Below are 144179 nucleotides of genomic sequence, written 5' to 3' on the forward strand. Positions count from 1 at the left end.
CCTTTCAAATTCTCAGTTACTTACCATTTAAATAAATTGTTGTCGTTCTTGCGAGGCCTATCCTACGAGCGACTCAACTCACTTGTTCGATGATGGGTCCTAGCACGGGGGCCCGCTACCAGAATGGGACCCGTGGGACCCGGAGCCGCAACAGCACTGTAGAACACCACCTGGCCGCATGTCAGCTCTCAACTTCACATGACTCGTAGATCGCCTCACGCTCTCTTCTTAGGTGTGTGAAAATTCATTTTTGATTACAAAAAACGAACACCCCGCACGTTGTGAAACTTCTAACATAGCGACCTTGGGCACGCTTAGTGCCTGGGATGACCTTCATTCTCACGCGTTCATTCTCTCCTAACTTCTTTGTGTCTTGCTGAAACTTTAACTTGTTTCTGTCTCGCTCAACGATAAGATATCGAAAATTTTCATGCAGAGCTGATGCCATAGAACAAAAAACACCATGGACTTAATTTAAACTTTTGAAATATCGATGGAAAACCGACTGGGGTCTAACTAAACAAATGGAAGTCATGCTATTTAGATTACGATGTCGTGTGCCCCCTTTAAATTTATATTCACACAGAGATGGTCTGGGGATGTTTCCCCAATGCAGCTTTTCTTTAGATATGGAGTCATTGGAGCAATATTTTTTGTCATATCGCCGTTACAGACTTTAAACACGTCTCCTTGTTATCCCATTCAGTAACCTTGCGCTGTCTTTCACTAATAAGAAAATACTCTTCTTTGGTGCTCGGGTTCTGGGTTAGCCACAGAAATGCCTTTGATGCCGTTTGCAGTTATGTTCATGAAAAAAAAATCGAATTTGCCTGTTAATTTTGATTTGTGTATTTGTTATTAGAGTATTTTTAGCGAATTCTAAACATCAATTTTAAACGTGTTCGAAAGTACTGCAGTTTCCGTTCAAGATATATATACATATATATATATTCTGTTGAGTCGGGACGGCAAAAACGAATTATTGCACTCTTTTTGTTTTTACGTTTTCTTTATCGTCATTTTGTTGAGCATATGTATCACTTAAAAGGCCTTAAATATTATATCCTGAATACTTGGACAATTACTTCGAGTGGGCAAGAACCACAGCGGAGGCATTGTCATCATCATAAATGCGTGCCTACTACACAATGAATATTGTCGTAGATGATACCCTGCAAATATGCATGATAGTGACCTAAGGGTGTTCATAAAAAGGCTCCCAAAGGCCGATTCTCCAGCTGTTGCTGTGACAGTGTCGCGTCTTCTGTGCAGGCCTGTCGTTTTTTTTTTCAATAAAGGCCTGCAAAATAGCAAGAAAAAACATTTTCTGTATCCATATTGCGATTTTACAAAAATATGTGCAGTACCTAGAGAAGCTAAAAATAACTGATCATACTCAAAAATACGCAAATATTTAGCTAAACAACTTGGAAGTACGTACATTCAATATATTTTGTGTGATTCATCGCCAAACATGAAAAAACTATATAGCAGGTGAGCGTGGCACTTCACTTGTACAACATTATTGATTTACTGTATTTCGTTCGAAAGCTTTACAGCAAAACCAATTGCGGATCTATAACTCTTGTATAATTCATCGCCAAACATGTAAAAATACAGGGCAGGTAAGCATGGCACTCAAGCTGTTTGTCATTATTGATTTACTGCGTGTCGTTAGAAAGGTTTACAGCAAAACCAATTGCGCATCTTTGTTTTTCACTAATGAGGCAACTATACATAAAATTTTGAAGGAAATTTATGAGATCGGCCGGCCATGTTTCTTTGATATTCCCCAGTGTCACCTTAAACTTACAAGAAGCAGGATGTATGGGAGACAGTGTGAGCTTTTAATACAACCTCCACACATCTATGAGTCATGTGTTATTTCATTAGTTCCTGTTCCCAGTTAGCAGGTTTCAGTTAACACACCCTGCCACTGCACGGGTGCCTAACATTCGGTCGCAACCTATCTCTACACACATTTTGTCACTCTTCTGTAATCACTGACCTTGGGATGACCATGGGCGTTTATCATTTTTTACACTGTTTCTTTGCACTGAAATACACCTATGCCGTTCAACACACGCGAACGTTGCAACGCTTCAGCTCCACAAACTAGGACAAGCATTTGAAAGCTTTGTGGGGCTGATCTTTCTAAATTTTCACTAGAAACGTGAAGTTTATTAGCCGTTTTGTTTCTACACTAGTCATTTCTCTGGCAGAATTCAGACGCTTTTATTTACGGTATAATGCAGCATTCCAAACTGGTGCTTTTGAAACTTGCGCTTTGAAAGGTGCACGATGAGTTCAGGATGATGTCGCGAATACAGTTGTTGCCAACGCATCTCTTTTTTTTATGCTGTACACCTATACTATCTCCAATGCGAAGCAGCATTTGACTAGCCCGTTTAACCCTGTCTCTCCGCGCCGGGGCGGTGCCACTCAGGTCACGCTTTCCTTCGAAGTGTGAGCACGTGACGTAACTCTCTCTCTAACCTGTCGCCACTTGCCGCGCGTCATATCTCTCGCTTGGCCCTCTCAACCGCTCGCAACGCTTGAGCCCACTCCTCAGGTCGGCATCATCTCTTCAACCGCGCTACCTCTCCCCATTGGTCGGCGAGAAGAAGCCGTGGCTACACGCGCTGCGCGCGCTCGGGCGCCGTCGCCTAGCTCGGCCGTAGTCCCGCACGCAGGCAATGAGAACAACGCGCCGGTGCTTGCCGCGCGATCACGGCGACTGGCGGGACGCCTCTAGGGCATGCTTTCCGTCTGTGTGTGCGTACTTTTCTCGGCCGTTGCCGGCGTTGCGGGTTAGCGAAGCCGATCGCGTTCTAGAATGGCGACGTCGTGCCTAGAACACCGACAAGGCGCGAGCAAGGCAATTGGAATGCAAGCGCCGGCAGTGAAAAACCAAGGAAACCGACGATGCGTGAGTCAAGAGTGCCCATCTCGTTCGAGAAGAGAGACGGTGCGCGGCTATCACCGACGAGACGCATCCGAGGAAGACAAGCGCAAGTGTCTTCAATGCGTTACTTCTCTCGTGTCTGCGTTTCAAGCAAACGTTTACTCCCGTAAACACTTCACCAAGACACCAAGTTTTGCTTCAAACCGTTTTTCCAGCTCCCGCGTCGACAGCCGTTTCAACCGGGTCCACGCCACGAGCACTGCTGCTGCTTCGCATTCCATCAGGGTTCTCTTCTGGGAGATGGTCTATAGTTTTTTTTTACTTTTAGGTTGTGTCTTATCTCGTAAACTACAAGAAATTTCTCCCTTTGTATGTTTCAGCGGTTCGTTTTAGGAAGTCAACTTTGCAATACTCGAGAGTTACCGTGTTTTTTTAAATAGAGCGCAGCTTTTTTTTTACACACTATTGCTACCTAAAGTCAATCTTGGTGTTCACGTCGAATGAGGGTATAGCATTTTTTAGCCTGGCGAAATGAAAAGTTATCCCTCGGGATACTTTTTGCTCGCCTTAGGATCTAATAATTATATTTTTCCCAATTAGGAGTAATGTCAATTAGATGACAAAGCAATTTGCTGGCGACAAGCAACTGCTTTGTATGAACTCCTGAAGCTTATCACGGCATTCACGCAACATGTTGGTCGTTCTCGCACAACTATAACTGTCAGTGCAATATTCGGCTTCAACGGCGGCAGCAGGCCCCGCCACGGTGGTCTAGTGGCTAAGGTACTCGGCTGCTGACCCGCAGGTCGCGGGATCGAATCCCGGCTGTGGCGGCTGCATTTCGGATGGAGGCGGAAATGTTGTGGGCCCGTGTACTCAGATTTGGGTGCACGTTAGAGAACCCCAGGTGGTCAAAATTTCCGGAGCACTCCAAAACGGCGTCTCTCATAATCATATAGTGGTTTTGGGACGTTAAACCCCACATATCAATCATCAACGGTGGCCGCAGCTTCAAATAGTTAGCAATGTTGTTTCTGTCTTGACAATGGATAGTTCCTATATTTAAAATTTCTGAACAATAATCATAGGAAGTTTCACACCACCAGAAATGCTTCTAAAGTAACCGTTGACACAATTCATCTAAAGCTGTTTTGTGTGTGTGTGTGTGTGTGTGTGTGTGTGTGTGTGTGTGTGTGTGTGTGTGTGTGTGTGTGTGTGTGTGTGTGTGTGTGTGTGTGTGTGTGTGCTTATTCCTGTACATTTTCATACCTCTTATATTTTGATGAAAAGAAATGTACGGAAAAATTACCAAATTGTTATAAACTTTCGGCTTGCGTGTTTCCAGTGCGAGCTCATCAGGTATTTTGGATTCACTTGCGAGACATCAGAGGCCACGACGGAAGACGGCTACGTCATAGAAGTGGACAGGGTGGGTCTCTCAGCTCCGGAGTACAATTCATCGCTGACAGAAAACAGCACGAACCGCTACCCGATCATAATGATACCAGGAATAACGCAGGATTCGGGTTCCTGGTTTGTTAATTTTCCAACGGAAAGTCCAGGTAAGCCTCATATTTTCAGCATATTTTCACTTGATGGGAATAACAAAACAAGAAGCACCATTTTCCGCTAAAGAGGACTATGTGTAGATAAAAAGCTACGGGCACTAACGCTTACACTGACGACGGCGTTGTTCAGGAGAGACACGGGATAGACGCAAAGCATGCAGTGATGGACCGGTGTTTCCTACGAGAACATGCCAATCGGTGTCGATAGGCAATGAGAGACAGCAGACTCTTATTCAACACGGATATCCGCAGTCCGCTTTTTGTAAAGTATCCGGGGCAAATTTTTATTTGTCAACAACGCACTCGAGAAATCTCCCACCGACACTACCTCGGAAGTCAAGATCCAGTGCATTTGTATGCGGAGTGCCCAGAGAACGGTTGCGCAGTGTGAGCAGTCAGTTTTTTCCATCAAAAAACTCGCTAGCCGAGGTTGTCGGGGTTACGAGGCGATGGAGGGAGTGTCGATGAGCGGGCTTGCATGCCCAATAAAGGTGTTAAGGTCACTCGGAGGGATTCTTGGAGGAAATAGAAGGAAAGCGAATATAGGATAGCACATGCTGCCTACGTCAGCGTAACAAGGATAGAGGGGGGGGGGAGCCTCGGAGAAGGAAGAGAAGGGAAAAGACCCGCATTCCCTATAGAGGTGTCACAGCACTGGGAGGGGCGCCTGAAGGAGAAAGAGAAGAGCTAGCATAGGCTAGAGAGGGGAAGTGCAGGAGAGGAGAGAGAGAGGGAGGGGAAGTACGTGCCCAATGAAGCTGTAAAGGGGACGGGGAGGGATCCTTAGAGGAGACAGAGGGGGCGAATGTGACAAACGGAAGAACAAGACCCCAATTTCAGCAGTCTGACGCAGCATACATCGACATCATGTCAACAAGTGTTCGGAGAAATCCTTCCGGTAATGCATTTGTGTGCGGGCGATGTGCTGTAGTCGTGCGGTGAATAATTCTTCATTCGGATAGGAGTGACTGAAGTCACACCTGAAATAAATACATGGCCCTGATCACTGAGCAGTTTATCAGGGGTGCGAGGGTGGAGAAAAATGCTGCGTAGAATAAACGGGGCAACGTCTTTGGCTGTTGCGGCAGATAATGCAGCGTTTTCGGCGTATCTACGGCAACGACAATTCAGCAGGGACCAGCGCCAGTGCATAGGAGAGGCCCGTACAAATCAATGCTGACACGCTAAAATGTGCGGGCTGGGCACGGAAGCGGCTAGATAGGGGCCGTGGAGAAGTGCGAAACTGATTTGCGTGGTTGGCAGGCGAGGCAAGAGCGGGCGTGTTTGCAGACGAAGCTGTATTTTCCGCGCCAATAATAGCGTTTACGAAGGCGCCTGTACGTCTTGAACACGGCACCCTGGCCACACTATGGGTCATTGTGTAAAGTGAAGCATAGATCACGACGAAGATGGCGGGGAACGACTATTAACCATGTACCACCATCGTTGTGGTAGTTACGATGGTATGAAAGGCAATTGCGAATAGCGTAATGCTGCGCCTGGCGGCGTAGCGCTCGTGGAGAATGTGCAGTGAGGGAACTTTACAAAAAGTTAAGCATTCTGGCCACCTATGGGGTCGTTTCGTTGCTCTAAGGCCATGTCAAAAATGTCACGTGGTGAAATATTGTGGTTTTAACTTGATGCGTTGGCATCCGCAATGAGAGGGAAGCGTGAAAGGGCGTCAGCATCAGAGTGTCGGTGACCAGAACAATATACGACACGGATGTCGTATTCCTGAAGTCGGAGGACCTGCAGAGCGAGGCGACATGACGGGTCATTAAGGTTTGAGAACCTGCCGAGACTGGCGGTCGGTTATGACGTTTAAATGATTACCGTAAAAATAGGGGCGAAATTTCTGTAGATCTGATAAGATGACCAGGCACTCTTTCTTGGTGGCGGTATATTTGGTCTCAGGTTTTGTGAGTTCATGACTGGTACGTGCAACCACGTATTCGGTGTTGGCATCGTCACGTTGTGCTAGCACAGCACCAAGGCCGACACCACTGGCATCAGTGTGAATTTATGTGCGTACACTCGGAGCGAAGTGACACAGAATTGGTGGAGACGTAAGCAGGCGGCGAAGTGTCGTAAACGCATCGTCATAAGCTTATGACAAAGTAGATAGTTCGTTGTTGTCGTGTTGCAGTGCATTGAGTGGTGCAATGACAGTAGCAAAATTACGAAAGAAGCGTCGAAAATATGAGCATAGACCAATAAATGTGCGAAGTAATTTTAGGTTAGTAGGCTTCGGAAACTCGGATACGGCACGAAGGTTTAGCAGGGGAAAATGCCTTTTTTGAAGACGACGTGGCCCAGTAAATTTAGTTTCCTAGCGGCGAATAGCCACTTTTTCAAGATAATCTGTAGACTGGCATTTTGGACACAGGTCAAAACTTGATGAAATTGTTGTAGGTGGGTCGGAAATTTGGCGAAAAGACGATAATATTATCGAGATAGCAGAGAGAAGTACGCCACTTCAGTCCGCGTAACCAGGTAAGGCCTAACTAGGGAGCAAACAGCCAAGTGAGCCAGGCGATGGCAATGCGATTCTGCACTATCTTCTTTCTCACAGGGGTTACGCAGGTAATTGTGCTTTCCAAGCTTGGTGTTTTTCACAAAGCCTTTTTTTTTCAATTTTCGTGTTTTTTCTCTTTTCTCTAAATCTTGGTTCCCTTGTCTATTTCTTTCTGTCTTCGTGCCACGTACGCCTTTGCTCGAGGAGTCCTTCCATTTTACCAGACCTGAGGAAAGCATTGGGTCTTGTCAATCCTCTGTAACATCTGTCCTGTGGTGACTTGTGGACGATTATCCTTCGTATTGAACTCCCAGCTCAAACAGCTGAATTGTAAGAAAAAACAACTCACAGGGTTCCTCAAAAGAAGGCGATTGTGATTGTCACGCACTGCGGGTAAGGCCCCGCCGATTCAACATCGACGTGCGGCAGACTCGCAGGCTTCCACTTTACGCTTCGGCCTGCGACGCCTGAAAGGCCTCGAAGTGGCACATTTCAAATTTATTTGCAGGTCGGTCCACCCGTGCAGGGTTGCACGTGTGGTGATGAATGAGCCTGGCCATTGCTCTCATAGAGCACGCACGGACATTTGTTTAACACAAACAAGCATTTAAGTAAAACAAGGGCTATGGCAAGAGATTACAAAAAATAACAGAAGAAAAACACTAATACGCGATGAAAAGAACAACAAAGCAAACTATGCTAGCTCTAAAATAACCCTACATGAGGTATAAACAAAACAAAAAAATACAAGGAAATAATTACAGAAGGATCATGGTCGCGCTTCTGAAGTTCTAAGTGCGGCGCAGCGCAGAGAACTACAATTATCTAAAAGCTGGGTATAATACAGTAACAGTTTTAAAGAAAGTCCCAATGAAAAGTTCCAAGCGGACCAGGTCAGCTCTTGGTGCACGTAGGGGAGTTGAAGGGGTGTCGCAGAAAATCTCGCCAGCTTAGTAGACGACGAGGGTGCCCGGTATTGCAGCCGTCTCAATACGTTGCGCGGGTCACTCTATGCTCACCGCCTGCGCGAGACTCCCAACAGCGACGACCGCACCGCACTTCTTGCTGGCTACACGTCAACTCCTCATTCCGATGCAGTCCAAACTTTTTCGGGGGCGTACTCGTTCTCCCGTCCCACCTGGGGGTCATTTTCTTTTTTAGACCGCGCGTGTGCCCCTTTCGGTGAAGATGTAGGGAAGACACGGCGGTGCCGTCGCTGGGTCGTTATTCGCTGGATGTCGTCCTCCCAACACAAAAGCACCCTTCCTTGGACGATGGGGCCCGCGGACGATACGAAAATTGCAGACGTTTCTGACAGTGATCTTTTTCTCGCAGTCGATACGCTAGTCCTACCTGACTACTATTCGGAAGCTCGCAGCAGCTAACAAGAATCCTGCTACTGCCTCCAGGATGAAAGAAACTTCACCTGGTCCTGATTGTCTCAGTGATTGGCTCCCTTCTGACCAAACTACGAAGTTGGGTTATAACACTGGTGTACAATGTTACCTCAAGTATAGTTACTGTGACGGCACTATTGTGTCATAATGACGTCCCAAAATTACCAATCTGTTATGTTGCGATGACTCCGTACTCTCATGTCATCACGAGAAAATTTGTTTTTGCTTCTGTTGTGTTGACGCTGCCGGTGGGACACGGTGACGTGGGACGATGGCCCACTTCTGCTTTTCATGCGGCATTGAATGCTCTTGCCTTACAAATGAGACTCGTCTCTCGATTCAATCTGCATTGCAAGATGAAAGAAAATGACTCCGAGACTGGAGAAAAAAGCCCCATGTGGCACTGTGTACCACTAACTCCTAAGCTAATCAGCATAATGGGGTCATTTCGCCGGCTATTCTGCCACTGTTGAAATTGAAGGAGCTTGCTGACATTATTAGAGGCTGGCAGACCTATATATCTAATGCTAAAGCTTCTTGAGCGACAGCAAAATATTTCATGTCCCTCAGGCCATATATCATCCACTCCGAGCCTGTTCACAATGAATGTCTGAAACGTTCACAGTAGCTAATCTGGTCACCTTTGCAGCATCTAGCATAATGGTTCATTGGCTACAATAAGAGAGCTATAGAAGCTAGTGAGATGGTCATTTTGGAGCATAAAAGCCTCATAGCCAGTGATCAAACGAAAATAACTCATGCGATCTTTGAAGCCCTGGCAATAAACTTACATTCTACGGTCCTCAAGCTATCACAGGCCTTAAATGTATCCTTATTCAAAATATTAGCGCTACGTTTGACGAGTACAAGAAGAGAAGTAAATGGCACGATGGCTAATCCTTGTTGTCTTCTTCAAATGTCACGCTAATTTTTTTTTCAAGTATATAATGCATAACCAACTAGCCTTGCAGCGTCTTTTCTTTAATGCGACTGAATTTCATGTCGGGCTATGCCAGGCGTCTGTCGGGACCTGTTCACCTTCCTCTTCGATAACAGCTGCGGGCGTGCGCGCCCCCTTAGCAACTGAAGCCCTCACCATGTCGCGATTCGGCGTCGGCAGCTGTAACAGCTGAGGGCGCGTGCGCCTATTATCCCTCCTAGTAAAAGGAGCCGCCACCTCCTTGACTTGAACGTGACTTGCCACTGCCTCTATGCAGTGCGTTGCAAACGCGTTCGTAGCGTTTGTGCTGCAAGCAGACACTTTTAGCTGGGCGTACGAAGCGAGCCCACGTACGCATCACTGCTGCGTGAGAGAAGTGTGCGTGTTCAGTACGTAGCGTATTGATTCCAGAGATGCGCACGCATACCCGTAGCAAGACACTGCGTACGTAACCCAATGTTCACTACGCTACGTTCCCGCGAGGGCTCGATGAAACCAGGACGAGGTTATATGGTGGCTGAAGTGGCGTTCGACGTGGACAGCGACAGCGAACCTGATGCAAGGCGACGTTTTCATGTCAAAAAATTGGCAGATCCCACGCACAGTAGGAACCAATGATATGCGAAGCGCAAATGACGAAGGTTAATCTGTCTTTTAATATTTGCCCAACATTACGAGGCGGACGTAAATTATACCGTACATGACGTCCATGTTATGACGATCCTCTTTGGATGTATCATTTACCTTCGTCGTCTAATCACGTCATGTGATACCCAATTTAATATATGTAGAGCTTGCGAAACGGGAGAAAGCACGCCATGAGCGTAACAGGCAGTCATGTTTTACATGACGCATATCGCTATTATCATGTCTGGACATGTCACTTACGTTCGTCGTTCATTTTCGTCCCGTAATACCTACTTCTCTATATGTGGTACTAAAAGAATAGTGCGAGCGTGCTATGAGTGTATCATGTAGTCATGTTGTTACATAACACACATTTCAAGAATATCATGTTTGCATTAGTTAAATACCTTCGTCATTCACGTGACGTCACGTAACCCCGAAATTAGTTTATGTGAAGCTAAAGAAAGGACAGCGAGCGCACCATGAGCGTAGCATGTATTCACGTAACACAGGACATGCATAGCATGGTTGTCATGTTTGGGTGTGTCATTTACCTTCGTCGCCCGTTCGCGTCTCACAATACCACGTTTGGTATATGTGAAACCACGAGCGCATCGTGACTATGGCTTATAATCGTGTTGTTACATCACATGCATCTGATGATTATCATGTTTGCACCAGTCACATACATTCGCATCTATTCAGGTCCAGTAATACTGAATTCGGTATATGTGAAGCTAGTGAAACGGCCTCCAGTGCATCATCAGTCTGGTATGTAGTCAGGTTCTTACAAGACACGCATCTCATGATTAACATGTTGGCACCAGTCCCATACCTTCGTCATCGATTCACCAAATTTAGTATCTGTGAAACTAGAAAAACGGCCATGAGTGCATTATGAGCGGGGCATGTAGTCATATTGTCACATGACACGCATCACATGATTATCATGTTTGGTTTTGTCATTTTCTTTGTCGTCTATTCACACGAATAAATACAAAATTTGGTATATCTGAAGGTCGCGAAACGGCCGTGAGTGCATCATAAGTATGATATGTAGTCATGACTCGTGAGTTACATGACAGCCATGTCATGATTTCTATTTTAGGGTCTGTCACTTGGGTTTGCAATGCAGGCATATCATATTATACCAGTTCTGCAACATTTGATGTAAAGTAAACCATCGCAACAGCAGCAACACTGTGAATTGTAAATCTTGACATTCATGACATACGTTTTGAGATTTACTAGTTGTGACAAGTTAGTTATGCTCGTCATAGAGTCATGTTATTCCATACCAATTTTGGTGTGGATACCATTATCGAAATTTCCAAGAGAGCTAAATGTCGTAGGCGGCTAGATAGATAGATAGATAGATAGATAGATAGATAGATAGATAGATAGATAGATAGATAGATAGATAGATAGATAGATAGATAGATAGATAGATAGATAGATAGATAGATAGATAGATAGATAGATAGATAGATAGATAGATAGATAGATAGATAGATAGATAGATAGATAGATAGATCCTTGAAAAGTGACTTGCTCGTGTAGCTACAGGGCTTTTTATTACTTAACAATAGCTGCCTTTTAAAACGAAGTACCTTGTAGAGATAAACTTCTCCAAGTCTTTCGAACATGACGCTTACAATTATTGACAGAAATTAGCCGCCAATTCAGACAACAATAATCGTTCGTTCGACTCAGCATTACCGGTAGACCGTTTGTAGGCAATAATATTTTGAGCTAATAAGGACCTGATTTTAAAATAACAGTGTTTTGATGTTTTTTTTCAGCATAAAAGCTACAGTAGGTGCCGGCGAAGAGATCTTAAAAACCGTTTTTATACCGTTGGACCAATATAGAAGGTATACTACGCACCTAATATTTGTTCATCGGCGTTACAATAGTCTTCGAATGAATGTCTTATAACGATTACCCTTGTTTGAAGTAAGCATTCCAGCCCATAACGCTGTATTATCCTTGAGATCTCATGAATGGAGCACCAATGATTTCAAGAATCGCAAGCTACACTAAATAAGGACCCGTAAAGTCTCTGCAGAGCTTACTTCCTTTACCGGAGACTGTCCTAAGTTGAAAATTTCTAATCCGCATTCTATGAAGACGACACGCTTATTGTCGTCACTCGCAGGCTTCCTCTTGGCTCAACGTGGTTATGACGTATGGGCGATGAACACACGGGAGATTGCAGACCGCTCCCGCTATGAGACCCTGAGTGAAACAGACGACCGGTACTGGCAGTGGAGGCAAGTAATTTCAGACTGAAGCTATTCAAAAAAGAAATGTGAGATAGCTGAACTTCTAATAGGATGGAAAAGTGGGCTAAATGGTAATTCATGGTTGTTCAGCGAACTGGGAGCACGGGAGGAACACAGACGCGAAGCAAAGAGGAGGCACAAAGCACGAGCGCTCAGCAACTCTAGTCGTTGAGCGCTCGTGCTGTGTGCCTCCTCTTTGCTTCGTGTGTGTGTTCCTCCCGCGCTCCCAGTTCGCTGAGCTGAACTTGTGCATCCTAATAGGAGCCAAGCAACAAACACAGAACAAGAAAAAAAACAAGTGACAGATAGTGCATTTCTACGGAAAATTTTACTCACGTGAAGATGGGCACAAATATGAGCAGTACCTGCAAGAGACGCAGATGACGCTGTGTCAGACACCTGCAAAGGTCGTTTCAAATAAGCTTTTTATTTTTTACAGCAGAAGCTGTTATGAGACGACAATAATAGTCGCATACGCTGTAGTTCTCCGCCACCACCACTGCTGTCCGTAACGACTATCACACAAGATAAAACATAAAACAAAATAAATTGAAAACACAAGGACACAACCGGAATCGATCTCTAGACACTGCTTGCCAGCCCAGTATCCAGCCAGTAAGCTACACCGGTGCTTGGAACTCCGCTGCAAACTGGCCATTAGCACGCTTCATGTCGGGAAAGGAATTACACCTTGGTGTGTAATAAAGCACCTCAGAACTGCTAAGGAGAAGCCAGACGTCAGACAATGCGACTGCGTAACACGTGGATCATCTAATGCATGGTACAACTCACCAGAACAGCGCTACGCATAATTCGTCGTTGTCGTCGGTCGTAGCGTAAGACATTTTCACAAAATATATTGCAAGTGTGTAGCGCGTACCACGGTTCTCTGAAAAATGACGAAGAATGGCCTAGTGAATACCTCCATAATATACAAATATTGCGTTGGCTAACGGTGTACGGGATTTTACCCGTCAAGTGTGCGTGTAGCAGTTAACCAAATAGTGTAGAAAAAGACTCCGAAAGGCTGCTCTTCGAGCTTTCGCTTTGACTGTACTGCGCGTTCAACGCAGACCTGGTGTTTTTTTGTGATTGTTAAGATGTGTAATGTTCTAAAACTAGGATAACATTTTAAGGGTCGTAGCAGCGGAGGCCTCCTGAAACTTAAACCACCTGTTGTTCATTACCTTCCACTTGATTCCATGTACAATGGCCTCAAGCATTTCCGCTACTATTGAAAATGCACAAGCCATGACGAATATTTTATTTTATTGTTATTTTTATTTCTTACTAATCAGTGAAGCAGCTTAACGATAAGGCCACGGATTGTTCACCTTGGCATGCAATGCCATGTAGGTCGTGTTCGGACTTTTTTTTTTCAATTTGATGCCGTTGCAATAAGCCTCGTAATTTCGCGATCTTCCTAAACTGCAAAGCTATGAAATCTACTTGTGCCCTTAAACGTACGCATGTATCTTCTATACAGCATCAATCTAGAAGTAGATGATTGCGTGAGCACAACCTCAATGACGTTAAATTTCAAGGAAAAAGCCTAACCGAGCGTACGTTGCAGGTATCCGTATTAGCAGTGCCATCTTCACCTCTTTATGGGTGCTGTGCGTTGTCTTTCATGTCTACCGTTTAGAGTCAGCAAAATTTCAGTTGAGGTCTAGCGCTCATCGTTTACGTGTCCCCTCAGTGTTCTTTTTTTTTTCTCGCTTCAGTCTAGCAGCCTTGAATTTTATTTTGGGGCTTGTTGAGATGCAAAAGTCAAATATTTACTCTTTCATTTTGCCCGCCTTAACGTAACGACCATTTATTACCACATTAACGAAAGATGATATATTTTTGTATTTCAATATACGAAACAAGGGTGTTCAGACTGGCGTGCGTGGAGGGACAACCGGGTGGCAAGCGCGTCTCTTGATAATCGAAAGGGAAGAGGGGCAGGATGTTATATTCTCCCACTGTGTTTGCTTTGTGGTTACTGTCCCTTTACCGACAAACACGCTTTCGACAGTAATGGTGGCCGAGTGTCTATGATGTAACCCTCCAAGAATGGCGCACGTCCCATTTTTACCCCCAACCGCCGTGGGCCAAACGCAGGAGAAGGGGAAAAAGAAACGGGTATGCATGTTAGTCTGGTTTAATAGTGACGTAAAACGCAGTGCTACATGAAAACAAACGAAATGACAAGAGAAGTGTTGTACTCGTTGTACTCACAATTGGTGCTCTTACTGAAAAAAATAAAAAATAGCGCAGCTTGTAGTAACACATACAACGCTGGGTAAGAGAAGAGCTGATTTGGAACTAGACTGCTTTGGCTCGGCTAGGCTTTACCTTTTCCTCTGTTCCCCACCCTTTTGTATACTGTCTCTCTATATCAGGATTTGCCAGTGCCGAGATACAAGAACAACGTGACAGTATTTCAGAAATAACTCTGAGCATCTACATTTCTTTATGAGATGCATTTAGAAAATGTACTTATATTTATGCAGTGAAGTATTTTTACGATGTATTGATGGCTCTACAGACACGTAAAAATGATGTACGTACGAATATATGCCGAGAAGTAGCATATACTTCATACAGCCAGTTCATAAGAGCTGCCTAATGGCGCCAACAAAAACTTTGGCGTTACAAACGCCAGACGCGGTAAGCTTATACGTGGCGCATATGCTTGCGAACATGGCAGCCCTGGACACTGCCACTTCAACCAACTAGAGTGATCGACTTTTAAGTATTCAACTGATGTTAATCCGACATGGCTCCTTCGCGATAGTACATATACAATCTTTCTTTTAATTAGATAGCCAGTACTGCAACCATATTTTATGTTGCCCCAACACTGCACCTTCACAATCATTTTTTTCCAAAGCATTGTCAGTCCCTTATGGGACTCTGCGCTGGAATATTTGATTGCCACGCTGGATGTTTCGGTCCGATGCATGATTGGAGTATGATGTCTTTGCATCCACCGGGTCGGAACATGTGGATGTCAGTTTTTCTTGTCGCTGTTGCATTTAGGCTACCGATAACGGTTTTCACAGTTTGTATAAATTGTCAAAAAGCTGTGGCACATAACCGCATACCGCGGTTCTTGGCATACGGGTATCAGCTGAAATGACCTCGTATGTGCATTTAATCTTTCAATGTCCTCAAACGACGATAGTCTTGCGTGTTGAAAGTGTGAACGAAACATTTATTTGATGATCTGCGCAAGAAAATTGGTGAATGGTATTATGGACGCGCTATGTTAGAGTGCCTCGAGCGTGCAGCGAAGGCAAACGATCGCATCAAGTCACGTCAAATGTGAAACATAAGTGCCATCTGGCGGTTTTGTTCGAAAACAAAGCGCGTGGCTCTGAGATGGGTGTGCGGGCCAGTGTCAGAGATGATAAGGTGTAGTACGCAAGGCGACGGGTAGGTGCCACCACCGTCTCGTTTTAGCAAAGCGTTGGAAACACTCTCCTTTTCGTGCAAGCGTTGCATGGTCAGCGGTGCGTGATAAGCACTACGGTCCCTAAAACTACTTATGTATCCCTTTTCTAGTGAAAACCTCACATGCAGAATATATACGTTTTGTTATGGTGCCCCAAACATGCGCAATAATTTCTTTTTAATCGAAAATTGCACAAGTGTGAATGCTGAATCTTGAGCAACATTGGTGGGCGCTGCGGATGGGGTCAGCCGTTTGTAGTACCCGATGCTGTTAAAAGTAGATAAACAGACAAATGTACAGACAGAAAGACAGACAGACGGACAGACAGACAGACAGACAGGCATACAGACAGACCAAAATTTTTGCGTTGAAGATCCCCACAAGAGACTATCATCTTTAAAACGATAATTACGGCGAAGTTGGCAAAGCGCACCACCTTTGCAGTTGTCATTCTAAAGTATTTTCAAACAGATAACACTACATACACAGACGTTCCTTGGCGGCACTGTTGAGACATGCATCTAGAAACTGCATGCTAGGCTAGAAGCTAAAAAGGCGAGACGCGCAGGGCCCGGCTTCATCATTGCGTTGTTCACCTGAAGACTTGTCAAGCGTCCTCCAAGTTTTAGAACTTTTCTCTCGACCGAATGGGAGACACCCTTCCCCCCTCTTATTAGATCCCCGTACAAACGGCTATGGATATTTCCGTCTGTTTAGTGCAATTTTTCCCATTGTGCACTGGAATTTTACATTAGAAGACGCTGGTGAAATGTTCCATGCGTTGTCACTTGTTTCCGCGCTTGATGTGTGATGTGTTCTTTGACAGCTACAATGGTGCTGCAGGATGTAAAACTAAAGGAATAACTTATAAAATAAAATAGAAAACTACACCATCTCCACCGAAATGGAACCTTGTCTGAATGCGACGAAACGGGGAGATGGTTCGCTTGATGGTATACCTGATTGAGAGCTTGCACTGGCCCTATCACTGACATTGGCGTCGGCCTTGACGCTGGCACTCATCGCGGCGTTGCGTAGGAGAAGCGCGCAATCTGCTACTTTATACCGCGGAACAGCCGTGGTGCCCTCAGCCAGCATCACCTAGACTAGGTGGTGTTGCCTCCGCGGAGTATGCAGCTGTCACACCACCTGTGAAGGCTGGTGTGAGTGCCACTAAGGAGAGTAGAGTATTACTACAGGATAGAGGTATAGCTTAAAAGGGGAAAGAGAAAGGGTGGCCACGCGCATGTGCTGTGGTGGTGTGGACGCTATTGGAAGTGAAAGAGGGTGAACATAGATAAAGAGGCGAGGGGACGTTCACGAGCAGTGGTGGTGTCAATGAAGTGACTAACATAGCCTCCGCCATAAGTTGCTTCGCATCTAGAAAAAGGCGACACCTAGGCTTCGCCTTTCATCGTTGAACGCGATAGCGATATTCACCCGTGTAGGCCCCCTTCCGCCACCCACGCACTAACGCACACACTCTCCACGCAATCACCTTCCCAATTTCTAGCCTGCTTTCGATTTTCAGTGGAGACCTAAGCTGTGCCACCAGGAAAGCCTAATAGCAAACGCCCTCCGACTCCTCTCTTTATTTGCATCGATCTCGAATTTTCGTTGACGACCAACGCTGTTGTTTGTCTCACAATCAAAGACACCGCTCCAATGACATTGATAACGGAGTTTAAACAAAGCACTTCGCGCTTTTTAACGCCTCCGCGATTGCAAAGAAAGACCCGTTTTCTACTCCTCTCTCGTGTATAGTAAATATATCTAGTATACTTTTGTAGTTATCGGAAAATCAATAGCCACAACAGAAGGAACTTCGATAAATCATAGCCCATCACAACAGGGGACCCATGCTTCAGCTTCGATGCCTAACATCTGTACAAAATGCATGAGCAGTGAAGCTATTAAAAACACCGTTTCTAAGGCTCTTGTCCCCTTGCACCATCTTTTATGTCACGTGATGGCACAGCTGCACGCACCACAACGCCCCTTCGTCAAACGTCTCATTGCAGCGGTTGAGTTACTCGAATGAGTATCTCGTGTTCGCGTCTCCGCCGTATCCCGGCTTCTAATCACCCAATAGTACAAGAAGCGAGACACCTCTATCGGGCTTTATTTTGACCGAGCCCGTTGCAATGGGCACATACATTCCGCCAACACGCTTCGGAGTTTACGAAGTGTCCTTCACTTTTTGTTGCAAAATTGTCAACGCCGGTGGAGGGAATTTTTTTGTATAAATGCTTCAGCAAACTGTTTTGTACGCGATCGAATCCCGTCTGCGAGGGCTGCATTTCCGATGGAGGCGGAAATGCTGTAGGCCCGTCTGCTCAGATTTGGGCGCACGGTAATGAACCCCAGGTGGTAAAAATTTCCGGAGCCCTCCACTACGGCGTCTCTCATAATCATATGGTGGTTTTGGGACGTTAAACCCCACATACCAATCAAAACTGTGTTTTGTACTTTTATTCTACACCCACGCCTCAGCTTCAACGAAATCGGTCGCTACGACATTGCGGCCGTTATCGACCTCGTGCTGAATGTTACCGGCGCCAGCAGAGTCAACATGCTCGCATTTTCTCAAGGTACGACTGGAAGCTTGGTTCTTCTTTCCACGAGGCCGGAGTACAACGACAAGGTGTGTTTTTGAATATAGCTTCGTTGTGATAACTTCGTGGTGAATGACTGTGACATGATTTTCCTATTTGTTTTTTGAGGCGACAGCCTTGCAGGGACGAAGTGCGAAAATTGACCTTCAGCATCCCACGTTGGCGGCGTCCAGCAGTGCCGATCAAAACGCGGGTGATGCAAAAAAAAAACATCACGTGGTGACAATATTATATCATGTCATCACAAAGCCACATTAACGTCACTTGGCGCAACATTGTAGCAGTAGTAGGTTCTTCAAAGTTGGGCCCATCGCGGGCACAAAGCAAAACTAGGTTAGCTTTCCTTTGCTTCTGAGTCTATACCATCAGCTGCCGTGTCACACTTTTACTTCCACATGGAAAAGTTGACGCATGAGGTTGTCTAACCTCTTTCCGAAATTTCGCTGGGACGACTGAAATGTGTCAGGAGTGTTCATCTATCCGCTATCACAATAATATTGGCATAAATTAAGGACATGAAAGCTCTTACTTCCTCTGAGCTCCACGCATCGTGCTTGTTCTGGGTCGGCAGCCCTACACGGTAAGCGTTAATGTCCTTGATAATAAACTCAGAAATACTGAAACTATTGTAGTTCAATTATTTAAATCGACTCCAAAGCGACCGAGATTGTTATGTTTCTTTCGTTAGAATGTATCAGACATGCTCCACCTTCCTTCGAAAGCTTTCCGCACCTTATGAGGTTTTGCATGACCCCCGTGATCGAAAGCCTTTGACCATCTACGATGTCACGTGGTGACGTCATCACGTGAGATTGCATCAGCTGACATCGCAGTGACGGCATGCTGATGTCATAGATTTGGTAATCGTGATAGCGTCATATGGCCACGTCTTTGCTGGGTGGTAAGTATTTGCATCACTCATGTTTTGTTCATCACTCCTCCGACACCGCGGGTCGCTGCTGACGGTCAACCTTTGTCGAGGCAGCTAAGGTTTTCGTCTTGACATGAAAGGGGGGAGGGGGGGATCATATATTGCCACAGGGAGACAGCAAAATCAATTTTTGTTATAAAGGCGTATCTCCCTGAGAAATCCAATCTTTATTGTGGCGGTCTTTTGAAGGCGTACCTGAAGTGGCTTCGAGATGACTGGGGCACGTTTGTTACCGCAGAATAAACTCATACAAGTTGTCGCACTTCACGATGAAGAGCAGTAGTGGCGAAAGCCCCTCACAGCCACCTTATGTTGTTTCGTGGGAAGTTCGTGTTGCATTGTGTGACGCACGCTGATGGGCGTGCGTTGGCTTCTGTATGAATTTCAATATGATCGGTTCAGAACAGTTTTGGAACTTATAGGCGTACCGACAGGAATGTTGCGAGATTCAGCATTCCATAAAGACTCGGGATAATCCCGCCATATCCGGATGGCTAGTAACTATGACCCTATATTTCTTGCAAAATTACAATTATTTTTCTACTGCACTAAAAAATAGCTATCAAAATATCCCTATTCAGCTGTCTTCGGCAACGGTGATTGATTTCTGAGTTACGTAGTTATACATTCTCTTCACTTTCTTTTGTGCAGGTTGACCTACTTTTAGCCTACGGTCCTGTGGCAAATTTAAGCCACGTTGGATTTCCCATTCATGAGCTGATGCCCTTCGCTGGTCCTCTTTCGGTAAGAATCAGAATAATTTGTGCATTAACTCAAGATAGCTCTCCACAAACAACAATAAGATAAGTTTGTTCAGCTGACAAGTCATTCAAATATTTACAAAAAGAGGCAGTTGACTTGAAGCTTTTTGTTATTTCCTCAAGTACAATAACAATCACCATGTTATGTCTTTTTTAGAATATAATTCGTAATTCACGACAGAGGGGAGCATCCATAAGGAGGCTACCGCGTTACCAAAGAGGAAGATAGCAGCAATGGATAATTTCGTAATATGTTCACTTTAAACAAAAATTTTCATTATAAAGCTTGCCATATACAAATAACTCTTTTTTGCATTTAATTTAGGAGAAAATTTGATGCTTAAATGGAGTGCTGTTTGGTCCGAATTGTCTCTCCGTGTGGACGAACACAATGATTTTTTTTTGAAATTCATGATTTCTCTTTCAAAATCGGAAGTGGCCCTAAAATATTTTCAAAACATTATAAATTTTTAGTAGAGCAAGTGTACATTCCGCAGATGGCACAGTATTGAAATAGAAAAAAATTTAAACATAGAAATTTCTGGATGTGTAGATCGAAGAAAAGTTGCAGCAAAAATGTTGCGCTTCAGACACCTTAGACCGACAGCTTGCTTAATAGGTAGACCAAATTCAGTGTAGAAATAGTAAACAATATTCTCAGAATAACATTTAATACATTCAAGTTAGACAGTATTGTACAAAATTCGAAAAGGTCCCGCTCTACCAGTTTTTTATCTATGAAATATTTCACCGATTCACTGATTTGAGCACAAAAAATCCGCACAATATTTTTAGAATGTACTTGAGATGGTCGTCAAAAAGGCCATGTTTTGGCGTGCACTTACCTTAAAATGGGGCACCGAGATGATAATAAAGTAAAAAAAAATCATACAATATCCACGGAATAAGTGATGATGAGTGGGATGAGGCTTCGAAGGGCTTTACCGAGAAACCGTGCATCTTCCGCTGCCTGCGTTCGTGCATGCGTCCGCCCGTCTGTCTGTAGGTCTAACTGTACGTTCGTCCGTCAATCCGTTCGTGCGTATGTATGTACGTACGTACGTATGTATGTATGTACGTACGTATGTATGTATGTATGTATGTATGTATGTATGTATGTATGTATGTATGTATGTATGTATGTATGTATGTATGTATGTATGTATGTATGTCCATCGACTATCCATTCATCTATCCGTTCATCTGTTTTTGCATATCCCTCTGTCTGTGGGTGTGCTCCAATACTCAGCCAAGACGGCTAAATAGACAGCTGAATGGACGGCGGCCATCTTAAGTCCCATACAGCTTCTCACGTAGCTGGCAACATAGACAGCTGCGAGAAGACCGCATCGTAAGCAATTACGATGCAGGCTACTTTGCTGTCTAAACAAGATGGTAGCTCAGCGAATCGCTCAGATAGATTGAATTTCACCGGAATCGTCGTCTGCACACAAGCAGACGCTTTTGCAGACGCTCAATGTTAGTAATGTTTAATTTTTGTTAGATTTTACCGTGAAATAGGCCGAAAAATACAACTTTTACTGTTGTTTATTTTGGCTTTCTCTTCTCGACGCGAGGTGGCCCATCTTCGCGTAAAAGCTTTCAAGACGTGTTCCAATTATCGGACAGCATGGGCTCGGTGCTGTCTCCTAAGCAGTGTGGTTAGACTGTCTACATGCTGTCTAAGCATTGGAACAAAGCCTGCATGTGCGTCTGTCTGTCAGTATGTCCATCTATCCGTCCATCTGGTGAAAACCTCAAGTACCACCATCTCACATCTCTTCATCTTATATTCATCACATACAAGTACCGCCATCCAACGGACATTCCAAGGATTCAAACGTGAGGTGGCTACTACGTACAGGAGACGTACGACGCACGGCTTAAACAGCTTCGTCCCTAAAATACAAGGCATTTCCCTGGCGCCGCAAGTCGTGTGAAAAGTAACAATGCGTGCTTTTCGTGACAGCCTTATGACGGCCGTGCGCTGGCGCGTCAAAGTGTACACTTTGAACGACGCCAAGCTTGGACCAAGTCTATTGTACAGTATGCCAAGCAAGTTTGTTGCACCGTAAAGTTCCGGCAAGCACTAAGAGTACACGACGAGCCACATTGCTTGTCGTATTGTGAAGTGTAAATAAAGTCTTTTAAGTAGTTTTCGAGAAGTATCAGTGACTGTGTAAGAGAGTCTTTCAGTCTGGTAATGTTATACTTTGAAAACACCGGTATAAAATTGTTTATTGATTAAATCATTTTTTAAAAGTGGGAGAAGGTTGAGAACCGTCAGAGCATATGCTTTTTTCACTGTCGCGAGGTAACGCTTTTTTTCTTGTTGACGCAACCAAATAATTATTTTTCATCAGCACGGCTTAACGTTAGCACACGAAAGAAATTGCCATTTATTATGTCCAACACAATCACCCCTTCTTTATTCTAAAGCTGCTTCTAGATCCTTTGGGAGACAGCAGATATTTGTTCCTACCAGACGCTCCGAAGGAGGTGGTGCAGTTGACATGTAGCATCCTGAGAGGACAACCATGCAGCCTCGCCCTGCTATTCACACGGTTGATCAGTCCTGAGCAACTCAACAAGGTACTGCTGCTTCTTTCCGCTGGGCATAGTTGCTTGTTTCATTACATTGGGTAGTTCACTAAACGCACCATCAGCGTGAGCTCACAAGAATCCTTCGAAGAACTTGTGAAGCCCCTTGTTCATTCTTTTTTTAGCGTGCATGTTATTGCACGGTATAAGCGTGCATGTTATTGTCATCAATGCTATTTGGAAGCAGGGATAATTCACGTGGACAAACAGACAGAAAATTCACTTCATTGAATCCTGAATAGTTACAGACGCAACCTCTTAACGGGGGGCGGGGGGGCTTCTAACTACTGGCCGTGCCCACGTAGAGGAGGGAAGCCATGACACTTCGTCTTTTCCAAGGTCCGCATTGCCTAGGCTTGCCTTCAGAGTACTGTACTTCTTATGGCCCCCTCCCATTCAGCTTCACTGTAGAGGAGGATGTTAGGCGACTCGGGACGACGCCAAAGCACAGTGGCGTACCAAGTCTTTCGCCTTCCTCACGCATCAGCAGGGATACATATATATATATATATATATATATATATATATATATATATATATATATATATATATATATATTTATATATATATATATATATATATATATATATATATATATATATAGTGGGAGTAATAATTCAAGGGCCAGTTAGTCTTCGTAAAGGTATGAGATACGGCATATATATATATATATATATATATATATATATATATATATAGTTATATATATATTGAGGCGTTTTAGAGTGGCACTCTTCTTAGAGCAGGAGAGCGGTCACGACACGTCAAGTGGTAATGACGGAACCAGTCTGAGTTTCCAGCCAACCAAACGTCGTCTTCTTCACCGACTGAGTCATACCCCCTGCCTTTCTGAGTAGCACTCATCTTCTTCACTACATTTTCCTCCCTTCCGGAAAAGAGCCATCCTGGCGACTCATGGGCAGGAGACAATAGACGGATCATAATACGGTTTTAGGCGGTCTATGTGGACGGTTTCACGTCCACGGCGTCGTTGTTCATGGGGCTGCTCTAGCGGCTCGACGATGTAATTGACGGGAGCAGTTTGCTTAACCACACGGTAAGGGCCATCATACTTGTACGTCAGTTTCGTTGAGAGACCAGGGCTGCTTGAAGAGATGCGAAGCCAGACAAGGTCATCTGATGCGTAAGGAGCCGGAGGCGTCGGGCTATCGCGGTGGTGTTTCTGTCATTGCTGTTCAGCACTTGTGAAAGAGCGGGCAAGCTGACGACACTCTTCCGCGTATTTAGCAGCTTGTGACATCGTCGTCGACTTAGCAACATCCGCGTGGTAAGGAAGGATGGTGTCTAGCGTGCAAGAGGGCTCGCGACCATAAAGGAGGAAGAATTGAGAGAAACCAGTGGTTGTCTGGACAGCAGAATTATGCGCGTATGTTACAAAAGGGAGAATACTGTCCCAGTTGGTGTGATCGGTTGCGACGTACATTGACAGCATATCTCCTAATGTACGGGCGAATCGTTCTGTAATGCCATTAGTTTGAGAATGATACGCGGTGGTCGTGCGATGAATGACTTGGCATTCTTTGAGAAGCGATTCGACGGCGTTCGACAAAAACACACGCCCTCGGTCACTCAGGAGTTCACGTGGTGCACCGTGACGTAAAATGATCTGATGCAGTATGAAACGACATCGTCACTGGCTGACGCAGAAGAGAGTGATGAAGTTTCTGCGTAAAGCGTAAGGTGATCTATAGCGACTATTACCCAGCGATTTAAAGTCGGTGTAATCGGAAGAGGTCCATACAGATCGATACCAACACGGTCAAACGGTCGGGCAGGACAAGGTAAGGGTTGTAGTGGAGCTGGAGAACTTGGAGTAGGATTCTGCCGGCGCTGTCAAGCGAGACAGGAACGTACGTAGCGACGAACGAAGCGATACATTCCACGCCAGTGGCAGCGGTGGGACAGGCGGGTGTAGGTTTTTAACACTCCAGCATGTGCGCATTGTGGTTCGGCGTGAAAGGAGGCGCATATGTCTAAGCGGAGACAACTGGAAATGACTAGGAGCCGTTGGCGTCCTTCGGAGAGATAATTCCGTCTGTATAAGAAACCATCTCTGATAACGAAGTGCTGTATTTGACAGCGCATACCTCTAGGGATATTTTGCGAGGGAATTCGACTCAACAAGTTGATAATTGAAGCAATCCAAGGATCTTTTCGTTGCTTCTGTAGCATGTCGCTGACACTAAGTGCAGATACGTCGGGGGCAGGCGAAGACGGCGCCTTGTCACTACATCGTAGAGGTGATCGGGACAAAGCGTCTGCGTCGGAATGTTTTCGGCCTGATTGGTAAACGACGTGAATGTCGTACTCTTGTAGCCGAAGCACCCAACGGGCAAGTCGGCTGGAGGGATCTTTTAGCGAGGAGAGCCAACATAATACGTGATGATCTGTAACCACGCTGAATGGGCGCCCGTAAAGATAGGGTCGAAACTTGCCTATGGCTCATATGATGGCTAGACAATCTTTTTCGGTGACTGAATAGTTGGCGTCTGCTTTTGTGAGTGCACGGCTAGCGTAAGAGACGACGTACTCATCAAATCCAGGTTTACGCTGGGCGAGCACAGCACCGAGGCCAACTCCGCTAGCATCCGTGTGTATTTCCGTCGGGGCAAGAGGATCAAAATGTCGCAGTATAGGAGGTGACATAAGAAAGTGGCAGAGTGTGGCAAATGCATCATCACAAGCTGACGACCAACTAGAAAGGCCGTTGTTGCCGCCAAGAAGGTCAGTAAAGGGCGATATGATGGAGGCGAAGTTGCGAATAAAACGACGAAAATATGAACATAAACCGAGGAAGCTACGAAGTTCTTTTAAGGTCTTTGGTTTAGAAAATTCGGCAACGGCACGGAGTTTCGTCGGATCCGGAAGAATGCCATCTCTAGATACAACATGGCCCAAAATTAGAAGTTTTCGAGCGCCGAAGCAGCACTTCTTCAAGTTGAGCTGTATACCGGCGGAGGTTAGGCAAGTAAGCACTGTCTCGAGCCGCTGAAGATGCGTTAAAAAGTCGCTTGAAAATATCATGATATTGTCTAAATAACACAGACATGTCTGCCATTTCAGGCCACGGAGGATGCTGTCGATCATGCGCTCGAAAGTGGCAGGCGCATGAGAGAGCCCGAATGGCATGACGTTAAATTCGTATAAGCCATCAGGGGTGACAAAAGCCGTCTTGGGGCGATCAGCCTCAGCTATGGGAACCTGCCAATAACCTGAACGCAGATCTAGAGACGAGAACTTCGTGCCTTGTAAACAGTCAAGGGCATCGTCTATGCGAGGTAGCGGGTAAACATCTTTGCGTGTGATCTTCTTCAACCGGCGGTAGTCGACGCAGAATCTTATTTAGCCATCCTTCTTCTTGACTAGAACAACTAGGGATGCCCATGGGCTGTTAGAGGGCTCATTAACACCTCGATTCAACATGTCGTCGACTTGTTCCACGATTATGCGACGCTCAGATGCCGATACCTGATACGGACGCTGACGTAAAGGAGCGTGAAGGCCAGTGTCGATTTCGTGAGATACTGTGGAAGCACGGCCCAAAGTCAGTTGCTGGTGGTCGAAGCTAGCGCGGAAGCGTTTGAGGAGGGCGATGATGTCGGTGCGCTGCTGGGCTTAAGGTTGGTGTCGATGCAGCGCGAAATTGCGTCGGTGAATGATGGGGAAGAGGATGACGCGCAGCAATCGACAGCGTCAATAGGTAGCGTAGTCGAGTGGTCAGGAACTACACGTGCACTCGAGGGGTGAATGTCATCGGCAAAGCCCAAGCACTCTCCGTACAGTAACTTGGAAGGCGAGGGAAACGGATTCGAAACATAAATTGCACTTGATGCATCGTGAACATTCAGAATAGCGAAAGGAATCAGGAAGCACTTGCGGCAAACAGCGGTTTCAGAAGGCGTAAAAAGAACAGTTGAGCCTCTAGAGACGTCACAGGAAAGCGGAACTAGGGCGGATGAGAACGGTGGTATCAAAGTGTCGGCGGCAACGAAAACTTTTGCAGGTGAAAGGGACGAGTCGAGTGAAGCAGCGCCTGTGCGCCCCGATGGACGAACGAAAGCCCGGGCAGACAGAGGGGCGGACGCATGGTCGAAAGCACGCCCTGACAGGTGCACACTTTGCCCTACTCATCATCCTTTAATCCGTGGATGTGCTCTGTAAATAACTAATGTCTTCCAGGTGTATTATTCCCAAGGACACGAATGGATGGATGGGTATGGCTGTATCCTTTAGATCGGGCGGTGGCTAGTGCCACCAAGCCGTAATAATGAACAAAAAACTACATTTATTTTTTTTCCTTTAAGTAGTGAGCTTCAGGATTAGTACTTTGCAGTGAAGGGTTCAATTTTCACTCGTACCCGCGTAAAGTCTATCTTGCTCTCCCTGTCCCTATACCCTAGTGCTTCGAAAAACTCTGCGCCATTATCCTGAACTATAGGGTGGAGCCCCTTACAGAACATTATCTAGTGTTCGGCGGTGTCCTCTTCCTCTCCACACGCACTGCATACCGTTTCTACCCATTCGTATTTGGCCCGATATGTCTTGGTTCGCAATATTCCCGTCCTGAGCTCAAACAGTAGAGAACTAACCCGAGTATTGTCATAGATCCTTTCCTTGGCAATTTCCTGGTTAAAAGTTCGGTAGATCTCTAGTGTGGACTTCGTAATCATGCCAATTCTCCACATATCGGTCTCAGCTTCCTTCACCTTCTTCTTAACCGATAATTCTTTTTGGTTTGGGCCCCTGCTGTTTCAAATACACACAAGTCAATTTTCTGGTTCGCTTTCTCCATTTTGTATCGACATTCTTCATGTGCAAGTAGCTGAATACCTTCCTAGCCCAACGCTCCTCCCCCATTTCTCTCAATTGCTTCTCAAATTTTATCTTGCTGCTAGCTTCCCTACCCTCAAATGATGTTCATCCCATATCACCTTGTACTCCCTGATTTGGTGTATTCCCGTGAGCTCCTAAGGCAAGCCTACCTATTCCACGTTGCTCAATTTCTAATCTTGCTTGAACTTCTGATCTCATGCACAAGATCTCGTTGCTGAACGTCAGACTAGGAACCATGACCCCTTTCCATATTTTTCTCACAATGTAATACCTATTGTAGTTCCACAGTGCTCTGTTTTTCATCACCGCTGCATTCCTGTTATCTTTAGTCGTCACGTATATTTCGTCTTCCCTTAGGTACTCGGCCCCATTGCTTATCAATACACCCTGATATTTGTATTTATCTGTTGCCTCTAGCCTGATCTCCTGTTTTCTAAGCTAACTACCTTCATTGTCATTAAAAAGTATGAGTGCTGATTTTTCCTTACTGAATCCTAAATCAAACCTATCTCCCTCATTACCGCAGATGTCCATCAATCTCTGCAAATCTTCCTTGTTGTTTGCCATTAGTACAATATCATCTGCGTACATCAATGCTGGTAGTGCCTGTTCAATGAGTTTTCCTTCTTTGACGAAAGAGAGGTTAAAGCCCAGTCCACTTTTCTCTAATTTGGCCTCTAATTCTTGTAGATACGTCATGAATAAGGGCGACAGAGGAAACCGCTGCCTAAGCCTCCGTTTTACCTCTGAAGGCTTGGATACCTGTTTTTCGCACTTCATAACTACCTTGTTGCCTTTATAGATATCTTTTTTAAAGATTAATGACTCGATCTTCCACGCCTAATGTGTCCAGTATTCCCCACAATTCCTCTTGAACCACGCTATTGTACGCTCCCTTGATATCAAAAAATGCAAGCCACATGGGCTTGTGTTCCTTTTCTGCTTTTTTGAAGCACTGCGTCAGTGAGAACAGATTGTCTTCCAACCTCCTGTGTTTCCGAAACACATTCTGCAGTTCCCCCAGCACCCTCTCATCCTCTATCCATGCCTGCAGTCTTTCCTTTATATTCTGCATCGCCAGCCTGTAGACCACTGATTTGATTGATTGATTTGTGGGGTTTAACGTCCCAAAACCACCATTTGATTATGAGAGACGCCGTAGTGGAGGGCCCCGGAAAATTTCACCACCTGGGGTTCTTTAACGTGCACCCAAATCTGAGTACATGGGCCTACAACATTTCCGCCTCCATCGGAAATGCAGCCGCCGCAGCCTGGAATCGAACCCGCGACCTGCGGGTCAGCAGCCGAGTACCTTAGCCACTAGACCACCGCGGCGGGGCAGCCTGTAGACCACTGATGTCACTGTTATAGGACGGTAGTTGTTTATGTCAGCTCTGTCACCTTTCCTTTATAGATCATGCTCATCTTGCTAAGTTTCCATCCATCTGGGACTTCACCACCGATTATTATTTTGCTCACTGCCTCTCTCAATGCCTGCTTAGACTTCTGACCTAATTTCTTTATCAGCATAATTGGAATGCCATCTGGGCCTGTCGACGTACTACTAGGAACCCTCTTCTCAGCCCTTTCCTACTCTTGTTGTGAAATGAAGCCATTGCGCCACTTGATTATTCCTTGTCTATAGTGATGCATAAAGCACTTCTTTGTTGAAAATTTTCTCTCACCCTTGTTCTTATATATTCAATACCTTTGTCCCCTTCTAGCCTAGCACCTTGAGCTGTAGTTATAAACCTCTGCTGTAGGCTCGTCTCATTTCTTAGGGAGTTTAGATGGTTCCAAAATTTTGCAGTTGCCTTTCTATCTTTTTTATGTACTTCTGCCACCTACTGAGGTCCCTTTCTTCTAATCTTTTCATAGATCAGAAGAGATGCATCCCTTCTACAGCTTAGAAAGATTTTCCATTTTCTTTCAACATCATCTGTCGGTTCACCCCGCTGATTAGCATGTCTGTGTTCCCTAGAGGCTTCCTGACGTTTTGCTATGACTTATGACGTTGACATAAGACGTTCTTCTATGACGTTTTGCTTCCTGACATATACGCTCATACAACGCTATCTATTGAGCAACTCATAAACTAGAGGTGGCTACATACGACTACTACGACTACAGAGGAGGAAACGAACGACCCACTGCCTATGGAGCTTCACCGTCGTTTGCGGAGCAAGCGGGTGTTCTACCCCACAGGCACGCATCTGCTTGTGAATACAATAAAAGCAACTTTCATGCTTTAGAAGCGCACGCATCCTGTTTATAGGCTTCAAAATACAACATAAAATATTGCAGTAAGAAAGCGTGGTACAAGTGTATATATTCATCGGGCATTTAAACATGTAGTTATTATGAAGACCGCATGCTTTGAAGCCGGTCACTCACTACAGGAAGGCACACACGTTACTGCGCGTATTCTCTTAAGACGACATGGTGGGTGCAAGGCAAGTTAGAAAAGATTTCATGGGCTGAGTGTTTGAAGTTCGCACTAAGGACAGGATTTCACTAACGCGTTTAAAACTAAAAGGCCAAGCTTATTCCCTAATTTTTCGTATCTCCCGAATGACATCTTTTTTCTTCGCTGAATGCTCTCTACAGACAGCACTCAAGAAGCACGTGTGAAAATAATTCAGCTTCATTTTAAAGTTTGCCCCAACCAACAACTTCCTGGCCTACCCTAATTGACGAATATTCCAAGCAATGAACACAGTTCACTGAGGAGCTTGCGAACTCCGCGTGCTCCACGAGTCTAAAATTGCTGCTGGCGTCGCTGTATGGCCACTGTAGCTCACGTGCAGTGACAGCAAACAACAGATTTGCCAATTACGTGCTACGAGCTGCTGTCTGCATGGTACTTATCTCTACGTCAGACTCTTTGGACGTAAAAATATAGAGCCGCCCTTTAAATATCGAAATTGAAAAGAGCCTTTTTGAGGCACGAGCACTAAACATATATTCAGTGTTCTCCGACGTACCACACTACTTTTAGCGTTCGCCACACTTTCGCTTTACTCTTGAAGCAAGAAATTGAAGTTTGCCAGAATTTGTGTCAGTATTGCTTTATATATCTAAATCGCATTTATATGCGCAAGAGAAGACACGGGGAAAAAGTAGCGCTGACTTACAACTAAACTTTGTTGTGAGTCATGTTTCTCAGTTCTTCCTCAATATAAAGTTTAGATAAAACTCAGCGCTTGTCTCGATGCTTCGTGTGTTTCCTTTAGCGGTAATCACTCAAAAGAAAATACCGACGAGGCCGTACCGAAATTTTCTTCCGTCAATACGCAGGTGAAAAAAACAGTGCAGTTGCTTCAGATTTGCCGATGCCTCAGTTATTGTGAACACCACAAGCGGGGCACAGTACGACACAGAAAATAGGAAAGACAACAACACAGGTGCACACTCGCACGTGCAAGTCTATTGACAATACAACACATGCGCAATTTACGAATCTCACGTCACATACTACAATTTTTTTCGTGCCTAAAAAACAGAAAGACAATCTCCGTTCCAAAAAATCATCAAAGCGCATTCGCTAATGGAAAAAGTCGAATAATGAAAGTTGCTTTCATGGGGGCCGGAGCAGGCGTATGAAGATAACAAATAGATTGGTGCAGCGTAAAAGTCAATCATCATCATCATCATCATCCTTATTATCAGCCTACGTCCTCGGCAGGACAAAGGCCTCTCCCATGTTCCACCAGTTAACCCGGTCCTGTGCTTGCTGCTGCCAATTTATACCCGCAAACTTCTTAATTTCATCTGCCCACCTAACCTTCTGTCTCCCCCGGATCCGCTTGCCTTTTCTGGGAATCCAGTCAGTTACACTTATGACCAGCGGTTATCCTGTCTACGCGCTACATGCCCGGCCCACGTCCATTTTTTCTTCTTGATTTCCGCTATGAAATCCTTAACCCCCGTTTGTTCCCTATTCCACTCTGCTCTCTTCTTCTCTCTTAAGCTTACACCTACCATTTTTCTTTCCATTGCTCGCTGCGTCGTCCTCAATTTAAGCTGAACCCTCTTTGTAACTTCTCCAGGTTTCTGCTCTGTAGCTAAGTACCGGCAAGATACAGCTGTTATATACCTTCCTCTTGAGGAATTGTGGCAATCTACCAGTCATAATGTGAGACGACTGCTTGCCAAATGTGATCCACCCCATTCTTGACATGCATACGTGAAATAACTCACGGCCCTCAGTCCCCAGCAGCTGCGAAGCAACTGACCACGGCGGCGGTCAGATCTGCAATGCAGCAGAGGGTGCTAAGAATCTCTGGATCCGGACAGGCCGCCATTGGAACCTGAACTTGGCAACGTTTAACGCTAGAACCTTATCTAGTGAGGGAAGTCTAGCTGTACTACTCGAAGAGCTAGAGGGTGTTGAATGGGATATAATAGGGCTCAGTGAGGTTAGGAGAACAGATGAGGCCTATACGGTGCCATAGAATGGGCACGTCCTTTGCTAACGGGGCTTGGCAGACAGAAGAGAACTGGGAGTGGGGTTCCTAATTCACAGAAACATAGCTGGCAACATAGAGGAATATTATAGCATTAATGAAAGGGTGGTAGGTATTGTAATTAAACTGAATAAAAGATACAAGATGAAGGTAGTACAGGCTTACGCGCCTACATCCAGCCATGATGACGCTTCAGTTGAAAGCTTCTATGAAGACGTGGAATCGGCAATGAGTAAGGTAAAAACACAGTATACTATAGTGATGGGCGCCTTTAATGCAAAGGTAGGGAAAAAGCAGGCTGGAGACCAGGCAGTAGGAGATTATGGCATCGGCACTAGAAACACCAGAGGAGAGCTACTAGTAGAATTCGCAGAACGCAATGATTTGCGGATTTTGAATACCTTCTACCGAAAACGAGGAAACCGCAAGTGGACATTGAGGAGCCCTAATGGCGAAAATGAGAACGAAATAGACTTTATAATGACCGCACACCCAGGCATCGTGCAGGATGTGGAAGTGGTTGCCAAGGTACGATGCAGTTACCATAGAATGGTACGGTCTCGAATACGCCTAGACTTGAAGAAGGAACGACAGCAACTGATACACAAGAAGCCAATCAATGAGCTAGCACTGAGAGGGAAAGTAAAGAAATTCAGAGTCTCACTCCAGAACAGGTATTGGGCTCTTAGTGAGAAAACCATCCTTAGCGTAGATACAATGAATGATAATCTGACGGGTATCATTAAGGAGTGTGCAGTGGAACTTGGAGGTAGGGTTGTTAGGCAGGACACTGGCAAGCTTTCCCAGGAAACGAAGGCTCTCATTAAGAAGCGTCAAATTATGAAAGTCCATAGTCAAACAGACAAAATAGAACTGCGGAGCTTTCAATGTTGATTAATAGGCGTAAGGTATGTAATGTAAGAAGGTGTAACATGGAGGGGTGATCCCACGAGAGATCGACACGGGTCCAAAAGTTGATAATTTAGATTTCATTGAGTATATTATATTTCGTGCACCTCTCACCAAGTAGCCCGAAAGTCAACTTCGTTTTATGAATAATGGCATAACTTACGAGAAAAAAATATCAAACTTCAATAACACGGAGGCACCAATTGCGTCACCTGTCATTTTCGAAAATTGCAGATGCTATAAAAAGACAAAAATGTTTGTTTCAAAGAAGATATTCTTTACCTGAATTGCATGTCTAATGGAGAATGATTTCATACGGTTTCAAGTTTGTAGACCTCAAGAAAATGGCTTTTAAAAAGTCAAATTTTGCGACAGTGTAAAATAAGTTACGTATTTCCCTTTTTTTTTCTCCGAAAGTAACGCAAGCAGCGTTTTCAAACTTGGCACATTTTAAGGATATAGGGTGTTCATTAGGTACATAAATTATTGCTGCCGTAGGGCAAATGTAAATTTCATATATTGCCTCAAAATTCTCATATTGGCAAAATTGTACTCCACTGAAATTTGAATCATAAAAAAAACGCAACTTAGATTTTTCTTAAAATCTCGTAAATGGACAACCGAAGGCGATCACGCAGTAATACAGAAAAACATGTTGCATTATTCTGTTTTTAGCGACAAAATTTGTGGTACAAATCAGAGCTTTTTGAGAATGCGCTGATAAGTTGAGAAATCTAGAAATCGGAACGGAAAAGCGGCAACAAGCTTCAAACGCGAATAAACTTGACCGCATTTTGTGAAGAAAGGCTGTTTTAGCACGGTGACAAGTAAGTACCCATGAAGGCGCATTTATGCTCCTGATAACACAGCTCTTATGGAGGAAATCGTCAACACTGTAACTCAGTTGCAAAATTTCTGTATATTTGCAGGTAAACTCAAACATGAAAATGTTCCAACGCAAGTGTTGGCTCTCGCTAGAAAAAGCATATGCGCTTGAAGTACCCTCACTGGTATTTTGGTGGTGACTGCGTGAAACAAGAGATGCGCTCAAAATGGCTGCACTTTTTGCAGATCACATTTAGCAGTACGTGACGCTAACAAAACACGACCACGATCAGTGTCCTCAGGTGAACTTAGCCAAACATGCGAAGAACGTATGCCTGGAACACGTGGCAACGATTTCCACTGGCTCTTTTTAAACTGACGGATCGTTTCTAGCTCGTCTGCATTTGCACACAGCAGCTTGACATTCTTGAGCTTCGCGCTCATTTGCGCCACCATTTGGGATGCTGATATAATCACAGCTGAGCTTGCCGCTCTGAGGTTGTAGAGCGTAGCCTGATGCTTAGTAGACCACCAACGCCGTCACAAGAGTTCTTGCCATGTCCTGTGGCCAAAAAAATCAACTTTGTTGATATACGATCTTTCTGACATAACTCGAAACACTGGTATTGTTTTTGAAGTGACTGCATGCACCATCAGACACATAAGTAACATGCGTGTCAGGCTTAAGTTGTTCCTTGATATAGTTGTTGATTATTTGTAGAGCAAAACAGGCATGTGCCGCATCATCGCATGTGTCATCACTGATGAAGGCAAAACTTTCAATTGATTGCTTCCTTGTGACGACACACGTGAATATAGACACCTGTCTTTTGTGCTAGTGATACGACTGTACCTCATTCGGTAAAATGGCTGTCCAATTTTCGGCAAAATCAAAGTGAAAAATGCAAGATTCTTTCTCTTGGTTCTCCTTCGTCTGGCGTATTGCTGATATTTGAATGTATCTTATGTAATCATGGGTAATCTACTTCACGAACCATAGACTTAGCTCTCGCAGCAAAGCACTTGCCTGGGCTGTTTTTTCACTAGATCGCCATTTTCCCATACTGCATAGGCTACCTCAATATCTTCAGGGATTCCTAAACATGTGGCTGTCAGAGCGTCCTCCTTAGCATAATAGTCACAATGGTGTAAAAAATAATCACTTGTAGGGGAGTTGCAAAGACATAGTTCTTTCAAGAAGTCCGCCGTGTAGGCACCATCTGTGATGTCTTGTAGGGCAGAAACACACTCCGTGACATTAGCACAGTGTACACAAAGGCGGACTTCTTGGTGTGGTGCAAGAAGAACCCACTTCGGCCTCAGTGAACAAAACTTTGAGAGCCCGATAGACGTGTTCGGATTAGCTTCTCTAAAGAGACGGTAAGCCTCTCACACGGAACGAGTCATAAACCTTTTCGAAACAAGCTCCTTTTTTCCATCAATAATAACAGATATAACATCTTTTTTGTAGAGACTCTGCCGAGAGCAGCTATACACATCTTTGGAGTAGTAAGTCATAGCTGCCTGGACGTCCATTGGGTTCAGCCGTGTCCTTTTTACCGCATTTGGTGCTAACCATATCCCGCCTTTAGCGCGCCAGCGTCGGGACCTGTATATCATATAGGCTGACAAGTTAGGTATAAGCGCTTGGAATTTTCGCCGCTCTATATCGCTTGGCAACAGTGTCAACAAATGCATGCGCTCTTGATACGAAGAACACGCTTCATAGGCTTGCTTGAAGTTCTTGAAACACTGGGCACACATCCTGCATTTTAGATCTCATGGTTGAAAGTGGCGGTTACACACGTTACGGTGGCATTTCACGGTTACTGTAGAATTGCTGCTAAGTTGTCTTGGCTATGCATGAACTTTGCCATTTTGCGCATGCAGCTTCTGCAGTCGCATATGTGACAATGCTTCAGGCGTGTTTACGCACCGCTCTTGACTTTTGCCTTTTTCTTCTTCCGGCAAAAACTCATAAGCTGTTTCAGCGGAGAAGCCATTAGACGAAGACGGTGTATCCCTGAGGCGTCTGAACCAGTTCTGGTAGACGTGGTCGTTGTTATGTGCATGGCGGGCAGCTTTCGGCAAAAGCTTCTGGAGGGCAAACAGGCCAATGTCTTCAACCTTGCAGAAGTTTCTTTGCTAAGGTATTTTCTTGTTATGCAACATGAGGTAATCTGAACAAAAAACTCTATCCCGGCTGAAGTGGTTAGCCATCGCCACGCTCCTTGAGGCTCAAATTGCTGGCAATGCAACTATGCGTGAAACCAGCAGCACGAAAGTGATCTATCTGTCGTCTGTTCCTATATCTCTCACCCTAATGAGAGAAGACGTAAAACGGTGTGCACAAGTATGCGCAGTGCGAATGCAAAACTGAAGTATAGTAAGTTAAAATGAATTAAACAATGTTTTTGTCGATAAAATTACGGGAGGCGTAATCTTTGTCCCTACTTTGAACCATATAATATAAAGCATTGCCTCCGAGATGCGGCGCACAGCAATTAATCTGTAGAGCAGACGACGGATGACAACTTGCCCTAAAGCGTGTTATTCAGTCTAATGCGGCAGTCTTCGTGCCCCAAATGATAAAAATTTGTTATGAATTGTTTATGAACTCATTCAACATTCAGTTCTCTTACCCAACGTGTTGCAAACACATGGCCGTCACAGCAGCTCCGTCTGTGTGTCAGTAATGGAGAGGCACCACATATTAGAAGTCTCAGTGATCTACGTATAAGAGTGAATTCAGATACTGTAGAATATCGTGTTCAAAATAGTTACTCCTATCTGCTAAAACAGCCGTTCTTCACCAAAATTGGTCACGTTTACTCGCGTTTGAAGCTCATTGCCACTTTTCCGTTCCGACTTCTAGATCTCTCAACTTACCAGCGCATTCTCGAAAAGGTCTGATTTGTACCACGAATATTGTTGCTAAAAACAAAAATATTCCAACATGTTTTTTTTATATTACTGTATGATGGCCTTTGGTTGTCTATTTACGAGATTTTAGGAAAAAGCAAAGATGGGGCTTTTTTATTATTCAAATTTCAGTAGAGCACGTTTTTGCCATTATAAGAATTTTGAAGCAATATATAAAAATTTCCATTTGCCCTACGGCAACAACAATTTATGTACCTAATGAACACACTATATCTTTAAAACGTGTCAAGTTTGAAAAAGCTGCTTGCATTAATTTCGGAGAAAAAAAAAGGGGAATACGGAGCTTATTTTAAACTGTCGCAAAATTAGGCATTTTTAAAAGCTTTTTTCTTAAGGTCTACAAACTTGAAACCGTATGACTTCATTCTTCATTAGGCATGCATTTCAGGTAAAAATATCTTCTTTGAAACAAAAATAGTCGTCTATTTATAGCATCTGCAATTTTCGAAAATGATAGGTGACGAAATTGATGCCTTCGTATTGGTGAAGTTTGAGCATTTTGTTCTCGTAAGTTATGCCGTTAATCATAAAACGAAGTTGACTTTCGGGCTACTTGGTGAGAGGTGCACGAAATATAAAATACTCAATGAAATCTAAAATATCAACTTTTGGACCCGTGTCGATCTCTCGTGGAATCACCCGGAGAGAAATGAACACGCTCTGAAAAACGAAGGAAGTGTCAAAGCAGTGAAGAAGAAACTTGGGATAGGCAAAAATCTGATGTATGAACTCAGGGACAAGAAGGCAAAATAACTACCGATATAAAGACAGTTAAAATAGCGGAGGAGTTTTACAGCGATCTGTACAGTAGCCAGAACAACCACGACTTTAATGCTATAGGAACTAGCAGTAACCCAGATGAAACCCCACCAGTAATGATAGAAGTCAGAAAAGCTTTGGAGAGCATGCGAAGAGGCAAAGCTGCTGGGGAAAATCAGGTAAGATTAGATCTGCTGAAAGATGGAGGACAGATTGCGTTAGAAAAACTAGCCACTCTGTTTACGAGGTGTTTCCTGACAGGAAGAGTACCAGAGTCTTGGAAGAACCCTGACATCATCTTAATACATAAAAAAAGGAGATGACAAGGACTTGAAGAATTACAGGCCGATCAGCTTGCTCACTGTAGTATAAGAGCTATTTACAAAGGTAAAGGCTAACAAAGTGAAGAAAACATTACAATTCAATCAACCAAAGGAACAAGCATGATTTCGAACAAGCTACTCAACAATCGACCACATTCATACTATCAATCAGGTAATAGAGAAATGCTTAGAATTTAACCAACCACTATACATAGCTTTCATAAATTACGAGAAGGCGTTTGATTCCGTAGAAATATCAGCCGTCATGCAGGCACTGCGGAATCAGGGCGTCGATGAAGTATATATAAACATCCTGGAAGAAATCTACAGGGGACCAACTGCTACCATAGTGCTTCATTAGGAAAGCAACAGAATACCAATCAAGAAGGGTGTAATGCAGGGGGACACAATCTCCCCAATGCTATTTACCGCGTGCTTACAGGAGGTTTTCAGAAACCTAGAATGGGAACAGTTAGGTGTAAGAGTTAATGGAGAGTACCTTAGTAACCTGCGCTTCGCCAATGACATTGCATTGCTGAGCAACTCAGGGGACGAGTTGCAACTCATGAATACGGAGTTAGACAATGAGAGCAGAAAGGTGGGTCTTAAAATAATCTGCAGAAAACGAAAGTAATGTACAACAACATCGGAAGAGAGCAGCTCTTCGAGATAGGTGATAGTGCACTTCAAGTTGTAAAAGACGATGTCTACTTAGAGCAGGCAATAACCGCGGAGCTGAACCACGAGATTGAAGTAAAATCAATGATACGTAATCTTTTTCTGATATGGAAATGAAAGTGGCCTGATGCGTCATTTTCTGCATCTATTTTTGTGAAAAGTTTCGGTAAAATTTTGGGTGGTTTTATTGCTCTACCTAGATAATTTGTTCGTATCAACAAAAAATCTTGGAACTACTCCATGTTTTTCACATCAAGTTATGCGGAGAAAGACTTGTCAGTCATTCGTATATTGCCTTATCACAGAAAGAGTAGTGTTTTTTGAGTAATTGCACTGTTCTATTGGTGGTCTTCATCCGCTCGCTCTTACGCCTACACTTTCTTAATCTTGTTACTCTCGCACTTTTACTTTCTTTTTTTTGTTTAGAGGCAAGTGCCTTGATTGTTTGCTGAACAAGAACAGTCTTTTTGTTTTGCAGGCAAGAAAATTTATAAGGCTCCGTCTGATGACCAGAGGGAGCTGCGTTGCCGGCACCAGCCCATCCTAAGTTCGCTGACGTTGGCCGTTAGGGGCACGCAGAAAACAGACGCGCGCACGCGTGCCCGTGTATCCCTGCTGCAACCCGCCCACTCACGCGGGCAGGCATACGCGGACATCGCGTTTCATTTTGAATGACCCCTACTTGTTATTCCGCTTTTTCTCTGATATGCAATTCGTTCTGGCGCTGTAGTCACACTGGAAAACTCCACTGCATGGTGCCTAAAAATTTTCTTGGCACAAAACGTCTAGTGCCTAAAATGTACTTACTAGTGTGCTGACCGCCAAGCGTTTTCAAAGGGAGATGCTGGCACTTTCGATGATGCCTTCCTCCGGAGGCCACCAGACGGCCGCCAACCATAGGAACTATGCTATTCGAGTGGTGAGGCGCATAGAGTTTTCTGAATTAACTAGAAGGGCCTCTGTCGCTGCGTTCATTCAGCGACCATGGGAATGATAGGTAGTACACAGATTCGCCTAGTCTTCGTACTTGCGGGCGGCGAATCATACTTGCGGCTTCGTTTATTGCTTTGTTTCGGTTTTGTTTTGAAAAAAGATTCAACCATTTTGAACTCCATGACCCGATTTATAAAGGTAAGTCGAAAAGAATGGGGTGGCGAAGTGCAACCGCTGAACATTTGCTGATTTTCGTTTCGTGAGAAAACAGCTCCAAGCCACACGAACACACACAGAGCCAAAAGCAGGCCAAAAGTACCAAGATCAGACAAATGTGTGTACTACCCATCATTCCCATCTACGCTGAAGCGCCAGGCGTTTCAGCTTCCATAGACACTAGCGCCAGAGTTCCCTCTATATTACGAAACTTTAGGCGGACCGAGAGCACGCGCTGTGAGCCCGTTGCGTGCACGTCACTTGCGTTTTGGATGCACTTAGGATGCGCGTCCCTTAACCCAGTCGGCTTCGGGGCAATCACGGGCATTTATGCTGTTAAACTGGTAGCGCATGCCTCCGCATGTCAGTGCCGCGTTTTTTAGGGGCAAAGCTCCTTATAGCGGCACCCGTTCGTCCCCCGTAGAATGTAACAAGTATAACAGTTCGACCTCCAAGGTGGTGCCGGTGAGAGACTTCTTCTGTGCGTTGTTGAACAATAAAAAACAGTGCTCAATGTACATGTCAATGGCTGCTAATGGGGAATGAGAGACAGGAGCATTCGGCTTTTAGTTAACGCGCAGGCTGCGATCAACATTAGCGGCCTTTGGTATGTACATTGAGCACTATCTGACAAGAAAGGTTTGCTACGTTATACTCGCTGGGTGTAACCTCCTTAGTTTTAGAAAGGTTTAGCGAGCGTTGAGCCGCAGCGCCATGAATACAATGAACTTGTATATACCATGAATGAACTCGAGGTGGTTAAAAATGGAAAGTAGATACGAAGCGCAGGCCGTAAGAAAGTAAAAGCCGAATTCTCCGCCTCTCATTTTCCATTAGCAGCCATTGCCATGTACATTGAGCACTATCTGACTGAAAAAGTTTGCTACGTGATACTCGCTGGGCGTAACCTCCTTGGTTTTCGAAAGGTTTAGCGAGTGTTCGGCCGCAGTGTCATGAATACAATGAAATAGTATATACCATGAACTCGAGGTGGTTAAAGGTGGGAAGTGGACCCGAAGCGCAAGCCGTAAGAAAGTGTGCGTGTGCCACCTCCCGTTTAGTACTCGGAATGTGCGCTATATGGCGGTGCTTCTATATGGGGAATATATGATGAAAAGTTGTGAGATGGTGGTACTTGGAGTGTTGAATAGATGGACGAACGGACACATAGACAGATGCATGGATGGACGCATGAACGGACGCAGGGGCGGCTGCATGGACGAACGCTGGGACGGACGCACGAACAGACGCACGCATGGACGGGCTGATGGACGCATGGACGGTCACACTGACGGACGCATGGACGGACGAATTCTTCGCCCCACTCTCCATCATTCACTCCGTGGATATGCTGCCATTTTTTTAATGCGGAGCATTTCTTAGCGAAATTCAGCGACTATAAGCGTATCTATCTATCTATCTATCTATCTATCTATCTATCTATCTATCTATCTATCTATCTATCTATCTATCTATCTGTCTATCTATCTATCTATCTATCTATCTATCTATCTATCTATCTATCTATCTATCTATCTATCTAGCCACCTACGACTTTTAGCTTTCGTGGCCGTCTCGATAATGGTATCCATACCATAGTTGTTATAGTATAACTTGACCGTATTACGAACATATTTAACCAGTCATAACATGAAAATCAAGAACTGTATGTCATGAATGTGACCATTTACATTTCATGGTCTTGCTGCTCTTGCTGAGGTGTCTTTGACATGAAATTTCGCAAAACTAGTGAGGTATGACATGAATGCATAACAAACATAAGTGACAGACTATAACGTGGAAATCATTACATGTACGTCATAATTTTCATGTTATTACAAGTCATGATTACACGCCCCGCTTATGGTGATATCGCCGTCATTTTGCTAGCTTCACATATACGAAATGTGGTAATACGGGACGTGAATGAACAACGAAGGTACATGACTGGTGCAAACATGATTACCATGAGATGAGTGTCATGTAAGCACATGACAACATACTACGCTGATGATGCGCTCGTGGCCTTTTCGCTAGCTTGCATAAAGCAAATTTGGTATTACGTGACGTGAATACATGGCGAAGGTAAATGACACGTGTGAAGATGATAATCATGACAGGCGTGTCATATAAAAATTGACTACATGCTACTCTCATAGCGAGCTCGCAGCCACTTCGCTAGCTCCACATATATGAAATTTTGTATCACGTGACGTGAATAGACGACGAAAGTAAATGGCACGTCTAAATATGATAATCATGATATGCGTGTGATACATGATTACATGCTACGCTCATACGTTATTGCGGCCGTTTCGCTAGCTCCACATATAGGTAATTTGGTATGAGGTGCCGTGAATAGGCGACGAAAGTAAATGACACGTCCAAACATCATAATCATTATATCGTGTTATGTAAAACATGAGTACATGTTACGCTCATAGAATGCTCGTGGCCATTTCGCAGCTCCAGATATACAAAATTTGGTGTTACAGGACGTGAATAGACGACGAAGGTAAATGACACTTCCAAACATAATAGTCAAGGCATGAAAGTCATATAAGCATTTGGACGTCCATCTCTTAACGTTGTGTTCATTTTAAAGTGCTATGTCAATCTTCCTCGTTTGGGATTCGCACGTCCTCGATATTTACTGTACGTGGGGCCTGAGAATTTTTTCTGTGCGCGTTGCGCGCGGAAAAAATTGCGCCTCTTCACGAAGCAAGAATGTCACCGCAGAAAAGTAGGCGTAATGACAGCACCTCTTATTTTTTCACCCTAACAACGAGCGGGTCTGATTATTCAGCGCCCGGGTCTGTTTATTCAGCGCCACCGCAGACCCAAAACAGTTAGCGGCGTGCGACAACATAAACTGAAAGGATTGTAACTCAGGCGGCTGATTTTGTGATAAATATCTTAGTAATTGCTAAAATGAGCCCTCATTCAAAATTACTCTCGACAGTGTCCTCAATGAAATTCCCGTGAAAAACTCAAACAGAAATTTCTATCCTTATTTTTTGCAACTCTCTCGATTTTTTTCATGCTTCCAAGAAAGATACTTTCTAGCTTGAAACTAACGTCGCCGACATCGGCATTTATGCAAAATGAGCTATTCAGTAATATCGCGTGATTATACTGGATTATTTATGGTGCACCACTCGACAATGTTCGTACGCGTAGCGGGTGTTTCAGGAATTGTGTTCAAAATTCTCAAAAATCAAGAAAATTCGATGTTTGCTTCAGCACTCGGAGTATTATTTACGAAAATTTAAATATTTGCTTTTAAAGAGTTCAACTAGCATTAACGGCATGGGAGATTTGAAGTTCTTTATGCGAAGAACTCCTTTGAGTAATAGAAAACTCGACTTGTAATAAATGTTGTGGCATAAAATTAATGAACCGAATGCTACAATTTTTACTGCGGTATTTCATTGAACTTCACTACGGTAGCCCTTCTTCCTCGGAAACCACGCGTATTCGTTTATTTATTAATATTTCTTCAGTCAAGCACTCCATATTGTCTACCGTATTAACAATAACGGGGCATACGTAAGCTTTTAATTGTAGCGAAAAATATTGCTTTGATTGCGCCTCTCCCCTCAACGAGCGTTTCGTAGCTTAAGTGGGCCGGTAGAACCCGTCGGCGTCTGCCGCACGCGCGCATTGGCTGAAGTGTCGGAAGAGATGCCGCCAGCACACCGCTCCGCTTGGGCCATTTGGCATAGCACAGTCCTAGAGTAACTGTATATTTTCCCATGGGGACCATATACAGCATAGTGTTTTTCCCAATGGTAGCTAGAGAGGGAAGTCGGGCGCCACCGTCTATGAATTTCTTAAGGAGCCTCGTTGGAGCACTGGGAGTGACGGTATATGTGTCTGCGAGGCTTGTGTAGGTTGGTGTTGACTGAGGCTTCAGCAAAAAAGCTAATACGACTGCGTAAATAAGGCTCTCTAAAACAAAACGTTTATAAGTGGATCTCATTCAAGCATATTATATTCTAAATTAAAAATTCACTCACCTTGACGGCACAACCAAACGGCTAATGAAAGAAGCAGACGACATAAACTTGGCGGAGGGAACGCTCGCATTGTCGTCTGCCTGCCAAGTTCAGCTGCTGTTGGTTACTTCTTACGCTTAGTGAAATTGTAAATCGACGCAAAAGGTTTCAGTGTTCAAAAACACGTTTTTCTACAATGACAAAATAAATAGCTTATTACGTGCTCCTTTAGTAAGAAATCAATTATTTTAACGTGAAAACAGACGCGTCTTCAAAGTATACAAATCCGAGTAAAGTTTGAAGCTCACATATGCCGTGATTTGCTGCATCCAGCAGCGCAGTAGTGCCAGATTTCCCTCTAGGTAAGTTTGGGAGAAAGTCAATGATATGCAGTTACTCTGCACGGTCCCTGCGGCTATCGGCGTCTGGTGGCCGCCGGTGCAAGGCATCGTTCTAAGTATATGCTAGACATTATACTAAGAGGAAAGCTACGAAGGCGGAGGTTCTGCACTTGTAGCACTACGTGAAGTCCATTTTGACATGCGTCTCGTAACGCTTAGGATAGTGACGTGGGCGCACCATCAGCGTTTCATGTTGACGCAGACGCTGCCTAGCGTTTAAGGTGCACGTAAAAGAGTGGGACTTTCTCACGCGTTCATAAACGTGAAGTAAAAAGCGAATAATTTGAACATATTGCGAATATCTTAATTGTGTGAGCTCCGTCCTGTCTCGAATAGCTCCACGTAGAAAATTAAGAAGGAATTGTTACGTTTCACGTTGAAATAGGAGCGTCATGGTGGAACTACGTTCACTGGTGGTAAGATTCACTCACTTTGGCTTTGTAGCCTTCGCTCCACTGACAAGAAAAGCTGTCGCCGAGTGTACATGATAATTTTTAGAGCCCCATATGTATGATCGCTTCAATAAACTTCTAGAGGCGAGTGTGCACTTTTGTTATTTTCTCGAGTCTTGTTCTGTACTACGCCTCGATTTTCGCATTCACAATGAACTGTTGCCAACTAGCCCAAATAGTTGTTTTGCTTTACTTATACTGATTGTCTGCAGAAAAAAAAAGCTTTTTTGTGTGCGAAAAAAGAACTCAGTGTTTGACTTTCTTTACACATCAGTTCAGCTGGTGCTATATATTCCAGCGCTATACTGGTGTTGTAATGCAAAAAAGTAAAAGCCTGTCTGCGCTTAAGTAAGGCGAATATTAGCCACGGCAAAGACGAATATTGCTCAACAAATATATAATATTGATAAAGCGGTGGTTATGGTTGACTCTGTGGTTTTATTTTTTATTTCAGACAAGGTCACCCGTAGGGTTGTCTCATTATGGTATTGGAACATCCTTTCAAAATATTCGACAGTTTGTGCAGGTAAGAACTGAATAAGGAATGTCAGCTAAATTTATAGTATCAAAGCCAGTCGTCTCAAACTAACCCAAGCTCAAGTTCCCAGGTCACGAACTCTAGTTCGTTAATGATCATGACAGCGAAAAAAGTACAACAGATAAACAAGGGGGGGGGGGGACGTGCAGTTGGAACACAATGTCAAGGACACGTGACAGATGGCTGATCCGATGCCTCGTCTTGTTTGTATGGATCATCTCTTGAGGTGATTTAGCGCCAAAGTGCGATTCTGAATTCCCCTTGTAACAATAATAATTCCTTGTTCAACCACAACATTGCAAGTGAAACTTCTACGTCTGCTTGACCTGTATGTTTCTTTTCTGGCAAAAACTTTCGAGCAATCTGGCAAAGACGATATATATATATATATATATATATATATATATATATATATATATATATATATATATATATATATATATATATATATATATGTATATATATATATATATATATATATATATATATATATATATATATATATATATATATATATATATATATATATATATATATGTGTATATATATATATATATATATATATATATATATATATATATATATATATATATATATATATATATATATATATATATATATATATATATGTTTATTTCACACATAGGTGTTAGGCAATACCGGAATCGGAGGTCGGGACTGGAGAAATACTATTAATACTCTGCGCCTTGTTTGGAGTCGACGGCATCATCTATGCGTGGCAACGGATATACATCTTGTTTTCGTGATCCTATTAAGCGCCCTGTACTGAACACAAAAACAGAGACATCCTTTTTTCGGACTAACACCAAAGGAGAGGACGAAGAGTTAGATGAAGGCCCGATAATGTCAGGTTTGGGCATGTCAGCAACGTTTCTCTCAGGGATTTGCCATTCTGCCAAAGACATAGGCGGCGTACGATGGAGCTGCCATCGCTTGCGATACGGTACTCTACAACAGAGGTGCGGCCCAGAACCTTGGAATGTACGTTATTCAAAATCCTGCGTTTTCGAAGAAGGCCTAAAAGGTCTCTTTTTTTGCTTGGCAGCGAGATGGGGACTTGTGGTAGCATTTAAAAGCAAGAGTGGCAGCCTAAGGATCAGTTGAATGAGATGATTTGGTGATTCTGCGGGAAGGACAACCAGAGAAAACTGCTCGGTGCCAGTGAAGCAACTCGCAGCCGATCCCTGGGACAGCATTGCTGTCAAATAAGTTGGGTTAAATGTGGCTTTAATGATTTACCGTCGTTTAAGCGCGCAAAGCTAGTTTCGATGGTAAGCCCCACAGGTTTGGAGCGAACTGATGGAGCAATGAACACGTCACCAGTAACAATAGTATCCGAAACAATCGTGAGATTATGTTCATCTCCTGACGAAATACAACAATCAGTGGCAGTGAGGAAATGAAAGCTGTCTGAATCGACATCAGATGAACGCTGAGTCTTCGACATGTAAATCATTCGCTAACGACACGATATGCCAGCTGACACTGAAGTAAGAAAGTCCCATTACAAAATGAGTATGTGGGCCCACGAAGGAGTACAAGAAACTTAATGTGATGAAGGACGCCATAAATGAAAACGCGCACTGTAGAAATAATTTAGGGCTGATTAGGAATTCCATCTACACACCGATAGGGAGGGCCAATGCATGGAGTCTTAACTTTGCTCAAATGGGAACAAAAGTCGGCACAATTTGTGGAGAGAGTTGCGCCTTTTTCTATCAGTGCCTCAGTCTGTATACCTTCCGCATACGACAAAAAAGTGATTTGAAATGCTGAGAAGTTTGATGCAGTTCAAAAGGTGCAGCATTCCCTCGCGTCTACACTAATTGATGGTCGAAATAGAAGGTTGAAGTGGAGAACAAGAACGTCGCAAATGGGAAGGGGAGAGAAGACGCGAGAAGCAGTAACTACCAAGTGCCCTGAAGTTCTGGGAAGACTGTGAACGACGTGTGCTGTTTTGGTACGGTCGGCGATACGGCAGTCATGTGGGCTAGAAGTCGTCCCATTCAATGTCATCGTAACCTCGTCTTCCGTCTTGCTAACAGCGTCGGCAAAACATTCATATATGGCCACGGATGCCGAAACGGAAGCAAGTCGGGCGCGGAGTGCGCCAGACGTTGTAAGGCTACGCATATGTTCGCAGTGCGAGTGAGTTGAGCGCACCATGCACTCTAGGTGCCTAAACTACATTGGGCTTTGCTGGGGTACACGTGTCATAGCAGCAACCTGAGCATAAGTTGGCGTCGACTAGGGATGTGACTTCAGAACTGGTGGGCTAGTAATCGGGGTCAGTTTCTCCTTCACAACGTTGCGTAGCCTGGTAACAGGCGGTGGCGTGCAAACATCAAGGTCGCGGGGTGAAGGCAGTGCATGAACTTCCTCGCGGAAGATGGAGCGGATAAATGAGCGCAGCTCTGCTGTGTCGTGGGCCAAGCTCAGGTCAGATATTTCAGGTTGAAACTGAGTGGTTTGAAGCTCCGGAAGGCGCTGACTGGTTGAGATAACATTGTCTAGGTCTTGCCGTTCTGCACCACGTCGCATGAAAAGCGACAGTCGCAATGCGTTTGAGCAGGTGGCGCACACGGCAATTCTTCACCATAAAGTTGAGTTCATGTGTCGGCCATGTGTCGGCAGTCCAAGTGTCGGCAGAGGGCTAGAACGTCTTCAATGTAGGAAGGGTATGACTCGCCGCAGCGTTGAATATACACACCAAGCCTCTTCTTGGCAATATCCGTGGGCACTGACAAGTTTGCGAAATCTGGCAGAGATGATGTGTAAAGGTGAGCCAAGAAGAAAACTATGTCGTGTGGTGTTGAAAAACCACGTCTTTGCGAAGCTGGTCAAGTAGGATGCAATGTCGGTCAGTTTTGCACGCTCATCCCAGTGATTGCTGGTGCTCACGCGACCATATTCCTCGAGGCAATCTTCAACGTCCTCATCCGCAAGTCCGGAGAAAAGTGGGGGACCCTTTTGAGGGCCGGTGACCAGCCGAGAAGGATTTGTTGCAGGTGGGAGCGTTGGTAAAGTTGCCGTGCCATAGAGTATGAAAAAACAAATGTTGCGCGGAGCTGGTTGAATTGCCACATTACCGAGCCAAGGTCGTTTAAGTAGCGGCCTGAACAAAGCTTCAAGAATCTGTTTTAAAAGACGCTGGCGGGATGTCTGAGAGCACGGAGGAATGCAGGGACCATGCAGCGCTCGCCACCACGTGTAAGACAACGTCCAAGACCCTCAAGACGTTTCTTCATTTGCTCCAGTATGTGCCCCACAAACCAAGCTGGAATGGTGATGAAGATTGTGTACAGATGAGAAGGTAGAACGCATAAATATTATATATATATATATATATATATATATATATTATGACGACTCGGGTGTAAGACGGTTTATTTCTTGGCTGTGAACTCGGGAATGAACAAGCGCAATGGACCCGAAAATGAAGCGCACGTTCAAAGACGATGACAACTGCCAGCCAGGACAGGTGATGATGATTTACTGCTGTCCAGGTGAGGGTTGAAGCGCATAATAGGTGCCTACACTAGTTGCCCCCACGTGGAAGCAGCCAGCCTGGCCGCTGCAGGCTTGTAGTCACGGTAACGAGGAACGTCGTGTGAAAAGCTTCATGCGGGAAACGTACAATTTCGGTGCTGCGGTAACGGCGGTCAGTTGGCACGACAAGAGGCGTCGCACGGTACTTGACAGGTGAAGTCAACTCTACAGCTACATATAGGCCGATGAACCGAGGCTGGAACTTGTCGCAGAAACCAGGTGTGCGAATTGCTGTCAATTGCAGCACCTCGTCACCCGGTCGGAATGATACCACACAATGAGAGGTGTCGTAGACAGCTTTCCTTGCTTATTGCGTAGCTTCCGTGTTCATACGAGCACGCTGGCAGCACTGGGCAAGGCGAGAATCATATTATGCGCAAGAAGACAGGGGTGGAGGGCCATTGCTGAAGAAAGAAACGTCGATAAAGAAAGTAGGGGAACGTCCGTAAACGTGATCAAACGGAGATTAGCTGGTTGTGCGAGCAGGACGGCCTGCTCACGGCTGGTTATCTTTTCATCCACTTCTCTTTCTTCTTATTTACATTCCATTGGTTCTAATAATTTCCCCTGTACATTCCTTGGCATTACTCTCTGTTAGATCTCATTAATATTGTGTTAAAACACGGAAAAACGAGCCCTTAGGTATACACTTCTTTCTCTTATATATATATATATATATATATATATATATATATATATATATATATATATATATATATATATATATATATATATTTATATATATATATATATATATATATAAGACAAATAAATAAAAAGTAATGCTATGCAGTCTCACGTTGCTGCCCCGCCGCAGTGGTCTAGTGGCTAAGGTACTCGGCTACTGACCCGCAGGGCGCGGGTTCGAATCCCGGCCACGGCGGCTGCATTTCCGATGGAGGCGGAAATGTTGTAGGCCCGTGTGCTCAGATTTGGGTGCACGTTAAAGAACCCCAGGTGGTCTAAATTTCCGGAGCCCTCCACTACGGCGTCTCTCATAATCATATAGTGGTTTTGGGACATTAAACCCCACATATCAATCAATCAATCAGTCTCACGTTGCTCTACATAAACCTCGACTTTGTTATGTAATCGGAGCATTTAACAGGCATGTTTAAGGTGACCGAACTCCATGAGCACATACCCTTTGCGCAAAATGCAGCAGATGATGCATGCTGTCATTCTACACACCTGTGACATTGCTGTTTTAGTTTATTAATTTATCAAGTATAGGCCTCGTTTTTATAATCAATTCAGTTAAAAATTCGGGCTTCTCTGTATGTGTTTTGTGCGTTGTCTAAAAAATCTTTGCCCACGAAACAGTTGAGCATGCCCAACTAGCTCGAACCCACATCTTGTTATGCGGCCGGACTGTCATCAAGAAGAATGAGGAGTGGTGTATATATATAGCCTCACGAAAATTGATAAATTTCACATTACTATGAATGCTGTGGTGGATATACCGCATTGTAAAACAGTGCAGAGTTCACAACCATTCGTCGCCGTAACCGGCATAAAATCATCGTAGAAAAAGGTGAGCAACGACGTTACATTCACAATGATGGTATCAAAAGCGATGCATCTGCTTGTATGTATTGTGAGAATATAAGTCTTGGCTAGAACGGAACGTCGATCAGATGCTTCAGCTGTCGTTTTTTCCAAAAGTATCCAGATAAAAGCGCTTTAATTTTAACAGATATAGTCAGACGGCGTGCTGCGTCCCTGTGCTATTATTCAATACTGAAAGGGGCCATGTAGCTGACGTGGGGCCACAATTACGAACGGTGCTAGCGCCCTTTATCACAGCCACGCACTCGCCCGCCCCAGACAATTATGACTCCGACTGTGCGTTTTACACAAAACAAAGAGTTCAAAAAACTGAAATTATGGGAAAAGGATTGTGCTAATAAAATATTGAGATAGGTGTTTACAAGTGTATATTATTTTCAAACAGCTTTCTTTATGAAGTCCCGATTTCATACGGCTGTAGCTAAGCACACTTAAAGTTGAAGAAATAGTGCTACAATAATACAGAGACTACATTACTCTCGCCAGACTTCTTTTACTCTGTGGCAGAGCTTTCGAGAGTCAGTTGAGAAACCTAATTTTTCCTCAAACGCAAAGTAACAGACCGCGAACGTCTTGCTTTTCCGGCAGAGTTACCAATCTGTGGAACTTACACATCATTGTAGTGCGAACATTATCCGCAACCTCCTCTAAAGCAGACTCAATATAATCTATGGTGTGCTTCCGGCAAACACCAAACAGAGACATATAACTGGCTCTTAAAGATGATCCTGTGAGCGTAAATGCCACAGATGTCACTACATGGTAATAGTATAGCTCTCAGTGATAACAAAGAAGTTTGGTATATCGTAAATATTTGACGTCGGAGACGCCAAAAAAGTCAGGTTTGAAGCCTAGAACACTGGCAACTTCTATTGCATCGCCGAAGGTTTGTTTACCACTCAATCTATTTACCACTGGAAGTTATCCTCGTGATACCCTGACTGCGCCCACTGCAGGTTAAAGGCCTCTCCCAGGATCTGAGAATCAACCAGGTTTTGTGCTTTTTGCTCCCACTTCATACCTGCAACTTATCTTAAATCTTATCAGTCCACCAAACTTTCTCTCTCTCCCCTCAAGCGTATGTCATCTCTGGAAATTCAGTCAATTATCTTTAACAACCCGCAGTTAACCTCTCTACCTGCTACATACCCGGCCCATGTCCATTTCTTCTTGAATTCAACTATCATATCGTTAACCCCGGCTAGTTCTTTGATCCACCCTGCTGTATTCTTGTCTCTCAAGGTTACGCTAGTATTTCCTTACCATCGCTCAATGCGTCATCCTCAGTTTAGGCTGAACCCTCTTTCTGAGCATTCAGGCTTTTGCTCCGTAGGTAGGTACCATTCATATGCAGATGTTATATGTCCATCTCTTGAGACAGTGACAATCTACCAGTCATGATTTGAGAATGCTTGCCAAATGTGATCCATCCCTGTCTTGTTCGTCTACATATTTCTGTCTCATTGTTCAGCTCCATGGATACTACCTGTCCTAGGTAGACATATTCCTTCACAACTTCCAGTGTCTCTCCACTTATCGAAAGGAGCTGTTTTCTGCCGAAAGGGTCGCACATTACTTGAGTTTTTTGCAGATTAATTTCCAGACCTACCTTTCTGCATTTTTTGTCCAGTTCTGTACTCATGAGCTGTATTTCGTCCTCTGAGTTACCCACCAAGACAATGTCAACAACCAACCGCAGATTGCCAACACACCCTTCATTACCTTTTATCCTTAACTCTTTCCAATCTAATGTCCTGAAAAGCTTTCGTAAACACGCGGTGACTAGCATTGGAGAGATCGTGGTTCTCTGCCTTACAACCTTCTATTATAGGAATGCTGTCGCTTTCTTTATGGAGGACTATGGTGACTGTGGATCCATGTTAGATTTCTTTCAATATGTTAATGTAAGGTTCTTCAAAGCCCTAATTTAGTAGTGCCTACTTTACTTCCGATGTCTCGACTGATTCAAACGAGTTCTCCTATTCTATGAAGTCTATGCATAGGGGTTGGTTGTATTCCGCGCACTTTTCTATTACAATATTGATAGTAAGAATATGGTTTATTGTAAACTTGGTTGTACGAAATTTTGCTTGGTACTTTGGTTCATTGATCTGTAATGTCGCCGTCATTCAGTTAGGTATTACTTTTGTAAATAGCTTGTAGAAAATGGACAGTAAGCCAATTGGCCTGTAGCTTTTCAAGTCCTTGACGTCTCCTTTATTATGCACTAATATGATGACGTTTTCGGAAAATCTGGTTTTGTTCACGCCAATAGACACTTCACATATAAGGTGACCAGCATTTCTAACAGAATTCCTCGGCCATCTTCCAGCAGGTCTTTGTTACGTTATCCTCACCAGTGGCTTTGCCTGTTTGCGTTCTTTCTAGAGCTTTAATCACTTCCCTCGTCGTTACAGGTAGGATCTGGAATCACTTCGGACTAATACTGCATCTTACGCTATCATCCTGCTTGTTTTGCCTTCTGCACAGCTCTCTATAGAATTTCCCTGCCACCTCAACATTCCTATCCATATTGCTTGTGACTTCGCCATCCTTGCCTTCTAAAACTTACATTCGACTTCTGCCTAGGCACGAGCATTCCTTCACAGCTTCCAAGTTTTTTTATTTTTACGGCATTTTCAATTCTTTACACGCTATACCTTCTAATGTCGGCTACCTTACGCCTAGTGATTATTTAGAAAGCTCTGCTAGCTCTATTTTGTCTGTTGCATTTGAGGTTTTTATGAATTGTTGTTTCTTATTGAGATATCTTGTCTCGTGTAATAATTTACCAGCGTCCTGTCTATGAACTGTACATCCAACTTTCATTGTAGATTCTGATTATACTTGTCAGATCATCACTCGTTGTGTCCATGCTAACGGCAATTACATCGCTGGGATCCGCGAATCTATTCTGTAGCGAAACTCGGAATTCCTGTAATTTCTTAAATCAAGCTAAGTATCGGGTTTTTGCTTATCAGTTTACGCCTGTGCTTTTTTAGATCAAGTTGAATTCCAGCTCATATTCTTACAGAGATGAAGTAAATGAAGACGAAAGGCAGAGGGAGCTGACAGGTGCGTGAGTGTGCCAATCAGTCATTGTGATTCTTGTCTGTGGGTTTCCTATGTAAGTGCATCTTGTACAGAAGTCACCAACCCCGTAAAATATTGGTGAAGGTGCCGGGTAAACATCAGGCAACGGAGCTCCGCTGCGGACGTCGCATCGCTTTTCCACTCATGGCCAATGCTGAGCCCTCCACGTCAGTGTCGGCGTCTCCGATGAATACGGCGTCGCAATCATACACTACATACAATCATACAATCATACACTTAAGGATCCCGGTACAATATGTGGGACCGATGGCGTCGACGTTGCCGATTGGTTCAATGTTCGAACGAGTGAGTGTGCCGAACACATGGGGCTCTAAACTTCAGTTGGATAATGTGCTGTTCTACTTGAGAGGCGCGGTAAATGTGTGGTATGAAAACAACGAAGAACTCACAAGCTCGGACCAACGCAAAGAAAAGATGCGAGAGGTGTTTGGCAAAGCCGTCAGTCGTGAGCTCACCGCCAAAAAGGAATTGGCTTACCGTGCTCAATCCCCCATGGAACCACACCTCGCATACATAGAAGACGTGCTGGCCCTCTGCAGCGACATGGCAGAAGGTGACAAGGTCGGGCATGTCCTTAAAGGAATTGCGACGACGCGTTCCATCTCCTGATGTGCAAGGGGTATTCCACCGTGAACGCGATCATCAAAGAGTGTCATCAGTTCGAACTAGTGAAAAGTCGCCGCTTACTGCAAACATTCGCCCGACTTCCAAACTCCGCTGCAATATCGACTTGCGAAGACCGGTCCGGAAAACAACGTCTATCACGTCCCGGAAACCTGACACGCCTTCTTCGTCGCAAACTGGAAGGAATGGCGCCCTCAGCGTTCTATTCGCGCAGCACCGATGCCACTCCTGTTACTATTTCCCTGGTTCAAGCCATCGTGCGCCAAGAGCTTGAAAGCATCGGAGTGCATTCCGTGTGCCATGTCACGGCGCCCAGAGTCAGCGAACGCCCTTTCGCGACGTCCTGCTCCGACCAACGGTTTTTTTTTCTTCATGTACTCGCAATCCGGCTGAGTGGCGAACTGCAGATAGATGACCGCCCTATATGTTACAACTGCCACCGCGTTGGACTTGTTGCTCGTTACTGCCGCAACATATGGTCCTCGGCACCTCGTACAAAGACCAATACCTCGTGTTTTGACGGTAACGCCCACACTTTTCAAGCTGCCCTTGAGTTCAATACCATTGACCATTCTAATAACACTTGGTACAGCCACTCGCCTTCACCACGTGGACGCGAGTCTCCTTCGCCGCGAACACGTCAACCATCGTCCAGTTTTCCGCAGTTACGGCGCTTGTCACCCCCCGTGGCTTGCGGCCACGCCGTTCCAGAAAACTGAGAAATACAGCCCCCGGAGGTGGTGCTGTGTTGGCGACTTCCGCAGCAAATGCTCTCTCCGTTCCCACCAGACGCAGTGTAATAGACGTTTAAGTGGACAGCATACCTGTCCAAGCACTTGTCAACACCGACGCAAGCATTACGGTCTTAAGTTCAAGCCTAGGCACACGTTTAAAGAAAATTGTGACACCAGCGGCTGCACAAATGCTCTGTGTGGCCGATGGCGGCACGCCGATGGTTCTCGGTCTATGCACTGCCCGCCTAAATATAAATGATCCCACTACTTCTGTGACTTTAGCTGTAATTGACCACTGCCTTTATGACATCATCTTAGGCCTGGACGTCTTGTCAAATCATTCTGCTCTTATCGATTGCGCTACCAGCGTCCTTCAGCTAGAGATGCCTCAGATAGTCGCCGACGCTCATACTACTTGACCGCGCCTGTGCTCTCTTGGGGATGCGCGGCTGTCGCCTTATGCAGCCGACTACGTCATTTTTACCACACAGCCGCAGGTTCCCGATGGCTACCAAGTCCTGCTTCCTCTCGCCGATGATCTTTTGAGCCACAACATTGTCATTCCCCATACGCTCGTGACCGTGACTGACAACTGTACCTCACTTCCTCTTCTCAATATCACCTTGCGCCCTTAAGTGTATCCTCGTGGCATGTTTTTGGCCAATTTATCTAATGCTGACGAATTCGAAATAGCGGCTCTCACCACCGAGATTAACTTACTTCAGTCTCCTGTTGCTAACAACACGTGTCCTCCGCCGGATCGTTTCTCGAAGATGATTGCACCCGACCTCAACCCTGCGCAAGCTAACGACATCTGTCCACTTTTCGCGTCATATACCGACATTTTTTAAAAGACCTCTAGGACACACATCCGCCGTTGAGCACCGTATAAACAGTGGAGACGCTGGTCCTATTCGCCGACCTCCCTATCCTGTCTCCCACACTGAGCGCAGAGTTATCCAAACGGAAGTTGGCAAAATGTTCAACAAAGTTTTGTAGAACCATCAAATAGTCCTTGGGTTTCCCCTGTCGTCCTTGTGAAGAAAATGACAATACCTGGCGCTTCTGCGTTGAATATCGTCACCTCAACAAGATCACGCGAAAATATATACACCTGCTACCACGCATCAATGCTGCGTTAGACTGCCTGCTTGGCGCTACATACTTTTCGTCTATTGATCTTCGGTTCAGGTACTGGCATATTTCTGCCGATGAAATGGACCGTGAGAGGACAGCCTTCATTACACCAGATTGTTTATACCAGTTTAAGGTCATGCCTTTTAGACTATCTAACACCCCTGAGACATTTGAACGGATGATGGACTCTATCCGGCGTGGTTATCAGTGGTCTACTTGTCTCTGTTACCTAGACGATGTGATAGTCTTTTCAGCTACTTTCGATAGCCACCTGATCTCTCTCACTACAATTCTCGCAGTCTCCGGAGCAGCTGAGCGCCAACTAATTTCCAAGAAATTTGGCCGCCGTCAAATTGCTGTTTGGGGCCATCGTGGAAACGCTGATGGCGTCGCACCAGATCACAAAAAGATCCGCGCCGTCCGCAGCTTTCCGGTGCCCCGTTATACATCTGACGCCCGGAGCTTCATCGGCTTATGTTCGTACTTTTGACGTTTTGTGAAAAATGCCGCCGACGATGCCAGGCTACTCACAGATTTGCTGAAGGAAGATACCACATTCTCATGCGGCCCTGAGAAGCTTCAAGCATTCACCGCTCTCTTCGGCTACCTAACTACGCCCCCGAAACTCGCTCACTTTAATACTTCCGCAGCCACAGAAGTTCGCGCCAACGCCAGTGGCCACGGTATCGGCGCATATCTCACTCAGTGGCACCACGGTAGACAGTGCGTGATAGCTTACGCCAGTCACATGCTTTCTCTCCCTGAGAAGAATTATTCCATCACCGATTGAGATCTTTTAGCTTTAGTCTGGTCCGTCGCCAAGTTCCAGCCACATTTAAAAGTGTCGCATATTCTCCATCGTTACGGACCCCTACGCCATCTGCTAGCTCACTTTTATGAAGGACCCGACTGGACGTCGGGGTCTTTGGGTCTGAGGCTCCAGGAATTTTCGTTTTGCGTTAGCTACAAGTCTGCCCATTTGCACAAAGACGCACACTGTCTTCTCATCATCCGTTGAATCTTCCTAATCTTGTTGTGCCTTACTTGGAGAGCAGCGTAATGGCGTTTCCTAACATATGCGATATGCGCATCGAACAACGACAGGATGAGTCAGTGCGCACTATCATCGACGCCACCCAGTCTGACAGTCGTAACGGTGAATTTTGTATGTTCGTGATGCATGACGGCATCCTCTACCGCCGCAATGTCAGCACTGAAGACCCTGAGCTTCTACTTGTCATTCCTCATCATCTACGGTCTGCCATACTTGAACAACTTCAATACGCACCAACGGCGGTACACCACGGCGTTTCCAGCACATACGACTGCGTGTGGTGTCGGTTAATACGGCCTGGATGGTAGCGCATCGTGCGTCGATGTGTCGCCACTTGCGACCTCTACCAGCAGCGGAAAAGACCTTTTTTGCTGCCAGCTAGATATCTTCAGTCAATTGAAGTCCCCTCTGAATCATTCCATCGCATGGGACTCCACCTTCTTACGACGACACTGGAAAATTATTGTATCATCGTCGCCACAGGTTATGCGACCCGTTACGCGATAACAAAGGCCATGCCAACCGGTTGGGCCACTGACGTCGCGGAATTTCTTCTTCATGACGTCATCTTACACCACGGTGCACCGTGACAGCTACTTACGGACTGTGGCCATTCTTTCTTGTCCAGAGTTGTCGGCGACCTTCTTTAATTGTGTTCCACTGCGCACAAGATATCTACCACCTACCACCCACAAACTAATGGCCTAACTGAGCGTCTCAACCGCAATCTCACAAAGATGCTTTCGATGTACATCTCCCAATCATCATCGAGACTGGGACACCACGTTGGCCTATTTGACTTTCGCATAAAATTCATCTCGACATGACAACACGGGATTTTCACCTTTTTATCTTTTGTATGCTCCCGACCCCATATTGCCATTTGGAACCACCTGCCTCTCGTGCCATCTGCTTTCGTGTACGCCCACGAAGCCATTGATCAGGCTCACATCGCTCGTAAAGTTGCCCAGTCGCATCTCACCAGGTCACACGATAAGCAGAAATTCCGCTACGGCCACCGGCATCGTAATATAACGTTTGCCCCAGGTGACCGCTTGCTCCTCTGGTCACCGTGTTGCCCTGTAGCTCTCTCCGAAAAACTCTTGTCCCGATACGCAGGACCGTACTTAGTCTAACGTCAAGTTGGCGACGTGAACTACGAGATAGCGCCATTGCACGCCAATACGTCACCAAGTTCATCACTTGTTGACATTGTCCATGTTTGTCCATGGCTGACTGATGCTATAGTAGTTCTCTAAGTAGCCAGCAATATTATCGTGCATAATAAACCCCACCTCTAGTTCTCTACTTTGAGCTAATCTACGGTAGCAAAAAAGGTGTCCGGTATTCAGCACTATATAAGCCTCATGGGTCATCCTAACTTCGTTGAGCCTTTTGACAAATCATTTGACGCCATCTAATTTCTCGAAAATCACAGCTACATCAGGCCCCAAAACAGTTTTCAAGCATTAAACGTAGCCAAGCTCAGATTGGTATGGCGGCTTTTCCGGACACATGATTAGCTCGCTTCAATGCGTGGCAGTTCTTAGCGTCGCTTCAGACAGTTCCTTGGCAGACACTGGGGACTAAAGGCTGAGGGCAAATTTGGAATTTCATTGGAGGGGGGCGTGAAGTACTGCACAAGGTTAGCCAATCCTTCTCTGGTGAGAGAATGTTTTGCCGGTAGGTGGTTTTTTTAATGGTACCCTCGTATGCATATATACTTGAGTATACCGTTGGGAACTGTTCGGCCCCGGCATTCAAACCACGGACCCTTTGCCTGATAGGCTGATGCGCAATCTCTTAGTAGTAGGGGCGCCATCAGACTTTTTTGCGCTGTAACTGCTTACCAGTTTTAAACATCACATGACTCGTAGCTAATCTGATTTTTCCTAATTGTACCAAACTTTGTCTTTCTAGGAAACACTTATGAAAATGGCAAGGATTCAAACTGTCAATCCTGTGCACATAGTCTAGACTAGTTCTCTAGAAGACTCTCCTTCTCAAGCGTTTATTCTGCTGTAACTTCTCTCTGTATTGCTCGACTTGGATATTGTTGGCTTAAATATATCCGCAATGTCGAAGTTACATGTTGTTACTCGCTCCTGCAATATTGTCTGTTCGATGGACGCTGCAGTCGTGTGCGATGTAAATTACGGTGAGCAAGAGATGTGTGTGTATATCGTGAGGCGATAGACGAAGAGAATAATAATGCCTACTTAAGTGATGTTTCACTGTGTTCGGAGGGGTAGCAGTCCTACTTTGACATTCCCTGTCAAGCTAAATAGTTGCTTCTTTCTGTTTTGTCAACTAAACGGCTACTTCTGTGTGATTTTTGCATTGAGTGTTCACGTCGCGGACAGTTTCAATGAATGAAAATAATACCGAAAAATAATTTTAACTGGTAAAGAACGAAGTGGCAATGCTTTAACGTCGTAGAGTATTTCGCAAGTTCTTCAAGTAGAAATTGAAACTCCAGAAAACTAACATGACAGTAAGCAATGGTTACTAATGCGGATTTAGATCCACGTACTAGTAATCACATCTATGGCGAGCCTAATGACATAAAATGGTAAATTAAAAGTTAAGATAATGGCGCAGAGTATTAAATCACAGGTAAGGTCAGATTTTCTAGTTATAGGGAGCAGTGAAAGACGAAAACAGCGCAAGAAAAAAATGGGGCGTTTGTAGAACTCACCGCTTAGCGGCGACATGGATTTTTGTACACTGACGTCTGCTTTCGGATATTGTCTTACGAACAACTCAGATATTTCCTTCAGCATAGTGGTTCAGAAAGACTATGAATGGGAGCCTTGAGCGCTAGTGCTCTATATTTGGAAGCTAGTAAGTGGGCGGCCTTGCGCTTTCTAAAGAGAAACGAAAGAGTGTGGCCAGGACCTGCTTAAACGTTGGAGGGAAGGGGGAGAGTTGAGACTTCGGGGATTGTCCAACAGCGAAACACGTACGCAAAAATACAACTTCAATACAAGCGAAAACAAAACAAATAAATGCCTGAAAGAAAAACCTACTTGTAAGATTCTTGCCGGCAGCATTCATATTCTCACCTGAGTTCTCTAACAATATGTGCCATGCTTTCATGACATAACCGCAAGAAAGGTTAGTTAGGACATAACTCACCACTCAGCTCCATGTTTACCGTCGTATACTTAAGACGGACATGGTCTTCCTTTTTCAATAAAATTCGTGACTTCAAACACACGAACAGCTGCTGACCATAAATGGGATGGAATAAAATGCATTTTATCGCGTAACCGACAATATACTACAAAAGAGACGAATTTCAGGTACTGATTTACGTCGATATTGGTAGCTGCATCTACATAACTTATTGGAAAGAAGTATATCGTCAAACGCGTAAAACAAATATACCACCATGCTGGTTTAACAAGGCGTACGAAGTGACCAGTATTTGTCAGGAAAGTGCCGGTAAGAGCCTTCGGTGGCTTTCAGTGGCAGCCAAAGTGCGTTTTCTGAAAGCGCATCAGAACAATGCCCATGAATCCTTATACGAACACCGTACGTGAAAAAGGAATCCCACCATCTACACAAAGTGAAATATGGGTTGGATTAATCTCAAATACTTATTGGTAAAACCATGACACTCTCGTTGGAGCACTGCGGTAGAGTTGCAACGAAGACGGTGGTTGCAGATGAATGCAACGAAGGTGATGTTGGTGTCGAACCCTAAGTGGTCGCATACTTTACACCTGTTGCCGAACGAACGATCGAAATGCATATGGGTGCCTCAAACACCAGGTAGAGACCGCTTGAGCACTGGTTCCTGCGTCCGCTCCAATTCGAGGTTATCTTGAGGCCTCTTGCGTGTTTCCTGTGCTTTTCGGGCTCTCAATTCTAAACCTGCTTGTCAACAAGCCCGCTCTCTTTTGTCTCTGCGAGCCCTTATCTCTGAAACCAGCTCCAGATTGATGCTGGTACTGGCTTGTTAATGCTGGCGGCACTTGTGTCTTATGGCTCGTGAGCTGTCATTGCGGAGTCAGGGCGGCGGGCACGCGTTGCAGCCGCGTAGCAAGCTCTCCGCAGTGCTGCCTTCACTTTCAAAGTGTTCATAGGCGTGTTCCTATAGTGGTCGTCTTTCTTATCGCCTTTCGCTCGAATATGCAGTGGAGCAGTGGAGATGGGGGGGGGGGGAGGAAGGGTTTCGAAGTGTGCCACACCACCTAGAAGGGGGGCGCACTATCTAGCGGGTGACATGCAACAAATTGCACAGCTGTGCCTCTAAGTGTCGCTCCAGGAACAAGTGAACAAGGCGCGATGAAGGAATTGTCCCGAGCACGAGGAGCTTTCCCCACAAAAAGTTTTGGATTCACGTCAAGTGATACGTAGGTTTTATTGTACCCTAACTTTTACTCGTCGTAATTGCGTATCCTTAAACTCAGAGGCACCGACAGAATGTACCCATGCACTCGACGGGTGTGCTAGGCTTAACTTGGCTGGCTGTTTTATGACTGATTTTGAGTGATACTGATCTCGGCGCAAGTAGCTTACGAAGTGTAGCGGTGTGTGAGGAAGACGTCAGATGATGTTGAAGGCGGCCGACGGTGCCGTGCCACTCTTGCCACTTTATTCGAGGGCTGCAGCAGGGCCGGGGTGGCTGCCAGCGTCTGACCCGTCAGGTGCGTGAACCCGTTATAATCTGGCAAGCGCGTAGAGCTTCAAGCACGAGCAGCGCGAGAGGCGCACCGCAGTGATGGAGTGATGATGTTGTTGATGATGATAAAGGGGCGGCAGAAGGTTGAAAATGCGCATTTTATAAGCTCTTTGTTTTTATAGTAAAAGAAGCCGATGTAAGCGAACGTTATTGTCTGAGTTAGCGTTGTGGTTATGCCAATTAGTGTAGTTTTTCTGGCGTACATGCAACGGCTGCCGCGCCACGGCAAGTCCAATTCTAGGCCACGTCACTGAAAAGTATTCGTCAGGCTCTCCTGGTAAGTATCTTCGCACGTGTATCTTCGCACGTGTAAGCGGCAGTGGAGTGCTTTAATTTATCCACTGGACTCGATCGTCCATTCCCATTGAATAAAAACTCAGATGTTATAATTTCTATACCTTTGTCTTAATACAGTTTGTACACATCAGAAGATGTCTTCGCCAAAGTAAAAAGAGCAGCACAAGTATAACTCAGAAAGAACGCTCCTCTCTGTAACTTTTGAATAATAACGGACTCATTTCTTGAAACACAACATGTCCAGCACCACTATAGCTTCACATATCGAACGGCAAAATCAATGAAACGAGGAAAAACGAAATGTGTGGCGGATAAGGCAGTACATGAATATGATTCGGTTCATTTACTTCAAAAGGGCTTCAAATCAGATGACCTTCTAGGTAATCGATTGGATGACGCAGAAAATGGGTGTGGGTTTTATCACAGCTTGCCGATAAACCAAGTAGGGCTCTTCCGGGACAGTATTCACATTCATCAAATGTCTCGCGTTTGAACGACTCCATTTAAACTCGTATTTACGTCACACATTCAACAAATAATTTTGCACAAGACAGACATGTAATACATTCTTCAAACATTTCTACATTCTCACATATAAGAAAATTTATATCTGAATTGGCTATATCCAGAAGCTTTTCGAGGCCCTGTGAAGGTACGATAAATTTGTGTTTAAGAGTGTACGCATCTAGCCCCATGTCTACCGGCACAGTAGTGTAGTTACAGCCACTTGAAGTCTTTGAGGTTGAATAGCAAAAGCATCGGGGTATTCAAATGTAACACTACGGCCTTAGTTTCCTGTCGAAAAATTCAGGTGAACCTAACTAGTAACTGTAGTCAGTAAAAGAAAAAATGCATGTAACCTTACGTGACTTTTCTTTTGTTACAGATCTACAGAGCAAAGGACTTTCTCATGTATGATTATGGGAGCTCCGAGAATAAGAAACGCTACGGACAGGTACGAAAAATTTCTAGTCGTAATACGCTATTTATCTATGCATATATATCTCTCTCATATATATATATATGCCCCGCCGCGGTGGTCTAGTGGCTAAGGCACTCGGCTGCTGACCCGCAGGTCGCGGGTTCGAATCCCGGCTGCGGCGGCTGCATTTCCGATGGAGGCGGAAATGTTGTAGGCCCGTGTGCTCAGATTTGGGTGCACGTTAAAGAACCCCAGGTGGTCTAAATTTCCGGAGTCCTCCACTACGGCGTCTCTCATAATCATATAGTGGTTTTGGGACGTTAAACCCCACATATCAATCAATATATATATATATATATATATATATATATATATATATATATATATATATATATATATATATATATATATATGTGTGTGTGTGTGTGTGTGTGTGTGTGTGTGTGTGTGTGTGTGTGTGTGTGTGTGTGTGTGAAATCTAACAGACAATAATGCAAGGAATGTATAGGGGAAGTTAATAAACCAATCTAAAGTAAATAAAAAGAAAGAAAAGTGGGTGAAAAAATAACTTGCCGTGAAAAGGAATGCGGCAAGTTATTTTTTCACCCACATTTCTTCCTTCTTATCTGCATTAAATTGGCTCTAATAACTTCCCCTATACATTCCTTGGCATTATTGTCTGTTAGATCTCAATAATATTGTGTCAAAACACGGGATACGAGCCCTTAGATGTACACCTCTTTCGCTTATTCATTAAGGAGGGTCTCGTACTGACAGACTTGGTGCCGCTAGGTTCTATACGAGGGACCATTGGTCAGCTGCCTGCTCCTAGTAAGTTCACGTGCTACATGACGCCCCACAGGCTCCTAAAAGGGTGTTCCACAATCGCCGCCATGGCTACAAATGGTGCTGACTGACACTTTCACGTTTAAATTCACATATAAACCCAATAAAGTGGCTGGGGGGATAGCCACCGTGATAGCTCAGTAGATAGAACATTGAACGCGTTATTCGAAGGTGGTAGCTTCGTTTCCTGCTCACGGCAAGTTAGTTATTTATTCACCCACTTTTATTTCTTCTTATTTACGTTACACTGGTTCTAGTCACTGCCCCTATACATTCCTTGGCCATATTGTCAGTTAGATCTCATTATTATTGTGTCAAAACACAAAAGAGCGAGCCCTTAGGTATACACCTCTTTCCATATATATATATATATAAATATATATATATATATATATATATATATATATATATATATATATATATATATATATATATATATATATATATATATATATATATATATATAAATGTGCAAAAGACAATATTTTAAGAAAAGTATGTGGGAAGTTATTAGACCGAATCATAATGTAAATATGAAGAAAATTGGATGAAAAGATAACTTGCTTTGGGCAGGAACCGAACATGCGAACTTGAAGTAACGCGCTCGATGCTCCATAAACTGAGCAGGTGTGGCCGTATCCCCCCAGACATTTTATACGGTTTTTTTAATACTGAAATAGGAGGTCTGAGAGATATAAAGCAGGCTTGTAAAAATTTATGCATGCGCGTCTGTGGGGCAATGGGCTGAGCGTACAGTGCCAATGGATGTGCACCGACAGATGCTGGGTTCGAACTGCAGAATATTCGAAAGATCGAAACGTTTTTCTTTGTCGTCTGTTTTTGTGCATTTTTACCTACATCCTTTCTATGACAGAAACGAAGTTAGTGAAGTCATGGTGGTTAATTTGTTTTTATATTTAGGTTTATCGAATTCTTTTGCACTTTTTCACGTTTTTTCAAAGGAACACTATTATTTTTCTTATCTAATTTGTCTCTTTTTTAGCAAGCGTTGTACAAAAAAATATCTAATATAAGGTACAGCGTGGCTGATCCCTCTTGTGGGTATGAGCCAAGATCTCCTAGGTGACAAGACAAGACCTCAGTGTGAAACGCTATCGCGTTAAAACAATGCGACGACTTCAATAGGACGCCGACAGAGTATACCTCATATTTCACACAAGCATTCTACATGCACTCTATTTCAGGTTAAAACTCCCGCTTACGACGTGGATCGCGTGACAGCCAAGGTCGCACTGTTTTCTTCAGAGAGAGACACCGTCGCTGATCCCGAAGACGTATCTCTCCTTGTTGAAAGGCTTGGCTCCAACTTGCTCTTCCACTACGTGGTGGAACCCACATACTTTCGTCATCTAGACTTCTGTTGGGGCTACAGAGCGAATGATATCGTGCACAACTTGATGCTTGACACTCTCGAAAAGTACTCCGGCACAAGCACTTGACCAGTGCAGCAATATCCCACAAGGGCATTCGATTCCAACCACTTTTGTTCAAATAAATTTCCTTTTGTGATGTTGCAAGGCAGCTTCCTTTTTATATCATTGCTTTTTGTACCACTTGCCATAGAAACAGTAGTTTTTACTGAGCCGCATAAACAAAACTCCTTCCCTGTTGCTTTATTAAACATAAATAAAAATTCCGCAGGTCCCACGTACCTGGGGAATTGATGTTATGAGAAGCAGGCGGAGGGAAGGTGTTGTAATTGTATTGCGATAGTAATTACATGGACAGTCTCTGCTGAATTTCACCGCTGGCGTCGGCGTCGATGTCATGTGCCGTATGTATGTATATATATATATATATATATATATATATATATATATATATATATATATATATATATATATATATATATATGTATGTATGTTTGTGTGTGTGTGTGTGTGTGTGTGGTGGGTGTATGTGTGAAAACGCAAGAAAGAAAAAAAGTTTCGAAAAAGCCTCCGGGGAGCGGAAACGTTTTCAACATTATTAGCAAGATGGCGCCTAGAGGAGGGGAGTGGGTGATCGTAAACCCCTGAACGCTCACTCGCTCGCCATTATCTCGCGGTTGGAAGCATCTTATGTCTTGGCTGTCCTGAAGCTTTCACCAGAACGATTCTGTTGTATATACCGGGCGCACAATGGGTCACCGCGATCGTGCACAGTTTCCAGTTTCTTAAAGAGCGCGCTTTTCAGACACAGCGAAGTAACAATGGAGACGCTTCCTTGCTTTCATCTCTACCTGTGAGTACATTTGGTGCGTTATTTGTGAGTGATAAACGCGGGACACGTTTAGATCTGCTTACCATTCTGCACGTGACCTTCCAATTTTTGCTGTTGCATTCATTGCTCCATCTTTGTGCAAAGCTCTGACTTTTTTATTGCGCGAAATGTTGCAAGTACAAATGTTGTACGCAGAGACATATGCTAAACGGCCACATGATTAGTGTTTTGTAACGATACCAACAATAACATGGTATTTGCAACACCGGAAGCGGTAAATTGAAATAAAGCGTTTGTGCTAACGAGGATGGCGGCCCTGCACACTGCCAGACAACTTAGGTACACTGTACTCTGCTTCAGAACAATTGTCGTTAACATGACGTAAGGCGCTATGATAAGAGTACGTATGTACTGTTCATAAGATCGCATGCCAGTTCTGCAACTACAATTTATGTTTCACGAACAATATGGTCTACTTGAAAAGCAGTTCCGAGACATGGAATGGCTCTGAGGTATATTACTTGATTGCCACGCAAAATGCTTGAATTCTATTATTATGATATTTATTCGATGCGTTCGTTGTGTTAACGGTCCTTAGGACAGCTTTTAGGGGCGAAGCTTTTGAGAGCTAACCAAGCACGTGCTCATCACGCCTCATCCAAATCGAAACTGAGCACCTGCATAACAAAAACAAAAAAATTGTATGAACAGCCGAATTTATGTACAATTAGCTATAGAGCAGTACAATGCATAATCACCCGCGCCATTTGTCAGTCCGTCCATCCATGCATCCATCCCCAAGTTCATTAAATCGCCCATTCATCTCTTCGTCCACCCATCTGTGAGTCCGCCCATCAGTGCGTCCTTTCAAACGTCTGTGCGTCCTACCATGCGTGTATACGTCACCCTGTTCATCCGTCCGTTCATTGTCCGTCCTTCGTACTGACTACTGCAACATAGACAATAAGGACCTTTAATGTCTACGTTCTTCCCTACTTTGTCCGTGCATGAAGCCTGTGCAACGTTGCCATTACGAGCGAGTAAATCGCTTTGGCCCTTTAAAAGAGATGCTTGCCCTGGGTGACTGTCTGCACACTTTCGCACTAAAGCACACTTTTGCTGTGTTTTCTGGGTGTGTTTAGCTTGTGTTCCACCTGCTACTCAATGATGTAGCCTGGCGAAATTACTTATTTAGTTCTGTCTCTTCTGCATACCACGAAACAAGAAAGGTCGTGGAGAGCCTACATATGCGTTCGACGATGTCAGTACAACCGTTCACACTGACACGCTTGTGCATCTTTCTTTTGTCCTTCTACTTACTATGAAATGTGGGATAGTCAATAGGTATAGTCAGCAAAGCTTAGTGGCCGACAGTACTTTGCGGTACATTGCGTTTGCTACGAATACGAACATGTGCACAAGTACAAAATTATTGTAAGCGTTCAGCAGAAAACTTTTATTGATGGATTACGTGAATGACAGCGTTAGAACAAAGATCTATTTGTTTTGTAGGACAACCACCTTTTTTAACGAAAAAATTCGGCAGATTCTACGTGCCTAGGAATCAACATTGTGCGAAGCATGCGGCGAGAAGGTGACCGTGTTGTACTTTTTTAATTCAGAGACACGTCATGAAATGACGCTAAATATATGTGCAGGTCTTGCACGCGCAGACGTATGTTGAAGAGCTGCAGATGTTTTATATATGACCAGTTGTTTGCACTAGCACGACGATGCAAACTGGAACATGTGTATTAGAAACACAAGGCGCTGATATGGTGCGCTGATGCTTGCGGGGATAATGGCCCTGGACACTGCTACTAGCCACAGTTTACATTACCCGACGTGACGGCTGTACCAAAAGGGTACATGTGTACTACTTATAAAACTGGGTAGACAGCACTGCAACCACTATTGACGTTTCTCGGAGATTAGCAACATTTTAAAAAGTATTTCCGCGACCAGGCGTAGCTCTGTCGTAAAATGCTTGAGTTAAAATCCAGCTGAAACCCTGACATTTAATTTTTGCATTCGTAGGGTCGGCGCTACGGATGTCGGATATTTCTTAACGTTCACGCGCAAACATTGCTCATGTCTGTTCTTTTCGTCCCTGGGTAGATACTGAGCGTAAATCACCTGTAGAACATACCCGTCCTTAAATATGTGCCACTGTCTGGCGAGAAGTGTTTGACGACGTACGTGACGAGATTGTGACATTATTCATGTCTTGACCAGCACGTCATATTCGTCAAACAATTTTACCGTCCTATGCTAATTTTGGTTGGCGCCATGTTAAGGGGGACGACCACGAGAGCACCCAAATGTAAGCGCTAGATAGATAAATAGATAGATAGATAGATAGATAGATAGATAGATAGATAGATAGATAGATAGATAGATAGATAGATAGATAGATAGATAGATAGATAGATAGATAGATAGATAGATAGATAGATAGATAGATAGATAGATAGATAGATAGATAGATAGATAGATAGATAGATAGATAGATACGCTCAAAGTCGCCAAAGTTCGCCCACAACTGCTTCGCATTGAAAATGACCACTGCCTTTCATTAGTCAACAAAACTGGCACACAAATGCTAACGTTCGTATAAAAGGTGAGATTTCTGCTAATATATACAGCATGAAATGTAAGGCATGCCTTCTTGATTACTTTGAATGTCTGTGCTCTTCAGAGCGTTGATAAATCTAAGCTCACGTTTGCGCACGGCAACTCCGTTTTTAGCTCAGTGTAAGTACCGAGGTATCACAGTTTGTGATAGTTCTATTTCTATGACGTGGTACCACGGCCAGATGAACACAACCAAAGCTCCTCGCACAATTGATCAACTACACGGCTGTAGTTGTACGCCCAACAAAAGTGCGCGAGAACGCGACCTAGAGCCTTGGTTTTTTGTTTATTTTTTCTAACCGAGTCACTAAAATGCTGCGTTCACACACCATTGATTACTTCTCATGTTTCGAAGAATGCCAGGAGCATTTTACATGTGCTTGAAGCAGAAAGGGGCACCAACTGTGAAAATAGTCTGATGACGAGAGGGTACCACGACAATAAACAGCACTCTGGAAAGTTGCAGTGGCTGATCTTATTACAATGCATTCGCAGGTCAGCAAGAACGTTTTGGTACGTAATTTCAGGCATACGTCAAAGCAGTTATGTTTGCGCTCAGATAACCCAACAAACCACTTTATGAGAACGTGAAACGACGTACCTAGGGGACGCCCCTTTTCAAGCGCATGCGCACGCAGGAGCATAGCACGGGAGAGATAAACACGTGAGAAGGTGACGTCACTTTTATTGTCGAGGCGCCGGGCCCCCTACGTCGCTCATTCAGCTGAGCTTGTTTACTTCGTGGTTCTGCGTTGTTTCTGCTGCCTAGCGAATCTATCGTTCTGCTAGTTCACAGGAATTTCTTGCCACAGTACCGTTCTCTTCTGATTATAGATTTTTTTTATGTGACATTCACTAAATCTAGTTGTGCTCGTGCAATGTTGAAGTGTACTCGCGATGCCTAGTTACTGCACGGCATATGGCTGCCGCCGCACTTACGGTCACAATAAGGCCGTTTTTCACATCCTTAGTTGTAATCCCAAAATGGCTGCGAAATGGGCCGCTGCAGTTTAAAGGAAATACTTCAAACCTGTAGGATCAAGCGTGTTCTGCTCAAGCACTTTCGTGAGAGCCACTGCTCACAACGCCCGGCGCTCATGCAGTCGCTGGGATTGGCGATCAAGTGTGTGCGTCTGAACAGCGACGCGGTTCCTTATACATTGCCGCACCTGATGGGGCCCTCACCGCCAAAACGACTTGCCTTCGTGAAAAGAAGGAAAGCTGAGGTAAGGTTGTAAGACTACAGACGTGCCTTAGCTGCACGTTGTTATGGTGAGTGCGCGCTTACCACAGCAGTGCACTCAGCTCATTGTGATGCCTATATTTATGAAACGCGTGGTTGGCGAGCCGTCACGAATACACCTATCATCGTAGGTTTGTTTCATTTGAGTGTAGTATGCCGCCGTTTCCTTATTGCATCGACATCTCGCGATCGCGCTTTCAAAAATATTTATCAGAGCGATTCTAGTGATATTTTTCGATCGAAACTCAAAATTATCGATGCTATACTTTATGAAAATCCTGCATACGATGAACCAGATAACATTTAATCGCTACCGTAACATTATACAACCTCCGAATGCGACCAAAAACACCAAAACTGTAGTCCAAGGTGTCCGCGTAGCAGCACTTGATTAAGGCTTTCTAGATTTAGATCATTGCCTTTGTGACAGGTTTGATAGCAGCAAATACTTCCGAATCCACACATTATGAACGAATGTACCGCTGGCACCTGAAGTGTTCATCACCCTAGCTTTCTTAGTCAGAATCTCGGCCTGTACAACATTGTTCTCCTGCATACAATTTTCCCTGTGCTGGATAGGGCTTGTCAAGTCAGTAGTGCTAGATTGATTCGTGCAGTCGTGCTACATATAAGTATATTTAAATGAAGGCGATGGTGGTATCACTCTGCATAATAAAAAAAGAGAAATGTGGAACTGCGAAATAATAACTCAGCATGACTTTTCAGGCAAGTCCCTTTTGTATTGCGCTGAATCGCTAGCACAGAATCACTTGCACTCTCTTGTGTCCTTCCTGTCATGGATAACGTCACAAGATCTCCTCATATAACAAGGTCTGCACCAGCCCTTCGGCAGTGGGCACGGCGAAGCAGCACAAGCTATGGAGCCAATAAAATTGACGATTTTCTTCTCTAAATTTGTTCGAATTAGTTCATCACACGAAGTGTCGACCATACGTTATTGATTGTGCCATTCCCACAAACCTGTCTTTTGATGGCGTATAGTTGCTTCTGTGCTTATAAACTAAATTTATGTCGTGATCTTGAGGAAAATTCCTCACCTTTATTCAAGGAAATGTTTGAGGCAGTTCAAAGTGGTGAATCCACAATACTTAGAGGAGAACTTTTCCATTTAAAAATATGCTGGTAAATATTGAATCCACAGTAAGTGCCCTCAGCAATCGCTGGAATGACTTTGGCAAGTTCATGGCTTACACTTGTGAGAAATCTTCGCAAAATTAAACTCTTCAGAACAAAGTCACCTCGTTTGAGCAATGCTATGTCACCAGGCTGAAAAAGCTATTGACTTTGATACTAGTAGCTGAAGATCTAGCCTCGTAATTTATGGAATCCGAAAACGAAGCAGACAGGATGAAAAAGAGTTAAGAAAGAAGTTGATTTTGAATATTTTTGGCAGAAAACGGGAACAAAAATGCAAATTGTTGGTGAGAATTCACCCTCTTGGTAAGGGTCATCAAAATATACCAGCCATTGTGTATTTTCAAGATGGCACAAAAAAAAACAGGGACTATAACGCGGAATGCAATAAAGTTGAATACACTTTTTTGACATGACATAAGAGACGGCTTCTGTGGCAGTCCGGGAAAGATCATAGGGCAAATGGCAAGGAATTGACCCTTATTGTGACAAACTAAAATGTTGATAGCGTGCTTTATGTGTGGTAGGAAGACAGACACGATCGAGAGGTTCTCAGAGGATTTATGTGCGAGAGCACAGAGGCAAGGAGTAAATCAGTAGGACTCAGCCAAAACACAACAAATGCCTTATAAAACCATGCATGAGTAAGACCGAACTGTTTCAGAACTGCTAATGTTAATGCTCGTAGCACCTTGAAGAAATCAAGTGAACTCAGGGGCCTCCGTTTTAGCCACAATTCCTGTAACACCATCATAACGGAATTGTGCCTGCATGATGGCGTGCCAGACGAAGTAATAATTGACAAATCGCACCATATTTTTCATTGCGGTCATACGTCCGAGAAGGGTGGTGTCCCAGGTTTCTTAAAGAGCCTGTCAACAGGCTCTAACTTTTTTTACCCACCTCAAACAAGCTTCTGCATCTTTCATACACCTGACTAACTTCCTTCCACGCGCCGTGACGTCAACTCGGCGACATGGCGAAGCACGCAACTTGTCGATTAGTCTGAACCAGGTCTAAACAAATATTATTGAAATCAGCGTTACCAATTGCTGAATGGGCGATACTGCATGTGGAAGGGTTGTTGAGGTGCAACATAGATGCGCGAGCTTGTTTGTGGGGGGAGGGGGCGTAAGAAAAAGTCGGAGCCTGTTGACTGGCCCTTTAAAATGCACTATGATCTACATTACTACTGCAGTTCGGAAACCATGAAAGTCTTTTTTTTTCCAAAAGTAATCTGCTGGTCACATGCACTGACACTGTGTTCGGTGTACAGACCACCGTTTTCGCCCCTTGAGTTCTCGCTATCCTTATCAAAATACATGTCAGCGAAGGTTCGCGAAACGTTAATTATGGCTGAGGACTTCAATCTGTCATCAATCAGTTGGGCTTGTACCACTACATTTCACATGCTCGACAAAACATTACAAAATAAAATGCTGGCAAGTGACTTAGAGTTGTTCATGAAATAATTCGTCATTCTGAAGGGGGTGGCACAATACTAGATTTTATACCAATGTCACAGTGGCACTTTTATTCGCGATCAGGGAGATCCGAATCAGTTCTTTTGATCGCGATCAACTTTATGACCACTGCTTCACGGCCCAAGTTAGTTCGGTTGAAGATTGGGTCAGGTGAATTGTCCCAGGTAGCATTTCCGTGCCGTAAAACATGCCACTGACCAAACTCGACGTATGGTATATCAATAGAGCCTGTTATCAGCAATGTTATTCCTGCAAGAATCGCTCGATCGTCAAAAACTTTGCATGCCACTACGATAGTAATTTAATAAATCCATCACTAGATAATATTTTCCTAGCGCTTACCTGTACTGCAGTGTGAGATTCTTAACCTTCGATTTTATTTCTGATGGCCCACGCTCGTAGCCGTGCTGTCGCAGCGAAGCGTCAATCTCGTTGAACGCGCCATGGCGCCTCAGGTCTGCTCCAGTCGCTCCTGCTAGCGGTCAATTACTGTAAAGATCTCTTCATTCGACCACGAATTTAACGTACTTTGCGACGTAGTCAAAAGGCCTGCGACACTCATAATCAGTCTGCTTCTAGGTGCCCCAACAGCTCCGACGGAGCAAGAGTTGAACTAAGCGCTGAAAGCAATGGTCGACTGCTTCTTCTCTGCCTGCCTTCTGTTTCTCGCGTAACTACATGTGGTCGGTGCGAATCCTAAAATATGCAATACCTTAGATATTGTTTCAATTTAAACAAAATAGAACTCGCTTTTTTATAAAAATATAGCTGTTGTAAAGCGTTTTTATTGAACTATGCTCGATTTTATTGTTTATTGTGCTTTTAACAAGATCAGCTAGGGGATATAGGCGACAGCAAAATCGTGATCTCTCAGGCAGATCACAATAGTCTTTATCCCCATCACGCATAATGGTGATTAAAAGTGACCATGTAGCCGCACCTAATCTCGATCGTGGTTAATCCGGATCGACACCGATCGCGAATCGAAGAGTTCGTGTGACAACGGTATTATATTTCTCAGCAGAAGCATTGCCGATTATTTCGTTTGTGTAGAGGATGGTATATCGTACCATAAGGTAGTTTTTTTTCTTATAACGTAAATAACTGCGTGAACATTCTGCTAAAGAGAGAAACTCTCAAATCCCTTTAATGAGGTGACTGATGACGTGATTCTCGACAAGCTGTGGCAACTTACAGATAACTTGCGACGCGATGATGCTGTCGCTTCGTGCAATAGGTTCAAAGAAGCTATTCAAAAGTGCATTGAAACAACTTTTCCTACGAGACGTATTAAGTCATCTTGCCACAGCCCCTGGGTTGATAGAAATATTCATTTTAAACGCAAGATTAAACGAGAAAATAAAAAAGCGTCACCAACAACGAATTTCTGCGTCCACTTCGAGGAAAATTAAACTATGTGGTGTCTCGCGCAAACAAATATTTTCAGACTGCTTTGATTATATTTATAAATAACAATCCTAAAAAGTTCTGCTGTTATGTTTGGTCAAGATCTAAACAAAAACACAAAATAAAAGAGGTGGATGTGCTTATAACTGAATCGAGTGGCATAGATGACGTGTTGAATGATGACTTCCATTCTGTATTCTCTCCAGCCAAAAGGGGCGTCCGGTCATTTGAGACATCAAATTTTGGTAAGAACTATATATCCGTTGAGGGTGTCTTGTTCCTTTTAATTAACATTAAAAAAATCTTCGTCTGCCGCAGACAACATTGTCAATGCTGAGCCTGTGTCTTACATTCTGACTGCGATGTTTCATTCCTGTATCCATTCGCTCTTGCTTCCCTCGATCCATGCGTCCGTCTGTGTGACCGTCAAGGCGTCCATCCACCCGTCCGTGCGTACGTCTGTTCGTGCGTCCGTCCCGGCATTCTTCCATGCATCCGCCCCTGCTTTCGTTAATGCGTCCATCCATGCATCCGTCTTTGTGTCTGTTCGTCCATCTATTCAACACTCCAAGTACCATCATCTCGCAACTTTTCATCATATATTCTCCATATAGAAGCACCGCCAAATGCGGACATTCCAAGGACTAAACGAGAGGTGGCACACGCACAGTTTCTTACGGCTTGCGCTTCGAGTCCACTTCCCATTTTTAACCACTTCGAGTTGATGGTATACTCGAGTTCACTGTATTCATGGCACTGCGGCCCAACGCTCTCTAAACATTTCTTAAACCAAGGAGGTTACGCCCAGCCAGCATAATGTAGCAACCCTTTCTTGTCAGATAGTGCTCAATGTACATGCCAAGGGCTGCTAATGGGAATTGAGAGACAGGAAAATTCGGCTTTTACTTTCTTACGGCTTGCGCTTCATATCTACTTCCCACCTTTAACCACCTCGTGTTCTTGGTATATACTAGTTCATTGTATTCTTGGCACTGCGGCTCAACGCTCGCTAAACCTTTCTAAAACTAAGGAGGTTACATCCAGCGAGTATAATGTAGCAACCCTTTCTTGTCAGATAGTGCTCAATGTACATGCCAATGGCTGCTAATAGTAATCCTAGCGTGCGCGTTCACTAAGAGCCGAATGCTTCTGACTTTCATTCCCCATTTCATTGACTCCTGACTTTCATTCCCCCCATGACAGCGACAGACGCCAGTGACAGCACACCAAACGCTAACCTTGGAATGTCAACAACCTTGAAGAAGATGAACGCTACGCCTTCAACATCGAGGAAGCAGCTGAGAAGCCCACCACCACCGCGGAGCAAACCGGCGGACACCGAGGCTTCTGCCAAACCCGCACGATCTGCAGACGCACCGAGTCCTTTGAGTTCACCACGCCGATCCAAGCCAGGCAGTGGGAGCAGCGGCAGCGACTCCGCTAAACAGGGAACAATTCAGAAACCCCACGTGGGATCACCACCATGGCAAACGTCACAAACCGTGAGCGACGACGATATGTACTTTTAGCATTTCGCTCTCCTCTCTCTTACCTTTTCTTACTTTTAGGCAACTTCCCCACCTTTATCTCAAAAATGGCACCACTTTCTTTAATGTCGTTCAATGTTCGCGGTTTTCAAAATCCGGTGAAGCAGCAGGCAGTACTTGACCTCGCGCGGGTGCATCGCGTAGACATGCTCTTTTTGCAGGAGACAAACTTTCGTACTAAGCTTCACGTTGCAGAGTTTCAGGAAAGGTTTCATGTAGAGGCCTTCTTCTCACTCATAGATGCGCGTGCACGTGGCACAGGAGTTGTTTTCATGAACGCGACGCTGAGGAGGGGTGCTCACTGTCTTGTTGCCACCGAAAGCCGCATCATAAGAGTAGATGTGGTACTTATCTGCAAACGAGTCAGATTTGTCAACGTATATGCGCCCGTAACGAGGTCAGAAACAAACGGGTTCCATAAAGTGTCAGAATTTTTTGGATTTCTGATCGAGCCGATATCTTATGTGCTTGTCCGAGGTTTTAACTGCGTGCTCAATACTACACGAGACGTCAGGGGTCCCGGCCAAGGCGCCAACAATTATTACGCCAGAGAACTACAGTAATTAGTTCAAGATCTCGAGCTCTCAGATGGGTGGTCAACACTTCGTGGAGTCGGCTTCGTCGCAATCCACGCTTGTGGCATTCAACGAAGCCGAATTGATAGAGTTCATGTGCACGAAGACTTTTTAGCGAACCTACAAGCATGTGAGGTGATCCAGCTTGCGCCAAGCCAGCAGAAACTCGGCGATCATGTTCCGTTACTCTTCACGTTTAACGTGAGCACAACAACGAGAATCCACAAACCATGGAGGATGGACCCAACTATTCTTCATGATGACAAAAGCATTTCCGTACTTGAAACTCAGCTGGCAGCCTCACTGGCAGAAGTGGGTTGCATAACTCCGACTACATGGGACGACTTAAAATCTCGCTGGCACCTGATAGCTCAACAGGCAAGAAAAGCGCGCCACGCTCACCTCACGGCCAAGATGAATGAGATTATCCAACGTATCCAAATTCTTGAAAGAGGTAGGTCAACTACGTTCGCTAAGCTCGAATACCTTGAAGCACAAAAAATTAGGTATCAAAATCTTCTAAAGCAGAGGTCCCAGGCTACAAGGCTCGCAAGAGAGATGCACTTATCGACAGATGAAAGTGAAAACTTGACATATGCGCAAAGAAACCGAGATCGTCGATGCCAGCCCAACTACATAGATGAGGCACTGAAAGAGGATGGTACCATTGTTATTGACCCGGACGAAGTTCAAAAAGTTTTCCGAGACTACTTTGCAAAACTGTTTACTGCAGACCATGCCGCACAGGATGACGAGTTTACTGCTGAACTTTCAGCCATTTGCGAAGGTTTGCTATCGCTAGACTTGGAAGACTGTTTAGTATTATATGGAGAAACTGATGAAGAAGAAGTATGGTATGCACTAAAATCAATGAATATGTCCACGTCACCAGGCCCAGATGGAATACTCACGGGATTTTATCTGCTTTTCTTTGATATCTTGGGATATGCGATCACCGATCTCGTGAATATTTTGTTGCGTGAGGGCCATAAACCACAGTCCTTCAGCGAAAGAAGGGTGATTCTATTACTGAAAAAGGGTATGGAGCCGTCAGATCCTAAATTGTGGAGGCCCATTACCCTTCTAAACACAGACTATAAGTTAGTAGCCTCGCTGATAGCACGGCGTCTGCGACCTTTCTTGGAAGAGATTGTGCCCCCCTTGCGGTCATGTGCTGTACCGGGACGTTCCGTCTTCGTACCTCTTACAATCATCAGAGACCTCTTTGCATATGCCAAAGAAGACCAAATCTCAGGAGTATATATTTCTTTTAATCAGGCCAAAGCATTTGATAGAGTTGAACATGGGTATCTTTTCGCTATTTTGCGCATATTTGGCCTCCCAGAGCAGTATGTGCGACTGGTAGAAATACTTTATGAGGACCTGTCAAGCTCTCTTTATATCAACAATGAAGTGACCAGAAGCTTTGTGATTCAAAAAGGGGTGAGGCAAGGCTGTCCGCTGTCTCCGGTATTATTTATTTTGTCTCTAGAGCCTTTGATTAGAAAGGTTGCAAACTGCGAGCGCGTAGTGGGTTTCGCGATGCCAGGCAAGGAAATCTTCAAAATTGTCGCTTACGCCGATAATATTTCGATATTTTTTCGTAACTTGTCTAGCTATAGTACATTCCTCGACCTTTTTGCGGATTATTCTTATCTGTCTGGTGCTTTTTAAACACCACCAAATGTAAGGAATTGCGCTTTCGAGGCTTCAGAGAACTATTGCCAGGAGACTTAGAATACGTTCAAGCTCTTAAGGTGTTAGGCGTTTACTTTGAGGAAGGAGATGTATCAAAAAAGACCTGGAATGGCTTGCTTAGGAGATCTACCGATGTCATAGCAGCAGCCAATCATTTTAACCTGTCACTAACGGCAAAAGCAACAGTCATAAAGACACAGGTATGCGCTTTTGCGTTTTACATAGCACACATCGCCCTGCTACCTCGCCGTATTACAGGACGCCTCGCCGCTATGGCGGGGACCTTCCTCTGGGGGGGGGGAAAACCAGCAAAGGTACGGAGGAAATTTTTACAGCTTCCCACAAACCATGGAGGCTTGAGCCTCCTAGATATACTAACGTTCACGAGAGCGCTGGCTGCAAAAACAACACAGAAGCTGTTCAAAGACAGCAACTACCACGGGTACAGGCTCATGATGTACTAGAGCAGTACACTAAAGGTGCTTTCACGGCCGATCCGTACATTGGACCACGAGCAGAAATTCCGCTTAAGTTTTACAGAGCTGCCAGTGGCTTAAAAAGGATAGTGGAATCCTTAGGTTCATGCAGTCTGGAAGATGTTTCATCGCAAGAAATAAGCGAATTGGAGACAAGTAGCACACTGAGCAAAGAGGAAGAAACAGCATCCTGCACGAGAAAATGAAAACAATGGCGTTGCAATTGCGTATGTAATCAGGTGCGCGAATTCGATTGGTTGAGAAGATGGGAGCATTGTCTGCGCGTGACCGGTTAGCACATTGGGGAGTCGTACCAAATGACCGCTGCCCAAACTGTGGCAAAAGAGAGACGGCCCAACATGCTCTGTTTCAGTGCTCGGTGGCGAGCAGCGTCTGGCACATGGTACAACGCCTCTTTGGCTTTCGCACGGTTTGCATGAGAACAGAACGTGGGCTGTTTGCAAGGCTGGTCCTTACAGTAACCTTGCACGTACTGTGGCGGTGACGCTGTTTAATGGAAGTAAAGCACAAGCCGCATAGAGGCGCCTATCCCGCACTACAGAAAATTCGGCCTTTATGTGGAATTACCTAGATCAGCAGTTGAAAACGCATGCCGAAGAGGCCTTCCTTCAACGATGGCACATACGTTTCTTCAAAGTAAGAGAGGGACAGGTGAGTTTTCAAGTTGTCCCGTACTAGCCGTGTGCCCACTCTAGTACACATGCATAAGTGTTATCCTGTGAAGTGTGATTAACTTGATTCTGTTTAATTTTCCTTTCACTTGTAACATTTGGATACCCAGTGATCAATCAGATTTTGGCGCTTCTTTGTAAGATGTATACACTGCCTTTAGTTGCTTTCGATGTTTCGTTTTTGTACCTACAAGTTAAGTGTACAATAAACTTCCCTTTTTCGTCAGAAGAGACCAGCGAATCTAGTAGACAGGTTTTGGCGACAAGCCAGTTGAGGTGGAATCCACCATCAAGAATGAAATGTGTTTAAGAAACTGAGCCTGGAGCTACATCCTCCCCATGGCCATGGAGGCGAAAGTAGAGGGACCTGGGCAACGAGCGCGCCCGAGCCACGTGGAAGCAGCCACGTGGACATCCACGTGGACATCCAAGCCACCTGGAAGCAGCTCGGCTTTCCGGCGCATTGTCTGGTGGCGGGGGCGCCGTTACGCCTAGAGGTCCACACCGAACGTGATTGCCTCTGCAAAGGCAATCTGTGTCACGGCCAGCGACCTGACACCATCCGCTCAACGACGCCGTCAAGCAGCGGCAGCGGTCTATCCTATACAACGCACGTGGGCTTTGTATACAAGTCCATGGGCCACAAGAAGCAAGCGGCGCCATCCAGTCTTGCTAGTCTTACGCAATGTGTGGTTTCATGGGTCCCGTTAATTAGGTAGCCGATCGCCGGGCTAATTCCAAGGGCTGAAGAATTGGCCCCCCGAGTCGCACCACGAAAGCGTGGAGTATTTAGAAGTGGTCCTATTCGGCGCGCCAGCGGACGCCGGCTCTGGCCCAAAGAACAAGTCAGAGCCGAGAGTTGATAAACAAAACAAAAATATATTCTCAATTGTGGCAGATCAAAACGATACACAAGTATGCCCACTCGACAATAGTTGAATACAATATGTCACCAATAAAACAACGTACTACACAGTACAATCAGCCACACTTGAAACAACGGACACAGATTACAATACGCACTGCAATGCAGTCGCAAGCACCGAACAACCAAGACACTTAAAGACTAAAGAGATAAAAACTTATTCAGTCCAAAGTTCTTGGAACAAAACTATGAATGATACCCTTCCGAGAATCACTCACTCAAAGTCCAGCGTTGTTGTCGTTCCACTGCTCCCAAAGTTTCTCTTCCAGGAAACCTCGCGTCTTCAATTGGCCGCTCTCCAGGCTCGAAACATCTTCACCTGTAACACGTCGGCTTCCCACGCGCAGCTGTTGCCCCACGTCTTCGCTCGCTGGCGGTAGACACCCATTCCTGCCTGTAGCATGAGTCTTCACCCCTCAGGTGGAAATCCTCTTCTTCTCTTCCTTCGTCACTATGGATCAAAGGCTTCGCCGACGACACGGCGGAGACACCCTACGCATACTGGCGTGAAACCCTCCTTCTCCTGCTCTCCCATCTCTGCTGCTCCGTTAAATACCTTCCACGCGAGATTGCAGAAAATTCTCATCATTTCGTCGGCGCGATAGGCAGCGAAGGCTGGGGATAGCGCGAGATGGTTCGAGGACCGTCCGCGACAGATGACGCAACCCTGCATCACCACGCCCCTTTCCATCGAGAACTTTCCAGGGCTTGCTCGGCCGCCGATGTGAGGAGGTTCATCGGCAAACCTACGCTTTCGAGGGAAGACAGAGGCGCGCCCAGGGAGTCTTTAAATGCTTGTTTTCTTTTTTTATCGTTCACCTCGAGGCGTATCTCCGGCGCTTCGTCGCGAGAATTTGGCGGCGCGCCCTTTTTTGAGCGCTCGTTTTGTGACACGTGGCAACCATACTCGTCCTTGGGTTCAACCCAGTGCAGCGACTCCAGATTTGAGGATCATGACGCAACCCAGTGGTGGTTCCCCAATGGAGGATTCTAACGCGACCCGGCGGCCGTTTTGATTGAACGTTGGTGATGTAATGGATGACCCGGGGCCTATAAAAAAGCCGAGTGGTGCGTTGACAAGCAGCCGACCTATGCGTCAGAGAGAAGACATCTCGGCTCTTCGAGTTTCTAAGCTGTCGCCCCAGTGCTGAATATGTAACGCCTCTATTTCTATGCTGTACATAAACCTTGCCTCAAGTGATCGTCGTCTTGTCCGCTCTATCAGCTCTGCACAGAAGCGGTCGCGAGCTGAGAAACAGACGCTGAAAATGGCTGGTGACATTAGCAGCGAGTATCGTAGCAGTGGCGTCTTTGGGACTGTGTTAGCAAGGCGCTTCGTAACCAGGATGAACCACCAGCGCCTTCACATTCGTTGGTGACATGCTCAGTTTCAATGACATGAAGAAGGTGAGACAATCTAAGGAGCGTTGCAAGAAGTGCGTGATGACCATGAAGTTCTGCCTAGGCTCCTTAACGCGCCATGCGAAATCGCCTGTATACAACATGTACTGCGTGAGGTAGCGCTTGTGAACGAGTATCGCGGCAGGTAGCCCTGCTAGCACGACTTCGAACAAAAAAGGACTCTGAAGAGAACCTTGTTGAATCCCAGCTGTCACTGGACGTTGATTTCTATGCGCGCGTCTAACTCTAACCCGGAGCTTGCGTTGACCTAAGAAGCCGCTGATTAAGGTGCGAAGTCAACCCACGATTTAAAGTGCGTCCTGGTTACTCTTTATGGTCAAATGAGGCACTCTGTCAAAAGCATTGTCGACTCCCAATAGGACGAGGAATGCCACTTCGCCGTTGCAGCTGGCCTCGTCCAACGTGTAGGTGACATACGCCTTCGAGTCACCTCTTTTGCTTCACACCCAGAGCCCGCATGCTGTTTTGGTAAAAGTAGTTTGCACAAGGCCCTAATGTACTTAGGCATGTCAGGGCTATGGCTCTTACGAGCACGCCGGCAGCAAACTGGAGAGATTCTTACCAGTAAAATTCCGAATCGGTCCTACCGCAGTGGTCAGCCAAGCCTCGGGTTGGGTATGCCCTGCTAGACGTCATCGAAAGTCTACAACAGGCGTCGTCGTGCCGCCAAATTAAGGTCGTGCAGCATATGACATGTGAGGCTTTCTGCACCATGCACGCAAGATCGCTTGGTTCAGGCCAGAGAAAGAACAGTTTATGTTGAAAAATGAGCTCCTGAGACAGAGTTCGGCTCTGATTGGCCGTCCACAGAGAGTGTTGGCCTTTCGGCGGTTGGAGAGCAGACGTGATGATGGCCGCAGGTGTACTAGTGGATAAAATGAAGAAGTTTGGGGGCAAAGGAGTATGTGCCACCTGAAAGAGAGAGAAGTTAGAGAGATCAAAGAAAAACAGTTAAAGGAAGTAAAAAGGTATGAGTAAGAAAGACCCTACAGAAGACGATTCCTTTAGAGAGCAGCAAGAAACCTGTATTATCTCGGCTGTACCAATGCACACAATCATTTATAACTCTTGTTGCGTTTGATGGGCCAACCTTTTGCTGCGGCTGCCAGAACGGAATAAAGGCAGCCGCCTCATTTTGTGGAGATAAGGAGCAGCGCCAAGACGCCCTGCTGTTTCCATGTGCTGGGCACTGCGTGGCTGAAATCACTCTGCGGAGCACCACTGTCCTTCGGATCCGCGCAGATATGCGACACAGGGCGTCTTCGTGCCCCGGTAAAAGACACAATGCCGAGCTTCCGCCGATTATGAACGTCGGACCACGACGCTGTGCGTCTGTGACTGATGAGGCGCCGACGTTCAAATCAGAACCAATGTCCTCGTATGGCCCCTCGGAGGTGCCTAGACCACGATCACCATTCGACAAAGCTTGAGTGGTCGGCGCGAGCGGTGAGATGACAAACACGTTTCACCCCGCTCGCTGGAACCAAGATTCGCTGTAGGAGGCAGCATCGCCGGGACCTTACACGTGTTTGGTTTGTGCATGACTGTTTGCTGGGGGCGGTGCCGACATAATGGCATTTGTGTGTGCTGCGGGACATATTATTGGAGAGTGCCGTATGGACCTATTCCCTGATCTAGTGATCTGGGGAGATGAGATTGTACTTAATCAGCTCTCGTGGGCTGCTTATTGTGGTTCACAGAGCGTGTTGAATAGACAGCCTTTTTCAATGTAGAGCTTTCACTGTAGAGCTTCGTGCCAGATATCCCGTGCCATGTAAGTAATGTAAATAAACCCTATCTACGATGGTCTACATGTTGATCCCGGTTCTACGGTGTGGCAAGTCCTGGTAGCTACTTTCTTTCTAATGAAAGAAAAGACTCCACAAAAGCTGCACACAGCTGGACTTTATGATGGAATATTAGTGAACCAGGAACCGGAGTCTGTCATTACACTTGGTGCCAATTTAATCGGGTAACGCTTCATGCTGTTCTCTGTTGATGAATTACCATTGTCCTGAGCCAAGAAACCAACACTATCGACTTCTATGATGTAGCCGTCGTCTATGGTGGCCTTCAATGTCTCGCAGGAAAATCCAAAGAACCTGATCAGCTCGCGCTGAAAACATGCACGCGAGCAGTTTATTCGAATTTAATCAATTTTTGTAGCTTTAGTTCACATTCAAAATTTTGATGTGCCAAACTGAGCCACAATGACTAGACACTCAAACAATACAGCATCACCAATTTTTGGCATAAAAATTACAGGAAGACTCTCGGCTGCTTTTCTTATTACTGTCGTCGTCATGCTCTCTCTCTCTCTCTCTCTCTATATATATTATTACGACGTGTATGTGCCGGATTGATAAGAGGGAATAGAAGTGTGGACTTGGGAAGAGGAAGATCTCTCGGCAGTTTTATCCGGTGCGGCCTCGCCATCCCAGCTTCCGTTCAATAAACCCCCGTACCCCTACTTCAGGCGTAACAGAGTGGTGGAAGGTGCTGGGTACAGTATACGTCGACGAACCACGGAGCCACAGCTGTTCGAACTTCGCCGGAGCCGTCGTATTGCCGGTCTGCCACCGACACCAACTGCCATGGCCGAGAGCGAAGGTCACGCCTTCTCAACCACACAAAGGTCAGTGCCAGCTGCACCTCGATATCACTATATGGAACCCCGCCCGTTCGCGGGAAGAGCAGGAGAAGATGTGGATGCGTGGCTGACACAGTACAAAAGGGTGAGCCGGTACAACTGCTGGGATGCCACCGACCAACTGGGAAATGTCGCGCTGTTTCTCACGGAAACAGCTCTGATGTGGTACGAAAACCACGAAGATTCCTTAACAACGTGGGATCGTTTCACTGAAGAGCTCAAGAAATGCTTCGGCGACTCTGATTCAAAAAAGAAGAGCGCGGAGCGCACGTTGGCTCAAAGAGCTCAGACTCCTGGAGAAACGTGTACCACCTACATAGAGGAGGTCCTGATGCTCTGCAAGATCATAGACCCGTACATGACTGAAGAGGACATGGTCGGCCACCTTCTGAAGGGTATAGCAGAGGACGTCTACAACTTTTTGATAGGCAGGGAAGACCTCACTTCCGTCTCCGCCGTCCAACGTCACTGCCGTACTTTTGAGAAGCTAAAGACCCGTCGTATTGCCCCGAAATTTGGTAGGCTGGCAAATGTAACAACGGTCGCCAGCGTCGACGTGAGCCCGCCCGCCGACCTTGCCGCTACTATCCGGACAATAGTGCGGGAAGAACTACAGCGACAAGACACACTGTTCCACGACACCATCCGCCATACGCCTACCTGTTCATCCTACTACCCGGCCCCGTTCGCTCCTCTGCCACCATCAGTATGTGTGACAGACGTTCGCGAAGCTAGGGCTTCGTGGCCACGCCGAGACTCATTCGCGTCTGACCAGCGGTATGACCAACGTCTTCGTCCCGGCCCCGCCCCACAGAGGCGCGCAGCTCCCGTTCAGCAATCTGCTCCACCCCGTCCGGTTAGGCGACCCTACACAGCCCAGCGCTCTCAGCAGTGGTTCGGCGAGCGACCCCTACCCATCTGCTACAACTGTGGCGTCGAAGGCCACATTGCCAGGTACTGTAACTACCGGCAGCCGCCGAGGTACGACTGGCCACCGAGATCCCACCTGTCCGACTTTGCACAAGCACCAACGTTCCCTGGAAGCGCATCTTACGAGACACCAAGGCCGCTGCGAAACCGTTCTCCAGCCTCTGACCGCAGTCTGACACCCCCGCCAGCCCCTCGCTCCAATCGGTCGCCGTCTCCTAGGCGCCGCTACCCTTCGCCGCCTCCGGAAAACTAGGCAGCGCGGCCGCTGGGGGTGAGGTCGCTGGTGATTCGCTGCAAGAAGAGATACCTCCACCGGTGCTTATGTTTAAAAACAAAGTGCAAGTTTTTGTTGATGGTGTACATACGATGGCTTTGGTGGACACTGGAGCCGCCGTGTCGATCATGAGTGCTGCGTTCAAAGCTCGTTTGGGAAGAAAGGTGACCTTTTTGTTGGAGAAAGCGATAACGTTCTGTGGCGTGGGCGGCAACTCGTTGTGTCCGATTGGTGTTTGTACCGCGGCAGTGTTACTGAGTGATCAAGTGTTTGTGACAGAATTCACGGTTCTTCCGCGGAGCACTCATGACATCATTCTAGGCATAGATTTCTTGCGAATGTGCGGAGCCACTGTAGACTGTCGAAATGGCGAAGTTATCATAAGTGACGCTGTTCCTCATGGACTTATCGAGAATTCGGGTACGGAAAGCGGTGCGCTCCGAGTCTATGAAGATACCGTTATCCCGGCCTTCTGTGCTGTGCGCGTTCCAGTAGCTTCTTCGCATATTAACGACAATAAGACCAGTTTCGATGCGCTAGTGGAGCCTTTCCATCTAAGTTGTATAAAGAAGAACACGTTGGTACCCCACAGCATAGTTTCAGTGAGTGAAGGTCGTTCAGACCTTTGGACAACGAATTATTCAAACGAACCGGTGCTGCTACCAGGAGGACTTAAGCTAGCGTCGTTTAAAGAATACTCGCCAACAACAGTAGCTGTCCTCAGTGACGTTCGACGGGATGAACAAGTGACCGCCTGCTCAGACAGTTCGAAAGTTTTACCTATGGTTGATAAGGCGCTGACTGCCGACAAGCGCAGAATGCTTGTGGACGTTTTGTTAAAGTACTTGCAAGTTTTTGATTTCTCCCAGAGTGACCATACGCCTTCCATTCCTCCATTTCGTATACGCCATACGATAAATACACAAACAGCACAGCCAATCCGACAAAAACCGTACCGAGTATCGCCGTCCGAGCGCAAGATAATAGACAATCAAGTGCGTGAAATGCTCCAAAAGGGCATCATTCAAGAATCATCGAGCCCTTGGGCAGCTCCTGTGATCCTTGTGAAAAAGAAAGACGGTACCTGGAGATTTTGTGTCGACTATCGCCGTTTGAACTCCATCACGAAGAAAGATGTTTATCCTCTTCCACGAATTGATGACGCCTTGGACTGTCTCCATTCGGCGTCATACTTCTCGTCTATCGATTTACGTTCAGGCTACTGGCAGATTCCCATGCATCCAGCGGACAAGGAAAAGACTGCTTTCATAACTCCAGACGGACTTTATGAATTTAACGTGATGCCGTTTGGATTATGTAATGCTCCTGCCACATTCGAAAGGTTCATGGATACCATTCTGCGTGGCCTAAAATGGAACGTCTGTATGTGCTACCTAGATGACATCGTGATCTTTGGGCGCACATTTCGTGAGCACAACGAACGCGTGGACATTGTTCTGGAATGCATTAGAAACGCTGGCCTTGTTCTTAATTCGAAGAAGTGTCATTTCGGCGAGCGACAAACCTTAGTACTTGGGCACCTTGTGAACAAAGATGGGATCAGGCCTGACCCGAGCAAGACAGCAGCTGTGAAAGCGTGCAAACCACCTCGCTCAACGAAAGAGCTTCGCAGCTTCCTAGGCCTGTGCTCGTACTTTCGCCGATTTATTCCCGCATTCGCCGACGTTGCCTTCCCCTTGACCAGTCTGCTACGTCAAGGTACTAGCTTTGAATGGACACATGACTGTGAGACGTCTTTCAACCAACTCAAGTTCTTACTCACATCGCAGCCCATTCTCCGACACTTCGACCCTTCGGCGCCGACCGAAGTTCATACTGACGCCAGTGGCATTGGCATAGGTGCAGTTCTAGTACAACGACACAGTGGAAAGGAACATGTCATTGCGTATGCCAGCAGAACTTTAAGTAAACCAGAACGGAATTACACAGTGACTGAGCAAGAATGTTTGGCACTCGTCTTCGCTGTACAGCGATTCCGTTCATACCTGTACGGTCGTCCCTTCCAAGTGGTCACAGACCATCATTCCTTGTGCTGGCTTGTAAGCCTCCGAGACCCATCTGGCCGCCTGGCACGCTGGGCCCTCCGCTTGCAAGAGTATGACTTCACGGTGTCATACAAGAGTGGCAGGAAGCACGCTGACGCTGACTGCCTTTCGCGGATGCCGCTTACTACAACACTTTGCGATGCCGACAATTTCGATCACCTAATTGCGTCAGTGACTCCAGTATTCCCGGACAAGACCACCTTTGAAAATGAACAGCGGAAGGATGTCAGCTTGGAGCCATTATTTGCTGAAGCACGAGCGTCCACTTTGGCCGGACGCTTTTGCGTTCGTGAAGGATTACTTTACAAGAGGACCTTCTCGGCCACGGGTTCCCGCTTCTTGCTGGTGGTGCCGCACACACTCCGTTCCTCCATTCTGCGCGCCATGCACGACGACGCAACTTCGGGTCACCTGGGAATGACGCGAACACTCCTTCGTACACAGGAGCGATTTTACTGGCCACGCATGCGCCAGTCAGTTGAGCAGTACGTGGCCAGTTGCACTCAATGCCAGACGCACAAATCAGTCACGACTGCTCCGGCTGGACTTCTACAGCCTGTGACGCCTCCCAGCACTCCCTTTGAGCAAGTTGGCATTGACCTCGTGGGCCCTTTTCCACGCTCGGCAAAAGGCAACCGTTGGATTGTAGTGTGCGCCGATTACCTGACCCGCTACTGCGAAACGGCCGCCCTGCCATCTGCGACTGCTGGCGAAGTATCCTCCTTTCTCCTGCACTCTATCATACTGCGCCACGGACCTCCTCGCGTCATAATAAGCGACCGCGGCCGTCAGTTTACGGCAGACGTTGTTGAGGAACTGCTCCGTATGTGTGGCTCGGAACTTCGTCATTCGACACCTTACCATCCACAGACGAATGGCCTTACTGAACGAACGAACCGGACACTGGTGAATATGCTTTCAATGTACGTGGCGTCCAATCACAAGAACTGGGACGACGTCTTACCGTTCATCACGTATGCCTTCAACACTGCCCAACACGAAACCACCGGCCACAGCCCTTTCTTCCTTCTTTACGTTCGACCCCCTCGTTATACCCTGGACACTATCTTTTCGTTTTATGACAATGACGATCCTTCATTAGCTGAAACACTATGCCTTGCAGAAGAAACTCGGCGTCTTGCCCGCCTGCGTACTATAGCATCGCAAGACCGCTCAAAGCTCCGCTACGACAGCAAGCACCGCCACGTCACATATGAACCGGGAGACCTTGTAATGGTGTGGAAGCCTATCCGCAAGCGTGGCTTGTCCACAAAACTTCTCGCCCACTACACTGGCCCATTCGTTGTCCTTGAGCGCCTCAGTGCAGTAGATTATAAAATAGCACGACTGACAGCTAGTGGGAGACGATCAACCAAGACCGAGGTTACCCATGTGGCTCGCCTCAAAGCTTTTAGACTGCGGGACGATGCATGAAACGCGCGGTGCGCTTCGTCTGCGAAGGGGGAAATATTACGACGTGTATGTGCCGGATTGATAAGAGGGAATAGAAGTGTGGACTTGGGAAGAGGAAGATCTCTCGGCAGTTTTATCCGGTGCGGCCTCGCCATCCCAGCTTCCGTTCAATAAACCCCCGTACCCCTACTTCAGGCGTAACAATATATATATATATAAATATATATATATATATATATATATATATATATATATATATATATATATATATATATATATATATATATATATATATATATATATATAAGAAAAAGAAGTGTATACTTAAGGGCTTGTTTCTCCGTGTTTTGACACAATAATAATGAGGTCTAACAGAGAGTAATGCCAAGGAATGTATAGGGGAAGTTATTAGATCAAATGGAATGTCAATAGGAAGAAGAAATGTTGGTGAAAAAATAACCAGCCGTGAGCAGGAATCGAACCTACCACCTTCGCATAACGCGTTCAATGCTCTAACCACTGAGCTATCACAGCAGCCTGTGATAGCTCAACCGCTGTAATAGCTCAGTGGTTAGAGCAGCGAACGTGTTATTTGAAGGTCGTAGGTTCGATTCCTGCTCACGGCTGGTTATTATTTCACCTACCTTTCCTACTTCTTATTGACATTTCATTTGTTGTTCTAATACCTTCCCCTATACATTCTTGGGCATTACTGTCTGGTAGATCTCATATATATATATATATATATATATATATATATATATATATATATATATATATATATATATATATATATATATATATATATATATATATATATATATATATATATATATATATATCAATGTTAGCTCCATAGAATATCGGAAAAATATTCGCCACCTCATGGAATAAAACATGTGGCCTCTCGCCCCGCAGTCCGCGGCACTAGCAGTTGGGCCAAAGCAGCGTACTTTATTATGAAGCCCATGAACGGCGAGCTATATATACACATCGTTTCGGCATCTATATATACACACACCGCTTGTCTCGCTACAGAGAAATTCCACGTTTAGTGAATGAAGCTATTTGCTGCATGGTGTAAGTAAAAAAAAGACATCGTTGTTAGGGCCGAAACTCGTTATAGCGACACCCGTTCGTCCCTCGTAACCGTTGTAGTAGTGTGTAACAAGTATAGCCTTATGACATCCAAGGTGGTGCCGGTGAGAGATTTTTTCTGTGCGTTGTTGAACAATAACAAACAGGGCTCAATGTACATGCTAATAGCTGCTAATGGGTAATGAGAGACAGATGCACTCGGCTTCTAGTTAACACGCACGCTGCAATCCCCATTAGCAGCCGTTGGCATGCACATAGAGCACCATCTGACAAGAAAAGGCTGCTACGTTATACTCGCTGGGTGTAACCTCCTTAGTTTTAGAGAGGTTTAGCGAGCGTTCAGCCGCAGTGCCATGAATACAATGAACTAGTATGTACCATGAACTCGAGGTGGTTAAAGGTGGGAAGTAGATATGAAGCGCAAGCCGTAAGAAAGTAAAAGCCGAATTCTTTTGTCTCTCTTTTTCCATAAGCAGCCATTGGCATGTACATTGGGCACTATCTGACAGGAAAAGGTTGCTACGTTATGCTGGCTGGGCGTAACCTACTTGGTTTCAGAAACGTTTAGCGAGCGTTGGGCCACCGTGTCATGAATACAGTGAACTAGTATATACCTTGAACTCGAGGTGGTTAAAGGTGGAAAGTAGACCCGAAGAGCAAGCCGTAAGAAAGTGTGCGTGCCACCTCTCGTTTAGTGCTTGGAATGTAGGCTGGATGGCGGTGCTTCTATATGGGGAATATATGATGAAAAGGAGCGAGATGGTGGTACTTGGAGTGTTGAATAGATGGACAAACGGACACAAAGACAGATGCATGCATGGACGCATGAACGGACGCAGGGGCGGATGCATGGACGAATGCAGGGACGGAAGCACGAACAGACGCACGCACGGATGGGCGGATGGACGCATGAACGGTCACACAGACGGACGCATGGACGGACGGTAGCAAGAACGATTGGACGGACGAGTGCTTCGCCCCACTCTCCATCATTCATTCCGTAGATATGCTGCCGATTTTTTCTTCTAACACTTGGTTCTGGAGGCCCAAACGCGGCTATGTACTCAACGCAATGCATTCGCATTCCCTCACCATTCCTTCGGGGAGATGAGGTCATTTTATTTATTGTACCCTGTTTGTAATTTGAAGGAAAATACCAAAATTTAACAGACTTAAAGATCGAAACTGTATATTCGGACGTTTTGCAAACCGATGAACTCACTGAATCAAATTTCTGGCCCATTTTTATTGATTGAAAATTGAGGCAATAAAAGTGGCCTAGTTAAGCTGTAATCTCACTTCAGGCAACAATTAGCAACATGCATTTGTTGGCGTCATCATTGCATGCTTACGAATAATATCAAACTCTGGTGGAAGATTGCTAAGGCACCCTTTATATTTGTGTGTTGGGTGACAGTGAACCTTTGCGTCCGCACATCGCTGATTTTTCTTACCAGATTTTTTATCTGTCGATTGGAGCAAAGTCGTAAATATTTCTCATCGCAAAAAATTTCACGAGCATGGCACTCCTCCTCTCCCAAAATATACTTGCCTTGCTTGTCCAATTTTTGCTTGATAGAAAAAATAGGTGCTCATTTTCAATGTTCGGTGTGTGTTAGGCAGTATACCCTGGAACCATTCCACTCACTGTCCCACGTCTTTTTTGACGCTCTCGATGCGGTTTGACACAAACAGAATCTGTGCATCTTTTTTGGTATTTTCACCACGAATCACAGTGAAACGGGACACTAGCGTGCCTCCGTTTCACGTGCGTTCGTAGTATGGCGCTTTGCGCACGATGGACAAACTTAATAGGCTAGCTGACGACCTAGGTGTAAACTAACCTATTGCTGCACAAACTTAATAGACTAGCTGACGATCTTGACGTTCCGCCTCTTTCTGACCACGAAGTGGAAGCCGTTCAACGACTTCCATCCAAGAGCGAAACTGGCAGTGCAAGCCAAGCAGACACAGTTTCGCTCAATTTGGTCTGGTTCTTTTCTAGAAAGATTAAGGACAGCTGGCTAGAAAAGAAAATGGAACTGAGAAAAACAAAATGCAAAATACTTCTCAATGAAAACCTAACAGCGCAAAACAAACAGCTTTTCTGGAAGATGAAAACCAGAGCAGTCGGAGAAAAATATCAGTTTGTGTGGCATAAGATTGTTAAACTATTTGTTCGCCGTAGACCACTCGATCATGGAATCTGGAATATTACGATTGATGACCTCGAAAAGATAAAATAGGGCTCTCATGCATGCTGCTTGTGATTGCACGTGACGTATAAGAATGGCAAGGTTCAATAAATTTAATGTTAAGGATGCTTTTATGGCTTCCACTGTATCGTGCTCTATAAACGATTTGCCTATTCTGCATTTAGGTGCGCAAAGTCTGAAAAGTAAGGAAGAATGCGTTTGCATGCTTGTTCATGATTTAGAATACAACTTTAACATTTTAGCCTTTTCAGAAACTTGGTTCACTATTGAATATGAAGTACGATTCTCAGGTTACAGATGTACAACCGTATCCCGAAAAGAAAAGCGAAGAGGTGGTGTAGCCTTTTATATAAAAATGATTACATTTCGAAACTGTCACAGAGTTTCAGTCGTAAACCTACACTACGAATCCCTCAAGATGAAGTGCCATTATACTGTAATTCTGCTAGTTTACAGTCCGCCCTCTGTTCCATAGATGCCATCTTTAACATTTTAGAACGTTTGCTGGATTTTGTTCCGACCTCGGCCTAGCTATTGTTATTACGGGCAATTTCCAACATCAATATGCTGTCTCTAGAACATAACAAACAATTTCTTCCTAATTTATTTCTCTGCTACGGCCTTGAAAATGTAAATAATGTACCGGCAAGAGCAACAGATGTCTTCGAAACTCTCATTGACTTATGCTTTACACCTCAAACTAATGTCACAGAAGCTGGTGTTCTGCTATTTGATGTAAGTGATCACATGCCAATTTTGTCTTTTTCAACCCCCAGTCAAAAACACATATAGTGCATGCCAATAAAGCTTTTAAACTTAGAAAGATTAACAAAAGCAAGAGTGCTGCTTTTCAAGCGTCTATTAGTGAATTCTCATGGCCTCATCCGCATGAATAACGAATACTCTCATTGCTTACAATTATTTTATCAATCACATTAAAAAAACCTTATGATGAAGCATTTCTCGTAACAACCTGTAAACAAAACAAGAAATGTATGAAACGTTGGATTGCTACGTTGCTTTTAAAGAGAATGAAGGAGAAAGACAGACTTTTTAGTCAATTCATTAAAACTTGACAACCTCATCTCCTAACTGATTATAAGAACATTAGAAGCAAACTAGACCGTTGGATCAAAGAAGCAAGAAACTGTTATTACGAAGAAAAGTTCGAAAACATACCCTGAATGTGTGGCAAATATTAAAAAACTTCTGCCTCAAAAAGCAGAAATCAGCGTCTCTGAAATTGTAGACGAAAATACAACTCATACCGGTACATCTTTGGCTAATAGGCTTATTGAACACTTTTTTAAAATGTGTAACATCATTACGTGATAGTTATGCCAGGCATAACTACAGGTCAGATATTGCGCATAACTCTTTAAAGTCTCTTCTGTGGAACGAACCACAGAATATGAAATTAAATCCCAAATACTTAAGTGAAAAAATGCATCCCCTTGTGGCGAAGACGAGATAAAAGCCGAGGCCATAAAAGCAGTTCTCGACAGTATCAGCAATCCTCTATCACACATATCTGACCTCATTTTGGCTACAGGCGTGTTCCCTGAAACTAAAAATCACTAGAGTAACAGTTATATGTACGGGAGGCGACCGAAATTACATGAACAACAACAGGCCAATCTCAATATTAGCCCTATTTTCAGAAGTTTTTGAATAGATTAACAATGTAAGAATTATAAATTTCTGCACTAAAAATGATTTGCTTATAGGCAATCAGTACGGCTTTCAGAAAAGGAAGTCAAGTGAAGTGGCTCTTTTAAGTATCAAAGAAAAATAATTCAAAATTTTGAAGACAAAAGGTATACTCAAGGCATATTTTTTATTTTAAAACGACTTTATTAAGCACGATATCTCATTAAAACGTTAAGCGAATATGGCGTTCGGGGACTCGCTCATGACCTTATACGTAGATATTTGACAAACTGCTACCATCACACAGACACCGATCATTCAAAATGAGTTCTGGGGGAAATTAAATACGTTGTTCCTCAGGGTTCCATCCTTGGACCGCTTCTTTTCTTATTATACATAAATGATATGGTGAATATTGCGTTGACGCCAGATATAATTCTTTACGCCACCGACGCGAATGTATTTTTTTTTCAGGAGATCATCTGCAAATGCTTCTATTGCCGCCTAGTAAATGGCTCAACAACTTGGCTGAGTGGCTAATTGTAAATCAATTTCAAAAAATACCAAAAAACGAAATATATAATTTTTCGCTTCAGAAATACGACTATCGGACATACATTTGAAATTTCGTGGCGAGAATGTTGAGCGTGTAAGAATACATAAATTTCTCGGTGTTCTTTTCGAAGAAAACCTCAGCTGGTCTCCTCATGTCGATAACCTCACAAGACGCATCTCGCGTTCAATGGGTATTATAAGAAAAGCAAAACAACTTTTGCCCCGTTGGTTAAAAATTCAGCTATATTACCCACTAATTTATTCCAATTTACAATACTGCCTCCTTGTGTGGGGAAAACAACAAAAAGTAATCTTAGAAAGCTGCATATTCTACAAAAATAATTTTGTGAGTTATTGAAAACATGTCATATCCAACTAACTCCGCTCCACTTTTTAAACCAAATACCTTATTAGCAATGCAACACATACTAAAAAAGAAGCTGGGTATATGAATATTCCACAAAATAAAATGAATAAAGGACAGCTTATATCGACCATTCCTGGGGAAAGGACACACTTGCAAAACTTGAAAACCTGTATATGACAAAGGTTTCATAAGAACAAACTATGGCATGCAAATAAAAGCTTACGCTATAGCTGATTTCCTAAATCATCATCCTACCGTAATAAGCATGGTACAAGAAAATGATGCACATGGAATGCTTCAAAAAAGTTAACTTAATACCTCATTTCAATACAAGAATAATTCAGTTTTTTGGCTTGCTGCAGTCTATACTGCACAGACACTCAAAAAATTTTCTGTTTATATTTATATAGAACAATGCATATATCTATAGGATCTTGTCTTTATAGGATCTTGTTTTGCCTAACGATGTATACTATATGTAATCTTTTGTGTGTATTTTTGATTTTCTAACTATCACTGATGTTTTAGTTATGTGTGTCTAGAAAGGAATGTGCCACTCAGTCAGACACTCGTGCCTTTTTGTCACACCTTTTATACAGGACAAATGTACAAATTATTTGTCTTTGTCTGAAATAAAGTTGAAAGTTGAAAGTTGAAATGGTCATCCATGTGCCAGTTTTCACACCTTCTCATTTATCCTACCGCGGGAGGGAGAGTCCCCAGAACTGGCACCGTAACATAGCGCCGGGCAGTGTGAGTTCGAGACATTAGTCTTTCCCTTACCCTACACATAACACCATGAAGATTCCTAACCTAAAGAGGACCCTGGTACTGCGATGGTTAAGAAATTATGAAAATGATGGGTAATACATGAATTTGCCTAGTCTTCGTATTTTCCGGCGGCGAATCACACTTGTGGTTTTGTTCAAGGCTGTGTTTCAATTTCGTTTTGAAGAAAAGAACGAACCCTTTTAAGATATGTGACCTGATTTAAAATAATACGCCTAAATGATTAAGGTGGTGAAGCGCAACCACTGAAGTTTCACCGATTTTAGTTTCGTGACAGAACAGCTCCAAGCCACACGAACTCACACGGAGCCACAAGTGCAAAGATTAGGCAAATCCATGTACTAAGCATGATTCCTATCCTCGCTTAAGCGCCATGCCTTGCGTCTCCCATAGACACTCGCGCCGGAGTTCCCTCTACTAGATATGTAAGAAACTCTACGCATAATACCCATTTTTGTTTTGAGCTACAAAAAAAAAACGCTTGCCCTACTACAGAGGTTTACGTTGAGATGTCCTATAGCATTATTCAAATTTTCCTCTGCTAAATTGCCAGGTACATATTGTCAGCAAAATGAAACTCCTGAAACTTCGTTATTTTCTTTACAAGTGGGACAGCATAAGTGTGAATCTCATTTCTGATATTCGATGTCAATATTCTGAAACGACTTGCATTTTTTGTGATTTCTAAAGAAAGTGTGTGCCATATACTGACAGGCACTACAGCTGCCTTCTACACGAGCGTGAAGAAAAAAACTGAGAAATTTAGTTAACGAATATTTGTTTTTCAGTCAATACTGTGCCATTTTTACTTACCTGCGATACGGTAGTGGTGCAGGCTCTTCTCACAATATGTAGTAACGCACTGCAGGCTCGATGTGGGGTTCGTCTGCTAAAACGATGGGAGCCTTGCTTTATTCTGCATTTTTATAACCCATAAGATGTTGGAAGAAAAAGCATTATCTCTTTCTCTCTCTCTCTCTCTCTCTCTCTATATATATATATATGTATATATATATGTATATATATATATATATATATATTATATATATATATATATATATATATATATATATATATATATATATATATATATATATATATATATATATATATATATATATATATATATATATATATATATATATACACATATATGTATATATATATATATATATATATATATATATATATATATATATATATATATATATATATATATAGTGAAGGTATGGGATATGGCACAACGGGAGCGTTTTCAACAAGGATAAATATATTTATTTCCCAACAGTTTCGGGAGGGGTCCTCCCTTCATCAGGGGATGAGTGATACTGACATGAACTTCCAAACTTCGTTGCTGCCGCGTCCTTCTCGCCTTGAAAGATGTTTGCGAGAGTGAGAGGAGGGAACTAAAAAAGGAAAAAAACAAAAAAGGAGAGAAAAGTGAAAAAAAAGAAAGAATATGTGTGTGTGTGTGTGTGTGTGTGTGTGTGTTTGTGTGTGTGTGTGTGTGTGTGTGTGTGTGTGTGTGTGTGTGTGTGTGTGTGTGTGTGTGTGTGATCATCAACCAAACTCAGACCCCGCGCCAACATACTCTTACATAGACTCGCTCAGACATATGGGCCGTACTTCACAGTTTTGTTGATTGATTGTAATTCAATGACTCATGAGGGAGCTAAGCGACCTATGCATATTTCTGTTGGATTGCCTTACACTTTACTTTTTGGTCAAAATATTGGAAATTAAGCACTTATTTATGATACAATGTTGCCTGAAGCCTTAAGGTGGTCTTAATAACGATAAGTTCACGTCCACTAAAACAACATAACTCATGGCTAGTCTTTTTTAGTGAATTACGCCATCAAAATTCAATAAAGGGCCTTGTATAGGACTCCATCAGACAGGCTGAGGAAGGCATGGTGATTCTTCCAAGAATTTGTTGAAAATGGCGAGCATTCTGGCTCTTGTGGCCCGGCTAATACATCATTCCACTATTAAAGTTCAGATAAAAATTCATTCCGTGCAGCCGATACAGATACACTACTTTCTAAACGAAAGATGTCTTACCGGTCAGCAAACTATTGTGCGGGTCTTCATTGTCATAAAGAAAAATATAAGCGTTTACCGTTGGTATGCTTGCTTACTCCTGAACGTCAGTAGCACATTTCATCGGGGTTCATCTTGTGAACAAGAAGAGAACAAACAAAGCTTTAACAGAAAACAGCGCACCACTGGTTGACCTCTTATGCCGCCGGATCAGTCCCGGTTGTGCGCATACGACATGGTGCAGAACTAATTCGCCGGTGTGCCTAAACCCCATGTTTTTAAAATGTTTCATGCTGCTGTTGTTGGGCGCATATAATATTTACATTTTCTGCAGCTCAAACTCAAACATAGCTCGGTGCTGTCAAAAGAAGCTCAGCAAAGTTGAACATCTGATAAATGGAGCAACGAATCAGCGTAACTAGGGGGTATACATTCCTAGAGGTGTTGAATTTTTTATTGAATGCCACCTCTAAGTGTGGTGATCAACGTGTCCAACTTTTTCTAAGTTTTTTACTGTCTTTCACTCCCTTATTTCCTTTCGCATGCGTAGTGTAGCGAACTGTATGCAGTCTAGTTAACTTCCTACATTTTCTTGTTTACTCTTTTTCTCATCATTTAAGGCCAAGGTACCTGGAATAAATTTAGGTGTAATGAGGCCCCTATTCACAATCCAACCTCATCCTTTCCTCGAGATTTTATTATTGATTTTCTACATTTGCTGCGCTAGTTCAACTAAATAGGCCAGCATTTATGAACCAGTCTTGCCGTTATCTTTCGCCAGATTACCTCCTTTGCCTCTTTAAAATGCATGTAGAGGGTACAGGAAGTTGAGGAAAACGTGAGGTAAGACTGAGGTTGGTTTTTGAGTATGGGCCTTAGAGCGGGTACAACGCCTCCAGCATAAAGATACAAAATAGAGCAGCCCCTTCAAACAGCCTGAAGTTTGCTGCCTTTATCATTTATGGAGCGTTGGCAAAGTAAAAAACTGTCTTGTTTTCAGTTTTGTTTCTCAAGGACGGCGCCATATTTTGTTGTGTGTTTTTGCTTCTTCATTATAAGAGCATGTCGGCAACAGCACATGGAACTATTACACTTACAAATACACGTTTATTCACCTTACGACACTTGACTTAAGCCAAGTATTTCCGGATAGATAATTATTATTATTATGAATATATTAGTATTAGTATATTAGTATTATATTATATATTAGAATTATTAGTATTATGAGTATTATCAGCGTATTGCCAGTGACTGAGATACTCTCCATTGGGTGGTATACCTATGTGGTAAAAACATTGCCCTTGAAAGTATGCTTCGTGCTTTGACGTAGAAGATGGGTGTGCATGGCCTATTTAACTGTGATTGGTGTGCGGGGCCGATTTAGCATTTCAGGTGCGCGGGAACGACCATGATGGTGATAGCGGTGAAACAATGAAGCTCGCCTATGCGCGTGCTCTTGCGCGGACCTCGTGAAAAAAAAAAAGCTCCTGAGCCACGAGGACAGCTCGTTCTGACCCTCCATGCCCGGGCCCCGTCTAGGCGCTGAAGTCCTCGGGCGCGTTCTGGACTGGGCATCGCCCCACCTCACCCGTGGGTTGGTCCGAAGCAACGTTCTTCACGGCCAGCTGCTGTTCTGGCTTCGGAGCGTGACGCTGTCCTAGGCCTGTTCACGGCAGACGTGGGTATGCTGTTCTCGGTGTGAGAACAGGCAAGCCCAGGCGTTGACTACCGTACTGGGATGCCCCTGGCGAATATCTTCTAGGCCGGGCCCCGCCTCGGTATGGACTCAGCAAGCACGAAGTGCACTGCCTCCTGACGACGAGAGAGCTCCAGGTCAATCGCAACGTTCACGCTCCAAGTGTACCACGTTAGTGGACGACCTGGAACTTTAACTGCCCTTCCGCGTAAGACCGTGAACGCGTGTACATGTGTGAGTTTATGTAATGTGTATTACCTTCCCGTCTTCGTGTATATAAAAGTCTCTAGTTGTCCTAGAGCGTCCTTTGTCCTCATCTGTTTAACCTGCGCCCACAGTGGCCCACAACCTAACTCTTCGCACTTTAGGGCCTTGAAAAATTGCTGTGAACACGCAATGAATAGCATGAAAGAGACCATGTTTTTTTTGCCTTGCATTATTTTTCATTGGGATTGTGTCGCTTGCTTTATGTAGGACTATGGTGTCTAGGTAGCCACCTCTGAAATATTGCAATATGTTCATATAGGTTTTGAGGGTGCCCTGATTTCGTAGTGCGAAAAAAATTTTGAAAAGGTGCAAATAAATAAAGAAAACTTCTTATTCATCTGAAAATGTAAGCTGTGACGGCTGCGTGGCTAGCAGTTGTTTAACTAATGGTTTATGTTCATCCTTGAAAAGTCTTCGAAAAAGAGCCAAATGTAAATGTAAAAGGAGTCTTCTAAGTCGTGTGATATTGTGTTGCAGAAGGGTAGAATTGAGTCAGGTGTCAAAGCATGGTCATTGCTACACGAGTGGGTGTCTAAAAAACTGGTCTTTTAGAAACGGTCACAAATACCTAATTATGAGCAGCACAATCGTCGGCTTCTGGACAGCTGCGTAGGTCCGTGTGTTGCCTTGTTGACGCGTGGTGGGTCCTTCATTTTTCAGCAAAATTAATACTGATTGCGTATTTGGCACGTTACAATTGTACGTGTAGCAGGCATTGTATAGGGCAGTTTCAAATTGCCAGTGTTAGGCGCACAGTCGATCGTTTCCAATTGGCATGATCAAGACAGCGCCTCCTCTATTTTTTCAACGCCACCCAGCTGCGCCCAATCCAGCTTCGACCAGACTTTATTCTAGCCGTTTGCCACTCTTACCTATCGCCAAGCCTACTCGTAGGCTTTTCGGTCATGGAGACAAAAACCCATCAAGTTGTGCCTCACGATGAAAAACACATGAAGCAATTTTCGTTCACTTGGTTACATACTCGTGAGGCGACGCGTTGCATATCTAGTTCTCACGTTGTCGGCGGTCATGCTGGCTCCGCAAGAGATACAGTGTTTTGAGATAGCGAACCAACGTTCATGGTGCTATACGGGCATCCGTTTTAGGAGCGTCACTACTACGCTGCTGCATGCGCTGACTTTAAGAGCACTGTGAGCCAGAGGCGGCATTGCTTCGAGTCAAAAAGAAAGAGTACAAAGAATAAATCTGACAGACGTATGGTTTTAGACAGACGTATGGTATGGACGGTATTCATTGCCACATCACCGTGAGAACGTGCTCTGATGCATGCTTGACGCAAGCAGCCTTTTTCTACATGCGGCGTCGCATCACGAGCCTTCCGTCAGCAAATGTGGGCCAATGGCTCTCATTTAGGGACGCACGCTTGCACTGTCATTGAAAGAAATAAAGGAGGCGTTCATTGAGGTATGCATTACGAACTCAAGCTATTGTAGCAATAGAGAAACACACGAGTCTTAATTAAGCTATCGCATTCTATTCTTGGAGATGAAGACGAGAGCGCTACAAGAATTGAAACTAAAGGCACTAAGAAACTGGCTTTACATCCGCTGCCCTGAGGTTTAGTAATAGTTCAAACAGCCCAGTATTTAAAATCTGGAGCCAGTATACAAGATCTCAGCCGTAGTAAACTCAGGCCTGATACAGAAATGAATACTAATGACGAATTGATGTTTCACAGCGTCGTGTAAGAAATATATATCCACATGCTGCTTCACCTGACACTTAAATAGGTGCATGCTTTCAGCTTCGTTCAGATCAAGGCACCTGTACGCGGCCAGAAACGTTGATGCTTTGTTCATTCTTTCTTAATGCGAAGCATTTCTTAGCGAACTTCGGTGACTTTCAGCGTATCTATCTATCTATCTATCTATCTATCTATCTATCTATCTATCTATCTATCTATCTATCTATCTATCTATCTATCTATCTATCTATCTATCTATCTATCTATCTATCTATTAAATACAAAGTATTTCTGAGCGAACATCGGTGACTTTGCGCGTAAATATCAAACCGCCTACGACTTTTAGGTCTCCCGGCCGTTTCGATAATGGTATCGATACCCAACTGTTTATGGCATAACATGACTGTATGAAGAACGCATTTGATTAGTCATACTATGAAAATCATAAAACGAATGTCATGAATGTCATGATTTACATTTCATGGTCCCGCAGCTCTTGCGGTGGTTTCTTTCACATGGCATGTTGAAAAACTGGTATGGTGTGACATGACTGCATGGCGAACACAAGTGACAGACCCTAACATGGAAATCTTGATATGGATGTCATGTAACAACATGATGTGCTCGTGGGCGTTTAGCTAGCTTCACATGTTCCAAACTTGGTATCACGCGACGCGAACGGACGAGATAGGTAACAGAGACATATAAACATGATAATCACGACATGCGTGTCATGTAACAACATGACTACATGCCACACTAATCATACGCTCATGGCCGTTTCGCTGCCTTCAAGTATGCCAAATTTGGTAGTACGTGACGCCAATGGATGACGAAGGTATGTGACTGGTGCAAGCGTGATAATCATCAGATGCGTGTCATGTGTGAACTTGACTGCATGCCACAGTCAAGGCGCAATACATTTCGACGTGACGCGGTGCGCGTGCTCGCCGGCGTTCATTTCGTCACATCACGCTGGCGTTGCTACGCCAGCTGCCGGTCCTGCCATGTACTCGCAGGTGTGTGCCACGCTGCATTGCTTTGACACATGCGCGTTTCACCGCATCTGGCATCCCTCCGTCACGAAAAGAGGGAGAGCCGGTGTTGTCTGGGTAACGCACGGGTGTGAAATGCAGCATGTCGCATTTCGCGCTGGTTGCTGTCGGGCCGCGTGGACGGTTGCTGGTCGCGTGGACGGTCGCTGGTCGCACCTGGCGTCAGACTATAGAGTGTTCACGTTTTGCTAACGTAGCGTCACTGTGGCCAGCATGCGCGCGCGTGATCGCTACATTGGAGTACATTGGGTCCTTCCTGATGCGCTCGCGGCCGTTTTGCTAGCTCCATGTGTACCAAGTTTTGTGTTAAGTGACGTCAAGGAATGACGAAATGTATCACTGGTGCAAACATGATAGTCCTGACACGCGTGTCATGAAAGAACATGAACACGTACCACGCTCATATCGTGCTCACAGCCGTTTCGCTAGCTCCACATATACTAAATTGGGTGTCACGTCACGTAAATAGATGACGAAGGTAATCAACACATCCAAACATGATAATCATGACATGGAATTCCTAATTGATTGATTGATTTGAGGGGTTTAATGTCCCAAAACCACCATTTGATTATGAGAGACGCCGTAGTGGAGGACTCCGGAAATTTTGACCACCTGGGGTTCTTTAACGTGCATCCAAATCTGAGTACACGGGCCTACAACATTTCCGCCTCCATCGGAAGTGCAGCCGCCGCAGCCCGAAATCGAACCCGCGACCTGCGGGTCAGCAGCCGAGTACCTTAGCCACTAGACCACCGCGGCGGGGCGACATGGAATTTATGTACAACATCATTTACCTCCACCTCTTAACGTTGTTTGATTTTAATGTGGCATATCAAAATTTGTAATTTGTGCTTCGCATATCATCGATTCTCACTGTACGTGGGATCGGCCTTTTTTTTTGCTTTGGCGTGTGTATATATCTTTATATAATTTTCCTTTGACAGATGAGCATTCGTCCTACATTTGATTATACAAAACTAGGCTTACAGTCCCATGTAAAACAAAATGGGGAAATAGGGCTTTCAACTATTCAGCTCTTGTTTTACCCTGGTTATCGTTTTATGGTACCTAAAATAAGTTCGCATAACAAGTTCTCTTGTGGGAAAGGTGTGCTATGTATTTTTAATTACGGTCAGGTGAAAATTGTTAGAAGGAATGTGAGAAGTTCACTTCCTATCTGCTTATCAACGCCTTGAAGTGAACTTCATTTGACATGTTGAGCGAAACAGCTTGTCTTGCAACTTGAACACAGGCAAGCGCTGCGATATGAGCACTCGAAAGAGAAAGGCCTTGAAATACATACTTGTGACTAAAAAGTAAAAAAAAAAACATTAAAATTAAGTGTGTAACTCTAGTTAACATGAAAAATTTTAGAGGTTGCCTCAAGCTACTCCTTCTCATTGGAAGGACCTGGAAAGGCTGATCTTTCAATTTAGGAGTCAGTATAACACGAAAGTGAAACGTATTTTCGCAGAGGTAGTTGAGCGCTCGCGGCGCATTGTATTGCTGCAAGGGCGAAGAAATGAATGCTACAGCAAGACATTGCAATGTCAGGACAAGAATAGAAAGCAGTTCAATGTTTGCAGCGTAGCCTTCAAACAAAAAGCACGCACGGAATGAGCATAGACAGGACGAGTGGGGACAAACAACTGTTAGACGGACAAAGCAACTGTATAGGCGTATTTCAATTGGGGGTTACTTGATAACATTAGAGGAAGAAAGAAAAACATTCGCGCTCAACAGACGCATCCAGCCGGCAGCGTTCGTGAAATGTCAAGCAACAGTTAGGCGCAGTCAGTGAAGCACAATGTATGTTGTGCTCCATGCGGCGATTAAAAATGAAACACTTGTTAATCATCACCGAGCAGCTGTAGATAAAAATACGAACAAATTATTTTACTGTATTTCAATGCAAAATGCTTTTGGCCAAATGTAGCGTTTTTATATGCTGAAACTCAAGCTAGTGTCAGAGTTGTAAATTCTAAAAAACGTTTTTTTTTTTCAAGTGCCCATGTTCGAAATAGGACCCCGACCAATAGCCACAGCACCATTTCTTTTATTTTGTCTTTCTTTTTTGTAGCCTGAAGTTGCTTCATTGGTGTCATTAGAGGTTTCTATTTCTATCTTGGCTATTTTCTATTTGATGCACACCCCTTTTTCTACATTGAGCTGCTTTCTACGGTTGTACTCATTATGGTTTCGTCAACCATGGAGGCGAAAATGTTCGAGACCCAAGTACTTAAATTAAGGTGCACGTTGAAAATCAGCAGGTATTCCGAATTTCCGGAGTCCTCCACTGCGGCGTCTCTCATAATCATATGGTGGTTTAGAGGCCTTCATTTACATTAATTAATAAAGGCGATAGTCTTTCTTGAGGACCTTTGACAGAAAAGTTTGGTCTGTCTGTACATATGTCTGTTTGTACGCCCTAACGAAACCTCAAATGGCACTAAGTGGCCAACTCATCCGCAGCACCCGCCAATATTGCTCAAGGTTTAGCGTTCATTGTTCTGCGATTTTCAATTAAAAAAGCAAATATTGCGCATATCTGGGGCGCCATAACAACATGTCTGTGCTTTGTATGTCTGCCTTTATACTGGAAGAGGTACACACAAGTAACTCTAAGGACTGTAGCGGTTAACGCGCTGCGCTGAAAGTGCAACGAGATGCTCAAGAAGGTGTTTCCAACGCTTTGCTACGACAGCACGGTGGTGGCACCTGCCCGTCACTTGGCATTGTGCACCTTATCACCTCCGAGACGGGCGCCCATCTTTCTCCGCGGTTGCGCATGCCTTCGTTTTCAAAGATACCTGCCAGATGGCCCTGGTGCCTAACGTGCCTAGACTTTAAGCAAATAGACTTTAAGCAAGTACACTTAACTAGAAGGAGGTTATCTGATTGGTGGCCAAAGTCAAGGCACGAGTGAAAATTAAACTCTTCACTGCAAAGTACGAATCCTCAAACTCACTTTTTAAGGAAAAAATAAATAAATACAGTTTTGAGTTCATTAGGTATTACGGCTTGGTGTCTCTAGCCACCGCCCGATCTAAAGGGTACAGCCATATCCCTCCATCCATCCTTCCTAGATGCGCTTGTTCGCCTCCATTACATGCCCGAGGCACTCTAGCGCAGCACCCTCAGAATACCATTCACCATTTTTTTTTGCTCAGAACATGAAATAAACGTTTTGTTCACTATCTCCAAACGCAAGACTATGGCCTTTAGACGACATTTTCAGGGTAATATGTAGATTCGGGCCAATTTTTATTATGGTTTTATGAAAGCCTTCCTCGCTTCTTTTTTCTACAATGATGTAGGTATCTCTAGGTTACATTTGTTTAGGAAAGGACAAGCCACCGTCCCTATGGCGAAGCTCACCGTCGAATTTTTCTTTATTCTGAACGATTTATTCGCCGCATAGAGATATATATTATTATTATAATATATGATTATAATATCACTCCTCGTCTTCTACACTGTTATTATTAACCTCCGAATTCCACAGTGACGCCTGACGTCAAATAAAACGGAACGCTCCCGTGAGTTGATGAGCTGTATTCTACGGCATCAAAGCGTCCACAAATATGTGTATGCGGACGACATTAGCATTTTTTACATTAGTAGATGACATTCATAAGCTATTCCAAATATAACAGTCACACCTATCAGCCGTGAAAATGTGGCTCGATGGTTTACATCTGTATTTAAATGTCAAGAAATGTTCTGTTGTAACATTTTCTCTCAGAGACCCAATTCACATCTCGCTCTCTTATCATCTGGATCCTATCCCTCATGTGTTGAATGTGAAATGTCTTGGGGTGATATATGAAGAATAAATGTCTTGGAAGACAAAAATTGAGTATATTGCTGCAAAGTGAGGTTGTGTGGCGAGCTTTTAGGCAAAATTCGTGATAGTCGGCTAGGTATGCAGTGAAATACTCTTATCTCAGTGTATTTTGTGTATATTCGCCCCGTGTTTTTGTTTGTGTGCGTGTTATACTCTGCGGTACCTGATTACAAGATACTTCCTTTGGTAGTCATAGGGAGACAAGCCTTGCAACTTTGCTCAGTTCTCCCCAAGTTTGTAGCAATCAAGGTCTTGTATCTGGAAGCTAGGCTTCCCTCATTTGCTATCCGTTTCAAATTATTAGCTACACAGTCAAATTTCAGGCTGTATGAATCACCGGTAAGGCGCTTAGAAACAAGTTTTCTTGCCGTTCCTACGTGTTTTTATGCATAATACTGGCCGCGATTTCGTACGCCTTGATTTTCGTTATACAGCCCCTTCTGGATGCATTAGACGTACAAATAACGCTGTTTCTCGAATCATTACCACTAACGATGCTGTAAAAATATAGTTTGAAGGTACCTTTTTGAAAAAATCTAAATTTATGCCACTCAGTTTTTTTTAGAAACAATATTAGGAGATTGCCTGCAGTCGTCAATACAAGCAGTTAGATTGTCTGATGCGTCACAAACTGAAGAAAAATGTGAAAATACTGTTTTTTCTCTTACCCTAGATTCGTCCTTTTCTCTTCGCCTTCGAGATATTGTGCACGATTCGATCTTACGCGTCTCTCTTACTGCAAATGAGAACTCGCATTCTCAGAGTGCTTTTAACGCAATAGTTCCCCCGCACCTCAATTTTGTCATATTGGTCTGGGTTTCAGGAGGTAAGGGCCTATTTATGAATGAAATGATAGATGTGCTGGCAGTCATCTTAAAATTGGCCTGTAATTGAGGTATTAACGGCATTCAAATTCTTTATAGGCGCTTTATTAAAACGAAGCAGTTGTTAGAGAAATCTTCTGCACCTTCACTGACGAGTTCATTTGAATTCATGCACTTCATGTATCATTAGCATAGCAAAAGATGGGAAACTTGAGGAAGGAAATTCGTAATCGCAAGACCGTGTTGTTGTCAAATTCTGCAGCCAAATTTTTATATACACAGAGGTGGTCTGGCAGCTTCCTCTTGTTGTTATTTTTTTAGAGTAGAAGAGTCAGTCAGCCATGAACTTTAATAAACGATCCAAAATGTTTAAGTCACCAGCTTGTTCACGAGGCACATCCTAGCAGCCACTATTGTAGGTGACGCTCGAATCGGGAAGGGAACGTCGTGCCATTCCGGCAGTTCTTGGGAACTCTCGACTGCCTTTAGTTGGTTTATGAGCTGTAACGGCTAAGTCGGCCCCATGATGTGTGCGATTTCGTTCGTAGCTTGCGAAAGACAACCTCTTGTGCCCGTTCGAGCTTTGCGTGCGGTAAAGAATATCGGCTTCTGGTGTTTCGGTTGTGGGAGGTAATTTGGTGAAAGGTGAGTAAACGGCCATTAAGTAGAATGTCTGGGCCGAGCTCTTCGGTTGCTGATTGATTGTCGCGGTGAGTCAGTTCCCGCGCTCAATCATGAGTCATTTCACTGAGGTTAGGTTTCTGCAGGTGGACGTCTTTGCCCATGAGGGCAGGGAACAAAGAGAGGTTGTGCAAGGCCATGCATTTGGGCGCTTCTAAAATTCGGGGTGCTTCTCGAGCGAGGTTGCCCGATTCGTAAGCCGGGATGGCGGTGCGAGTCAATTATGACATGGGTTTGTGGGGGGTCGAAGGAAGGAAGAAGAATGTGTTTGATGAGAATAAGGAGGAGAGGTTGGCCTTGTGAGAGTCGATCATCGCTAAATTTATAGCAACCAGCGCGCCTATGGCGCTCGTTGCTAACCTAACCGTGGCGGCTGAGCGTAGGGCTCCGTCGTCATCTACTACTGCGAGTGCGAAGGTGAAGAAGTTACCGTATTGCGCCGCATTGGCAAATACCGTAGAGTTGCGATTCATGGCGCTACAGTCGAGGGTCGCGCGAACGCGGGCCGGGTGTCTTCCTTTGTTGTGTTGTGGGTGAACATGTCGTGAAAATGGGCTTACCATGTAGGTAGCGCGGAAAGCTCCTGGGAGGGTTTTTGTGTGTTCAAACTAGAGACGTGGGGACATGCCGGCCTCGCTTGGAAGTCGGCGGCGTGCCTTGAAGGAGAAGAAACTGATCAGTTTTGCCGTGGTCTGGGCATCAATCACTTCATCAATGTCGTTGTGCTTGCGTAGTTGGTTGAGACTGAAAGTACTCGTGTTTTGAGGTACACCAAGGACTTCTTTAATGCTTTTGCGCATGCGTATGTTTAGTTTCTTCTTTTCCACATTCGTCCAGTAGTGTCCAGAGGTGACGTGACTGATGTGGCTTTTCAAAATTGGGTGGTATATGCGCAGAAGGTTGGCCTCTCTAAGGACTCGTCTGCGACCAGAGATTCGCTGAATGAATCAGAGCATGTTTTTTGTTTTATCTGTGATGTGTGTTGTTGTTCGTGCACGGCAGCCAGTGGCCTCCACTAGGAGGTCAAGAATGCGTATGGAGATCACGGGGTATTCGTTGCCCGTCTTTGGCGTGTAGCGCTATGAGTAGCTCATATAAGGGCGGTAAAATACGAACGCCTTGGCGAGATCGCTGGTACAGTAGCAACTCTGATATCGTGGGTGATATTCGCAGTCCAGTGTTTTAGGTAGGCTTCTGTGCTATCGAGACCGGTTTCAAGGGCCTGCTTTAACTCCGCCAAAGAGCCTCCCGGGCACCAGATAATGATGCCAGCTACGCATATAGCATGGTATGTCGCGGAGTTTTTCAGTCAGTTACTTTATTACTATGGTAAAAAAAAGTGGAGAAATGACTGCCCATTGTGGTGTCCCGTTGGGACATAATGAGTAAGTCTCGGCTGCGATAATCGTAGCTGAGCTTTTCGCTCTTGTCGGAAAGAACAAACGCAGGCCTGTAATCTTTTACCGAGTTGGGGGGGGGGAGGCTGGCAATGCATTTTAATATAAAGTGATGCGAGACGCTGTCGAATGATTTAATGAGGTTTACGGAGAGGGTGCCATGGACATCTCTCGTTTTCGAGTCGAAGATCTGTTTCTTTAGTAATACCATGACGTCTTGTGTTGATAATGGCGGACGGAACTCGACCCTGTCAAATAGAAAGAGTTTGTAATCCTCGATGTAACGCGATACACGATTTACGATAACATGTTTCTTACGATACATGAAATATAGGGCAAAGATTATCGATGCTGAATATTTATTTCAACCAAGCGTTACCTTATTTCCTGTAATAGATACTCTTCCTTACACAAGACCCTTTCGGTGTCGTTTGCTGCCTTTTCCGAATAGATTTGAATGCGCCAATTGTGATTTCTTTTGGGGCTTTGTGTCTTGGACACAGTGACGGGAAGATTGCGAATGCATTGCGAGAGTTCGTCAAAGGTTCAAACAAGTTCAAGTGTTGCAATCAAGTTTTAGTAGACCTAGAGACTTGTCCCAATTCATTTTCTATTCAAATGCACCGCTTTATTGCATTACGCTACAGTTTATTTGCTATTCTACTGTCCAGTTCCACCTGTTCTGCCTTTCTTTTTCTTTTTCGTAAAAAGATCAATCTTAACCTGTGAATATAAAACTCTTTCATGAAAACTACCGCGTTTCTTGGCCATTTCCTTAGCGTGGGTGTGTGCCACGTCTCTAAGAAACTTGACACAATGTTTGTAAGTATTAGTGATAGTTCCACGTCAAACCGTGTAATGTATATACGGGTCGCCTCTCGCACCCGACCTTCCAGCGGTACTTTCTGCGCTTGTGCCAAGTTCGTGCTATTGAGTGCGTTGACATCGATGCAACTGCGTTTTCGCTGAGCAGGTTTTCTTGGTATGAAAATTCCCATTGAACACGCTTCAAGAAAAATACTGTTTTCTGCGCTTTTGTTTTTTCGTGGCTCCATTTACCTTGCAAGCATCAGCCTGCTGCCTCCGTCCTCGTCTCATTTTTACCTTCACCACTGTTACACTGTCTCGGCATTTCGTAGCTTCGCTGTAATCAGCTGTACCGTACATATTTTTTTCAATCTTGATGTTTGCACCTTTCTCGATCAGCAGAAGCTTAGCGCAGTACAAGGCACTTGCTTTTTTTTGTTCTCAAGAACTTTGCTTCATTTTTCATTTATTTCGCACTATGAAATGGCCTTGATTTTATTGTGTTCAGCACTTGTACGCACGCAGGGGGGGGGGGGATTTAAAACTTGCAAGTCTGCTAGCTCTTGGTTGGATGCATCCTTAACATCTCTGGGTTGACATGTGGATATACAAAGTCTTACTTCTTTTCAATCATAAGAATGCCTTCCACCTCAAAAACCGCAGTTGTTGTAGACGTCTTCTCGATAGTTTCATGGGCATTAAACGTTGACGACGGTTTTAGAGGCATGAGCCAGATTTTTATAAGTAATATTTGTTATGTGTGGGTTCTTTTGATGGTCGCTACTGCCGTCAAGGTGCAAATCACTTGGCTTCGACAACGCTCAAGAATATGTCCCGGGGCTGAATCGTCTGGCATCTGTGCTTCGGCTGGATGGTGGTGACGCAGAAGCAAAGAATGCCTTTCTTTCTGCTTCCATTTTTTTTGGTTCTCTTATTGTCTCCAAACAAGGCTGCCGTGTATTTATAGCGTTGGGAATTTCATCTTCACTTCGGACCTTCACTAGAATAATCGGGTGTTCATGAACTTCCACCTCCACCATCTCAGCTTCCAAATTATTGATGTCAACTGGACTCTATACTTCGTTGTTGATTATTCTGAGCTCATCGTCTATAGGTAAATCAAAACTCGGTGAATATTGAAAAGGTCACAGATTGATGGGCGAACAAATATTTGACGCCGATGGATGCCTACGATGACTCGGGTGGCGGACTTGCTTACTTGAGTTCACCTTTCGTAGCCCCGCCGCGTTGGCCTATTGGCTAAGGTCTACTCGGCTGATGACCCGCAGGTGTGCGGATCGATTCCCGGCTGCGGCGGCTGCACTTTCGATGAAGGTGGAAATGCTGCAGGCCCATGTGCTCAGATTTAGGTTGCACGTTAAAGAACCCCAGGTGGTCCAATTTTCCGGAGTCCTCCACTACGGCATCTCTTGCAATTATATAGTGGTTTCGGTAGGTTAAACCCCACATATCAATCAATCAATCAATCCGCCTTTCGTAGAGGGCCTCCATAACCTGGTTTAGTGTTGAAAACGTGAGAAGTCACTGGCCAGCCGGGTCATGAGGCGAGTCATTGTGAAGGGCGAGTCAGGAAGGATCCCTATAGGAGACTTGAGAGCTCTTGTCTCACGAACCTCAAGGCAATGCCTGCACTCACGTCAGTCCATAGGTGCTTCTGGTGATCTTTGTTTCAGCCAAAGTCGTGCTCTCGGGTCTCGGTGGTAGTTAGACCTCGTTCACAAGCTTCACCTAACAGTGCCTTCACAAAATCCTCTAGGCTGCAGATGTGGTCGAGAAGTCACGAGATCCGCTCTCGCTCACCTCTGAAGGCCATTTCTCTCTGGTTTCACGGCACCGAAATGTTGAGGAAAGGAGAAGCCACCGAACCCAAGGCGAAGCTGTAGTTGTAGATGTAGATCCTAAACTCGTGACTCACACCCAACCTGAAAAAACGAAGCCTCCTCCTTCTTCTTCTCCTCATCACATGACTCTTACACAATGCAGGGGATTGACCGAGTGTTAGGTGAATTTGTTTTTTTATTCCCAGTACCAGTAGTATATGCTAGGGATATGTTTCATGAGATTCCTATTTTTCAAACAACTGATTCCACTATTTTCATACCCCAGTTTTGAAGAGGAGGGGCTATGAATTTTCTTCTCAATGACTTATTGCGACGACAGGACAGAAAGTAATGACTGTTTCCTCCTCCTTACAGAAGATACACCCAAGAGACAACGCTTGACATGCTCTATGCAAATAAACGTTGAGGGAGGTAAACCGGCAGGGAAGTTTGGTTATGGCCTCTTCCATTATTCTCGACCACGATATCTCACTTCTGCACGGAAAAATACGTGCTTATATTTTGGAGAAGCTGTTAGGACGGGGTCTGATAAGCATTTATTAAAAGTTAAGATGCGGAATCGTGCAATTGTAATGTATTTTGTCTGTAGGAAAACCGGAATGATTGGCATCAAACGCGCCGCCTTTGCTAAAGAATCAGCGCTTTCGTTTAAAGGCACACCTTTGTGTCTTGGTAGCCAAATTAAGTGGAAACATTGAAGGTGCGCGGGAACTAGTTTTCTGAAAAGGTGAAAAGGTTTAGAAGAGGCGTTTCACCAGATGCAGAGAGAGAAGAACACACAGATAAAGAGTCAGTGATGATTGCTACTACGGTATTTAAACTGGGTAACTTTTGAAGAGCTAGTATAATGGCCATAAATTAAGCTATAAAAAGTCGCATAAAATCCGGAGGTCATAACAAAAAAGACCAATCAAGTTGAGAGCAGAATATTCCTATGCCACAATTTTTCTCAGTTTGCGATGCATCTATTGAAATAACCACAATCGTCGGCAGATTATTTAGATGGTCTTTGAATAGTCCATTTAAAATTCCATGAGATAATAATTTGGCGTGGTTACGAAAATTATTGTAGCAGACAATATCTGTGAACTTACGTTCCTTGGTCAAAGGACGCACATCACAATTTTGTACATTCAGAGAGTCGAGTAATGTTTGTGCAAAAATATGATTTGTGGCTTGTGGAATCTAGGCCAGTGCTCAGAGAAAATTATATCCGGATTGGAGATAATAATTATTTGAGTATGGTTTCGCAGTGTTTCATACAACCGTGAGAAAGTCCGCACCGTAAGTAGGTTAAATCGGTTTAACAGGGATCCTGTTCCCGCTTCCAGGTATAATACTGCATTCGCCACATATTTGGAAGGCCGAATCACAGCCGTAAAGCCTCTCCCTGTAATAGGACTAGTGGCCGAAGCTGGTATGCTGGCGCACCGGAAAAAAGAAAACAGCCATATTCAAATACCGGTCATACGTACATTTTGTAGACCATCAAATGTGCTTTTCTTTTCATATCCGATCGGCGACTGCTCACCCTGCGCAATACACTCATTGCCCATGCTCCTTTTGTTGTGTTATATTTAATATGAGCTTGCCAGTTTAGTTGTTCGTTATATATTACTCAGAGGTATTTTAATGATTCCACTTGTGGGATATCCTGCAGCTTGTAAGTCAGAGATATTCTCACCGCATCGTTAACCAAAAAAACCAGAATAACACACTTATTGGTATTCAGACCTAACTGCAGTCCAACTTGCCACTACTCGAGTTCACTCAAGTACGACTGTAAGGTTTCATAAAGGCGATGTATGTCAGCAGCCATAGCGAAAAAAAGCAATGTTGTTCGCATAAACATTAGCCTACACCCTTGATCGAAGAGGAATAGCACACGTAAGCATGTTGAATAATGCTGGTGAAAGTACTGATCCCTGTGGTACGCCTAAGGTGTGTTTGTGCTTGCAGGAAGAAAAGCCATCTTTAACGCTGTAAAACTCCCTTTCCTTTAAAAATTCTGTCACCTATGCAAGAGACAATATAAGGAGGAAGTCTATGGCATCGTAGACAATTTATTAACAAAGAATATTTGACACTATCGTATTATTTACTGATGTCCAAGGTAACTAACGCGGCGTACTGTTTTTCATGTCGGGAATGGTGAACGCGACTTTCGAGGTCTACGTGCGCATTCCGGATTGTATGTCCAAATCTAAAGCCGATTTGGCTGGAGCTCAACTGCTGTTAGTCATTTACAAGTCTTATTATACGACCATGAAGGACCCTTTCAATAAGATTCACTACATTTGATGTTAATACTATTGCTCCTTTATTGTCGATATTAAATCCAGCCCCTTGATTTTCAAGCACTGGTATGATTTTAGCAATCTTCCACTCATCAGCTATCCATCGTGTCTTAAGGGAGTAGTTTATTAGGCTTAACAGATCCTTGGGTAATTCCTGATATATTATTTTTGCATTGAGTTTGTAATTCCATCAGTGCCTGGTGCTGAGTTTGGCAACGTGAACATAGCCTGTCCTAATTCGAAAATCAATACTGCTGTGTACTCAAAAGTGGCTGGCGTACAAACCGATGGTAGAAGGCGCATTTCAAATCGATTTTCAACCCTTGAGCTAATTGATTAAGTGCGTCCTGTAGATATTGCGATGTGTCGACTTATTCTTTCTTCTTCTTCCCCTCTTGTCATGGTTCTTACCCAATGCAGGGGATTCACCTAAGGTGAATTTTTTAAGTGTTTCCTCGCAATACTTCTCGTATAAGCTAGGGATAGGTAATACAACAAATTTTTTGCTCAGTATTGCAATTTAAAATTTTAAAAATATGAAGAATTAGGCTCAATGTTGTTTTTTATTTTAGCTGATACATTCCTCTCTAGCTTAGTGAACATCCCTGTGACTTTAGCCCAGAGTAGAGGCGCCAAATGATATAACGACTGGTTTCGATATTTTAAGACGTATGTTTCGAAGAAATGGTGCTGTGAATCTTCTCCTCAATGACGTGTACCGGCGACAGTATAGGAAGTAATGAGTGATTGCTTTTTCCTCCTTAGAGAAGAGTCGCAGAGGAGATAGCGCTTGACTTGCTCTTTTCAGGTAAAAGTTGAGAGAGGTAACCCGGTAGCGAAGTTTGCTTACGACCACTTTTATTATTCTCGATCACAATAACTCGCTGTTTCAAGGAAATAAAAACGGAGGCTTTGCAACATTTGCAGTGACCTTTGTGCACCCGTTAACTAACAGAATTGTTCCCACTGCAAGATAAGTTTGCGCAATTGGGCGTACACCTCCTTATTCTTTACGTGGACCAAAGTACGCGTGAGAGATGAGAGCTGCCGCGCGCTCACTGCGCCATCTTGCTGATAAAGCTAGAAACACGAAAGTAACCCCCCCTTCCCCCCCGCCTCGATAAAGTGGTAAGTGGTAGATATGAATAGTTTGCCGTTTGAACGTTGAAGACGGTAACTTTTGATGGCTGAGTAGTTAACGCCTAAAATTCACAACACAAGGTCCCACATTAGATTCCGCGCACCAGAGTCTTTTTTCTGGGAACTTTTTTTTCTTTCGTTTTCATAACAATAGATACGTGTACATATACAGTGCATGACATCGACGCCGACGTCAACCCTGACGCCCACGCCGGCAGCGAAATCCAGCCGTGTGTCCATATAATTACTATCGCAATAATAGTGGCTTATATTGTGAAGACATTGTCAAGACGGGGTCTGATAAGCATTTTCTGAAAGTTATCATGCGGAAGTGTGCAATTTTAATGTAGGCTGTAAGCGGGAAAACCGTAATGACTGGCAGCAAAAGTGCCACCTTTGCAAAAAATTCAGCGCTTTTTGATGGTGGTGATGATGATGATGTCTACACACTATGGCTCTCTGCCGTTGAGAGGGATTGGCCAAGAATCGAGGATATGAAATTTAAGCCTTTCAATTGATACGTCATCCTAATAGAAGGGCATAAAGTACACGTAAATACAGAAAGCTATTCCAAATGATTGAATTCCACGATGATGATAGTAATGTCACTTTCGTCTTCTACACAATTTTCAACAACACGAAATGCTGATAATCTACAATTTACACTCGTTTAGAAACTCGGGGGGCAAAAAAAGATGGGTACCTTACCGGGATATGTGCAAATGAATATTTTACCCTTCATGAGCATTTGTCGAGACACCCTTGCTCCCCCCCCCCTTTTTTTTTAATTATTTTATAAGACATACACTTCGCGCTTCTACGCGAGAGGCTCCCTCTGTAGAGCTTGAAACGAATCTTATAAGCTTCGCCGCACGTCAGGCAGAGCCGTCTTTTGGTCCCCTGAAGCTAGAGTGCGCCACTACACCAATTTCGACGGGTTAAGTGATCGGTACTAGCGCATGAGCATCGATTCAACAAGAGACTCTGCTTTCATTGATTTAGGATAGATGGCCCCACAGATGAGAGAGTAACTATAGGCGCACGAAAGAGGAGACCATGAATTTCCCCGCTGAAAATTGCTTTATAAACAAGCCATTCATTATTATCATAATAACAGTCAGTTTTTGATGACTGGACCAAGAGAAATAGAGCTGCTTCTGCGCTTGTATGATTGATGTGAAAGCTTTGCACAGAAAGCGCTCAACCATAAGATGCTTAGAAAGTAAGTGCTTTTCTTTGTTCAGAGCAATCATTCGTCAAAAAGGATGGTGCCTTGGTTTGGGAAACACAGACCCATGGACAAAATTATATTTAAAGAAGAACTATCAACAAAATTATATGTACAGAGAAACTGTATGGGTGATTTCAATTGAGAGTTAGTCAACCACGTTCGAAGTCACTCTACATTACATCAAATGTGGATAGTCTACTATTTGCACTCGCTTTCAAACTTGGGGCGTTAAAAATATGGGTACCTTCACAGAATATAACTGAATTAATAATCTGGCATTCCATTAGGATGTATCGAGCAGTTTCCTTACCCCCCCCCCTTTTTTTTTATTCCATCAGACATATGCCACACTTTTCGACGTGGATTATCCCACTTCAACAATGTTATTCACAGGATGCTAATACTTTCATGCAAGAAGAAATTGATAATTTGTAAAGTGAATTTTATTTAGGAAATGAGCACAAAAATCACCTACAAAAGGTCAAAATGTAAAAAAATATTTCACAGTCATTTGTTTCAGAAGATAGACAACCATGAAACGGAGCGCTTTTTCTCCCTCTTTTAAAGCCACTGCAGTGCTCGAAGACACGGTAACGGCAGTACCAGTTTGAAATGTCTGGCTGTCTTGCACATGTTAAACGAAATTCAGATGGTGTGTGCCGAAAAAGGGAATTGCGCGCTGTTTCGTAAATGGCCACTGGGGATATAAATTCTGGTGATAGCAGCAAACGACCGAAACGGTCGTCCGCACTTGGCCCAATATAGCCAAATCAGTGGTTTACTCGCTGTTAACTTTACCATGCGGTGACTCCGCGTCCTGTGAACTGCCGCACCCGACACTGCGTTTAGTGTTGTGTTGTCTTCGTATGTCCGTATCACCTCAAGTTGTATTTTTGCTTTTTATGTAACTGCCGCTTGTGTCTCACATTTCCTACATTTCTTTATTTTTTTCTTTGTGGCCTTGCTCGTTCGTTTCAATTGAGTCAAATGCTTTAACAACGATCATGATGAATTCAATGTCACTAAAATTGTGCTGCTTCATAATGTGTACCCTGAATCTCTCAGAAATGTGTACCCTGATTTCTGTAGGCCGCGAGAAAATTATTCAAATTGATCTGTAAAAAAACCGTATACCAAAAAAGTAGTTTCTGTTGCAATAACTGCTAGAAAACACTGCGAATTGAGCTAATTAGAATCCTTTGTCTAAGTTGCTAATTCTTCTCATTAAACTACTTAGGGCGACGTGGTAACTGCTCAAAAATCACTCACATTCATGCTCGTTTTTTCTCAAGAAATATACACCACATACAAAAGCACGCAACACGCTGCGCTTACGTTTGGTAGTCAGCGCTGTGTGGTGTGTATCTTGAGTATAAATATGCATTTGAACGTGAGCTTTTTTATGCCAACTACCAAGTTGCGCTACATACCTACAAACGCATGCAATATTTTTCGTTTTCGTTTTTTTTCCACAACAAACCTTTACTTTAACGTTTTTTTTTCGTGCAACAAATCGGACTTGTTGTGCCAAAAAAAAAAAAAAACCCCGCTCGTGGGTTTGCTATTGTAATACAGTATGAAAACGCAGTTTCTGACCATTGGGCGTCGGGGAGAAATCTTCCAACAGCCCAATTACAGCAGCAGCACAACAAGAGCCTGATTGTAATAAAATGGTAGACGCATTCATTAGGCCTACACTACGTTTGAGGCAGATGTTTAAACAAGGAGTTCCCCCAGACAAGGAGATAAACAGAGAGTAGTGGTGAGGTGTAGGGTTAAGGAGTTGGTTCACAAGTATTTAGGGCACCATAAAATATCAAAGGAAGTGTACAAGCTGGCGGGTCGAGACGCGACACCAAAATTGAAGTATACTGACTCGCGCGCGTTCTCGAGACAAAGGTCTCATATCCCTGCAATCGGGTGCCGTATATATATATATATATATATATATATATATATATATATATATATATATATATATATATATATATATATATATATATATATATATATATATATATATATATATATATATATATATGTATGTATATATATATATATATATATATATATATATATATATATATATTTATATATATATATATATATATATATATATATATATATATATATATATATATATGTATATATATATATACGGCACTCAATATTACTCTCAATATATATATATATATATATATATATATATATTTTGAGAGTAATTTTTCCATAAGGATATTCTCACAAAGACAAATTATTATATATGTCTAATATAATGTTTGTGTAATATACTAAACATTCTCTTTCTATCATCGTCTGTTTCTATTCTCTATATTATTTCATATTTATCAACATACACCGCATGAGCATTATGCCGGTTTTTCGACCGAGAACTGAACATTACAAACTTTGTCTTAGATGGAACGATACCAAGCTTGTTATAATAGCACTATCTGTTGACGCTTTGAAGATCACTCGTTAGCTGAGATGTAAGGGCAGGAATGAATTCCTGTGCAGTGAATGTGGTGGTGTCATCTGCGTAAAGCAAGGATTATTTGTGAGGTGATCAACTGTCGGTCAAGTCATTTAGGTAGATTAGCAAAAAAAAAGAGGACCTATATGTATTCTCCTGGGACCCCTATATTGGTACTTTTGGAGCCCGATATCGCGCCTTAAATAGATGAAACTTGAGTACGCTTCAGTAAATAACTAGAGGTGGACTCTTGTAATCGGCCAGTTATACCATAAGAAGAAAGCTTTTCCATTGATTTATAGAGTTTAATGTACCAAAACCACTTTATGATTATGAGAGACACCGTAGTGGAGGGCTCCGGAAATTTCCCCACATGAGGTTTTTTATAGTGCAACCAAATCTGGGCACATGGGCCTACAACACTTCCGCCTTCATCAGAAATGCAGCCGCCGCAGTGGGGATGCAATCCCGCGACATGTGGGTTAGCAGCCGAGTACCTTAACCACTAGACCACCTTGGCGGGGCAGATGATAAAAAGAATAACGTGATTGATAGAATCAAATGCTTGACTAAATTCAATGAAGACTGATGCAAGGAAGGTGCCGTCAAAAATTGTGTTTTTGATTGCAGTAGGAGCAACAATTTCTAGATTAATGAAAAGCTTTTGACCGAAGCCAAATTTATAGGGCAATAGGAGATGAAAATTCTCGAGGTATATTGTAAAATAGGAGAAAGTTAAAGTGTATCCTTTATTGGGACGTTAAACCCCACATATCAATCAATCAAAGTGTATCCTTTAACTATACTTTAGCTTAGATATACTTTAGTTAGGAAGGAAAGGTACAGTGGGTAAAAACTAAGTTTCCGATTTGGGCAAAAATACGGGCGATGACATCAACAACGTCTTTTATGTGTCTGCCGGATAAGTGGTCCAGTTCATCATTAATTGTTAAGCCTATGATCGTGTTGCAAAGTTCCACTGGGCAGGTTAAGAAAAGTGTGGTGCGAACACATTTTTATGCAGTGTGGACCCATTTCTGTGTGGTGTGGACACTCAGTGTTGAAAAACGTGAACTCATTGTGTAAGTGTTGTGCTATGTAGATATCTATAGCCTTGTGTTTGCTACAAAATGTGCGATGTGGACTTTTGTGCAAGAGGAAAAGCCGGCGCCACGCATTTGCACAAACCTCTCTTTACATACATTTATTTAAAGAAAACGCTGCTTGTCCTTCACTGGATAATAAAGGGTATATAGTATCAACGCAGCGTCTCATTATTTCTTGCGTTCATCAGTGTCCACTGAGCTCAAGAACACGAGATTCCCACAACTACAAAAACATTGGCATTTCCCACGTACCCTGGGAATCAATGTTAGGCGTAGCATTAGACAGAAGGTGGCTGTGTTGCAATCTCTTTATTGAAATATACGTAATAAACTGATACGAAAGGTACGTACAAATGAACGCACGAATATACATTAAGCAGCTGCATGTGTTTCATGTAACCAGAGTTTTAAATTTCCATATGTTTGCCGGCAGGAACATGAATATTAGCAGCAGCAAAATTGGTAAGCAGGTATTAAGCACTGTTCATCGACAGAATGGTAACGCTACACTCTAAGCCAAAAATGGCCAAAATGGGAGCAACGGCTGTTTTTACTCCTTCAGACCGACTGTTACTCTCCGAAAAGACCAAGCGGAACAAGATGGCCGACTTGTTCGAGAATGGGGGAGCAAATGTATTCATCTTAAGTTTGTAAGGGAGCAACGGAAGGAGGAACCGCTGTAAATGCTCTCGTCACGCAACTGTTATTCCCCGGCAGGACACCGCACACAAATATGCATGCCGCCCACATTGATATTCAAGGGCCAGATTATTGTTTGTTCTGTGTGCCAAACTTCACCAAACCAAAACAGTGATTTATTTTAGCATCCGTAGATAATAAGATAGCAGCGCTGGCTGAACACAGAAGGCCTGAGAATACAGTACGGCAAATACCTAACACACGCAGCAGCAGAATGGAGAGTTGGCACGTCAAAGCGGACCGAACGCCGAAACACGTGCAAAACAACGATAAAAAAAAAAGCCTAGACACGCCGTTCGTCCGCGAAGTAAGGGCGTCAAAGTCGTACAAGCACCGAAACACGTGCATAAGGAGCCCCCCGCCCAGATATATCGGAGAAGAAAAAAAAAAAAAAAAAGCGGACCCAGACGCGCTTCTCATCAGCCATACACTTAGTAGCACGCTTCACCGTGTAGTTTGAGGGCAGAATGACAAATCTGCGCCATCTGCGCCCGCACGAGAAGTGTGGCGCTAGCGTAGCAAACGATGTAAGTTACAAAGTAATTTTTATTTAGTGTTTATGTTGACTAGCACTAAATAAAAATTACACCCAACTTTTTATATTTATTTATGAGTTTTAGTGTACCTCAGTTTTTTTATTATACTTTTATTAGGAAAACACACTAAAATTATTGCGCTGACGCCTGAGCTGCCACTGCTCGACGTTTTTTTTTTTTTCTCAGCGCAACTAGGTTCGCGTTCGCACTACTTACTCATTTTCATATGGTCTGTGGTTGGCGAGCACATGGACGTGCGAACTTGTGAGCTATGTTTTGATCGTGTGTGTGTGTCGCAGATTTGCGTTTCTACTTATTCGTGATGAAGGTTAGTGTATATTTATCTTTATGGAGCGCGAAGTAGTTGTGGATTTTGCTGCTGGGTGGATCAAACACATCGTAAACACGTCTTCAGCTATCTGCAAGCCTGTTCGCTCGTCGGACAAAGGACTGTGCATGCATCAGCGTGCAGGTGAGTGGCATTTCCAGCAACATTTAATGCTCTTACAATACATTGTTGAGTGGTTGCGCTATTGAAAGAGAAATGATTTGCTCTTATTCACCGTATCCATTGCTAGCCGTACCGGACTAAATTACCTCTATTACCGCCTGCATACCCTCTTGCTTCCCCTGTCACCACTGCAGTGCCAGTGTACTTTTGCAGTTAAAAGTTCATTTCCGCAACACTACCTCGCTTGAAAAAAACATTGGGGCGGGGTTGTAGCTGCATTCATACTGGCACTTTTCTACCATTGGCTTTATGTAATGTTAACGGCTGAGTGTTGGGGCCTTGGGCCGCATTTTTTAGAGATGTAAACTGTATGTAAATCAGTAAGTGAACAAATCATTGTCGCATCACTTCACTGGCTTAGCCAGGCGGTTGCGCACAGAATTTTTTTAGGCCGGGCGTAGGGAGCCCAAATTGACGACCATATTCGCTTGCCCGGCCTATTCAGATAAGCGGACCCCCCCCCCCCCTCCCCGCACGCCTGAAAAAAAAAAAAAAATCTGCCCACATCACTGCGTCACTTGCTTCACCTCTGCGCTGAACGTACTATTTTATAAGCGCACCATCAAGCGAGCAGTTTACATATTGACAGAACAATTGGAGGAGGAATGACCCAAATCTTTCAGATTTCTTTAGTGATACAAAACCTTAGCAAAACTGAATATTGTAAAAGACAATCATAAATGCTGTATGTTCTCGTTAGCGCTGTCATTATTCTGCATCATGAAATCTTTATGCGCTGTGAAAACTTGGCATGCCGTTGAAGTCACATATCGACGTTAATACCAATCGACGAAAATTTCGACAACCTCAATAACGCCGTTTGGGATTTGCCGCATGCACATAATTAGGCTGATTCCCACTTGGCTGTTCTTAACCTGACTTCACTGCTACCAAATGAAACAATATTTGATGCATGTCTTTTACTTTTTTTTTCAGGGATATGACACAAATTTGGTTATACTGCAGATAAAGATGTTCCCAACGATGCTAAAGTACAGAAAGCAAGTGAATTTTGGTAAGTGCAGACTTTTTGTAATACGTATATGAAAGCATCGCTTTTTAGGGGCAAACTGTGCATGTGTTGGCCAGAGAATAGTTCATTATGCCACATGGTTACACTGGCACTGACAATTCGACATGGCTCCGCTGGCCCGTGTGTGTGCTCACACTGTTACCGTTAAGATAAAATGTTTATGTTTTCATTGCAGGGATTGCTGTTTGTACTAAAAAGCCAACTGCCAAGATTTGTTTATGCTGGTACTCCTAAATGTATGCTTTCCCTATTTACATGGATTTTGGCTTGCACAAAGCATAACACTTGGGCCTAGATTCACAAAGCTGTCCATGCGCAGGCCTTCATAACAGCGTTTCTTGACTTGCCTTTACCCTGTTTTCTGCAGATGTTTCGTGGGTTTAAAAGTGCCACAGCATGTTGACCTCCCACACTCTGAAATATTCGCGTTCAAAGTTCCGCAAGAGTGGGCTTAACTTTCTTGTGCACCTCTTTGCTAGTCCAAGATACTGAAGTGTTATGCTCTTACTGGAGGTGGCAGTGTTTCTAATGTTTGTATTTCCATCACATTGACCAGGTATGCGATCTTGGCTTGACTGGTAGCACATCCTCAACAAATGTCTTTGTGGCACATGTAGAAGGCAGTACAAAATAAATAGGCAGACATTCACACCAGGAGCTAACTTCTAATAATGCTTTTTTTTTTGGAAACCATGGTGTGCTTATTCCAATTTGTCTAACAAGCAGTAACCTGTTTGGCTGTGAACCAACAAAACGTTGAACTAATGAAAGCTTCACATCTTGTTGCTCTCAAATATATATGTATTGGCAAGCTATCTGTGACACTGTCAAACAAAGAATCAGAATATCTGTGCATGCCTTAAGATATATTGCTTCGTTTACATATCTCGTGGCTGTGACTCGTCAACCGAGTGAACGAATGCACCCTAGTTTTCTAAATTTAAAGCATTTTTTGAAGGTAGCACGGTCTACATTTATTTCTCTATAGTTTTGTCCAGCCGTTTGCATCAGGTACAAAGAAATATACTGAAGATTATCATGTAGCCTCTGCAAATGGTTGCTTTCAAGCAGGCTTTGCATGCTTGGCTTGTGCCTACAGGTATTGCACAATTCAAGACGCAGCAGCGTATGATAGAACAGTAGAATCGAGAGCAACTATGTGCACGAGCTAAATAAGTATTTTAACATGAGCGGACAGTACGTATTATTTGCCACACACAAGACCTCATTTAGAATGCCCATTGGTGAATGGGCTCATAGAAATGTCACTCAGCTGTGTATAGGAAACAAGTTAACTGTACCTAAGGGTATCTTTAACTGCTACAAATATGCCTTGTTGAGGTGCTGCACATTTTCTTCCAGAATATTGCTGTCTGAGACATCATGTGAAGAGCGTCTACCACATCAGCATTTATATGGATTGCCAAGTAACGTTTGGCCGAACCTTCCTTTTTTTCACATTTCGTTTTGCAGTAGACATCCTAGAATGTAAGCGCTGCTGCAGTGTGTGTGACTCATTGTTATGAATTGATTCTGGCATGTTTAACCTCACACTTCTATTTTTTTTCTTGCAGCAATGAGATGCTTCACATATGCCTGCGGTGACGTTCTGCTGCGCTAGCCTGATGGAAACACCAGCTGCGAAACTTGAGTTCTTCAGAATTGGAGAAGTTGCCCTTCTCTCACCAATGATGACACAGACTGCCCTATGCTAGAAATTCAAGATTGTTTTTCCACGGATGACGCAGAAAACCTTTGATGTATTATGGTGTTTGTTTAGTGCTGGCTGTGGTGTGGCGAAGTCTACTTTTACGTGTGGTCACACGTCGCCTCATAAAAAGAACAATAAAGCATTTATTTTCCTTTCAATATTGTCCACTTTTTGTGTTAGAAGCACCCAAGCAGTGCTCTTCCAAGGAGCTCTCGCCATGTGTTAAGCGTGTGACAAGCATACTCGAGATAAATACTCATTTCCCCAAGGAGTAACTGGAAGCATGTGCAGTTGGTTTTCAGAGAGTAACTGCGAACACGTGGGAGGAACGGTAAAGAGTAACTGTTGCTCTTAGAAGAGCAACTGGTGGGAGTAATGGTTGGTCGGCAGGGAGCAACTGGTGGGAGTAACTGTTGGTCTGCAGGGAGTAACTGTTCATCCCCCGAAGGAGGAACTGAAAGGAGAGCAACGGTTCCTCCCTCTGCAGTTACTCCTTTTAGGAGAGTAATGGGAGTGGCAATGCAATTGCTCCCTGAAAGGAGCAACCCCTATACCCCTGTTGCTCCGTTTTGGCTTAGAGTGTAGACACTGCAGCGTAAGTAAACTTTAGTGGATGGTGCCTAAATATAACTGACATTTTTACACCTATTAGACTATTCTCGCTCACAACCAACTGCATGCCAACTCCGCAGAAACCGCAATTTTTCCGAAATCATTAAGTTAGCTATTTATCGTGGTAGGCTTATGGCTGCTCAAGTTTGTGTAACTTAAACGTTGACATTTCATTTACCTGACACTTAGGACAAAGCAAACTAAAGCGTATTTTCTAAGAAAGGGGTCTATAACTTACCTCAGATGGACGCCGTAGTCAGAAATCTTAACTTGACGCAAGTGACGAAACAGCTAAGAAGGTTTGGGAAGGGCAGAGGAAAGAGAGGGTTTAAAAAAATATCAGAAAACGTTCACGCTGCCACAAGACAAATGTCGTAGGCATGCTTGACTAGTGAATAAGTTATGTTGGCAATTTGACGTCAAGGTCCGAGAAACACATCAGGATAACTCCTGGATGACGAAAATCTAAGCGCTGATTTTCAAACACATAGATCGCAAAAGGCCTGGGCTATAAGACTAAGTGTAGTTAGGTCCTTTCAATAGAGAGTTTCAAATATAAATGCCTCCACTACACAGAAACATGAACCTTGCCTTTCGCGAAGGCAGCCATCAAGGAAGGGCAGAGGCATTAAAAGCCTCGTACACTGTGCGACAGGACGTCTGTATACGGCGTCTGTACTCGTTGTCCTGTAAACAATTTTTTTCCAGTAAGCAAGGTCTTTGGGGAAAAGTTTAATTTTAATAAAAAAAATAAATCAATAAACAATGCCCGACCTACTGCACCAAAATATTGCAACATTCCGAATTAAAAAAATGAATAGGTTAACTCTTAAAAGAAAAGACAAAAGGAAGTAAAGCAGAGAGTACCACCACAGCAATACCACCTCCTCCAGAACTAGTGAGAAACTCAGAGACATATTGTAGAAATTCACACATCATAATACGCAAATAAATATTCTGACCTTGACATTGCTTACAAACCCTTGACTTACATATACCATTCTCTCGCTCGTTTTTTTCATTATATTCATTTCAATTTATTATCTTCCATGCGTAATCCTACATCTACCTTGTATATTACTTGCATGTCATTCGCTTTATCAGAGTCTGAGCTGGGATGAACTGATTTCGGCCTCCTGATTTCTTGAGTTCACTCTTCGTCCTCCTTTTTCTTATTTCACACTTCTTTCATCTTCTCGTACACTGACCACCAAGATTATGTCCATAAATATATACGCTTATATATACATAAATATGCATAAATACCATATATGATATCACATATGCCTCAACATGCGGATTACATTCACATTTGCATACATGGATATACCTATTTCATATGTCCTCTCTTTTTCTGTTTTTTTCTTTTTTGAGGGGGATTTTTGTGTATATTTGTATACTAGTACTGGTAATTTTTTATTCAGGTTTCAAATTCAGTAATTTTATTCTTTTCTTTTTCTATTGTTGCTTATATTTCTAAGTATTTTTCTCTATTCTTTTTTTTTCTTTTTGCAAAGTTTTTTTTAGGTAATTTGCTATTTTGGTATTCCTTTCTTTCTACTTGCTTTCCTTTTGTTCTAAATAATCAATCAAATTGATGGCATTGCCAAGATTATTTGGCAAAATTAGAGCATATAATATCAGTTAATTTCGCACAAAGAGGTACGTACAACAAATGTGTTCATCTAATATTATTGTCTCAGCCTGAATCGATAAGTTACATCCAAATGTGAACATGACCCTCCAGGGAGGGTATTGCACTTTTTTGTTGTTGGAGGGAAGTACGATCCCGGTTTCTATGGTGACTACATTCAGTGCGAAGAACTTTGGCCTCACAGGAGGGCCATCACAGGAGAGCTGGCCCATCGCTGAAGGCCTGTCTTCGCTATACCTCTGTATACTGCTCTCACACAATCAGTGCTTTTGAGACTGTAGAGGCTGAGTAAGTGACCATAGCCTTGACCATCAGCAAAAAGGGGGTCAGGGTGGTGTTCAAAGATTCTGAAAACGCTGTGAGCAATCATGGATTCGGAATGGTGACGGAAAGTGCCCACCGTAAAATGAAGAAGTTAGCAAGAGTGATGTTTCTCGCCGTCCGCCCACCAGCTCACCAGGCACTTATAGGTAATGAGCAGGCTCATTCCATCGCACGAGGTCTCACGTACCAGTTAATTTTGAGAACCTCCCAAAATACCAAACTTTTCGGTATATCTGCCAAGTGAATGATTATGCGTTGGTGAAGCAGTAGGCACGCTAAGTGTTACCGTAAATCGGCCATGATGTTAACCACTAAAACAGTTAATCGGTACCTAGTGGTGTACAGTTATGTACAATCTTTATTGATCATAACTGATATGTTGTATTAAGCTCTTACTTTTGTATTGTCTTCATATTTCTGCCTTTGTGTCGGATTTAGCGTGAAGTTGATAAAGACGAGTTTGGCGCACTCTTTCTTAGTTGTAGTTGGTTGTTTTCAACCGTACTAAATGCATCGTCGAACGTATTGAGATGTCATCTACAGCGAAGACAGTCGTTGGCTATAATCGTCATCAACATCATTTTTATCGTCATTACGTATTAGTCATGGTGTATTGCGGGTACCTTGCATGTGTTTTGCTATGGTGGCAGAAGAAGAGGCTGTGGTCTCAAACGCACTTGTTCTTCATCGTCATCAGCGCAATCATCATCGTCTTGACATGTCATGGCGGACAGCGAACATTGCTCGACCCTAAGAAGCTTTGCCTAAAAATATCTGGGCGGATATATCTTATATTATACGTTTAGTTGCAGCATCCATGTTCAGATGTGGCCCACTTTTACGCGCGTTATCTAGCATTCATTGGTTAAGCTTAATGATAAGCGGATAACATACCCGCTTCTAATGGGCGACAACATTTTGTAGCAGCACAGCCAAAGTTACGTCAGCGGTGTTCTGCACACGTGTTACTACGTCAAGTAGTACATTTTCATGTGATTTTAGTTTCGATTTCGCAAGTGTATCCTACATGCACGCTTTTGCAAGGATCACCATACAATAAATGTTACATTTGTTTGAAAGCTCTCAGTAAAATTTTCAATTTTTAAGCAAAAGAACATGAAGCTGCAGGGAAGCGTTTCGATTTATTTAGGCAAATAAAAAAGTGTGACGGTTGCACGTGAACTGGGCGATCGAAATAAAGAACGTGAAGCCAAGAAACCATTTCCTGAATTGCAGTGGATACTTGGTCATCGTCATTATTTTTCTTCAGTTGGAGATGCAAGGACTTTCTAGAGATACTCACGTTTTCTTTCTTTCAAGGGCCGCAAAGGCAATGACGGAAAGCAGAAATGTTGGCCGTGAGTGATGTTTAGCGGGCGTCTGACGTTCGTAAATCCAAGTGGGTGAAAAGCGATGTTTACTCAGCACAGAGCGCTCTTTTTACACAACCAACAGGATAGAATCAATGGAAGTGTCCATTGTCTAGGCGAATCTTGGCACTGGTATTTTAATCTTCGTAAATCGCTGTCATCGCAAGGCGCGAAGAGCCGCTATTCCGTAGACTCCGATGGGAACGGTGTGATAGTACGTGATTTTTAGCGTTATTGTATCAACAAGGTTAGGCAGCCAGAATACCGACCACGTATGCAACATAATACAGGAAAAGAGTCGTTGATTTTACATGCAGTTTCCAATCGCAATTTTCCTTCCAGGCAGCTGGTGTTGCTGAACACATGCAGGTCGCTGGTTGCACTTTCAAGGCCGATTGTATTACTCGCACTCAACTTTCCTGTGATTGCACGGGCGGGAAACAGAAAAATAATTTCACGGCGCATCCCTATCTTCGTTTCTCTCTGTTCGATGAATACTCATCACCTGAAAAACACGCAGTAATTCCAGTTGAAAAGCTTCGATGGAAACTGGCTGCAACAAAGTGACGCCAATTTTTTCTAACGGGGCAGACAAAAAAGTAAAGGGACATCAGGAAACCAGAAAACTAGCAAAAGATAAAATAAAAACCTGTAAGGGTCAAGCTTTCTGTTATTATAAAAAACAATCTTGAACGTATTATCTACATCTTTACTTTTCACTTTTTTCTTAAACTGCGCAGTAAACAAGAGTAAACGTTCATGCACTGCATGCAGAAGTCTACAAACATGGGCGTGCTAGGGCTTCCTAGCCTTGCCTGTATTGCGAGAGAGAGAGAGAGAGAGATAAAGATACAAGGAAAGGCAGGGAGGTTAACCAGACGCACATCCGGTTTGCTACCCTGCACTGGGAAAGGGATCAATGGGAGAAAAGAGGTTGCAGAAAGATGAGAAAGTACACAAAATCACGAGCACACTCGGGGAGCACACACAGTTTACAAGCGGTCGCTCAGGTTTGTTGACTTAAGGTAAAGTAGCAGTGCTTTAGTTGCTTTCTGCGCAACTGAGGCAGATGCCCAAGGTCCTAGTATCTTCTGCACACAAAATGGTCCAGGGTCAAGTCGATTCAAAACCATCCGTAGCTGGCATCGCTGTGTGTCGTAGCACGCGCAGCTGCACAGGACGTGTTCGATGGTCTCTTCATCTCCGCAGTAGTCGCATGTAGGAGTGTCTGCCATACCAATGCGAAAGGAGTACACATTTGTGAACGCAACACCCAACCAAAGGCGGCATAACAGTGTCGCATCGGAGTGGGAAAGTTGTGATGGTAGCTTTAGCCTGAGTGAAGGATCCAGTTCATAAAATTGACACCTTTGGAAGCTGGTAGACGACCAGAACGTGCGTGTGAGATCTCGAGCCAGCAGGTAAAGTTGTCTTGCTGCATCATTCCTTGATAGAGGAATCGGGGCTACACGGGTTTCTTCATGGGCTGAGCGGGCTGCATCATCGGCTAATTGATCTCCGATAATACCGATATGTCCAGGCAGCCATTGATATACAATATCATGCCCTCGTGCTAGAGATTCATGATGGCAATGTCTTATTTCTTGTACCAGTTGGTCATGGCTCCTCCTACGCATGGCAGACTGCAAACTCTGAAGCGCTGCCTTCGAATCACAGAATATGACCCATTTTCCTGGACGTCCTTGAACGAGATATTGTAAAGCAGTCCTTATAGCAGCAAGCTCTGATGCCGTAGATGTAGTCACATGCGACAACTTAAACTTGATTGTCATTTCTGCAGCCGGAATTATAGCGGCACCTGATGAGCTGCTGGATGAGACGAACCCATCAGTGTATATCTGCGTTCGGTCTAAGTACAACTCATGTAATAATAGCAGTGTTGCTTGCTTCAATGCTACTCCGGAGTGACTGCTTTTCTTTTTGATTCCCGGAATTTCTAGACGTACTTGCGGCTGGTCGAGGCACCACAAAGGGCATGCCATTCTCGCAGCAGGCGTATATCCTGATGGAATGCTGTTTAGGTGCTTGGCTATGACGTCTGAAAACGTAGCACGTGGTCTTCCGGAAGGTAGAGGGGGCAAGTGGTGGTCGGGGACACGGCTAGCATGTCGAATGTGCGCTCTGAGGCAATCCACAACTATATATGTCCTGACCGGATGGTCTTTGGCAAGCATGATTGTGGCATAAGTAGAAGCGCATCGGGGCAGTCCTAGGCAGATACGCAGTGCCTGACCCTGCAAACTCTCCAATGAATGAGTATTTGATTTGCAAGTGTTAGTCAGTACCGGCAAGCTGTAGCGCAATAGACCCAGAAATAGGGCCCTGTACAGCTTTAGCATGGAGGCCACAGAAGTTCCCCATGCTTTACCGCACAAGAATTTCATGATATGCACAATAGATAGCAGTCTCTTCTTCAAGTACGCACAATGTGAACTCCACGAAAGACTTCTGTCGATTATTATGCCCAGGAAACGATGCGTCCGTGCATATTTGACACTCTGCCCATTGATGTAAACAAGGTAATGCGTCATTGGTTTGCGTGTAAACGCTATCAACGCGCACTTCACAGTTGATATATTTAGGCCTTGTTTCTGAAGGTAGGCTTTTGTGAGGGTTGCTGCCCGCTTTATTCGTGCACGCACCTGAGGGCGAGTAACTGCAGCACTCCTGAGGTAAATATCATCGGCGTATATGGATAGGCACACCGACTTTGGCAGAACCTTCACCAGACCAATGAGGGCCACATTGAGCATTGTTGGGCTTAAAACACCTCCCTGAGGTACTCCGCAGTAGGTGTAATGTTGGGCAGTTGTACCCTCACATGTTTGTACAAAGAAACCCCTGCCAGTTATATAATCTTTTATCCATTGAAACATTCGTCCACATTGCCCATTGCTGCGAGAGAAGTGAGGATGGCATCGTGAGCTACATTATCATATGCACGCTTCACGTCAAGAAAGAGTGCCACTGATATGCGCTTGCGACTTTTTTCTTGTTGAACAAATGTCGATAAATCAAGGACACAGTCAATGGAGGAGCGGCCCCGACGAAAGCCTGCCATGCAAGAAGGGTATTTGGTGTATCGTTCCAAGTACCACTCGAGAGGAAATAGAACCATTCTTTCCATCACTTTTCCGAGACAGCTTGCGAGGGCAATAGGGCGATACGCTGTCAAGTCCAATGGTGATATTCCCGATTTCAAAAGTGGTATGAATCGACTAATTTTCCATTCTCGGGGAACACTGCCGCTGAGCCAGGAGTTGTTGAACCATGTTAAAAGTTCTTTTCTAGCTTTTTGTCCGAGGTGTCCCAACGCACTATAAGTAATACCATCAGGACCTGGCAAAGAAGTGCGCTTAGAAGCGACTAACGCACCTTCCAGTTCTTCCATGGTGAACGGAATGTCCATTTCTGGTAATCGCGTCTCAGGAACGATCACGGCGTCGACGCTCTCATTCATAGTATTCCCGGCAACTCTCGTGCAAAATTCTTCAGCCACCTCGGGTTGTGTTTTTCCATGATGGAGTGCCAAAGCTTTAAAAGGGTGCCGTTGTTGTGGAGAGGGGCGAAGACCACGAACTGTTCTCCAGATATATGACAGCGGTTTATGAGGGTCTAGAGATTCGCAGAATACTTTCCAGCGTTCGCTCTCCAGCTTGTAAATGCGTCGTTGAGTCTTTTTTTGGAGCCGCCTTGCTTCCCTCAGATCGTAAATTGATCTTGTGCGTCTGTAGCGTCGTTCAGCACGCCTTCGTTTAGCTCGTAATCGTTTCAGTTCGATGTCAAACTGTGTTATTTTTGCCGAAATTGGTAATTTACATTTGGACGCTTGCATAGCTTCCGCTATGGTATTTTCCAGGCTGCAGGCGAGGCCTTCTTGGCAAGCGTCCTCAACACGCGATGTAAACATCGACCAGTCAGTGCCAATTAAAACACCGGAAGAAAAAGTTTTTATGATACCTTCGATCGTCACGTAGGTGGGTTTGTGATCACTCCCATTAGTCTCAATATCGCAAAACCATTTAACTTTGTGAGAGAAGCACCTTGACACCAATGTCAGGACAAGGCAACTGCCATACGTGAGACCCCGCAGATATGTGGGGGTAAAATCGTTCCTGATGGAAAGGTCGTAATCGGAAGCGAATGTAACAATGTTCCGGCCCCTGGCATTTATCCTAGTGCTTGCCAAAGCATGTGATGGGCGTTGAAGTCACCGGTGATGATCCAAGGCCCATCGGTTCTCATTAGGATGTCTTTTAATCTGTCGCAGTCAAATCGCGATGACGGAGATATATATCCACCAATTACCGTGAACGAAACTGCATTCTTCTTCACACGAACACACACGTACTGATTGTCGTCATTTGAACTTATTGGCTGCGAAAGATAAGTCAAGTCTGTGCGAATGTAAACAATTACTTTGCTTCGTTCTTCGCAAGCGGCTGAACAAAAAGCTTCATAACCGGACAATCCATAAGGCGTTCATACGTTTGGTTCACATATGACAAGTATAGGGAATCGATTGGCCCAAACAAATTGGCGAAAAACCGAGATACGGGACTTCATGCCTCTGGCATTCCACTGAAAAATCGACGCACTTTTAACTTCAGTGCGGAAGTGGAGATTTTGTTGAGCCATTGTGCTTATACGAAGTTAGCAATAACTGGATTAAGTGCATCCAGTATTTGCAGTGCACTCTTAGCAGACGGAGATTGTATGCTGCTCAGTAGCGTGCGAATCGCGGCAAATAATGATTGCACGATTGCAGCCACTTGCCTGTCTTGGTTGGAAAGATCTCGAACCGGGACGATTGCAGTCACTTGCCTGTCTTGGTTGGAAAGATCTCGAACTGGGAGCGCGGACTGGCCGTCATGAAGCTCCTTCGGTTCGCTTGATGCTGCTTCCCTTTGAAGTGCAGGCCACTCTGTCGCAGTTAGGGTATGCTCACTGGCTTTGTCCTTTACAGCCTTTCCCGCGGCATGTGGTTTGGGAGGCAAAGGAGGTGGTACTGATGAGGGATCACGCAAACGTGTCGAGGAGGTAGCGGGCGTCCTCGAAGACCGACGTCGACGTGAATGACGCCTTCTGACTTTAGCTGCGGCTTCTCGATGAGGTGAGTGATCGCGCACCATCTCCTTCAAGATGGCAATTTCCTTCTGAATCCGCGGCCAGTCCTTTGATGTGGCTTCATGGGATCCATTGCAATTAGAGCATTTCTTGACAGTTGCGATGCAATTATCCACTTCATGGTGCTCGGCGCAACGGTGGCATACCACCGAATTCTCGCAGACGCTGCTCACATGTCCAAGTTTCATGCATTTACGGCACTGGAGAGGCTTTGGAATGAAAGGCCGCACAGCATGTCTGAAGTACCCCACCTTCACATGAGAGGGGAGTGATGTGCTCCTAAGCGCAATCTTCACACAGCGAGACTTGCCTAGCCGGGTGACATCAACAATTGGAATATCAGTTGTTGATTGACAAGAAGTTGTAAGTCCTAATTGGAAATAGCGACATCAATGTCGTAGATAACGCCAGTTACTACATCACATCCCAAGGGAACATGAGAGCGCACCTGGTTGCCGTCCAAGTCAGTTACACTGCGCAGAACGCCCAACGCACTTGCGTGCAAAACGTCCACAGCCAGTATATTTTTTCTGGCGCTCACTCTTATGTCCGTGATCTCATTTGGCACGAGCGTTTCCAGAGACCTAGACACCGACTGTCTGTTAAGGCGTTTCATGCTGACGGTAGGAAGTGTAGGCAGAAACAGGATGGTATAAGTGTTCGATTTTGGCGCTTCACTTACAGTTTGAATAGTTGAGGATGAGTATGTCCTCATGTTCCTTCTCTTCGCCTTGCGGCTCAGCACAGGTTGGAAACCGTCATCTGAGAAGCCCTCACTGCTGAGATAGTAAGCATGAGTATCTTCACTGTCGCTGTCGCTCGCTTGTGCCATCCGCTTCCTGGAGGCGGTCGCCGCTGACGCCTCTGGTGCCGGCAGGCGCCCGGGGTGGTCTACTTCCATCCCCTCCAAGGGAGCAGCGGATACTGATCAACAGACTTAAATTACAACAGAAATACGCTGGAGTTAGCACAAGCAGCTCCTATTCAAAACACACTTCTTCTTCGTATTGCGAGAGAAAGTTGTCATGGAGTATAGTGAACAACTTACCTCGTGAGGCAACAGAACCCTCAAAAAGATAAGCAACCCGTAATAAAGAAAGTGAACTGATGCAACCTTCCAACTCTACCGAAAAAACAAGAACGCTCCCTCCTTCAAAATATAGAAATTGTAACGGGGTTTATTTGCAGAGCAGAACGGAAAAAGCGAAGCAGTCAGCAGCGTCCGGCCAAGCGCAGCAAGCATGAGCTTATGCTGATGGCGACACCCCTAGGCGCCAAAAAATGCTGCTGAGGCCCCTCTTTTTCACCAAAATCGCTCTCCGCAGAAAAAGGCGCCATCCTAGCAGATGAGGGAAAAGAAATGACCAGTAGGTCATAGTATGGCTTGAGGCGAGAGACTTGGACAGTGTCGCAGCTGTGGTAGCGTAGGTCTGTGGATGGGATGATGGACTCCACGATATAGTTGATGAGTGACGTCTGCCCTACAACGCGTTATGGCCCGAAGTATTTGAGAAGAAGTTTTGCGGAACGGCCAGGTGCAGTAGCAGGTGCCCAAAGTCATACCAATGAACCAGGTGGAAAGTTTGGAGCCGAACTGTCCCCAGGCTTACGGAATTGCTGCTGCCACTGGTCCTTGGTAGAAAAGGAGCGGGCCAGCTAGCATTATTCTTCAGCAAGTCGGGCAGCTTGGGACAGAGTTGTACTCATCAGGTTTATATGGACAAATAGTGTCTAATGTATTGGAAGGTTAGCGTCCGTATAAAGGAAAGTACGGTGAACACCCAGTAGTAGATATGACGGCAGTACTATACGCGTAGGTGATGAACGGGAGAACGTGGTCATGATTTCAATAATCAGAGGGGACATTTATCGACAGCATATAGCCAAGAGTACGGTTGAAGCTCTCCGTCATGTCACTCATTCGAGGGTGGTATGCTGTACTTGTGCGGTGCACGATTTGGCATTCGTGGAGTAGTGTCTTCAAAGCTGCAGAAAGGAAGGCACAGCCTCTGTCACCTAAGGGCTCGCGAGGGGCACCATGACGCAGAACGAAACGTCGCAAAAGAAACGTCGTTCCAACGTCGCGGGCTGTGGCAGTTGGCAGCCCGGCTGTCTGGGCATAGCGTGTCAGACGGTTTATCGCAACAATAATCCAGCGATTACCAACTAGAGTTGATGGTAGTGGTCCGTAATTGTCAATTCTCATGCGATCAAAAGGTCGACTACGACAAGGAAGAGGTTGTGACATGTAGACTGGCCAGGGAAGTAACTTTCATCATTGGCACTGAGCACACGAGCGAATGAACTTGCGCATGTAGTTATACATGCCACGCCAATAAATTCAGAGTTGAAGCCTAGCGTATATGTTGAAGAGGCCTGCGTGGGCGCGCTGTGGGTAAGCGTGAAAATCTTCGCAGATAACAGCTTAAAGATGGCGGGGTATCACAAGGAGACACTTGCGACCGTCGGAAAGGTAAACGCGTCGAAAAAAAAGATCATTCCTTAGGCAAAAGTTGCTAGCCCGGTGGCAGAGAGCACGAGACGGCGAAGGAGTGAGAGGATCAGAAAAAATGCTTATAAAAAGTACTGCCAGCCTCACACATAAGGCCATAGGCAGGGGTGGGTGATACAAAAAAGGAAACAAATATGAAGATACAACAGGAAAGGAAACACGTCGCGTAGAGCTACACCATCAAAAACTAGTGCATCAAACTAAAACGCCAGTAATTACATAATTGTAGTGGTTTACGCGTACCGTACACGTACAAAACAGGACTATGATGACAAACATCTGCTCATCATATAACAAACATCATATACCATCATATAACAAACGTCATATAACGGTTCGAAAATCGGCAACATTTCAAAAATACAACGCATTCATATAAAAAAAGTCACAGAAAGTGGAACATAAATGGAAGTCTGTTCAGGATGCGCGGTGAAATAATAGAGGGCGAAGCGCAAAAAAACATCGAAGTCAGGTGGGTTGCTGGTGTTGAACTTCTTCTATGAACGACTGAACGGTTTCGCAGTTCACCAGATCGACAGAAAGAGCATTCCAATTAGTGACAGTGCGCGGAAAAAATGACTTCTTAAAGTCTTTTGTTTGATAGGAATATTCCTTCAGTTTTTTTTTGGATGCTCGGAACGAGTTGATTGGCGGTGAACCGTTTTTATGTACGCGTGCTTGTCTATGCGTAGCTTGTCGTGGTAAAGTAGAACCATGTAGTTCAATCGATCGTGTTGCCGTCTTTTCTGCAATGTATCCAAGTTAGCTTCATTAACAGTTCACTGGGTGACGTAAGAGCACTGTAGCGATTTGTATATACAAATTGGATTGCTTTTCTTTGAATCATTTCAAGTGTTTTAATATTTACTTGGCTATGAGGGTCCCAAACCACACATGAGTACTCGTGGATCAGACGGATAACAGTTTTATACGCAATTAATTTTAATTTTGGAGTAGATTTGCGCAAAGAACGTCTTAGAAATGCTAATTTCTGTAAAGCTTTTTTTTCAGTGTAGGCAATATGCTAACTCCACTTAAAATCTGCACTTAATACAATCCCCAAATATTTATAAGTTTTAACTAACAATAGTTTTTGACCACTGATGGAATATGAGTGTTTAAAAGGAAGCCGCTTGCGCGTAACGCTCATAGCTACCGTTTTCATTTCATTAATCTTCATTTGCCACACTGCACACCCCGAAGATATTTTTGTTAACGCTGCGTTTAAAAGAACCTGGTCGTCTGCACTACGTATTTCCTGATAAATAATGCAATCATCTGCAAATAACCTAATAGAAACCGAGATATCATTGACAATGTCGTCTATAAAAATTAAAGAAAGAAGTGGCCCAAACACAGAGCCCTGAGGGATGCCCGATTTCACCGGTCGTGAATCAGACTGGACGTTATCTATAGAAACTATTTGATTTCGATAAAAAAGGTAGGCCTCAATCCTTAAAGTCAATGTACGGTTTTTTAGTATAGGTTTAAGTTTTGTGAGAAGTTTTGGATGCGACACGTGATCAAATGCTTTTTCGAAGACTACGAAAATCATGTCAATCTGGCCTTGCCTATCTAGAATAGTTGCAATGTCATGAACGGTTTCCGACAGTTGTGTGACTGTTGGGAATCCTTTTCGAAACCGTGTTGTCGGTAATTGATTGAATTATTTTCCTCAAGAAAAACTGAGATATGCTTGATATAATATGTTCTAATAGCTTCGCACATGGGCAAAGCAGAAAAATCGGAATATAGGTGGAGACGAGAGAAGTGTTAGGTGATTTGGGTATAGGAATAAGTTTTACGAATTTCCAGTCACCTGAAAGTGCGTGCTGTGACCGTGACTTCTGAAAAATGATGCACAAAAACTTCGAGCACCAATCCGCATACCTCACAAGGAACGCGTTAGGTCTGCTATAAATACCAAGTGTCTTTTTGCGATTTATGTTAAGAAGCAGAGACAAGATTCCTTCCTCAGATATTGCAACGTCACTTATTGGTGGGATATCATGAAGCGTCTTTGAACATGGCCTTCTCCCATTGTCATCAGTAAACACTGAACAAAATACGTGTTAAATGATTCTGCATTAGTTTCTTTATTAGTTACGATAGTCCAATTTACACATATAATATGAAAACGCTTCTTGTTTGGGGCAAAATGCTCCCAGAATTTCGCTGGGGATGACAGCTGGGGACGAAAGCGACTGGGGATGACAGGGGATGCACTGGCGATGCACTTTTGCTTAGATGCATGTTTCACAGTGCATGGCCCTCTGCTTTATCCTCTAAAGGTGGGCTTGGTTGTTCATTGGTAATGTGAGCTGCATAGACACTATATATAAAATCTATGGTTCATGTGTAGTAGAACAGCAGATCACTCATTGCGCCCAAGTGTATTGTGTTGTGCATTTCCTAAACTGTCTCTTATAGCAATCTGACCGAAGCAGGAAAAAATTTAAAAACACAGGAGCACTTACCTTCTCGTTGATACAGATGGTAGTTTAACAGAGGTATGCTTTGCCGTAAATTTCAGATGGGTAGCACAGATTCACCGCAGAGGAAGCCACTGTGAAGCACGGTTAACGCAGTGCATCAAAAGTTTGCTAATAGGTTTCCTTTCTGCTTGCTTGTAAAGATTTCGTGCCTCGCTTGAACTGAGGTGGTGTGCGAGCTTCATTAAAACACTTCAAAGCACCGGCGTTCACACCCGAGGGCAGGTAATCCACTGGCTCATGCACGGAACACAACACATCACGGCATTAGCGAGCGGTCTTCTTGACACCACGCCTGCCTGTCCCGGTGCCACAGTAGCAGTTGCCCAGCTGTTCGAAGCCAGCTCCGTAGTAAATACGTAATGTCACTGTCGAAAGAACGCGGCGGTGGCAGCCTAATTAATCGAGAAGCGCAGTCAAAATGAGACGAGCTGCGCCACGAACGCAATGTTGGCACCTAAAATTTACTTGAGGGATGATTTAAGGTAGCTCGATCGCTTCCTTGACAATATCGAGGAAATACTCGAGATTTTCTCAAGTAAAGAAAGCGTTTCAAGTGAAGGGTGGTTTGTGAATGGGAAAACGCCACTCAAGGAACGTTTAGAGTGAAGGGTCGAGTCGAGGGGAGTTTGGAAATATGAAGGTTAGTTCCTTTAGGTTCTATGGCTTCGGAAAATTGGTGGCTGCTCAAACTTTGGTGGGGTTGGGAAGTATGCCGTCCCGCGTTACGACGTGGCCAAGAATGGTGAGCTGGCGGGCACGAAAACAACGCTTTTTAGGCATAGTTGAAGGCCGCCCTCGCAGAAGCGTGTGAGGACGTGCTCGAGACGATTTAAATGTGTGTCGAAAACGGTGGAAAAGACAACGACGTCAAAAAGTAGCATAAACATGTGTTTCACTTGAGGCCTCGTAAAATAGTGTCCATCATTCTTTCAAAAGTGGCAGGAGCGTTACGAAGGCCGAAAGGCATAAAGGTAATTTCGTATAATCCATCAGGTGTGACAAATGCTGTATTCGGTCGGTCAGACGCTTACACAGGAACTAGCCAGTACCCAGACCGTAAATACAGCGAAGAGAAGTATTCTGCTCCCTGCAAACAGTCAAGGGCCTCGTCTATTCGCGGTAACGAGTAAACGTCCTTATGGCTGATCTTGTTTAAGTGTCAGTAGTCGACACAAAACCAAATGAAGCCGTCCTTCTTCTTAACAAGAACGACCGATGATGCCCAGGGACTGTTATAAGGCTATACAATACCTCGCTGGAGCGTGTCAGCCACCCGGTCGTCAATAATATGGCGCTCCGACGCTGAGACACGGTAAGGACGCTGTCGTATAGGCGTATGGCTTCCTCTGTGAATCATGTGAGATTTGTTCGATGTGCGACTGAGGCCAGAAGCGTGGCTGGCAAAAGAAGTGTGAAACTTTTGCAGCAGGGTGACCAACTGGCTTCGTTCTAGAGAAAACGTTGTGACATCGATGGCGCGGTGGAAAGCGTCAAGGATTGACTGGTCAACAACAGAGTCAGAAATAAGTGCGCTGAGGTCCGTAGAAAGTAAACTAGATGGAGCGTATAAAATGTGATGGGCGTTGATCGGATGCACATGACCGAGGCATTCACCATGGAATAAAGGTAAAGGCCCATCTAGCGTGTTGCACAACAGCGTCTTCGTGACACCATGGTGGAGAGTACGGAGAGCAATTAGCAGTGGAGAGCATTTGCGTTGAATGAACAGGGCAGAGGGAGTAAAGAGAACATCACCGTCAGAAATAGCGTCACACAACACAGTCACCAGCAGAGAAGCTCACGGTGGTACGGTGGTGTCGTCAGAAACAGACAGTTTATTATACGGCAGGGAGGCTTCGACAGCGTCAACATCAGGAAGTTCAGACCGCTCAAGTTCAGCGCGACAGCAGTCAATGACGACAGTATTATTCGCAAGAAAGTCCTAGCCGAGTATCATGTCATGGGAACACGAGGGAGCCCTATGAATTCGACGATATACACAATCTCTTCGATTACGACTCGTGTGGTACAGGCTCCGGGAGGTGTTACACTTTGTACATTAGCCGTTTTAAGAGAGAGACTAAATAATGGCGTCAGAACTTTTCGGAGTTTGCGGCTCAGGTGGACGGAAAGGATGGATAGAGCGGCTCTGGTGTCGCCAAGCGCCATGACGACGATATCATTGACTGACTCTTCAATGACGTTAGCTGGACAGGGGTGATGACTTGTGCATGGCAACAGGGACAAGTCATCAGTCAACAAGTCAATAGGGACAAGTGATGACTTGTACATGGCAACAGGGGCGCAGTTCGTGCCTCTAGAACTGCGACCCCTAGTTTTCCTGATCGGTGGGTCCGGAACGGCAACGCATAGAGGAAGGCAGACGTCGACGTGGAGATGGGGAGCGGTGGGTGGGGCCCAGTGGACGATCAGGGGAAAGAGAGAAGAAGGAGGACTTGAAGGCATGGAAAAAAAACTGAGGGTCGACAAAGGACATTCGTCGCATGTTCGGAGCTTCCTTGCGGCGACGACAATAACGAGCCACGTGGTCAACAGCGCCACAAGCAAAACATATCGGACGGTTGTCGTAAGTCCGCCATTGGTCGGAGTAGACGCCAAGTTGCGTCTTTGGGGCAGAAAACTGCGGCCGAGGTGGTATCGCCATAGGAGGCAGTGAATAGGTCGGCGGCGAAAAGGGCGGCGGCGAATACATAGGCGCTGGCTGGAACGCAGGCTGTCGAGGTTGAGCAACGGCCTCGGCGTACGTGAGAGGTGCGGCGACCTGCGGTGGTTCACGGGCGGTAGGAAGAATTTGTGCGACCTGGTCTTAAAATAAATCGCGGCGTGAAGACGTCAATCTGCGTGTTTGATCGAGTACACAGGACATCAAACTGAGTTGACGAGCGACCTCAGCGCGGATGAACTCTTGGATCTTGGAGATAAGAGTTACATGGTCTTCTAAGCAAAGGGTGGACAGGCTGTACAAAGAGTCGTCGAGCATCGAGGGACGTCGGGTGGATGAATGTTGCTTGCGCAACTCGTTGAAACACTGGCAAAACTTGGTCAGTTCCACGGCAGTGCAAGGACTCTTAGAAGGCAACATTTGGAAAGCGTCATCCTCAATGCCCTTCATGATGTGCTTGATCTTAAGCTCTTCGGACATCGACTCGTTGACTCGCTTGCAAAGGTCGGGAACGTCCACAACATAGCTTGCGAAATTCTCACCAAGCTTCTGAGACCGGGTATGCAAGCGTTGTCGGGCACGGCGTTTGCGTACATCAGGCCGTCCGAAAACTTGTGTGAGGCTCGTTTTGAAGACAGACCACGTAAGTAGTTCCGCTTCGTAGTTTATGAACCACAGCTTCGCCATGTTCGACAGGTAGAAGAAGACGTAGGCCAACTTGGCGGCGTCATCCAATTTGTTGTCAGTACTCACTCGCTCGTACATAGAAATCCAGTCATCAGCGTGCTTGTCTTCTGTGCTTGAGAAAACAGGGGGATCTCGCAGACGCAGAGAACCGGTGCAGAGGACAGTAGGTGGTGCCGGTGGAGGAGTTAGAGCGGCGCTTGCGTCGGTAGGCATAACGAGCCATAAAATGCGATTACGAAGTTCCAGGGTTATTGAAACGCAGCAGACTTCACCACTTGTAACGGGGTTTATTTGTAGAGCAGAACGCTGAAGGCGAAGCAGTCAGCAGCTTCCGGGCAAGCGCAGCAAGCACGAGCTTATGCTGACGGCGATACCCCTAGCGCCGAGAAATACCACTGAGGCCCCTCTTCTTCACTGCAATATATATATATATATATATATATATATATATATATATATATATATATATATATATATATATACGCTTAGTCACTTAGTCGGACTCTTAGTTTCTGGGTGACACGCTGATGCGGTCTTGTGAATGGTGTTAGAGGCCTGGCCGGCTTCAGCAAGGACATGTAAAGAAATGTCTTGCCATGGTCACTAAAAAGCACACGCGGTGTGCCATGTCATAAAATAATGGCGCGAAAGAACATATCAGCGACTTCAGAGGTAGCACCAATGGAAGAGCTGCCGTCTCTGCGTAGCGAGTAAAGTGGTCTACGGCAGTAACAATCGAACGGTGACCGGCTGGCGTAAGCGGAAGAGGTCCGTATAAGTCTATGCCCACAAATTCACAGAGAGTGGACGGGCACGGCAGTGGTTGCAATGGTCCCACGAGAAGAGGCGTGGCACGTTTTAGGTGCCTGCATGACGCGCAGGAGGCGACGTATTTAGCGACAGAAGTGGAAAGGCCAGGCCAAAAGCAGCGAGTCATGAGGGGGTCGTAAGTCTTGTGGAACACTTAGTGACCAGCTATCGCATCGTCATGCAACACTTATAAAACTTCCAGACGAATTGAGCGAGAAATGACGGGAACCCATTTATTACCGAGAGGATGGTAACTTTGTCCCCATAATGTTCCACATTGAAGATTGAAACGGGCAAGTTGCCTTCTTAGGTGGTTGTTTGAAGCACGCGGTAAGCCAGTGAGCCGATTGATGATTGTGCGGCAGTAGGCATCGGCAAGTTGGAGCGAGGCGAGATCTGTGGACGAAAGAAGGTCCGCTGAGGCAACAAACTCTTTCGAACTAGCAGCCGTCTCTTCAGTCACTTTGGTGGGTAGTGACGAACAGATGAAAGGTGACACTTTGGCGCTTTATGAGTGCGGGCAACGTGACAAAGCGTCGGCATCTTGGTGCCGTCGAGCCGACCTATATGTGACGCTGTAGCCATACTCTTGAAATCGTAGTACCCAACGGCCAAGGCGTCCCAACAAAATTTTTAGAGACGATAATCAACACAGAGCATGATTATCAGTCACTATTGTGAAATGCTGGCCCTATAAATAAAAGCGAAACTTTTGTACGGACCACTCGATGGGGAGATATTTTTGCTCAGGGATGCTGTTTTTCGCTCAGCAGGTGAAAGAGTACGGCTCGCGAAGGCAACCACTTGTTCTTCGAGGGCGTGGTTCCGCTGAAAAATGACAGCACCGATGTCAAGTCCACTTGCGTCAGTGTGTATCACAGTAGGTGCTGCAGGGTCGAAATGGCAAAGCACTGGCCGTGATGTTAGGCATCGTCGAGGGTTTGAAAAGCGGCTTCGCAGTCATCCGACCAGAGAAAGGGTGTGCTCGTGGTCAGAACTTTGTGAAAAGGAGCCGCAATAGTAGCGAATTCACGTAAAAAGCTGCGGAAATACGACGCCAAGCCAAGTAAGCTGCGGAGGTCTTTGGGTGTGGTTGGTGTAGGAAAGTGCAGTACCACAGCAACCTTGTCGGGATCGGACTCAACACCATGTTTACTGACGACATGACCTTGATACTGTGACTGAAAAACCGACACTTCTTACTGTTGAGCTGGAGACTGGCCTTAGCTAAACACGTGAGGACTTCGTCTAGCTGTTCCAAGTGCTGTGAGAAGCTTGACGAAAAGATGACAATGTCGTCCAAGTAGCAAAGGCAGGTGTTCCATTTTATTAGCTGCAGTACCATGTCTATCATTCGTTTGAATGTGGCTGGGGTGTTGCATCGGCCAAAATGCATCACATTGAATTCAAAGAGTCTATCTGGCGAAGCAAGCACAGTCTTCTCTTTATCAGACTCGTGCATCGAGGTCTACCAATAACCAGAGTGCAAGTAGAGACTTCAAAAGTTCTCGGCACTTTGTAAAGTATCAAGAGCGTCAGAAATGCGATGCATTTGCTGTACGTCCTTACGAGTAATTTTGTTAAGTGATCTGTAATGAATGCAAAACAGCACTGACCCATCGTTTTTTACTAGTACGGCAGGAGAAGACCATGCGCTTCTCGAAGGCCTGATGACGTTACGCGCGCGCATGTCGTTGAGTTGTTCTTCTATGAGCTTGCGTTCTGAAGCCCACACACGGTAAGGGTGGCGGCAAATGACACGAGTCCATCAGTGTTGATACGATAAGCGGCCACTGTTGTTTGACCCAGACCTTCGGAAGAAACGTCAAAGCAAGTTTTGTGCTTCATTATTAATGAATGAATGACGAAGCAGATGAACCAGAATGACGAAGCAGATGAACCAGTGATGACACAAACTGGTGCTTCTTCGGCAATACTCCAACAGTGATCCCCTCTGGCAGAAGTAGTGGTTCTGGCAACGTGTTGCTGGCGGGGATGCTTGCATAACCCTGGGAGAACCGCACTAAAC

General features: G+C 44.4%; 1 protein-coding gene across 1 annotated transcript; it reads left to right on the forward strand.

Annotated features, from left to right (window-relative positions):
• The first annotated feature begins 18179 nt into the window (after positions 1 to 18179).
• LOC119179126 (gastric triacylglycerol lipase-like) lies at positions 18180 to 64930 on the forward strand. Its single transcript, XM_075868242.1, has 6 exons — positions 18180 to 18323; positions 19877 to 19969; positions 22426 to 22578; positions 44799 to 44870; positions 62558 to 62626; positions 64645 to 64930. Exons 1-6 carry the CDS (start codon positions 18252 to 18254, stop codon positions 64897 to 64899), a joined length of 714 nt encoding a protein of 237 aa, XP_075724357.1. The 5' UTR covers positions 18180 to 18251; the 3' UTR covers positions 64900 to 64930.
• The last annotated feature ends 79249 nt before the right edge of the window (positions 64931 to 144179 follow it).

Source organism: Rhipicephalus microplus, chromosome 7 (genome assembly GCF_043290135.1).
Source record: "Rhipicephalus microplus isolate Deutch F79 chromosome 7, USDA_Rmic, whole genome shotgun sequence".
Lineage (NCBI taxonomy): Eukaryota > Metazoa > Arthropoda > Arachnida > Ixodida > Ixodidae > Rhipicephalus > Rhipicephalus microplus.

Coding starts and splice junctions, on each gene's coding strand:
- LOC119179126 (XM_075868242.1), top strand. CDS start 18,252: ATGCTCGCATTTTCTCAAGGTACGACTGGAAGCTTGGTTCTTCTTTCC. Junction 44,871..62,557: donor ATATTCGACAGTTTGTGCAG/GTAAGAACTGAA, acceptor CTTTTGTTACAG/ATCTACAGAGCAAAGGACTT. Junction 62,627..64,644: donor ATAAGAAACGCTACGGACAG/GTACGAAAAATT, acceptor ACTCTATTTCAG/GTTAAAACTCCCGCTTACGA.